This window comes from Rhinolophus sinicus, linkage group LG06, assembly GCF_036562045.2.
Source record: "Rhinolophus sinicus isolate RSC01 linkage group LG06, ASM3656204v1, whole genome shotgun sequence".
In the NCBI taxonomy this organism is placed as follows: Eukaryota; Metazoa; Chordata; class Mammalia; order Chiroptera; family Rhinolophidae; genus Rhinolophus; species Rhinolophus sinicus.
Window position 1 is genome coordinate 8,276,235 of NC_133756.1, and position 114,427 is coordinate 8,390,661.

Consider the following 114,427-nt stretch of genomic DNA (forward strand, 5'->3'; position numbering starts at 1 on the left):
TCTGGCTAAAGGGTCTTGGCCAGCCAAGGGCAGCTTGCAGGGAGCAGAAGTCCTGGCTAGGGGCAGGGGCTGGCCTGCGATGACCCATGCCGTGTGGGACTCATCAGAGCTGGTCTAGGAGAAGACACATACCCTCCTTACCTTTTAGGGAAATGCCGCAAGGACTGCCAGGGTGCCAGCAGAAGACACTGGGGGCCAAGGGTCAGTGCCTGGGTCCACACCCACGTCTGGGCCCCTGGGGAGGGGAGGAGGTCACATAGAGCCTGTCTTTCAGAGGGCAGAGGAGGCCTCCAGCTGCCTTACCAGGACGCAGAGACTGTGTCCAGTGGCAGTGCGGCCAGCAGCCCCCGGACTTTCCTGGCTTGTCCCCTTCACCTGCCTCACCAGGCCCTGCGGGCCCCAGAGGAGTAGGAAGTCCAGCTGGGTCAGTACAGGGCATCCTCAGCTCCTAGCAAAATGTGAGCCCATGTGGTCACTCGATGGCTGTGGACAGAACATGATAAGGCCTGAGAGAAGGTCAGGCAGGCACAGCTGGCCGCACCCTGCTGAGCACAGCCCCACTGAGCCTTTGAGTGGTGGCCTCCATGGAGGCTGGGCTATCAAAACTTCCGCTTCCAGGCTGGGGTAACCTGGAGACCACAGATGCCTGGCATTTTATGGGATCCACCTAGGCTCAGCTTCCTCTCCTGTGGGCGTCCCCACCCTCGGGGCCAGCAAAGAGTTGGCCTGGGGGGTTTCTGGTGCAACAGGTGTGATGTCTGGGTCTGTGGGCTTCCTAGTGGGCATGGGCCCACCTAGTGGGTCACCCTCCCTGGGCCTCGGGGTCGGCCCATCTGGTGTCCCTGCCCGAGGTGAGTGTGGGCTCTTTGGTGCCATTGTACAGCCTCCCACCTCCCCCAACAACTGACGACTGTCAGGCAGGGGCTCTGGCCACCACAGCGGGGGATCCCAGAGATGCCTCCAGCGGACTGGGGCCGGTAGAGTGAGATTGCAGCTGTGCGGCAGGCTTCTGTAGGATTCAGCGTCCAGCCAGGTATCTCCGGCTGGAAGGGGTGGGTGTGTGCACACTTCCTCCTCGTCGTCTCCAATCTGGCTCTTTTGTGCCTTGGCCAGAGGGTCCTCACTGGTCAGATGTGACTTTGGCCTTTCGGTCCTGCCCTGGGGAGGGGGCAGCAGGTATCGGTTGGGGAAGCACCCTGGTTCTAACCCTTTTTGGTTTCCTGGCAGCTCCTATGACACAGAGGGTGGGCCCCTCATCCAAGGTGCTCAGAAGTGGATGGCATTGTCCCCTTCCTGCAGCATGGCCATCCACCGTGCTTGGTGGCAGAAGTCCCTTCTGAGGGCAGCTTTGGGGTTTGAGAAGGTTCCGGTCACCACCTGTGTGGGGACAGAGCCCCAGAAAGTAGTTTACAGGCTCTCGGACTTACGTGGAGGAGTGCTGGCTCGGGTAGTAGATGGCCGTCAGCTGTGGCTGATTGGCCGTCAGCTGTAGCCAGTTAGCCAATTAGCCGCTAATATAACTGCTGCGGCTACGGAGGAGAGAGGAGGAAGAGAGAAAAAATGGGGGCTAGCAAGGAGATGGCGGCTGGGCTGGCAAGCGTGGATGGCGGTTTGCGGACAGTGTGGATCCGGCCTCCAGTGAGAGTGTAGTGCCGCCAGAGAGAATATAGTGGTATGGCTCCCCCATCTATGGCTCCGTGGGTGTTCCTTTTTGGCCTCGCCATATCCTGCGTTCTTGGGTGGGGAGCGGGAGCAGAGACCCCGCAGGCCTCCCCGCATGACAGATGGCGCAGCGAGCAGGGTCCCCCGCGTGACAACCTGCCACCAGCCTAGCTGCCCACTCCCGTCCTAACTGCTGAGACAAGCAGCTCTGTGGCCACATAGCTAGGCAGCTTGGGTCTTGCTGACCGGAAGGCAGCACACGAGTATGTGAGGCTGGTGGTTTGAGGGCCATGGGGTCTCGGCAGGACTGCCTGGCCATACATAGCTGTGTCAGGTATCTTCTCCCTCAGGGTGTGACAGGGGTGTTTGGTGAGCAGGAGGCTGGGGGTGGCGGCAGTGAGACTTAGAGTTCTGAGCTGAGCTTCCCTCGGCAGCCTTCCCATTGAGATGTCCCCACGGAAGCTGGCACCCCCACTTTACACAGACACAAATTGAGTCAGAAGAGGGCTTCTGTCAGCCGAGACCCCAGCCCCGACTATCACCGCTCTGCAGGTGTGAGTGGGTGTGTGTTGGACACAGCTGTGCTTGACCCCCCAGGTGCCCGCCCTTCCGACTTTCCACAACTAAAAACAGCTGGGCCCGCCGTGCAGCTCTGGGAGGAGGGGTTGGAGGAGGGAAGGCAAGAGGCTGAGATGTCACCTGAGTGTGGTGGCAGGAGGCAGAGTGCAGGGGAACACCAGCCTTCTCAGAAGGAAGGACAGCAGGGATGATGAGCAGGGAGCGGAAGCAGCCTGGGTTCCTGTGGGCTGACCGGCCTGGCAGGGGCCTGAGTGGGGTGCACTCCTGGGTTCCGTCCAGGGCCCCAGGCCAGCCCTGCAGCAGCCAGTCAGATCCTGTCTGAGGCGCCCCGGGTGAGCCTGGCTGTCCATCTGCCCTCTGCCAGTGGCCATAGCTAGACCTATCCGTGCTTGGTGTCCACCGTCAATTGTCATGTGGCCAGCTAGCCTATTCTGAGAGGCAGGCAGGCTTGTGGTGGAAGCTGAGCGGTCGGGCTTTGGACCCCAGCTAGCTCTGCTGCACAGTGATGGCTCCTCTGGCTCTGTGCAGGCCGATGGCCACTGCCCCCCTCATATCCATAGGCAGCATCACCCCCTACACAACCTGTGGGGGACACCCCAGCCCCCGACTGGGCTGCCTCTTTAGGGAGGGTGGTGGACAGTGTGCTGGCCCTCCAGGCGTGCATGGCTGTCCCACCCCCCCTGCCATCTTCACGTCCCTCCGACATTCCCCACAGCAGATGTAAGGTGAAGAGCATCAGCTCCAGGCCTCTGCTATCGGGGAACAATACCCTCCCCTCTGGGACCCCAGCCGCCCCACTTGCCTTCTTCAGTCCCCCTTGCTTGGCGGGGTGGCCAAGCTCTGCCTCCCCCTCCCCCAGGGCCAGGGAGGGGACCGTGGGAGCCGAAAGGGAGCCTCAATGCAGTGTCCACTGGTGCATAATGACCCCATTCATGGGCTGGGTGGAAAATTTGGTAGGGAAACAATGGAACTATTTTTATGAGAATGGCTCTCCCCATGGGCAGGGGCTGGGCACGCTTGCCCACAAGTGATCCCACCTGACACAGGTTCAGGCAGGGCTCACAGTCCCCACGCCTCACTGGTGGCCAGACAAAGCCAGCGGCCCAGTACTTGACTCTCAGGGGCCTTGGACAGGTTCGCTCAGTGATGGGAGGGGACCTCGAGTGCCTGCCGCTCCTGTGAAGTGGGCACAAGAACTGGGCCCCCAGCCGGACTGGGACGATACTTTGGAAGGTGGCTGGTGGGAAAGTCGGGGTTTCCAGTGAACGCAGAGAGGGGCTCATACACGCTCCCCCGGGGTCACCCTTTAACTGGTCTGTCTTCCCCGGAATGGTGCGTCGCTCTCTTGGCCAGACGCCCCTTAGCCCAGAGTCGTGGGGAGGGGAGTGTAGCGGGTAAGGGGGGTCCGGGATCCCCGGGGCTGCCCGCCGGACAGGGATATGGCTGATGGATGCCCGGGAAAAGAGTAGAGGCCTGACCACGGACGCCGAGGGGGTCCAGGGAAGTGGCCCGCTGGTCTGCCCGCCAGTGCGCACGCGCCGACAGTCCCCATCTCGCGGGGCGGGGCAAAGCAGCGAGATGCTGGCGAGGTCCGCCTGGCCGCCTAGAGCGCCCGTCCCAGCGAGCCGCGCACCGGAATCGGAATCGGAAGCGAGGATGGTCCCGCCTCTCGAGCGGCCATCTTGGAAGCTGAGGCGGCAGCGGCGGCGGCGCTGCGGCGGTGCGGTGCGCTCTGTCCCGGGGCGGTGCTGCTCTTCGGCACGGGCCCCTCTCTCCGCTCCCTGCTCCGGCCTCGACCACGGCGAGCCTGAGCGCGGCGGCGGCCCACGCGCGGCGACGGGGAGAGGTAAGTTCGCGTCGCGGCCTTATGCCAGGGCCTCGGCCGCGCGTCCGCCCAGCCGGAGCCGGCCCCAGCGGAGGGCAGGGGGAGCGGGGCCGGCCCGGAGCTTCCGAGCGCGGAACCCGAGGTCGGTTACGGCGGAGCGTCCCGGGCTCCGGGCCGGGGTGGTCCTGCGGCCGTTTGGGCGTTTGGTTGGCCACACGGTGTGCCTCTTGCGGGAGGGCCTCCTGTTAGTGGCACACTTGGGGGCACCTCCAGGACGTGCCGGCAAAGGTCTTGGTTTGTAAATGTACCCTGGGAGTCCGTGTTGGAGGGGGGTGGTACCGTGCAGCCTGCGCCGCCTCACCTCTGAACAGGTAGAGCCCCAAACTGCTGTCTCCGTCCCGACAGGAAATGGTGTGCTTGGGATTATGCTCCTTGGGGGGATAGTAGAAAAATCAGGCGGCAAGAGTGGGAAGCCGTAGTCTGGTGATTCCGCCGCCCGCCGGCCGGAGAGGGACCTGGGCCCCAGCAAGCCCCTCATCTGCGGGCTTCACTCCCCACATCTGCTGACGACCTGCATGGTCTCAGCCTATGGCCAAGTGTAAACTTCCAGTTTCTTGTTCAGTTAATGCCACGTAGCCGGTCTTAGTGCAGATACAGTGCCCAACCACTTGCCGGGCCCTGGCCCAAAACGGCTAGAGAGAGGTAAGGCCTCTTCCGCTCCTGGGAATAGAGCTGACAGGGGTGTAAAGGCACACACCACTTCTGTTCGTTCCGAAGGGGTGAGACTTGGTGTAATCTAGCTTCAGCAGAAAGGAACTTGAGGGTCTCACTTGATTGAAAAGTCCAGTGTGTAGATTTCGGGGACGGTGGATCTCGGCTGGGCAGTGCACACCTTGGTGGCCGCTCTGTTCTCAGGCAGGTGCGTGAGTGGTGGTGGGGCTGCCTCCATCAGCCCTGGGCTTCCATCCAGCCCATGAAGCAATCCTGGTGGAGAAGGGGGAGACTTCTGTGAAAGTCCTGGGCATGGGTGTGTCACGTGCCCAGCTGGGCGGTCAGGCGAAGGTCTCATGCCACACCATCACCTGAACTGCACGTACACGGAGCGGAGAGCTGTCCGGAGAGAAAGGGAACCGGTGAACGGATGCCAGGCGGACAGGTCTGTCTCAACATGAGACCGAAGGGGCTTGTGTCCTGCGATGCTGGTTCAGGCTACTTTCCTTCAGCTTTTGGGTATTTAAATGTTTTTTACCCATACTGTGTCTTTATTAATGTCTACACTCTCTTTCCTTTGTTGTGACACGCCTTCCGTGCTCCGCTGTGGGTACTTGGTTTGGAGGGAACCTGAGGCACACGTGTGTAGGCGCTATACACTAGAGGCGGTCGCACCTGAAATCCCTTGGGGGAGTCATGAGCGCACTGTTCTGAGTGAGGCAAAGGAGGGTTGTTAGGGAGCCCTGTCCTTCTTATGAGCTGAGTGGTTGAAGCGTAAGTATGATTTTAATAATTTGGCTTTGGAAGTGACGATAAGAGAAGTTTGTGACTGCCCAGCCGCAGTCTAGTTTGTTTTGTGTGGCTGTCCATTAATCTGCCTTAAGCATCCAACCCAGCCACTTAGCTGAGTTCAGACAGTTGCGTTTGAATTACCCAGAGAATTGTTGTGCATGTGGCAGTGTTAACTTTAGGTGAACATTTAAAAGAAACAGAACAAGTCCTGTAGTGGCTCAGCTTTTGGATTGTTGCTGTTTGTTACCAGGTGTTGGTTCAAGGTGAGCCACCTGGCCCATTTGGCGTCCCAGGGAAGGCGCTCAGAGGCACTCCCTTCCCCGGCTGGTGTGTAGCCTGCTCCTGCTGTGGCTCTCGGGTGGTGTCTGCTGGGTCTCTGGGAGGCCAGTGAAGGACTGTGTGGAGGCCTCTGGCTAGGAAATCAGGGAGGCTTTTGTGGGGCTTGGCCTTCGACCTAGGTCGAGAAGGGCCAGTGGGCACAGGGCTGGGAGGCCGCCATGCAGTTAGCACGAGAAGGGGCCTTGGCAGTCGGGCACTAGGAAAGCTGGCTGGCGCTGCTTTGTAGGGGTAGGTGGGAGGTGTTGACGGTTATTTGCCTGGCTGTGGGGGAGTCTTGAAGGGCTGTGATTAGACCTGCGTTGAGAAAATTAATGTGACTTAAGCGTACAGGAGCCACTAAGATGGGGAGGGACGCTGTTGTGGTTGATGGGAAAAGTGACGCGGCCTTGCGTTGGGAATGGGAAGGAGGCGGGAACCGGAACCCCGAGGTTTAGGGACCCCAGAGTGAGAAGCAGAGGTGGGCGATGGGTGCGCAGGATGACCCCTGTGGGTCCCTGGCTGAGTCCCACTCTGCAGGCCTGAGGGGTGGGGCGCAGTATATACACACAGCAGCCCCTGGTTAGGTCTGGTGGGGATGGTGCTCTGAGGAGAATGCAGCTAGGCAAAGGGGGCAGGGGTCCCCAGAGCCCTCTGTTGAGCTGAGGTGGGAGCAGGGGCTGAGGGAAGGAAAGAGCGGGTCCATGGCTGTCCCTAGGCCCGCGGCAGAGGTGACTTCCTGTTTGTACAGACAGGGGTGCGGTGGAGAGCCTGGCCACTGCCGTCCTGTGCTGGGGCACACTGAGTGGCCGAGTGCTGGAGGCGTGGGGGTGAGGGGCCTGGGCATGGCTCCCTCTTCACTGCCCATCTCCAGTCTGCCACCGTGTGGTCTGGATGCTGCTGCCTCCCCTTCACCCTGCACTCCCTGCGGGTCCTGTCTCTGCATCTTTTACACCCGTGGCTTTCACACTTTCTTTTTAGCTGCACAACCTTCTTACCGTTGCACCTTATAATGATTATGAGAAACTCAGCATATAAAACAGATGCACTTGGAGCTGTTCTGGAGCCTGTGAGAGTGGGGAGCCCTGTCTCCCCCACCACCAACCCCCCTCCGCCTCTGGAGTGCAGCTGAGGTGTCCTAGGGCCCCCGATCCAGGCCATGTCTCTCGTCTTGAATGAGCCATGGCTTCACTCCTGGTCCCCAGCCTTCGGTGCTGTCCTGCACCATCCCGTCTGTCCCATGCTGCTGCATCCATCCTGTGCTGAACCGCCAGAGTGACCTTTCAGACCCAAGGTCTGCTGTGCCTTCAGTTGGGCCTGAGGCCCTTCTGGAGCGCTGCGGCGGCCTGGCCCTGCCTGCCCGGCCAGCATGGTAGTCACCATTCACTGCATCGGTGCCTGACAGTGACCCAGTGCTGTTCCCCAGGCATAGCGTGCTTTCTTACGCCTCCTCTCGGAAGAGGGGAAGGTCTCCTTTCCCCTCTGCCAGCACATGGTCTGAGTCTCACGGGCCCCGTCTTTCTCGTCTCAGAGAGATGTTCTTTCTCGGCTGCCCTGCCCCTTCCACCCACCGTGCCCAGTGGGAAATGTGCCAGGAATTGGGTAACTGGCCTTGACAGGAGCTGGTTGGGGGTGCACCCTGAATTCCATGCTGTGAGCAGCCCCTCGCTGCGATGTTACTAAGTAGAGTTAGGCAGTCAGGTCCAGGCTTCATGTACCTCCACCTGGGACTGTTTGGAATTAGAATCAGCCTTTTAAGAAAATCTTTGCCCCTGATGTTGCATAAGTGAAGGTCACAGCAGGACAAATGGCAGAGGAGAGCCTGCAAGGCCTGCGGGGTCGTAGTGAGAGGGTGAGTCAGGACGGCCCCAGCTCTGTGTGCTGGGGTGAAATGTGCATGGGTGACGGCCACAGGCGCTCTCGGGAGGAGTGGCGATGGCATGTCTTTGGCCCCTTGTGAACGTCAGTGTTTGTTTCCAACAGATGAGCAGCAGCAGCAGTAAGAGGGCCCCCACAACAGCGACCCAGCGGCTGAAGCAGGACTACCTGCGCATCAAAAAAGACCCCGTGCCTTACATCTGTGCTGAGCCCCTCCCGTCCAACATTCTGGAGTGGTAAGGCCCTGTCCAAGTCCACGCCTGCACTGCCTGGTGCCAGCCCGCTGCTGTCCTGGCGGGGTGGCCACTGGGAAAGGTGCCTGCAGCCGACTCAGGAGTCAGTAGCCGTGAGGCCTGCAGACGCTCTGTTGTCTTCATAATGGGCGGCGGCCAGGGACATGACGGGTCCTTGATCCCCGCCCGCTGGGGCTGGAACGAGTCCTTCCTGGGGAAGGACTGCGTCTGGGGGGGCCTCCCAGCAGTTGAGAGGAAGCTGCAATTCTGGACTCTCCTTCTCTGCGTCTTGGCACTGAAGTAGCTGCCCTGCCTTGGACAGTCCATGGCAGTGCGGACAGGTCCCGGTGCTCCAGCTCTGGGCACTGGCCCGGCCACTGCCAGGCAACCGTCTGGCTGACACGAGAGCACCTGTGCCACAAACGTTGGCGTCATAGACACTCCCACGAGTTAAAGGGTGGTGAGGGCTCCAGGCCGCTACAGAGGGGCTGCCCTCACCAGGCTTGCTGGGGTTCTGTGAGGAATCCCGGGCAGGGCTGACGTTAGGAAGAAAATTTTCTTTGTTTAAAGGGTAGTTTATGTTTTTTTGTTTTTTAAGATTTTAGTGGGAAATAGTGTATACTTCCAGGATTTTTTCCAAGTCAAGTTGTTGTCCTTTTAATCGTAGTTGTGGAGGGCGCAGCTCAGCTCCAGGTCCACTTGCCGTTGCTAGTTGCAGGGGGCGCTGCCCACCATCCCTTGCGGAAGTCAAACCAGCAACCTTGTGGTTGAGAGGACGCGCTCCAACCAACCAAGCCATCTGGGAGCTCAGCGGCAGCTCAGCTCAAGGTGCCGTGTTCAATCTTAGTTGCAGGGGACGCAGCCCACCATTCCTTGCGGGAGTCGAGGAGTTGAACTGGCATCCTTTTGGTTGAGAGCCCACTGGCCCATGTGGAAATCGAACTGGCAGCCTTTGGAGTTAGGAGCGTGGAGCTCTAACCGCCTGAGCCACCGGGCCGGCCCATAGTTTATGTTTTTATCATAAAAAGTACTTGCAGTTTTTTGAAAGATTTAGCTGAGAGATTTAGGAGAGAGATTTAGCCGAGTTAAACAGAAGCATTTTGCAGGTTGGACAGCTGTTCAGGGAGCACTGTCCTTGGCTTGCAGACGACGGCTGATGCCTATAGGTGGGCGAGGGCTCCAGAGTGAGGTGGGCCTTGGCGTGTGAGCGAGCCGGCAAAAACCAAGTGTGGCCCCAGGATGTAGTTGGCAGATGGCGGGACGGGTTCCACAGCAGTCATAGGGGCATCCTTATTGTGTGGGGGACCCCTTCCCTCATGTGAGTTGGGATCTCCAGACTCAGTGATTTGCTGGGAGGACCCACTGCCAAGGTTTATTACGGTGAAAAGACAGCAAAACCAGCGAAGGGAAAAGGCGCAGGGGGCAGAGGCCCAGGGAGACCAGCAAGGCCCCCATCCCTGCAGACTCCCAGGACTTGCCTGGGACCATGTGAGAGATGCTCTCCCTCCCGCCCCCAGCCCGCTAGAGACCCAGCACCCGCAGCGGGGGCGGGTCATGGGGGCACCTCTGCCTGGCACCTGCAGAAGTCTACACTCTGAGCATGTGCGGCCCCCAGACAGTGTCAGGTCCCATGTGTGAGCTCTGCCCCCATAGAGCAGAGAAGGCCTGTGTGCTGCCTGGCCTCATTCTGCGCCCCCAGCGCTGCTGGGCGCTCGGAACACGCGCCCACTGTCCCTTCCCAGCGACCTCAGATTGGCACCGGAATTGGAGCAGTGACATTAAGGCCACGTTCCGGGTGTGTCCGTGCTTGGCTGCGGGGCTGTTCCTGCTCAGCTGACAGAGGGTCACAGCATGTTTTGGGAGTAAATCATATCAGCCGGCAGACCGCAGGTGTCGGCAGTCGGCCGACGTGTTAAAATGGTGTCATTGTGCCCTGGAGAGAGTTGTTGGGAGGGGCATCACAGGGCACGGTTGCGTCTGGCCTGGCGTTTCTGCTTCCTCCTCTGCCTTTCTGTGTGGAACCCGTAAGCCTGGATCCATTGACGTGAGCCGAAGCCTTTGACGGTGTGGCGAGAGAGTTTCATGGGCACTGCTGCTCCTGTCCCAGCTTGCGGACTCCTGGGCCCTGGATTTCGACGCTGGGGACAGCCATTTCGTGTCACCTGCTGCCCGCCATCTAGTCTACTGCATCGTATTTGGGCACACTGAAAAATACAAAATGTCAAGGACAGCTTGTGAAATGAAAGTTTTTTCAATTTTCAGTTGACGTTAATGGTTAGAGAGTGTTAATTTGCGTATTGTTTCGTGGTGACAAAGGGGCTTGTGGAAAACTTAGAGGGTAGGCTTCTGAGACCCTGCGACAGGGGACTCAAGCCTCTGCGGCAGGAGGAACTGACCCTGACCTTAAGTCTGCGCATCGAGTGTGTGAATGTCTGGCTTTGGCTGGGCCCTGCAGTGACTCAGGTGGGAGAGCGCGCCACCCACCCCCAGAGCCAGCTAACTCTCCTCTCTCCCTCAGGCACTATGTGGTCCGAGGCCCTGAGATGACCCCTTATGAAGGTAAGTCTGCCCTGAGATCCTGTACCCTCAGCAGGCCTGGCCTGTGCACACCTCTCACGTGGGTGTACATTCGTCAGATTGTTCTTCCCTGGCCCGCATGCTGCTTTCCTCTATGTCCTGGAGGTGCTCGCTCAGAGTGCTTTTGCTCGTGTGCCCCAGGGACCATCTGTGAGTCCCGCCAAGTGTAATGTCAGCGCATTCAGAGCCCATAGGCAGTAAAACACGCTGGGTTCTCCTGCTGCTTCCTCAGGCCGGCATGGGTGTTGTCTCAGGAAGAAAGGTGTGTGGGTCGAGTACACTCTCTATGCCCAGTCCTCGGTGGGGCAGGGTACTGAGGCTTTGGGAAGCCACAGGACCTGCCCTGGGTCAGCGGGGACCTCCCCACTCCTAACTGCTGCTGACGCCAGATTGGTGATGCCACCTACGGTCGTCTGGTGTCGTTTACAGAGTGACCTTGGAGCAGTCAGCAAGCTCCTGGGCCTGTGGGGAGCCAGGCGTCAGCCTTGGTGGAGAAGTAGCCGTGGCCGGGCAAGCCATGGCCAGGTGGGCAGTGCCTTTAGTCTAGCCACAGTCCTGACTCCAGGTGTCTGGAGCAGTGCGTGGGGGTTTTGCATAAGATTTTACTGGAAAAGTCCTGCTGTAGAGGAGAAAGTTTGAGAGCCACTGCCGGACTTCAGAGGAGAGTTGTGGGTAGTTGGGAATGAGGAAGGTTCAGCTCTCTCGAAGGTGGTTTGGCAGATGTGTCACTAGCCTCACCAGACTCCTGTGGCCTGGGGTCCCTGTTCTGGGAGGATCTGTCCCGGGAAACATGGGTGCAGAGCAGATCTATAGGGTGGGCGTGTCACTAGAACGTCACACGGGGGCCGTCACACGGGGGCCGCCGAATGCCCAGCAGCAGGGTACCAACTTGAGATGGCTTTGTGTGGGCTGGTTTCCTAGAAATGTGCAAGGACAGGCTTCAGAAGGGAGCGCAGATCGTATTAAGATGCGGATGTTAGATGCGGATGTTTTCAACAAACTAAAGAATGGGGACCAGGAATGGGCAGTGTTCTCCCTCGTGGTGTTGATTGTGCCTGGCTTTTATGTTTGTTCTTTGTGGTTTTAGTATTTTCCAAATACAGAGTGAACATTGATTAATTTTGTACAGACCCCCACCTCCAAGACGAGCCAGGACTGTTGCTGGCAGAAATGAGCCCGGCGCCTGGACGGGGTGGAGGCGGCAGGGAGAGAGGAGGGCAGCCCCGAGTGCAGGTGCGCGGGGGCTGGGCCTGCAGGACACCCCATGTCCCCCGGCCCCTGCTGGCCTGCCCTGTCTCCCGCCTGGGGAATAAGGCCTCCCTTTCCAGACCCAACGCTGTCACTCAATGTTTTTTTCTGTCCCATCCTGTGTATTTCTCTGCTGGGTCAGGCCCTCGGATCCTCCCAGTGAAGAGTCCCTTCAGAGACCAGAAGCTTTCCTGCTGCTCCCCACACTGCCTGTGCCCCTGCTCCTCAGCTCAGGGCTGACTCCTGCTGGCTGCTCTCAACAGGGTCTCCAAGGGACCCCTCTGAGTGGCCGCACCTGCCAGGCGGGGGAGGTGCTTGGCCTGACGGGGCCTGTGTGGGCTGTTCCCTCCCTCGCCCTCTGGCTCCTGCGTCTGACCCTTCCCGCTGTCCATGGCCATCTGGCTGTGTCCTTGCTCTGGGCCCCGCTGGTCCCAACAGTTCCCAGGTGGCTTCCTGGGACGCAGGTGTTGCCAAAGAATGCTCCCTAAATTGACCTGTGGGTTTTTTTTGTTTTGTGTTGTTTTTATTGGGGAAGGGGAACAGGACTTTATTGGGGAACAGTGTGTACTTCCAGGCCTTTTTTCAAGTCAAGTTGTTGTCCTTTCAATCTTAGTTGTGGAGGGCGCAGCTCAGCTCCAGGTCCAGTTGCCGTTGCTAGTTGCAGGGGGCACAGCCCACCATCCCTTGTGGGAGTCTAACTGGCAGCCTTGTGGTTGAGAGGATGCGCTCCAACCAACTGAGCCATCCGGGGGCTCAGCGGCAGCTCAGCTCAAGATGCCATGTTCAATTTTAGTTGCAGGGGGTGCTGCCCACCATCCCTTGCAGGGACTCGAGGAGTCTAACCAGCAACCTTGTGGTTGAGAGCCCACTGGCCCATGTGGGAATCGAACCAGCAGCCTTCGGAGTTAGGTGCATGGAGCTCTAATCGCCTGAGCCACCGGGCTGGTCCCTGAGCTGTGGTTTTTATCAATCAAAACCCTCACAAAGTTTTTCATAGACACACACAATCTTATTCTAAACTTTCTTATTCTAAACTTTTTATCCTGAAATTTACATGGAAAGGCAAAGGACCTAGAATAGTTAATAGTTTTTATAGAGAACAGAGTGGGAGGAGCCACTGGGCCTGAGGTCAAGACTTGTGTTTCTGCAGGACAGCAGGATAGGGCTGTGGCTGCCGGGCATTGGACCACAGCTCCGTGGGGGAAGGGCCCTGTGGCCCGCACAGGCCTCCCTTCCGTCCCCAGGGTGGGCCATGCCTGGGGCTCGGACACTTAACTTGAAGGGGAGGGGCTGCCTGCACAGGGACTCCCACACCCACTAGCTCAGGAGCACTCAGCTGCCCTTTGACCTCTGGGTGAGGACCCGCCCTCCCAGCACCCCCGCCTGCTCGGGGTGACACCTCCCAGGTCTGCCCTCAAACATGGCTTCCCCCAGAATGTCCTCTCTGCAGAGTGAAGTGCACATCTTCATATGTCTGAGGTTTGACGTAAATAGCTACCTGTGTGTGTCGCAGCGTGCTGTCTCCCCTTGAATTTGCTTCCTGGAGGGTCCCCTCCACCCATTCCTGCACGGACCCCAGGGTGCGCTGGGGCCTCGCCCGGGCCCTGCCTCTGAGGACCTTCCGTCTGGCGGGGTTCTGGTGTGCTGGTGTGCGTTTCTGGGTGTGCAGGAGAGGCTGGACCGTGGGTCAGTGTATTGAGTCCCCTGCGGGCCCACACTCAGCCAGTCGGCACCCCCACACCCTCCGCGGAGTTCCCAGGCACTGCCCTGGCTTCAGGCCCCTCCCTGATGGGCACTGAGTCACAGGGTGGCGCCACTTGAGTCTCCTGCATTTTCCATTGGGCCTTTTCTTAATGACTGGGCACTGCTCTGTCTGCCATTGGTAGTGTTCGCCTCCCACTGGGGCACTGCAGCCATGGGAGGTAGTGGCAGGCCTCACCTAAGAGTGGCGTTGGTGCGGAGCCCCATGGCGACTGGGGACTGGTATGTCCCAGTCCTGGAGGCAGTACCACTCCTGGGTGCTGGGGGGAGGACAGGTCAGCACTCCTCAAGCCTCGCTGTATATGTGCACACACACCCTGCTCAGCTCAGCCAGTCTGGGGTGGGCCTGGGGCTCTGCATTTCCAGCTAGCCCGCAGGGCCTGCCCTCAGAGCCAGGCTGTGAGGCCTCGAGTGGGGCAGGTTGGTGGGACCTTGAACTAAGCGGGCGGGGATGGAAGCAGTGAGGCCAGCGAGGTCATCCGAAGCGTTGGATCGTGGGGCCAACAGGGTCTGCCGAAGGAGCAGGTGTGATGAGGGGCAGGGGCGCCCAGAGTTTAGTCTGAACAGCTAAGGATGGAGTCGCTGTTTGTGTGAAATAGCAGGAATTCTTGGGCCTTTTTTGGGGCAGTGTCACCCAGACGGTCAGTATCTGGGCCTGGAGTTTGGAGAGTGGTCCAGGTGGAGGGGCCAGCTGGACAGTAATCAGGTACTCCCCAGGCCAGGTGAGACCCCAGAAGTGCATGCAGGTGGTCAGGACAGGAAGGGGAGCCAAGCAGAGTGGGTCTTCAAGGAGACAGGGTCAGGAGTGGTCGTGAGGCCTGACATGTGGTCAGACTCCCCAGTGGGGGTGTCTGGTGACCTCGAGGTCAGGTTTGAGGGACCATGGTAGCAGCAAGAGGCTTGTCAGGTGATAGGCGAGCATAGCAGCTACGGACGGGGCTCCCGTGGTTGTGCATGATGAGGGAGCAGGCGGCAGGAACTGGATAGCTGTGGATTCAGTTTTGTTTCCTGTTGTTTTTTCAGGTGGGAGAAATGGTGGCAGGTTTGCTCACTGCTGGTGTAGTTTGGTGGAGAAGGCGAAGTGGGTGGTGCGGGAGAGGGAGGATCTGGAACAGGAGTGACCTCAGCTGACATGCTTCCCGGTGGTTGAGGGGTGGTGAGGAGCCCTTGCAGCTTCTCTGACGCTGTGCTCTGGGTGAGGGGCATGCATAGCCATGGGGGCAGGGGGCTGCTCCCAGGGTGTGGCCCTGAGCCCCCGTGAGACCGCAGCAAGATGTGTGCATTCCAGGGTCGGTCAGCCAGTAGGCACTGAGGTGGAGGCTGGGGACTGGGGTGGGGACCAGGGGCGCTGCGCTGGACCACAACACCGCTCTTTCTGTTTGGATACAGGTGGCTATTACCATGGAAAGCTGATTTTCCCCAGAGAGTTTCCTTTCAAACCTCCTAGTATTTATATGATCACTCCCAATGGAAGATTCAAGTGCAACACGAGGTAAGGCTTGGCACTGCTCCTGCAGAGTGAGTGTGGTCCCGACGAGCGTGTGCTCTGGTGAGTGGTCCCTTTTTTGTGTGCAGGCTGTGTCTTTCCATCACGGATTTCCACCCAGACACGTGGAACCCGGCCTGGTCCGTGTCTACCATCCTGACCGGACTCCTGAGCTTCATGGTGGAGAAGGGCCCCACTCTGGGCAGCATAGAGACGTCAGACTTCACGGTGAGGGGTGCAGAGCATCGTTTGCATGTTGGGGGGGGCTCCCGCCCATGTCCCTACTCCCCAGGGGCCCCTGGAGAGACCCTGGGCCCTGGGAGCCCAATTCTCCTTGGGAAGGGTGGGCAGCACCGCAGCCCCTCCATTCTGTGAGGGTGTCTGCCCTGTTAATCGGCTGTCATTTTCCTATTATTTAAGTAGGAATCAGGTTTATGATCATTAACTGATGATAGTGGAAAGATAAATAAGTCTTTATATGACTAAATGAGCTTGTTGTGAAGACCAGCTTATCGAGTGCATCCAACGCTGTGAAGACAGCAGCAGCCCTTGACTATAAAATAATCTGCTTTTAGAATTTTAAATAATTGGAATTAGCCTTTGATTGGGCTACTCTTTCCCTTCTCTTTCTTCCCAGAAGAGACAACTGGCTGCACAGAGTTTAGTGTTTAATTTAAAAGACAAAGTCTTTTGTGAATTGTTTCCTGACGTCGCAGAGGTAAGAAAGTTGGCGGGCAGTTTTGCTTCCCTGGGTCAGAAACTCTCAGAGCCATTTTTTTCCAAAGAGAAAATGTTTGTGCCCGGTGTCCCTGGGCACCGAGGGTCACCTGTCCCCGCACACATTCTAGGGTCCAGGAAAGCGGGGCCTGGGCCTGTCCCCAGCAGGGCATGGAGCTGGCGGGAGGCCCTGCTGCGAGGAACTGGAATGTTCCCTGGTCTTGGTGGCTGGGAGCGGGGGAGGCTGGGCCACAGGCAGGTCAGGGCCACAGCCATTCAGGGTCATTGGAACCTGGCTTTGTCCCCGGCCCGCGAGGTGCAGGTGTGGTGATTCTGGCCAGTCACTTGGCCCCCACATCTGTAAACCGGTCACAGCAGCGCCCACCTGCGAGGGCAGGCGGGTGTCAGAGATTGCGACCTCGCAGGGCTCCATGGTGGGATGGCAGGACCCCCCTGGGTTTGTTTAGACCAACCCTTGTTTCTCGCTATTGTTCTCGTAGGAAATCAAACAGAAACAGAAAGCACAGGATGAACTCAACAGCAGACCCCAGGCTCTTCCGCTCCCAGACGTGGTTCCCGACGGGGCTGCGCACCACGGCCAGAACGGGCTCCAGCGCCTCAACGCGCACGCGCCGGGGGCGGGGCCACACCTCGCGGGCCTGCAGCAGGCCAACCGGCACCACGGACTCCTGGGCGGCGCGCTGGCGAACTTGTTTGTCATAGTTGGCTTTGCGGCCTTCGCCTACACGGTCAAGTACGTGCTGAGGAGCATAGCTCAGGAGTGAGCCGCACGCCACCGCCGGCACACGTGGTCGCCAACGGGGACGCTGGCCCGAGCCTTGCCACTGGCTGGCCGTGCCGCCGAGCGCAGGGTGGACCCGCCTGACTCGGGGGGTTCGCTTTTTAAAAACCTTTAAGAGGAAAACAAAAGCCAGAGTGTGTGGTTTGGATTTGGAGCAGCCGCGAGATCGCGAGCCCCTGTTCTCGTCTGGGGTCTGTCGGGGCCATGGAGCTCGGGTGTCCAGGAGGAGGGCCTCGTGCTGTGGTTAGAGCTTCTCTCCTGTATCGTCTCTTGGACCTGTTTAGTAAACCCGTTTTTCATTTTATTAGATTTGGTCACTTACAAATACAGAACTCGATGCCCACAAGTACTCTGTGTGCGTTCTTAGTCCCACGGAGCTCCGACCCGCCAGGCAGGAGCCGGTCCCAGGGCTGTGCTCGGCCGTGTGGGCGAGGCCCTGGCGGTGGGGCCCGGGGCCGGGGCGGGCTGGCCAGGGAAGGCCATGGACGGGGTTCGGCTCTGGCATGTTAATGCCTGTTGGCCTGGAGTGGAGCAGCGGGCTCCCAGGAAATCACTCCTTGCCTTGCTGAGGTCGGAGGTAGGAGTCTGCCCTCTCTGACCACAAGGTGTCGTCCTTCTCCTCAGGGAGCCGCCCAGCCTCTCTCACCTACAGGGCCTCCCCTCCCCACCAGGCTCCTGGGGCCCCCTCCTGCGCTGGTGGAGGCTGGAGCCTCCCTAGCAGTCCCCGAGGGGGGGTCCCCATCCGACAGGCAGTTTCTGTGCACTTTGAAGCTTCCGTTGTACCTGGTGCAAACCTTGGGTTGATCCTCAAGGTAGGCTTATGTGTTCCTTTTTCCAGCGGATCCGTGCCAGCTGCCAGCCCTTCCTAGAAGGTGACACGGAGCTGGGCATCACCAGGGAAAGGCTGTATTGGGAGGACACGGCCAAGTTCAGGGGTGGGCGGCAGGAGGCTCTCGGTTTTGGATTGCTGACACCGTCCCGCTCTACGTCTGTTTGCTGAATTCACCTGTGAGAACCACCGGATGACACTGACCTCACTCCAGAGGGCAGCAGGAAAACTGAAGTGCAGCCATGCATTTTCACATCTTTGATTTTTTCTGTTTTTTTGATCAATTTATTTAAAATTGCCCTATAATTTACCACTTGTATGTATTTAATCCACTCTTGTGAAAAAAATCTTTCATTATATCTTTGTTCCTAAATTTTGTGCTGTTTGAGTCTGTGTTGGCATAAATGCATGTCCACCTGGGCCCTATGCCCAGCGCCCAGGTTAGCCCGTGGGCAGGCTGCCGTGTCTGCAGCAGAGGCGGTGTCCTGATACCGACAGTGGACCCTGGTGGTGGTGCCACGCCGTGCTGGCCACCAGTGTCTGCTCCACACACTCAGTGTTTGCTGAGGCTCATGGGAGGCAGAATGTCTAGCAAACGCCGCTGACTTAACGTGTTACTTCTGTTCTGCATTTAAATGTTCAGCATTTAAAGCCCAGAGTCAGCAGTGGGGGCAGATGGGTGCTGTGTAGTCTTTACCTGGAGGCCAATGGGCCCGCTGCCCCACTGTGGCCTTGCTGCTCTCCCTCGGGGGTCACAGCCCCTGATGGAGGGCGACTGGGCATCCTTAGAACCCCCCTTGGACGGATGCATCCAGGTCGGTTGCAAAATCTGTCTTCAAGAGAGCAAAGCCCCAGATAAAGTTGATGTCCAGTGGACACGTGTGACGCAATCCTTGGTGTGGAGGGTGGTCTAGGATAAAGGACTTCTTGCATTCCTCCCCAAAAAGGTCCCCCAGGCCTGAAACTGAGGCTTTCATGCCAAGAGGCCTTGGTCTGAGGCTGTGCCCATGGCTCCATGGCCCGGCCCTGCCCCAGCGAGTCGGGTGTCCAGTGTCTGGGTTGTGGGCTGGGTGGGTGAAGAAACCACTGGCCTGAGCCCCCCCACAGTTGGTAGCTGTGGCAAGAAGGTGTGGACAACTTAGCAGGCTCCCTCCAGTCCTTTTCCAGGTGGCTCCAGTGCTCCCCAGGGGAGGTGGGCCCCAGAAGGACCCTCAGGAAATGGGGGGAGGGGCACCTGTCATGTGGACACTGGAACCTGTGGAACCCGCCCCACCAGCCCCAAGCTTGAGGGGGCAGTGTCACCACAGAGCATGGCCTGGCTGAGACACATGTACTTTCTTGCTTGGGAAGGGGTCTGGGGACGAGCAGGACCCAAGGTTTGGGTGGGGTTGGAACTATTTGAGGCCCAGCCTCCTGCCATTGCCATGTGGCTCCTCTGTCCAGGTGCAGAGGCCATCTGCCATAGGACTGCTGGAGGCTGGCACAGTTGGCACTGTCCCCACAGCAGTCAGTCACAGCTGGTGCAATGCCAGCATCTCTACTGGCACATTCTCAGGCTTCCTTGAAGGACGGGGCCACCAGAATGCAGGTGACAAAGGCAGGTGCCCAGCCTCTGAGGAGGGATCTGGCACCTTGGAGTGTCTGGGCCACCTTTCCTGACCTGGTGCTTGGCGCAGGTCACATCTAGGGTTCCAGCCAGGCGGGGCAAAAAGGGGGTCTCTGCAGTGTGGCCCTCCTCACGACCCAGGCTTCAACAGCAAGCTCAGCGGTCGGTCACCAGAACAGGCGCGTTGTCTCTGGAGGTGACCACTTGCGCCTGAGCCAGGATGGAGGACGAGTGCCCCTGGGTGGGTGCTCAAATCTGCCCCGCCAGCTTGCCTCTGGCTCAGCTCTGCCTGGAGCCGACCATGGACATAGCCTGGGCTGGCGTCTTGTGCTTGGCTGGGGTGTCTGGACATGAAAGAGGGTCAGCAGGGCTCTTCTGTGCTGTCCACCGGGACCACTGCGCCCCACCTTACTCGAGGCTGCACTGTAAGCAGCGGCTGCTTTAGGGGCCAGCCATGGCTCTGACCATTCTTAGCCTTGGTCCATACCAGCCAAGGGACAGCTGGCAGCCGGGGTCCAGGCTCAGGTTCCCCACCTGGGTGCCCACCGTGCAGGGACTGAGTCCGCAGGGCCTGTCAACGTGAACTGGCCCCAGCCGTCCTACTTCCTGCAGCCTGGAAGGAGTTAAGGAAGGACCTCAACTCTCCCTGGGGACCTGCCTGCCCACTGTTGCTCAGGTCCAGCTGGAGGGAGAAATTTTGGTCTCTCTCCTGGGGCCAGAGGGCTGTGAGGGAAAAGAGCTCTTTTGGCCCAGCACAGCCACCTGGGGCGCAGGCACTGACCTCCCAGGGGACGGGCCCAGGGACTCGTCTTCCATCCCCCTGCTGGCTCAGGACGGCAGGAATCCAAGAGGCCTGGCTGGGTGAGGGCAGCCCCTCAGGCAATAAGGGTTGGCCCTGTGCCCCCAGAAGAGGGGGCAGAAGGACTCTAGGGCAGCCCTCGCTCAGAGGTCAACCAGTCCCTCCCTTGCCGGCTGCAGGAGTGGTACCCAGGACCATCAAGGTCAGTACAAAGCTGGGAGCCTAGTGGGTCAGCTGCCAGGCTTTCAGGCACCACCAGGACCCTGGGGTAGGGGGTCCTGCCAAGGGGTCTGGGGAATGTGCAGGAGAGCCTGAGTGAGGTGGGTGATAGGAAGGGGCTGATGGGCTGTGGGCCCCTGGTGGAGTATCCCCACCCTGAGGGCTCCTGGGCCATCACCGTGAAGGGGCTGGGGCTCGGCTGGGGGGCGGGGCCAATCCGTGTTAGTGGTTCCCAGGGTGGGTCGTCCTCCTGGAAAGAGGTGCGGGCTGAAAGAGGTGTTGTTTCCAAAGCCTGTGGGAGGGCCTAAGGAGGTGCAGCACCGCCGCAGCCACTTGGCTCCTTAGCACGAGTACGGAGACGCTGGTCAGTGGGGGTGCCCGCCCCCGTCCACGCCCCCGGGCCAGCCTGAGAGCCAGCTGACGGATCGTCCATGTGAGCCCTCCCCCTTGGAGGCCGCCAGCTTCGGGGCGGAGGGGAGGGTTTATTTGGCGGCGGCGCCGTCGGCGAGGGCACTGCACGCGCCAGGGGAGGCCGGCACAGTCCTGACCCGCAGGGACAGGAGCGCGTCTCTCGCGCCGTCTGCGCCCTCCGCCCGTGGTGTTGCCCGTCGAGCCGCTGCTCGTCCCGCGCAGACATGCGTCAGCAGCAGCCAGTCGTCCCCCGGGGTCGTGCCTCTGCGCGGGGACTCTGAGCGCCGGCTGCGTGGCCCCCATGAGCGCGCGCGGGCGCACCTGCGTGCAGGGCTGAGCTGCAGCGGAGGTCGGAGCCGCCGGCCGCCATGCGCTGGGCCTGGGCTGTGACCGTGGCCTTCCTCTGGCCGTACCTCGTGCTCCTCGGGGGCGTCGGGGCCCGGCGGGAGCCCAAAAGGCCGCGGCAGCCGGGCCAGCGCACCGAGTCCCCCAACACCACAGTGGCCAACAGCGAGGGCCTGTCTGGCTCCCCCAAGGTACGTGGATGGGGCGCACGTGGGGGCTTGGACTCACAGGGCGCCATCCTCTCACCCCCAGGCTCTGCCCTTCTGGGCTCTCCAGGCACCATTCCCATCTTGGTGGGGTGGGGCTTTGGGCAGGATCCGCTGCAGACAGGATCCCCCCCACATACACACACACACACCGCCTGCCCCCCCCCCACCCCCGCTTGCCCCGAGAGGAGTTGGGGGAGGGGAGAGGCTTCGGAGCCCAGTTACACTGAACCCTCTGAAGCCTTAGGTGCCATTAGCCGTAATTGCTTATTTAGAAGGGGTGGCTGCGCAGTTGGGAACCTGAGTGGCAGTACCACTCCCGCGGTTGGAGAGGCAGGTGGCTTGGATCCTGTGCTTCCTGGAGGTCCTCACCATCACCCAGTGCTGTGTGGCCAGCAGCCCCTGTGGCCTCTGGCATGGGATGTGCTTCTGTCCTAGGAGTCCCTCTGGCTGCAGCCTGCCCTGGGTCCTCTGAGACCCTCCCACACTTGCCTCAGTTCCAAATCTCTGCCCTCTTTGGCTGAGAATCTCATGAGGGTTCTTAGAGCTGACCCCAGGGGTTGCAGGATTGGGAGGAGAATGGAGGTTGCCAGGGCAGGTTCCCCCCCTTTTCCCCGCCACCAGCCCTCATGCCTTTGATCCTGGCCTCCTGCAGCCCAAGGGCGTCTCCCAGGCGGCCAGCCTGGCTGCTCTCAGCCCACGCGGCCCACTGGAGCCCTAGGCCCCATTTTCCAGATGGGCAGGCTGAGGATACTGAGTCCTTGGGCCCCGCCAGCCAGTCAAGATTGGGCTGTGGCCCAGGGAGGGCTCTTTGGTGACTGTTTCCTGCCCTGCCTGCTGGCCCACCCTGCCCAGGCCTGCCCCTCTGGAGACAGACAGGGGAAGCTCTGTCCAGGTTGAGGCCTCAGTGGGGGTGCCCCAGGCCCTGTGACATGCCCCAGGATGGCCCTCCCCACAAGTGAGCACCCCTGTTCCTCCTCCAGATGCCACCCATGCACCTGGGCCTCCGGAGCCCCTGGGTCCCTCACATGCAGCCAGGGTCTGTGGTGGCCAGGGGAACAGTCAGAAATCAGGGGACTTTTGCATATTTTTTACTTCTCTCTCTTCCCTAGGTAGGGCCCAGGTCAGGGGTGGGAGGCACCCTGCTCACCTACCCATCCCAGCCCCCCAGGACAGAGGCCTGCCTGATCCACTGGGAAAGAGCCCTGGCCTTCCCTGGCAAGGGGGCTGTGCCAGCCATGGGGTTCCACTCACACTGCATTTGGGGCTGAGGGCTGGACCTTGAGCCAGGACTCCTCAGCTTATCCTGCAGCAACGGCTCTCTGGGAGCGGCCAGTGGCTCTGGCCCAGCCAGGCCAGTATTTGCTGTGCTCCTGCCCGTCGTATGGGCTCCTGTCTGAGTCCAGCACAGACTTCCTCTCCAGCCCACACCCCCTTAAAGAGCACGAATGTCCTTCTCAGACTCAGGCGGGTCCTCCCTGGTGTGTAGTAGCTGGGGTGCTTGGAGGGCTGGGGGAGGGGAGCACGCTCTCAGGCAGCCCTGCTCTGCAGCCCCAGCCCTTCCTCCAAGAGCAAGGGGGCGGGCCGGCTGTGGCCTGGGGAGCAGGGCTGGCCGGAGTGCAGAGGCTGCCAGCTTGCACACCTGATGCCAGCACAGCACAGGACCTGTGCCTGCCTGTCGCCAGCCTAGCCCAGTGCTCCGGGACTCCCTGAGATGCTCTCCACTGCCCGCCTCAGCCAGGACCAGCCCTGAGGGACACGGGCTGGTCCTGTGTGTACATGGGTGTGCCTGTCTTCTTGGGAACTGCACAGTGGGAGGGGACAGGTCACTCCAACAGACATCTAGAACAATGCATCTGGACATCAGGCCTGGCTTCCAAAAAGCCCCGAGCCGTTGCCCTGCCTGTGGTCCTGGTCTGTAGTCCCCAGGGTGGCCTGCTGTCACCTCCCTTGTGACTGCCCCAAGTACTGCCATGGTGCCCTGGGCCCTGAGTTTCTCCGCTCTCCCTTGGGGGCAGCAGGGAGGCCCCAGTGGGGCCTGGGTCAGCACACTAGCCCCTACCCCTTGGCCCTTCAGCCGCCCGAGGCCTCGGGACCCGAGTTCTCAGGCGCCCACATGACATGGCTGAACTTTGTCCGGAGACCGGATGATGGGGCCTTGAAGAAGAGGTGCCGAGGCCGGGACAAGAAGTTGGTGAGCCCGGGGTCTCAGCCCAGGGCAGGGGTGGCTGTGGCTCCCGCTGGGATCCTCACACCCTCCTGCCTCTCCAGCGAGGCCTCTCCGGCCCCCCAGGGCCCCCAGGCCCCCCTGGACCCCCAGGACCCCCTGGTGCGGAAGTCACCCAGGAGACCCTGCTTCGGCAGTTTCAGGAGGTGCTGAGAGGTGAGGCGCCTGCCCCCACTGCCCCTGGAGGTTCAGGAGGCTCCCCAAGCCCTACAGGTGACCCCAAGCTGCTGCCCCCACCCTTTTCCCCACAGAGGCCACCGAGCGTCGGTTCTCGGGGCCGCGGGGCCCGTTGCTGCCTGAGGGGACGGGTGGGCGGCTGGTGGCTGAAGCCTTCCACTGCCGGCTGAAGGGCCCGGTGCTCGTGGACAAGAAGACACTGGTGGAGCTACAGGGCTTCCAGGCAGTGAGTGGGTGTGGGAGGCGGGGTCTCTGGGGCACTGCTGGGGGCAGCCTGCTGGGTTGGCCCTCAGGTGAGCAGGCCCACAGCCACCACGGAGGGCACCCAGCCCATACACGCAGTGGTGGCCTGGGGGGGCAGCCACCAGGGGTCAGGGCTGGGTCCCGTGTGCCCAGACCCCCACCTTGCAGCAAGGTGGGGACTGCTGTGACCAGGCGGCAGGACTGCCTCTCCCCACTGTGGGGGCCTTCAGGGCCTCTTCTACCCCCTGGGCCCTGAGGCCTGTGCCCAGAGGCCCCGGTGGGCGCAGGCACACAGGTCATGCCTTCTGTCCTGCCTACCCCTGTCTGCTTGGGGTGGGAGCTGTTGGTCACAGGCGCCTCCCCCAGGCCCTACAGCCCATTGCTCACCTGCCATCCCTCCAGCCCACTGCCCAGGGTGCCTTCCTGCGGGGGTCTGGCCTGAGCCTGGCTTCGGGCCGATTCACAGCCCCAGTGACCGCCATCTTCCACTTCTCAGCCAGCCTGCACGTGGGTGAGTGGGGCCAGGTCAGGGTGCATGTGGGGGTGGGGGCTGGGCCTCCCAGGTGGGCCCCGACATCTCAGGTCCCAGGTGCTTCCTGCTGCAGCCCTGGTTTCCACTGAGGGCCTGAACGGGGCCTGTCATGCATCTCCCCAACCCGCAGCCCCCCGCCCCACCCCGCTTCTGCTCTATCCTTCCCGAGGCTGCTGCAGCTCATTGTCCCTACAGACCGCAGGGCACTGCAGGGCAGGTCACGGCCACGCGCCCGGGACACAGTGCGGGTGCTTGTCTGCATCGAGTCCCTGTGCCATCGCCACACGTGAGTGGGCCCTCCTGGGGCTACCCTTAGTGCTGGGGCTGGGTGTCTGAGTGTGGACCGTCCTGCTCACAGAGAGGGGAGAAGCACCCCCAAACACAGGACTGCCCTGAGCACTGGGGTGGGGTCCAAGCCCAAGGATCTTCTGTGCCCTCAACCTCGGCACTGTGTCCAGATCCCTGGAGACCATCTCGGACCTGGACGGCAGTGGCAGGGTCTTCACGGTGTCCGTGCAGGGGCTGCTACAGCTGCAGGTGAGGCCGGAGGGGCTGGACGGGTTGGGAGGGAGCCTGGGCCTCCCAGCTTCGGCGTGGACACTGCCCAGCCCAGCAAGTGGATGGACACTGGTCATGTGGCCACTCAGGACCCGGGACCCCCATAGCCTGGGGCACGTGCCACCTGGTGGGGCATCATCACTCCACATACTGCCCATGGATGGCTGGGCCCTATGGGTGGTGACGTCCACTGTGGGGTGTCTGCAGGCTGGGCAGTATGCCTCCGTCTTCGTGGACAATGGCTCTGGGGCGGCCCTCACCATCCAGAGCGGCTCCAGCTTCTCTGGCCTGCTCCTGAGCATGTGAGGGCACCGACAGGGCCGAGAGGAGCTACGATGAAGACCCTCTGAGGGACACGGGGACCTGCCCTCTGTCAAACCTGTGGTCACAGCAATAAAGCCCCCAGCCCTCCCTGTCGCCTGGTCACTGTGTTGTCATGGGGGTGGGAGTTGGGGTGGGGGTGGACGTGCGGCTATGGGGGGACATGTGGCTTCAGGACACGCTCCTCGGGTGGAGTGGGGGTGGGGTGGGGAGTGGGCCGAGCCCTCTGCTGCTTCAGTGCAGCCCCCACAGCTCCTGTCCCTGCTGGGAGCCATGTTTACCCTAAGGACAGGGCAGATGTCCATCCAGGCCCCCGCTCAGCCTGGCCCATGGCCTGGGACCGCCCCTCTGCGTGCACAGGGCCAGTCCAGCCTTGGAGGGCAGCAGCCTGTGCACACTGCAGGGCCCGGGGCCCAGATGCGTTCAGCCTGCATTGCTCAAAGCCCCAGAGGTCGGTGAGCAGGATGGTGGCTGGAGACCATGTGCTGTGTGAGTCGGGTTCATAGGGTCCTGTGGGGGCTGGTGCAGGACCCCGCGCAGGACTCGTACATGCACAGGGCTGGGGGAAGGGTGTCCAGGCCCAGGCTGGCAGGGCACCTAGTTTCTGACTGCCTTCCCCTTGGCAGCTGCCACACCAGGTACATGCAACCTGCCACCCCCAAGATGGGATCCAAACTGTCCCAGGTGGGGAAGCCAAGGCCCTGCCCACAGTTCCTGTGGACTTGGAGACACTGCCCCCACCCCATCTTGGCTCTGGCAAACCCAGACCAAAGAATGTAAATTGGTCCTGGGGCATCTGGGCCTCTGCAGAGCTGCCGAGATACCATCTCTGGTTGGCACCTGGGTCCTGGGTAGGCAGCCCCGCCTGGACCTGGAGCATGAGGCCGGCCCCTGACCCCTCCACAGATGCCCCAGAGTGGGGGTGGGGCTCGCTCCACAGCAGGTGCCTGGAGACCTGGGTTCCAAGGCTGAGCAGAAAAGGGTGTCCTTATCCTATAAATGGGGGGCAGGGTGGGGGGAAGACAGGGGCTAGGGGCTGCAGGCTCAGGGGGCCAGAGTGGGAGATGGGGCAGGTGGAGGCTGGAACCTAAGGGCCATTACTCAGCCCCACTCCCTGCGGACCCTGACTGGCCTGGGGTGCCACAGGAGAGACCCTCCCTGCAGCCTGCTGGGTAATGAGCCAGGAAAGCCCTGGTGCCGGGCAGGCGCTGGTCTGCGCAGTGGCAGGCTTGGCCGCTGACCCGTCCCCACCTCTCTCCCTGGTCCCCCCAGAGTGGCGTCAGGGGCTGGGGGAGTCTAGGTGGGTCTTGGCTTCACAGGAACTGCAGGCGCCAGCCGGGCCTGAGTGGGGATGTTCGGCGTCCTGTGAGGGGGGGCCGTGGGCACTGCGCTACAGTCCCTGTTGAGGAGGTGGGGAGAGGAGGGGCACACGAATGGGTCCCTGCCCCCCACTTCCCATTACAGGGTCCTGTATGGGCCACTGTCCAGAGCGCAGGCTTGGCTTGGCTGTAGGCACCAGTATGTGCTGACCACCTGTTTACGGGACCCCTCTGGGCACTCAGCAGGGGTGCTGAGGGGGTGGCCAGCACCCAGCCACACCCTTTCAGCCTGGGAACGCACTGCATCCAGGGGCTCTCCTGACGGTCCTTCAACACCAGCCAGTCCCCCAGCCCGCCTGGCCCGCGAGGGGGGCAGGTCTCACCTCCTTATCCAGACCTGCTGTAGGGACTGTGATGACAGAGATGGAGACCCAGACCCAGAGACCGAGGCCCAGGACCCTGCAGAGAGCGACAGACAGATGAGAGATGAGGAGACGAGAGACGACGAGAGGAGGGAGGGGCCAGGCCAGCCCCTCGGAGCCCACGGTGGGCAGGTGGCCAGGGCCCCCAAAGCCCATCCTGGCGCCCGACTCTCCTGCCTGCTGTCTCATCTTCCTCCCCGTGTCTGGCCCTAATCAGAGGTCATTAGCACTGAGCTGTGAGGCCCCTGGAATGTGCTGCCCCAGCCCCTATGCCCAGACCAGCCATGAAGGACACAAGCGGCCCCCAGGGGGGACAAAAGACCAGCACAGGGCAAGGCATCCGAAGGCCTGCCCTGTACCCAGCTGTAGGCGTACCATCTCCCAGGCCCGACCCAATGCTGGTGTAGGACAAGCTCCTTGGGCCCTGCAGTCATGTCCACCCGGCCTGAGCAGGGGTCCTGTGTGTGTGTGTGTGTGTGTGTGTGTGTGTGTGTGTGGCGGGGTGCAGGCTGGGCCAGAGCTGCTGCTGCTCAGGGAAAGGGGTTCGCTGGGGGCCCTGGGGTGGAGGGGCCTGAAGGATGGGGCTGTTTTCCTGGCCTGGCCTATCTGGTTTTGGATCTGGGCTTTGGGGTGGCCCGAGCGTCTGGCTGGGGCAGAGCCAAAGTGGCCAGCACAGTGCTAGCCGGCCTCTGGTTGACCCTGACCTGAGCCTCACCCCAGAGCAGCAGGATTGCTGGGCTGACCCTCATTGCCCAGAACCTCAGTCTGACCTGCCGACTGCCAGGTGGGGCTGGGGGGGCTCTTGGCCTTGTGTGTCCCAAGCTCTGGTCTTGCAGCTACAGCCAGGCTGCACCGGCCCAGCCCTTCTGGCCCCGAAGTGACCCAGGGAGGCTGGGGGTGGGCGGGTCTCAGTGTTGGGTCAGAGCCTGCCCCCCGAGAGCCCTCGGCTGCTGTCCGGTTTGAGTGCAGACAGGAATGTGGGCGTCTGGCTCCGACAGCTGGAAAGTCCACTCGGGGGCCAGGAGCAGCCGCCAGCTGGGCAGCCGGGCCTCACCCCACGCCCTGGCAAGGGAAGGAGGGCCAGAATGGGGGCTCCCGACTGTGAGCAAGAAGGCGGCCTGGTCCCTTCCAAGGTCCCCTCTGGGGTTGTGGGGTGGGACAAGCAGGGGTGAGGCTTGCAGGAGAGGTTGTGGTCGGGGTCCTTGGGCTAGCCAATGAGCCCACCATGCTAGATGGTCGGGCTGGCAGCCACAAAACTGCTGGACCCCGAGGTGGGGAAGTGCTGCTCCCCTGGGCCTCAAGCTGGACTCAAGGTGTTAGGCGGGGAACCCCGGGTGACAGGGCAAGGAAGAGGGGTCCTCCCCCAAAGAGGGGCTTCCAGCATCCTGTCTTGGGCCAGAGGCTTCTGGGGTCAGCAGGAGCCATCATCTTGTCCAAGGCTTCCGTCCTGCACAGAGCTCTGAGCCAGGCCTGGGCTGTGGCCGGGGAGCAGGGGAACTGTGTCCTGGGGCCTTCGCTCACTAATTGAGCTTGGCCAGTGCACCTCATGGGCTCCGAGCTGTGCGTGGCCTCAGGGCCCTGCCTGGGGTCAACAAGGTGCTGGATCTACAGCCCCAGCTACCTAAGTGGACCCAGGAGCTGAGGCCTGCGCAGCCTGGGGTCTCACACAGCCAGGCCCTGGAGGTGGGTGGGTCGAGGTGGTGAGAAGCACGTCCTGCCCATGCCTGTGCCTGCTGCCGCCATCAGCACGTCTGCCTGCCTGCATGTCTGACGGTGGCCTGGTGGGGGCGGGGGCTCGGGGACAAAAGGCCTTTGTTCAGAAGGGTTTGGGGTGCAGCCCCACTCTCGGGCAGTGACTCACGGGTTCCTTGTGTGATAACATCAGTTTTGCAACAGCCAGTGTGTCACACACAGTCATAGGTGGGGGCAAGGGCAGGAGGGACCCCCACCTGCGCCCGCGGCCCCTCCAAGCTGTCCTGTCAGAACCTGGGTGTGTGAGGGGGTGGCAGTGAGAACAGGAGTGAACAGGAAGGGGTGTCAGAGGGCCAAGCAAACCTCCATTTCTGAACTGAAGTGTCTGCAGAAGCAGATTTCCAGTTCCCCTCCCATATCCCTGAGGCCCTCGCAGCAGGACACAGTGAGGCCAGACCCCAGGAGACACTTCCAGGCTCTTACTGTGGATGATGCCCAATCTTTCTGGGGCTGGCGAGCCAGGACATGTGTGAGGCTTGAGCATGGCTCAGGCTATCCACACTTCACTCCCTGTCAGAATCAGGTGGGCAGCTGTGGCAGGGGTGCCAGGGCCCCTTGGGTAGGGTCTGGACTGCTGAGACCCTCAGACGTCACTGGAGGGAGGGGCCAGGGCTTGGGTTTCCTTCTCCTCGGGTCACCGGGCTGGGTCAGGCCCCGGGTCAGTGGGAGGCCATGGAGGTTCAGCCGCCTGCAGTGTTTAGAGGACAGAGCTGACAATGTCTGGGACCCCAGGGCCACTTTCTGAAGGCCCTGGCTTCTCACCAGCCTCGCATGTACCCAGCTCCATGCCAGCTGAGCCTTGCCTGGTGGACCCTGCTGGCCAGGGGCAGGAGCCCTGGGCCACGTGTAGGAAAAGTACAGCAACCTGAGCACCACCTGTGTACGTGGGTACAGGGGACTGTTTACCGAGTGGCCAGACCAGCAGCTGCCCCTTGCTGACACCCATACCCCCACCGTCCAGGCTGCCCAACAGCTACAGAACCCCCTTCCCAGGGCGGGGTAGCTTTTACCTCCAGGTTCAATTGGACACCCCTCTGTAGAGAACCTTGACCCTCACCACTGTCCGGGAACCCCGTGGCCAATCCGAGATGGCCCAGGTACAGCCTCTAGTCTGCGGCCGGGGTAGGAGCCTCTTCACCCCCATCTTTAGTTTCTGCCCAGGCTGCGTCTTCAGGGTCAGCTTGGCCAAACCCTGCCCCTCCCTGAGGCTCTACTCTCCTCAGGACCCCACCCGTCGGTCACCTACTGATGCCGCACCTGTGCCCAGTCTTCTGGTGACTGGCTGGCTTCCAGAGCGGGTTCCCAAATCTCTGGGACCTCCCAGAACAGGTCCCCCTGGCCCGGGTCTAAGGGTCCCAGGCGCCCTGCCCTTACCTCACAGGAGCTGCTGATCTTTCCTGAGTCACTTGTTTGCCATGTGGATCAAGGGGACGGTCAGTGAGTGGGGTGTGCAGCATCTGTGAGCAGCACAGCTCCCGCTCCTCCACTGCGGCCGTGGGCCTCCTCTGTGACTCCCGCCAGAACAGGCCATGGGCAGAGCTCCAGCTACAGGCCGTGGGACGCCTTCCGAGGCCACGCTGCAGGTCTCGCTGGTCACTGTGGCTGGCCAGGAGGCAGAGGGGAGAGGCCGGCTCCCCATGGGCGTCTGGTGTGAGGATCTGAAGCGAGGGTAATGGGCAGCGGTGGGGGGCCCACAGCACCAGCCACAGCCAGTGTCGGGGTTAGGAGAGGCTGGGAACTAACTGGGGGCCAGTGGGGAGTGTGGGGGCCTGGGTTGGTAAGCACTTCCCCAGGGAAGAGAACTGAGGGTGTGAGCACACCCTGGCCTCAAAGAAAGGGGGGTGGGTGGCCACAGGGGCCAGGTGATGGGTGAAGGGACCTGTTCCAGCTCCCAAGGCTGTGGGGAGGGTCCTTCCTGGGGATTGGGAGGTGACCCCCCACCAGGGGAGACCCAGGAGTGGAGGGTCTCAGGGTCTCAGGACAAGGAGACCCACAGGAGTTTGGACTGACACCCTTAAAGAGCCCATGTTTGCTCCAAGGCCCGGCCTGGGCGATGGTCACACACAAGGGCCTTTCACCTGCTCCCTGGACTCACGTGGATGTCAGTCAACCCAGATTAAGGGGAAACACAATTCAAGAGCCCAGACCCAGAGTGCAGGCACCAAGGAGCAAAGGAGACATCACTCCATTTTCACTGCTCTCCCCCAACCCTGCATGGCTCTCCGCGGTTCTTCTGGGGGCCCCGAGAGCGGGGGCACCTGGCCCGCTTTAGGCCTGTGGACAGCTGCCATGGGCGGCTCCCTGGGGTCCCGGACGGCGAATCAGCAGTCTTACAACGTGGATAGGGTGCCCAGGCTGCCCCAACAGACCCGTTGGGTTCTGGGCGGTGAGCCAGTCAAAAGGGGCATGGGCCAGGCCTGCGGATGGAGCCAGGCAGCCCAGGGACCAGCTTCTGAAGGCTGTAGGATGCCTGGGCATGTGGCCATGACAGGGCCGTGTCCCCCCAGCCCAGGCTGCACAGGTCTGTGCTGAGCCCCAGGAAGTGGAGACGTGGGCCCCAGCCAGCTGGGAGGCACAAGACAAGGGACATGGGGGCTGCACTGGCGCCCTGGGGCTGCTGGAGGAAACCAGGTGCAGACAGGGCTCCTGAGAGCAGAAGAAATTTGTTCTCGCCATCTCTGGAGGCCGGAGGCTGACAGCTGCGCTCCCTCCAGGACTCTGGGTAGAACCCGCCCCCTCTCCCAGCTGCATGGCCTGCTATCACATGGCTGTCACCCCTGCAGTCCTGTCTCCTCTTCTTGTAAGGACACTAGGCATGTTGGAGTGGGGACCACTCTAAGGCCCTCATCTTACTTTAAATGACGTCTGCAAAGGCCCTACTTCCAAATAAGGCCACATTCACGGGTACTGGGGGTCAAGTCTTGAACATACTTTTGGGGGATGCAATTCAACCCAGGGCCCTTGGAACCATGACAACAGCCAAGTGCAGGCACGACCAGGTGGGGGGACAGATGAAGACCTCAGTGAAGGTCTGAGGGGACCCAGACACAACTAGCACTTTGCATCCTCAGGCTGCAACCAGGGCAGCCGCTAGACCCGTCCAGAGCGACCCAGGGCTGGTCCAGAGCTGAGCCTTGATGACTTCAGAACAGACTCAGCAGGTGGACAGGTGAGGGGCTCCTGGGGCCTTGTGATTAGTAGGTGGTCTGAATGGACCTCCCCGAGGAGGTGACGTTCAAATGAACCAGGGACGGTGGATGCCTGAGCAGGGGACATGCAGGAGATGGCTGGCAGGAGCCTGGTGTGGAGAGCGGTGGATGCTGCAGACAGGAGCAGGGGAGAGGGGCCACAGGCTGGAGAGGTGACGGGGGGACAGGCGGAGGGCCGAGGGCAGTGGCTGCAGGCCCCTGGGCGCTCTGCTCACCCCCCTGCTCCAAGCACCAGGCCAAGTGCGCGGAGCAACAGCTTGGGGGCTGCTTGATGGTCCTTCCCTGGACCCAGAGGGTGCTGTGGGCACAGCTCGGTACTCAGAGAGCCAGACCCCAGACTGCAGCTCAGACTGGACGGGTTTTTGCCTCTGATCCTTTCTGCTTTTATCCTGTGCACAAGGAGGCTGGGGACCGTCCTGCACCCGGAGCTTACTGACTAAACCTAATACATACAGCAACACTGTGGGACAGAGCCCTGCCACAGTGCTCTGTCAGGGTGACCAGGAGCCAGCCGTGTGCACAGGAACAAGGGGTGGGCATGTGCAGGCCCTGGGAAGGCCTGGAAGCCACCAGTGCCGTGGGCAGGGCATGCCTTCTGGGGGCTCAGCCTCAAGCCTTCAGTCCTTCCCAAAACATGCTTCCTCTGGCAGGTGTGTCCTGGGCAAACCCCCACAGCGCACCCCCAAGCCCCCACCACCCTTCTCGGGTATTGCCAAGTCTGCCACACTTGGTGAACCCAGGCTTTGCGGGTCTGGAGGGGCTAGGAAAAGTCTCAGGTGACAGGCAGCCAGCGGGGAGCAGCACCCACCCTGTGGGCCCAGCTATGGGTGCTGTGTTCACTGCACCCCACATCCCAACTGCAGGACCACGCGCTCCTAGTGCCTGGCCATCCTGGGGACACGGCCTTCCCAGTCTCCCAGCTTTATTAGAATTGGCAATGTGCTACATACTCTGTTTCAATTTCAAGGTAATCGTGGACGCCCAGGCCACTGTGAGAAACGATGCAGGGCAGTCCCGGGTGCCCCTCACCCATTCTGATGGTGGAGTTGGCAAAACCAAAGGGTAATGTCAACCAGGTCAACATTCAGAAACACTCGCCTCCCACCACAGCCCTGGCAGCACGAATCTGTCCCCATCTCCACCTTCATCACCCAAGAATATCGCAGAAACGGGAGCAGGCAGCACGTGACCTGTTCTGCTTGGTCAATTCATAGCAGATCCATGTTGGCTCCTGCAGGTGTTGGAAGTTTCCCGGCTTTCTGGCTCTGGGAACTGGGCCGAGGCTCTCGGTCTCTTCAGCTTCCTCTTCCCTTCGCGGGACAATGCACATCACTGGGGTGACAGTGCACATCGCTGGGCCATTACCAGGAGTGACTGCCGGCTGGCACCCCAACCTTGGGCCCCCCTCCGGCTGCCAAGCTCCCTAGCCACCTCCCCTGGATGCCGGCAAGGGTGAGCTCTGCCACCTGTTTGGGAGCGATGGAGTTTGGCTGGAAGACTTAGTTGCCCTGTACCCTAAATTCCCCCAAAAAGTCTGGTTCGATAGTCTGATTTCTCCATCTCCAGAAGGCCTGCTCTGTCCTGGGACCCTGGTCCACAGCACACACAGGTCCAGATGACATGGACTCCATTAGGACCACAGATATGGGGTGTCCATGGGTCACTTTAGGAAGAGGTCGCCAGCCATGAGCTCCAGCTGAATCCTGACATCACATCAACAGCGGTGTGGATGGGCATGGTCAGCCCGTGGGCTGTGCTGGTTTGAAACAACCTGTTAATTTCCAGTTTTGCAAGTCAAATCTTGTTGAATACGTGGGTCAGCTGAATGCTATAGCTCAGGTCCCCCTGAAAACACGTGCCTGAACGTACAGATGTGCTAGCAGGCATCTTGGACACTGGCACTGTGCTTTCCGTGAGGTCCACGCTATGCAGGCCTGGGTGGTGCTGGCCAGGAACCTGTGACTTGAGTCTCGGCTGTGCCACTGGCGGCGTGGACCTCAGCAAGTCCTTCCGGTTCATCCTCGCCTGAAAGATGGGAAGCATGTACACACCACTGAACCGGTGACCCAAGGTTCCAACAGGACAGCCCAGTTGACAATGGCTGTCAGAAATCGGGTTCTGCTGCTGCCAGCGTCCCACTGGGGGGCAGGGCCCCATTCTGCTCACCCTGGCGTCCCCAAAGCTGGATCCTCACCCTGTGACTAAGGTGTATGCAGGGGCCGTCAGTCCTGGCTCAAGGCGGTTCATCAGTTCACACTCACCTTGTAATCAGAAGTGGGTGGAGCCTTGGGGCCTCTCTGGTCCAGACTCCACTTTCTGAAGGAGGCAGACTCACATTCAGGACACTAACCACACGACCCCCACCCCCACCCCCCAGCCTGAGACCCCAAGATCTGCACATCCTTCTCCCTTTAAACAAAAATAACCACAACCTGCTGCTACGGACTAATTGTGTCTCCCCAAATTCAGGTTGAAGCCCCAACCCCCAGTGTGATGGTGTTAGTTGGTGGGGCTTTTGGGGGTGACTGGGGGAGATGAGGTCACGGGGGTGCCCCCATGGGATTAGTGCCCCTAGAAGAGACACCAGAGAGCTTGTTCTGGCTCCCTCCTGGCCGTAAGGGCCATGAGAACACGGCATCAGCACACCAGGGAGACACCTCACCAACACCTGCCCTGTGGGCTCCCTGGTTTCAGACTCCAGCCTCCAGACCGAGAGAAACAACCGTCTGTGACGTCACTCCATCTGCGGGACAGGCCATGGCGGGTGGGCTGACAGACACCTGCTCTTAAACCCGGGGCCTGAGAACGTAAAACGGCAATGAAGAGGTGAGGCAGAGATCTGTGTCCCCTTCACAGGGCCCACGGTGGCCCAGACGCGGCGGCAGCCCAGCCGGGGCCCTGGACAGAAATGCATGGCGGCCACGCGCTGCCGGGCTGGGCAGGGCTCACGGACAGCGCCTTCATTGAGCACAGCGCCCCGTTCACACTTAACGGGAAAAAGGAAACCCTGGTCTCCTGAGGCTGTGCTGGAGTGTGAGAGCCGATCATCTGCCGGGCACGTCACATTCGTCCCCGGCACAAGGACATGCCGGCCAGCAAAGCCTGTTTTCTTAAGACAGGATTTGGGAAACCTCATCAGCGCTTCCAAGGGTTCAGATTCCTGGAACTTGGGCCCAGAGTCTAAGATAACAGATGCGTGCGTGAGAAGCACTTGCCCGTGAGGCAGCGAGGAAGCCTTAAAAGGAAAGTCTTTACAGAAGGGAGACAATGGGACTGACTTATGTGTAAACTGAAAAGAAAAATGGACAGTTTTAAAATTCTTCCGTGTTTAAACACACATGCAGCAACGGATCCACAACTCAAGCTGTAAAAACAGATTAATCCAGGAATTCCAAGTTCTGATAGAAAGTCTCAAATAATTTAAAAAATACCAAGACCCCACACACTCCCAGCTGAAACTCTTATCTATACAAATTTACAATGTTTATAAATAAATGACAGGCAGGCCCTGAATTACATTTACCACGAATTCACTCTAGGGAGACACACACACCAAAACACCATGGAAGCTAATTCACATAAAATGAAGTTCGCCCTTAGGCTTACAGATGATAAATGACACCAACAAGGGAGACACAGAGGAAGGAAAGCTAAGCGTACAGAGCAGCAGCCGTTTTGATAGAAGCCGCTGGGTTGGGCTGCAACTGGCAACGGCCTGCGGTCCATTCACAGCAGTGCAGCTCTGGGGGCAATGACTTCCTAGATGGACGGTTAACACAGCGGATGCAGGACGCGACAGAGTCCCCACCCAGAACAAGCTGGACTCTCTTTGGAGTCAGGTTCTGCAAGTGCCCATCAGCTCTGGCCTCTGGCTCCTGGTTCCTGCCTTGGGACAGGACAGCAAGAGGACAGGCATGGGGTGGGGCTGCAAGCCCCTGCACATCTGGAAGGTTCTGTCCGTTGTCACACCCCCAGCTGGGTACCTCTGCAGTCCAGGAAAATGCAGCTGAAATCCAGGGGCAGGACACATTAACCTGGATGTGATGCGTCACCTTAGCAAGCCCCATGGTCTGCCAGTCCGAGAACACAATGTTCTTGGGCAACATGGTGTGTATGGCCCAGACCGGAGCTGGGACCTACTTGTCCACTGCCACCTGGCATTGGACCAAAAGCCCCACCAGTCACTGTATAAACTAGATTCCTCCCGAGGGCTGGACAACTGGCCAGAGCTGTCAGCTTCCCCAGTGTAAGGCCAGTGGGGGTTCCAGAAAGACTCGCTGCAACTGCCACCTCCTGAGGCGTCTAGCTTGGGGTCTCCTTTAGCACCAACACTCTGTAGGGCAGCTGCAGCTGGGCTGGGAACCCCACATCCCTGGCACGCCCGCTACCCCAGGTGTGGCAGTGGCAGCAGGGCTCAGGGGACGCCCTCCTTCCTCTGACAGCACTGTGAAGGCGGCGCGGACCAGTCGTAGACGTAGGAGAGGCGCAGCTGCACCTCCTGCTTGCACAGGCGGCCTTCACGCGTCAGCGTCTGGTGCTTCTCCAGCATGTCCTCCAGGCTTTGCTTGTGTGTCACGAGGTACTGGTTGCTGCATCCGCGGGACTTGTACTCGGTGTCGAAGCGCGGGTCATGCTCGCGCTGCACGTCCACGGGCGCCAGCCAGGCGCCCAGCGACACGTCCTCACTGTGCCACGCGCGCAGGTACTCGCGGCTGAGGCGCAAGTAGTGCACTAGGTCCGCTGAGAGCACGTAGCCGCCGCCCAGCGCGTAGGGCAAGTAGTAGTCGCAGAGCTGCCAGGCGGCCTCGCGCCAGCGGCCCCCGGGCTTGACGCGGCCGCGGCCCGAGAAGAAGCCCCAGTAGAGGCGGCGGCGGTGCGTGGGGTCGCGGGCGCGCAGATCCGCCAGCAGAGCGTCCAGCCGTGCGAAAGAGTCGTCGTCCGCCTTGAGCACGAACTCGAAGTCCACGTGCTCGTCGAGCCAGGCCAGCATGGCCAGCACCTTGGCAGTGAGGTTCTCGTAAGCGTCGCGCAGCGCGGGCAGCAGGAGCAGATCCCCGTGCCGCGCCTGCTCGCGCTCAAGGGCGCGCCGCTCCTCAGCGCCCAGGCCTCCCGTCCCCACCGCGAAGCGCGCCCACACGTCCCCCGGGCCGCCGCGTCGCGCCGCCGACAGCCACGTGCCGCGGACCACGCTGCGCCGCTCGGCTGCCCGCGGCGCGCTGGCCACCAGCACGGCCAGGAAGGCGGCAGCGCGCGGGGGCCCAGCGGGCGGGGGCCCGGGGCCGGGGCCGGGCAGGGGGCGGGGGCCGTCGGCCGTGCAGCGCGCCAGGTAGAGCAGCGCGGCGACGCACAGCGCCAGACCGCCCAGTCCCAGCGCCGTCCGGTGCCGCCACGCACGCCGCGGCAGCTTCATGGCGCGCAGGCCGCCCTGCGAGCGCACGGACGACCAGACGTCCACCGGCCGCGAAGCTGCGGGCCGGCCGGGGCAGCCCGTCACGTGGCCCCGCGCGCCCTTCTCATTGGTCGCCCCGGGAGGGCGCGCGGCCGCTTCCGCCCGCAGGGAAGATGGCAGCACCGGCGTCTTCGCGCGGAGGTCGCGCCCGCCCGCCCCACCCCCGAGGCCCGCCTCTTCCCGGAAGAAAGATGGCCGCGGCCTAGCCGAGGTCGGTCGGAAGCGTCACAGCGCACGACCGCGCGCGGCGGGTACCGTGCGGTGAGTGAGGGCCCGTGCGGGGCGTGCGGAGGGGTCGCGGAAGCGGACGCGGCTCCAGGGCAGCCCGGAGCGCTCCCTCGGGCCATGGACCCCGCTGGTCGGGCCCGCGGACGTCGGGTAAACGGCCCGAGCGGCGCGCGGTCACGGGAGACGGTGGACCCCGCGTTCACCGCGGGGAGACCTCACCGTCCTCGTCTGCGAAAGGTGGGCCGTGACCCCTAACTGGTAGGATTCGGTGAAGCTTTGCCGCGGCTCCGGGTTCGGTCGGCGGCGGTCGAGACCCACACCGGTAGCGAGACTCGAGCCGGTAACAGCTTTTAGAATAAGCGGTTGCGTTTCGGGCGACAGGAAATTAGTTTCCCGAGGACGGACGCCCAGGGATGGTCCAGGGCTATGGTTCCCCCTTGAGCCGGATCCCGGGGTGGCATCCCGGCTGCGTGGGCCGCGTCCCGGGACCCGACGCGGGCAGGCGGAGAACGAGGAAGTGCGCAGGTGACCGGCCTTTGCAGCCGTTTTGTGCTTTGCCAAGACGACGCCTGTGAACGGAGGGGAGGAGCTTTCACTGACCCCCGATGGCTGTGCAGTTATTTGGGGGTTACTTTTTGTGCAGAGCACCATGTGAATTACATTCCGTGTAGTCTCCATCAAGATAAGTCGACTCAAGAATGGACTTTGTTGTTTCAAGGAGAAAGTACAGTCCGTTTGAACACGACGTGTGTTTTCATGGCTACTACAGTCAGTGGGGTGATGGGAACGCCAGGGGCAAGCGGTCTTGATTTGCACAGCCCTTCCTGGCCAAGAGAGCTGGGATGTCAGGAATAGAATTACACCCCAGTGGGAAAGGAACACACCCTCTGCCTTGAGAAAGAAAACAGGCGTGAGCCCTCTGTCCATCTGTCAGTCCGGGTCCCCTTCCTCTGTGACTGCTGGCTGTGCTTCCCCTCGACCCTCCTGAACCCCCCTGAACCCTAGCCCCACTGGCATCGCACTCACTTCTCCTGCCCCACCCTCCGCAGAGCTGCTCGCGGGGGACACCCCTGTCTGGTTTCTTCCCACTCCGGCTATAGGTTTTGAGTCATCTGTCCTTCAGTGTTTAGTGTTTGCTTTTGCAGGATGCTGACATTGCTGGGAACACACGTATTGTGGTGTAGCAGAGCCCCCTGTATTTATTCACTCAGGCGCCCTGAGTGCCTACTGTGTGCGGGTCGTGTGTGTGTTAGGTGCTGGGACACTGAAGCTGAGAAAGATACAGTCCATGCCCTTGGTGAGTGACAACGAGGAGTTGCAGTAAATGTGGCTCAGGGGACAGTCCCCATAGCACAGCGGGGCAGGTGGTGGGCTCTAGTGTGTGTGAGGAGGACACAGGCCCCCACAGACCTGAAAGGAGGGATGTACGGTCATCCTGTAAGAGTTGCTCCCGCACAGGGACGTAACCATCGAGGGAACAAGACCTTGTTGAAGGGCCCAATGGCGCTTAGACCCAGAAGACTAACATGAAGGAGTCAGCCTGTCGGGCTCAGTCAAGAGCAGGTGGGGTGGGAAGGAGGCATCCAGAAGGCAAGTGGTGGCATCCGCCAGCACGCCAGACCTGCTGGGGGAGCAGCTGGCCCGTCCCCTGCGCCCTTAGGCTGTGGTGTGGTGACAGTGCTTTGCCTGGTGGACTGCACCATGGTTGCTGAAGCCCTCATGCTCCAGCTTGGCTGCAGAGGGCACTCAGGCCTGGGGTGGGTGTGCCCAGGGCCACCATCCCCGGGAGCCAGGTGCCGGTGGGCTCCTGTCTGCTGCTGCTCCCTGTAAAGACCGCCAGAGGACGTGGGGGCCTCAGCTGCACCTGGAAGGACCAGCTGGTGTTTGCCGGGTGGACAGACTGAGGAACAGGCCAAGGGGCAGGAAGGAGCTGGAGTTCCCACTGGGTTATGTGAAATGTGAAGGTGTGTGTGAGGAGTTGGGAGGCAGCTGGGCGCCATTCCCGGCTCAGAGGGAAGGGTGACGAGCCCTGGAGGAGCACAGGTGGAAGGGCCGGTGTGGATGGAAGACTGGGATGGCTGAGTGCCTGGTGTGAGCACCTCTGGGCCGTGGGCTCCCTCACCTGGTGATGTTGATGGAAGGGTGGCTGTGGGGACAGAGCCAGGAGTGCAGTTTCCAGGCTCTCGGGCTCACGTGGAAAGCTGCTGGCTCAGGTAGTAAATGGCCATCAACTGTGATTGCATGGCCATCAGCTGTGGCTAGTTGGCCGTCAGCTGTAACCAGTGAGCCATTGGCCACTAATATAACTGCTGTGGCTACGCTAGCAGCGAATGGGGCCTAGCAAGGAGGTGGTGGCGGGGCTGGCAAGCGCGGATTGCAGTTAGCAAGTGGGGTTGACTGGTTGGCAGAGAAGCGGACGGCAGGTTGCAGATCGTGTGGCTCCTGCTTCTTGTGTCTCCAACCCAGCCGCCAGCGAGACTATAGTGGTGTGACTCCCCATCTGTGGGTCCGTGGGTGTTCCTCTTTGGCCTCACCGTGTCCTGCGTTCTTATGTGGGGAGCGGGAGCTGAGACCCCGCAGGCCGCCCCGCACGACAGTGATCTTGTTCCTTTGCTGCCAGTCCCTGATGACAGACCTCTGGGTGCTCTGGCCTTCTTGGTGTCCTGTGTGAACGTGAGCAAGGATGTGTGTGTGCACATGTACCTTATGTGTGGTGCACATGTGCGTGCATGTATGTACCGGTGTGTACTACTTGTGCTTATGTGTGTCCATGCATTTGTGTGTGTATAGATTTGTGTGCATGTGCTTGTATTTATGTGTGTGCACCCATGTGCATACATGTATGTGTGCGCCTGCATGTGTGCCTGTGTGTGCATGTGCTGTGTCTCTGCGTGTGTGTATGAACATGCACAGGGTCATCCAGATAGGAAGGGGGGAAGGGGCTGGTGTCCTGCCAGGTGGGTCTGGGTATTTGCTGGCACCAGGCTCAGTCCTCACAGAGCCTTGGGGTGGGGAAGGGGGGCTTCCTGTTTCATAGGGGGAAACTGAGGCCCGGGAGGTCAGGTGGCTTAGCCAAGGTTACTGAACCCACAAGAGCTGAGTTGGGATCTGGAGAGTGGGCTGCCAGGACTGGGCTCAACCTCAGTGCCGGGAGGAATGGAGACAGACGGTGCTGGGAAGGCTGCTGTGGACACTGAGAAGGGGCGAGTTTGTCCGAGTAGGAGGATGGGAGCTGGAGACGCAGTAACATTGAAAAGGGCACTAATGCCGTGGCTCACGTGGGTCCTGGAAACCGAGGACTCTGTTCTATATCACAGAGTAAACGTGTCTGTAGGGAAGTGTTGGCTAGGCTCCGTCTAGCAGTGGCTCAGTGTCCTCTCGTGACTATTGACTGCTTGTCTGGCAGCCTTGGGCTGTTGGCCTGCAGCTATGCTGGGAACACGACCTCCTGCAGTGTCCTGGCGGCAGGCAGGCTCTGAAGGCATCCCTGCCCCACCGCCTCACCAGCCTCTCCCCTTTCCCCAGCTCCCGGCCACACTTGAAGGCCATCCCGCGATCTGGACCCAGGTGGCCATGGCGTCCAGGCAGGCTCCGTGCTGCCTCTGGCTCCTGGGGGTCATTCTTCTGATGGATGCGTCTGCCCGGCCTGCCAACCACTCGTCTGCCCGGGAGAGAGCAGGCTTCAGGGAGGAGAACGAGATCCTGCCCCCAGACCACCTGAACGGGGTGAAGCTAGAGATGGATGGGCACCTCAACAAGGGCTTCCACCAGGAGGTCTTCCTGGGGAAGGACACGGACGGCTTCGAGGAGGATGCAGAGCCTCGGAAGAGCAGGAGGAAGCTCATGGTCATCTTCTCCAAGTAGGCGCCCGGCGGGCTGCGGGTGTGTGCGGGCGCCCGGCATCTGCTGCCTGGTTGGGCCAGGCCTGGCATCGCACGGTGTGGGAGGTGGGTGACAAGGGGCCCACTCAGTGACTTGCGTGGAGGAAGGTGCTGTGACACGCGCTCTTGGCTGAAAGTTTGTGCAGGTCAGGCTGAGGGATATGCAGCGTGAGCAGCACCCTGGGTCAGGAGGGGTCAGAGGGCCAGGTTGTGGGGCTGCCGGGCTGTCCCCAGAACCTTACGGCTGAATGGCTATAGGATGGACTGAGGCAGCACCGCCTGCACTGCGTGGGGCTGTGGTGGCGTGGTGGCCTCATGCCAGTGTCACAATACCAGTTAGATGAGACCTGGCAGGAAGCAGTGACCATAGGTGTTGGGAAGGCTTCATGTCACGCCAGACGCACGGAGCCGACTGGTGCGCCAGGAGCAGGGGTGATACTCGAGCTCCGAAGGAGGAAGGAACAAGGGGCCGAGTCAGGAGCAGAGGCCATCGGCAGCCCCCACGCCCTTCTCTGCATCGGGCATGCAGACAGGCTTGGAGTAAACCCTCCCCGACAGGGTCCCGGTTGCTTTTCTGCTTTCCTGACAGGCCCACGATCTGACATTCAGGGTCAGTCCTGCGCGGTTGGAATAGGGTGGGGTCATGATGCCAAACATGGAGCCAGAAATGAGACAGACGGAATGGGTTCAGCAGCAAGGCCCGGACCTGTGGGGGCCTCACCTGGATTCACACCGAGGGGGCCCGGAGGACCCAGCCTGCAGATGTCTGTATACCTGGGGGCCGGGCTCCACGCCCCACCCACCCCACCTCTGCACGTGCTCACAGGCCTTGCTGACCCGGGAATCTGCGGGCTGTGTGCACGCTGCACAGAGCCATTGCCATCCAGGCCGAGAGTGCTCAGAGCGGGGCAGTGATGGGGCCGCCACTGCAGCCGCTTTGGGGGCAGGGATTGGGGTTCAGAGGCCCAGGTCAGCTCACCTGGAAATGTAGGAAACCAGACCATGAAGGCTGTGACGCCCCCGAGGGGAGGTGCCCACGGCCAGCCTGCGGCTTCTCAGCTGTCTCTGCGCTCGGCTGTCTGTTGTCACACCCTTGCTGTGCATCCATGTCCAACAGGCTTGCGATTAGGGAGCCCCTAATTTGTCCTCTCCTCTTCGCTCAGCGGTGCCTTCTTCCTGCACAGCCTTCACAAGCGCTGCTGTCGGCCTGGCGCACGTGGGGTCATGTCTGCACAGCCTCACTTGTCCCCCGCCCGGCAGAGAGGCACTGGCGGCCTCAGGACCTGGTTTTGAACAAATGAAAGTGGTGTTGTCATGGTATTTCTTAAGGAAGCTTCCTATTTTCGAATGGTGCTGTGTTCATAGAAAAGCTGCAAAGACAGCCTCTCTCCCTAACAGCGACAGCCGCGTCCCGTGGCACACGTGCAGTAGCAGTGTGACGTTACTGCCACCATGCCGACTTCAGGTTTCCCACTTTTCCTGTGCCCTCTTTCTGCCCTGGGACCCCATCCAGGGTCGCATGCTGTGTTACTGTCACGTCTCCCTCGTCCCCCGGGATGTGATGGTGTCTCAGGTGCCCATCTTTCGTGGCCTTGACTCTTTGCAGGGGACTGCTCAGGCATTGAGTGCGGTGCCGTCATCAGGGACTTGTCTGATGTGTGCGCTCGGGGTTACACTGAGGTGGTGGCTTTTGGGAGCGAGCACCCAGAAGTGAGGCCGCCCTCTTGTCACATCCTGTGGGGGCTCCTGAGTTCGCTTGACGTCACAGGATGGGCACCTGGGCCACCTGGTTCAGGTGGTGTCCCTGGGGTCTCCTCTGTACAGCTGCTCCTGGCCTGTCCCTCCTGTCTTCTTGGGCAGTCAGTCACTGAGGTAGCTCTCCCGGAGGCCCACTGTCCTAGGGGGATTGTGTCAGGGGGTGTCTCTCCCCACATGGTGACTGCTCAATTGCCGCCGTTTGTCCATGTGGATCTGGGTGTGTCGGAGACTCTGGTCGTGAGCAGCACGGCGTCACTTTGCCCCAGCCTTGGCCATCAGGAAACCTGTGCATTGGCTGCTGTGTCCTTGAGATGTGTCCCCCCCCCCCCCACACTTGTCAAGCGCTCCAGCTTCCTCTGGTGCTGCTCCCATTTCTCCCAGAAGCCGTGGTTTCTTCTGCTGGAGAAGGGCATTTAGAGCCTAGGACCCGGGACTGGGTGTGTGCACTGCTTCCAGTGTCACCGCTGTAGTCCTCTCAGTGGACAGAGCTGTGGGCCTTGTGCATGGCACGTGTGTGCCAGCCTGTATACATTTGTGTACAACAGCCGGTGCACACACATGAGCCTTGCTAACCTGTGTACCCGTGCGACACACACAGGCACCTCAGCCGTTCTCTGTCTGCCATCTGTATGTACACAAGCAGACATGGCTTCGCTCTGGTGTCTTACCTCTAGGCCTGTTACGGGGATGCCCTGGGTCCGTGTCCCCGGACTTGGGTGGATGCTGCCGTCTGTTGTGCACCAGGTGGGGAGAGCCCATTCACCTTCCCATGGTGACGCTGCGCAGCGGGCAAACCTCTCACGTGCCCTGACCACCCCGCCAGCCCCACCGGGGAGCATGTCCCCATCAGGCACGATGGTTTGTTGGCAGCTGCACCACTGCCTGGGCGTCTGTCCGGGGCCCGCCTCACTCGCCCGCCCGCCCGCCCGCAGGGTGGACGTGAACGCCGACAGGAGGATCAGCCCCAAGGAGATGCAGCGCTGGATCATGCAGAAGACGGCCGAGCACTTCCAGGAGGCTGTGGAGGAGAGCAGGGCGCACTTCCGTGCTGTGGACCCTGATGGCGACGGTACGGCCTCGCCTGACTGAGGGCCCTGGGCCAGGATGGAGGGGCCCCTTGCTGGTGCTGCCCCCCTGCTTTGCAGGGCCTCGTGGGCCCATGGCCCTGGCGGCCCGTTTGGAGCTGCCCTGTGGCCTGCTCTGCAGCTCCCCGGAGCACAGGGTTTTCACAGACACGTCATGGAAAGAGGTGAAATACCTTTTCACAGACGTTCACTAATAAGCACCCTCACACAGTGATCTGCTTTTTCAGGCCGCGTGTCCTGGGACGAGTACAAGGTGAAGTTTTTGGCAAGCAAAGGCCACAGCGAGAAGGGACTTGCTGAGAAGATGAGGAGTAACGAGGAGCTGAAGGTCGACGAGGAGAGTGAGTGTGCAGGCCGCTGGGGCCGGCAGGGCCGTGCCAGGTGACTGGTGTGCTGTGCGCAGAAGTGGGAGTCGCGGGCGTGGCCTCACAGACAGAGCCCCTGGGGTCCTCCAGTCCGATGCCGCCTCACTCGGGTAGGTGGGTGGGTAGGAGCAGCCGGTGCCCTCGAGTGGGCTCGAGTCTGGGAGGAGGCGACCGGAGGTGCCAGGATCTATGGGCCTGGAGGACGGCCAAACCCAGCGGGTCGGTGGGGTTGGTGGGGCACCGGGCTGGGGGCGAGGTTGGAGGACAGACACCCTCCCCGCAGCCTCTGAAGACTCACCTGGCACCGGTAGGGGCGTGGTGCCACGAGTGTCAGCCAGGTTCTCTGCTGTCACTGCACACGCGTGCCCTTCACGGGTCACTGTGCCACCCACCGCTCGCTGGGAACTCGTTTGTGGAAAACACCGTGTAGGGCCCGTTGTCTCCTTTCTTCATTGGCGGGTCATCATCCCCGCCGCTGTCCTGTAGCGCCCAGCGTGTCATCTCTCTTGTAGGAGTTTCTATGCGGCCTCTGTCCCGGTGACGCAGTCTCCGTTTGTGCTGTGCCATGTGGCCGTTGGCGGAGGGCGTTTCGCCTCTGGCGGCATCCTCTGTCGCCCTCCGTCTCTGCTCTGTGAAGCTGCTGTGTTCTCTGGCCCACAGGGCTCAGTGCTGTTTCCTAGTGGCCTGCGGGCGCTGCCTTATCCGACTTCACGATGGCAGCTGTGCCTTCTTTCAGTTTGCATCTGCCCTTTAGGTTTGGAATCCAAGTCCCACTTGTCCTTGCTCGTGTGTCGGAAAGTAACTTACATTTGGATGTTAACCTCCTGCCCTGCAGCGTTGCTCTGAGTGTTCAGCAGTTCCTGCAGTTTTTTGTCAATTCTTTTGGATTTTTTACGCAGGCAACCATGACGCCTGCGTCAAAGACAGCTCATTTAGTCCCTCCCCACCCCTACCTCTGTTTCCGCTTCCTGTCTTAGCGCCTTAGCTAGCACTTCCAGTATGGCGCAGAGCAGGGGGAGGGGGCACCCTGCCTTGTGCATACCTGAGGGTGAAGCTTCACGTCTCTCCCCGTCAGGCATGATGGTTTGTTCTTTATCAAGCTGAGGATGTTCCCCTCTTTCCCCACTTTGCTGAGAGTTTTGGTCATGAGTGGGTGTTGGGTGGTGTCAGGTGGTTGTTCTGCATCTAGTGATCAGACTGGATTCTTGTGCAGCCTGTTGACATGATTGTTGGGGGATCACACTGACTGTTTCCAGAGCCAGCCCCGCCGTGCGCCTGGGACCAGCCCCACTCGGTCGTGCTGTGTAATTGTTACATACTGTTGGCTTCAACGTGCTAATATTGTGCCAATTCTGCATCTCGTCCTCACAAGAGAGATCGGTGTACAGTTTTCTTGTGATGACTTCGTCTGGTTTTGGTGTCAGGGTGAAGCTGGCTTCACAGAATCAGTTAGAAAGCGTCCCCTCTGCCCTGCTCCTCTGGGAGGCTTCTGAGAGTTGGTGGAGTCACCAGGGAACCCACCTTTATTCTTGGTTTCCCTAAAGCGTTTGTTTTTAATGGACCATAGAGTATAGTTCTGTTTGGTGAGCCCATCTGAATGTTTTCGGTAATAGGTGAGTTAAGCCCATTTACATTTGTTTCTTTTTTTTCCTCCCGTTTTTCCCCTCCTTTGTTGATGTGGGATTTAGGGCCTAAGCTTCCCTTTTCTTAGTGGTCACCTTTAAATGTGGCCCCGCATGGTGACCTGACAGCTTCCCAATGTCCCGTGAGGTGGCCCACTCAGACGTCACGTTGAACTTAGCAGTGTCAGCCCTTCCTGGGTGGTGTGAAGGCTGCTGCACGTGCTGTGACTCTGGCTGACCCTCTCCAGTTCCTACGACGCCAGGCAGAGCTCCAGTCGGGTCCTCTTCAAACCTCATACATCAGACGTTACTGTTTTCTTTCTACAGTGGTGTTTGCCTTGTCGTGCTTGTTTCCGTTTATGTTTCCATCATCTGTCCTGCTGTAGAGGGTGTCCCCTGAAGGCGTCTGGGGGGTCCTGGGGCTTCTGTCCTTTTGCCAACATTGGCACTTAGGCGCTGGCCTCTGGGTCTTGGGCAGCGGGCCCCGGCCTGCTTTTGAGAGCTGGTCTGTCTCTGGCGCCCTTGCCCTCGGGTGTGTCTGGGGGGAGGTCGAGATGTGTGCTTCCTGGACCTAGGGCTTCCTCACTTTGGGACTCGGTGTGAGTGCAGGTTCCACACTCCAGCTGGAGGCTCCCCAGGCGCCTTCTTGGCCGGGCCCTCGGCTCTTATCCCCGCAGCCCTGCAGGTTTGACCAGCCCTTTGTTCCCTTTTCAGTCTGGAGTTGGAGTGAGGAGCAGCTTTCAAGGGTCTGGGGCACCCTGAGAGGTGGGCTCGGGGTCACTTGGCTTCCTGGGGTTGCCATCACAATGCACCACAGACAGGGTGAGGGGCTCTCCTCAGTCAGGGACCATTTCCCTCTGGGGTCTCGGAGTGGGGTCCATCCCAGGTGTGCCTCCAGCTTCCGGTGCTGCCGGTGTCCTTATGTGTCCTCTTCTACAAGGGCACCTGCCATTGGCTGAAAGCCCACCTGCCCCAGGTCATTTCATCTTAGGTCCTTAACTAATTACAGCTGCAAAGACCTTTCTTCCAAATCAGGTCCGTTCACAGGCTCCAGGTAGACATAGCAAGTCTGTGCCCAGCCCATCACTTGTCTCTGCAAGTGCGGGTGGCGCAGGCGGGGAACAATCAGCTGCTCCCAGTTTGCCAGCACGGACTACTGTCCATCAGAAGGCAGTAATGCAAGGCAACAGGCGTATGGGATGCAACCGTGTCGCTGGGTGTGACCCTGCTGTAACCCAGTGAGGCCTGCGCGTCCCTGTCCCCTGCTGGCGTTGGGACCTGGGATGCGGCCGGCAGCTTCCTGCAGGTGACTGCTTTGTTGCCCGGGATGGTCACTGACCCCATGTGGGGAGGGGCGTCTGCATCATCCATCCTCCTGGGAGCTGAGCTCTCCTCGGAGGGGCAGGGCCCATGGCCTCGCACTCTGCGGTGCCCGAGTACCCCTGCATTCAGGTAGCATGTCTTGGAACTTTCTGGATGCCCACAGGTGTGCCTCTCTCAGCACAGGAAGTCCTGGAGAACCTTAAAGACCGCTGGTACCAGGCGGACAACCCCCCCTCAGACCTGCTGCTGACTGAGGACGAGTTCCTGTCGTTCCTGCACCCTGAGCACAGCCGTGGCATGCTCAAGTTCATGGTGAAGGAGATCGTCCGGGACCTGGGTGAGTCTAGTCCTGGATGGGGTGGTGGGGTTTGCTGTCCGCATCCAACTGACCCTCTTGGCGGGAGGTCAGCATGGGCTGGTCCTGGGCTAGGGGGCCTCAGGAGGCTGTGTGGACACTTGACAAGGGATGGTCAGTCCTTGCCTGGCGCGGTCTGGCCTCAGCCAGGTTCCCGGCAGGTCCCGTGAGGTGTAGCTGTTCAGCTTCAGACTAAAATTTCACCAAATGAAACCCTGGCTACAAACCCTGCTTGGTTGACTCTTCTCCCCAGTGTCCCTGGGGGTCCCATGCCCACTCAAGGTGTGAGCGCCCACCCCCCTTGTCCCCCAGACCAGGATGGCGACAAGCAGCTCTCACTGCCCGAGTTCATCTCTTTGCCCGTGGGCACCGTGGAGAACCAGCAGGGCCAGGACGTCGACGACAACTGGGTGAGAGACCGCAAGAAGGAGTTTGAGGAGCTGATTGATGCCAACCATGACGGCATCGTGACCATGGCGGAGCTGGAGGTGAGCATGGGGGTGGGGTGCCCTGGGGGGGGTGGAGAGTGTGGGGGTGCTTTGGGGTATATGGGGAGCCCTGAGGGGGTGTGGGGGGATGTGGAGGGATGTGTGGGAGTATGGGATGGCTGGCAGACATGGGAGGACTGGGTGTGTGTGTGGAGGGCACCCTGGGAGGTGCGGGGGTGCCCCTGTGGATGGCCCAGGGCCCTGAAGCCTCCATTTGGGCCTATGACAAGGGGCTGCCATGGAAAGGGGAGTCGCCTGAAAGATGATCCCAAGCCAGGAAGGCAGAGTTGGTGTCGCTGTGGCTGGTCACGTGGTCAACAGGACCGGGAGCTGGCCTAAGCCCGCGTAAACGCCAGCATCGTGGTCACAGGCTCCCTGGGAGGGCCCAGCCAGCCAGCCAGCCTGCGCTTGGACAGATTTGAGGCAGGAAAGCCAGGAACCCAGCGAGGTTGGGGTGCCTGGCTCTGAGAAGCCACTGCCCGTTGGGCAGTCTGGGCTAGACACTCACCGAGGGATGAGGGTGTGGGTTGGAATCCACATCTTCCTCTGTGGTGTTTTCACTGTTGTGTGTAGGTGACTGGAGCATGTTTTTTCCTGTTTTGGATGAGTCATTTCATTTTACATGAGAATTGCCTGATCCCTGCTGATAGCTGGTGGGAATGTCTGGGTCAGGGATCCCTGTCTGTGCCATGGTCCTGGAGGGCGAGTCAGGCTGTGTTCATGTCCGAGTTTGTGACTTGCTGGATGCCGGCTGCGGGCCATGCGGGCCCTCCTTCTCCCCGCCCTACCCCTGTGCCCACTGAGGTGATGCCCACATGGCCCTGAGTCACGCACTTCCAGCCTGGCACCCGCCTTCCAGTACATTCCAGAACATGCCCACATCCCTGCAGCTTTTGTGGTGCCAGCCACGGGTGGGGGGGGAGGGGGAAGGGGTTGGCACGGCAGCGCTATCCTTCGCGGGCTATGGCGGTAAAGCCCAGTTGCGTCCCTGAGGCCGCGTCACCACGTGGGGACAATCCAGGTAGTGAGGACACATGTGGCTGAGGGCCCAGCGATGCCGCGGGGGCAGGGCGGGCGGCGGCCGGTGCTGAGCGGGGCGGCGCCCTTGCAGGACTACATGGACCCCATGAACGAGTACAACGCCCTCAACGAGGCCAAACAGATGATCGCCATCGCCGACGAGAACCAGAACCAGCACCTGGAGCCCGAGGAGGTGCTCAAGTACAGCGAGTTCTTCACGGGCAGCAAACTCATGGACTACGCCCGCAACGTGCACGAGGAGTTCTGAGCCCGCCGCCCTGCCCCTCCGTGCGGATGCAAGCGGTGCCTGCGAGGGTGCGCGCCTCGACCCCAGCGCACGTGCGCCCCTCTGCCCCTCTGCGCAGGTGCCCCTCTGCGGGCGCGTGCCGCTCTGCGGTGGGCGTGTGTTTCCTCGCGGGGCCCAGCGTGTGCAGGAGTCCCGCGTCATCACTGCGTCTGGCTTCTGAGAACTCAAGAGCCGCCCTGCGGAAGGCACTGACCACATCGGTCCCGCAGGCTTGCCTACACCGTGGGAAATAGCACAGCTCCCGCCCTTCCCTTGAAGCTGAGGGTTGAGAGTGGTGGACGTGCTTTGCTGGAAGCCAGTGGGCAGTGGAGCGCCTGCTCCAGGTGGGGGTCTTTCAGAACCACCCGTCAGTGTTCAGTCTCAGAAAACGCACATACTTGTGACAAGAATTATGTTAACTCACTTTAAAATACAGTTGCCTCTTTCTCCCAGCAGTTTTGTATGTTTTTTTTGGTAAAAAAAAAAAAAAAAAAAAAAAGGCAATTTGGAACGTTTGTGGCCGTGTGGCTTCCCCTTGAAGCTTTTTGAGGTGGGTGATTCGGTTACCCCACGGGGTTCGGAGCTCAGCATCTGCCAGGATAGTGACAGGGTGGGGGTCAGGCAGGGTCCTGGGGGGAGGGGCCTCCTGCAGGGCAGAGCAGGAGGGAGGGCTAGGCCCCAGATTTAAAGTCAGGAGCCTGGAACCCAGGCCAGGAGGAAATGGGAGTTTCAGGTGGAGGAGGAACACCTGAGGACACACCCTGGGCCACTTGTCAGGGCCGGGGCAGGAGGGACAGTGTTGTCTGCTGTAGGGCGAGGTTGTCCTGCACCAGCTGCGGCCCCATCACCCTGCTGTCCTGGGCCCTTTCTGGGGGTCAGCTGTACCCATTGCTTTGGCCGGTGTGTGGGGGCAGAGGGGATCAAGCTGAGAGGGTTTAAATGACTGAAGGCCCCTGACGCTGTGGGCTCGCCCAGCTGCCTGCCTCCCAGACCCCCTCCACCGGTTGGTCGCTCTGAACCCTGAGCTGTGGCGTGGGGTACCTCAGTGGACAGCTCATGCGGCCAGTGGGTCTACTTAGGCCTTTGAAGTTCCTGGTGGGGTGGGGGGCTCTGGCTGGGTGGCGGAGGGGCCACCCTGAGCTGCCCACAGGACCAGCCCTTCCCACAGGGACCTACTTCTGAGCAGCGTGGGGTGGGGTCGCCACACAGGAATGGGTGCGGTGACACCTGGGATGCTTGCACATAAACTTGCAGAATGTTTCCAGAACTGAGACGGCAATGTGTGGGGAGAGGTCAGGCCATGGTGGGCCGGGCCCTTGTAGTTGGGTTGGCGGTAAGCAGGTGTGAGCTTGGACAGCTGTGGGCTGAGCCCCTGGCCTGGTGGGACCCAGCAGATGGGACTGGGCGTGTGGTGACGTGCAGTTGTCTGTGCCCTCTGGGTCACCCATGAGCAAGTAGATGCCTGAGACCTGGGCAGCCATGTGGGGCCTCAGGCAGCAGAGACCAGCACCTCCAGATGGTAGGTGGTCCCCATGTGGGGGGCACGCCCAGAGTAGAGTGCTGCCCACTGGACCCCGAGTTACCACAACCTCAGACGCTACAGTTTATTTGGCAAAAAAAAAAAAAAAATGTTTCACTGTCAGTGGGAGATGCCACTTGTGCACACATTGGGCTGCCGGGCCGCCCTGATGCCTCCCCGTGTGGACCCTCTCATGGTGGAGGCTCGGAGGGCTGACTCTGCTATGGCCCCTGCCAGTGGGGTGCCCAGGTGGAATTTCCCGAAGGTGGGCTGGGGACTGGTGTTCTTACCTGCCCTTCTCAGGAGGAGGGGACTTTCCAACCTGTGGGAGGCTCCTGGGCCTGAAACTTAAGTTAGCTGTTGAATAGGTAACTAAACGCTGCAGGCGAGACTGAGAAGGCACAGAACAACGCAGTGATGCCTCCCCTGCCTCTGGCAGCCAGTGATGCCACATGTGTGTGCCTGTGCTCTTTGCCCTTTACATACTGCGGTGGTCCTGGCACACAGGCCCCCTGACCTGTCCTGGGACTGCCCAGGTCCACATCTGAGGACACCAAGTGCTCCCAGGCCCCAGGGGTTGGGGATGGGGAGAGCCTGATGCCATTCAGAGTCATGGGAGGCGGGGTTGGCACGACCACCACAGGGGCGCAGCCCTCCTGTTGGCCCTGCCTGGCCAGGGGCTCTGAGCAGATGCTGATGGTTTGTCCTCTCAGGACCCCCCCCCACCACCACCACCACCAAACATGCTCTCAGGAGCAGCTCACATGCCAGCACATGGGGCCAGTGGAAGACACATGGACACAGGCCCACATGCTCCCCAGCCATGCCACACCCAGGAACGGTGCCCCATGGGACAACATGGGCAGGCAGCTTAGGTGACGGATGTTGACTGTCCCCAGTCCTGGGGCTGGATGTCAGAGATCCAGGAAGGGCAGGGCTGGTTTCTCAAGGCCTCTGCCCTTGGCGTGCCAACTGTGCCCTCTGCCCTTGTCCTCACGTGTCCTTCCCTCTGTGTGCTGGTGGGGGCGGGGGTTGGTCCCTCTGACAAGGACGCCAGCCCTGTGGGATCAGGCCCCACCCTCATGACCTCAACTAACCTCCATCGGCTGCAAATACAGCCCCCAGTGCTTCAACATGAGAATGTGGGGACACACTTCAGCCCCTGAGGCCTGCACGTGCTCTCACACAGCTGCTGGCCGCTGCCCTGGTCCGAGCTGCTCCTGGACATGGGCTGGGGATCGTGCTGTGCAGCCTGGGGCACTGCCACCTCTCCCCCTGCAGCTGATGCCGGGACAAGGTCCAGACTGGGAGGGGCCTTTCTCCTGGCCCAGTGTGCTGCCTCAGTTTACCCTGTGCTCTGTGCGCCTTTTGCTGAGGGGTGAGAATGGCATGAATGTGGCCCCTCCACTTCACCTGAGGGGTCTGCCCTGTGCAGGGAGAGTGGTTCCCAGAAGGAGCAAGCTATGTGGGGGGGGTCCCCAGACCACTCTGTCCAGGGAGCTCAGCTGCCAGGGGGACACCACCTCCCGATGAGACAGGTGTGCAGGGTGGGTGCAGACCAGATGGCTGGGAGACGGCCTGATCCTGCCGGGGGTGAGTGCGTTCGGTCTGTTTGTGAGAGGGCTGAGCCAGACATCTGTGGGTCCTCCTCCCGCCCTCCTCCCTTCTTCCGCAGCCCTTATAGCCACATCCTGCAAGGAAAAACCCAGACTCCTGCATCGCCTGCCCGTGAGCCGAGGATGTGCGTGGGGGCTCAGCCGCCCAGGGCGTCCTATGCAGCTCTCCTGTTCCTGGGGCTCGTGCTGGGCTCCACGGCCCAGCAGAACTGTGCCGGGGACACCTACCCCAACGGCAACAAGTGCTGTCACGAGTGCCAGCCAGGTGAGTGGCCTGGCCATGGAATAGGGAAGGGGTACCTGCGGGGACATGGGACCAGGAGATATGGGGACATGGGGATGGGGACAGGCAGCTGGGGAAGGGGTGTGGGTATCGAGGGACAAGTAGACTCGCTGACAGGTGGTGACCTGGAGCCAGGGCTTTCCTCCTGAGGAGCTGCGAACCTCCTCCCCGCAGGTTACTGGATGGAGAGCCGCTGCACACAGGACCACGATACCATCTGCATCCCATGCAAGGACGGCTTCTACAATGAGGGCGTGAACTACGACGAAGCCTGCAAGCCGTGCACCCAGTGCAACCAGAGTGAGCACCCACCGGCCCCACCCGCCTGCGCCTGCCACAGCCCACGGGCCCCAGCCGCAGGGCAGACCCCAAACCACAGTGGGGCTCACTCTGCCTGGGGGGGCCCCAACCATGTGGAGTTGGGGTGCAGCACATGTCAGCCACGTGGCCTGTGGGGCCATGGGGGTCCTGCTGCAGGCTGGCAGAGTGTGGGAAGGGAACCCAGAGGCCCACAGGGCTGTCCCCAGGACCATGGGGCCAGGAGGGACACAGTGTACAGGAGTCAGAGGGAACCGGAAGCTGCCAGGCTTCGAGGGCGCTGCTGGCCTGGGGAGGTGGTGGTGGCTTCTCAGCCTGGCCCTCCAGCCCATTGACTGTGCCCCCAGGAAGTGGGAGCGAAATCAAGTGGAAATGCAGTGCCACGCGGGACACAGTCTGCCACTGCAGGCCGGGCACCCAGCCCCAGGGCGGCGGCTACAAGCATGGAGTCGGTGAGCTGGGGACCTCCCGAGCCACGTAAAGAAGCATGTCCCGCACATCACATCCGGTCACCTCCCAGCACCCCTACCCCAGGCCAGGCCCGGAGCCCCTCCCCTCATAAGCCATGCCAAGATGTGGATGCCGCCGGTCAGGGCCTGGGGGGCATGTGGGCAGGGAGGGGCTTCCGAGGTCATGGGGGTGGTGTGAGCGCCCAGCCCCACTGCCCGGCTGCGGCAGTGGGCAGTGGCCACAGGTGGCCTGAGTCTGTGCTGCTCTGTTGTAGACTGCGCTCCGTGCCCACAAGGACACTTCTCCCTCGGTAACAACCGGGCCTGCAAACCCTGGACCAAGTGAGTGTCCTGGGGCTGGAGGGCTGGGGGGTAGGGGGTAGCTGGGGGTCTGGGAGCTAGGGACCTGGGCAGGAAGCAGGAAGCCACTGGCTAGGGGAGCTCCTGGCCTTCCCCCTTCAATGGTCAGCTCCCTGCTCAGCCCTGGCCCAGCATCCTCCTACCTGCCTTCCTTTTGGGATGAAGGGAGGAGTCTGTGGGACCCCAGCCCAGGACCCTGGAGTGTGTGAGGCCCTGTCCTTGTAGGGCTCCCCTGGAGGGGGCAGGGGTATGGGGTTGAAGGTGCAGAGTGAACGAGGTGAGATGGGGTGAGCCGTGGCCTTGGAGCCCCGGCAGGGTGGGGCTGAGGGTTGGGGCCCTGGCAGGGTCCTGGCCCCCCTCCTCAGCTGCCTTTGTCCTGGAGTCTGAGCTGACCCAGTGGGCACCCCCTCGCTCCCCACCTCTCCCCAGTCCTGTCTCAGTTCTGGACCCACCTGATGGATCTGGGGAGGAGTCAGGGGAGGGCCTGGCCTGATCAACACCCCTGCTCCCCTCAGCTGCACTTTGGCAGGAAAACGCACACTGAGAGCGGCCACCAACAGCTCAGACGCTGTCTGTGAGAACAGGCGCCCGCCTTCCACCCTGCCCTTGGAGACCCGGGGTCCCCCAGCCCGGCCCCCTACAGCCCGGCCCCCCACAGCCCAGCCCACCACCGCCTGGCCCAGGACCTCACAGGCGCCCTCGACTCCCTCCACAGAGCCCCCGAAGGGTAAGGGGGCCTGTCATCGCCCCAGCAGAAAGGGGGTGGAGGTGGGATGGAGCTGCCCTCAGGTCTCGTGGGGCCCTCCTTCCTGCAGTGGACCCCTTCCTCGGTTGGACTCCACTTCAGCAGGCCCCTTGTTGCAGGCCCAGAGCTGGCCGCCGTCCTGGGCCTGGGCCTGGGCCTGGGGCTGCTTGGCCCCGTGGCAGCCGCACTGATCCTGCTCCTGCACTGCAAGGTCTGCAGGCTGCTGCCCGCTGCCACCAAGTCCCCCGGTGAGTGCCTGCTGTCCCCAGCCACCCCCTGCCCAAGAGCCAAGGCCCCACTTCCCTCCCACCACTCACTCTTTCCTCCTCCCCAGGGGGAGACAGCTTCCGGACCCCCATCCAAGAGGAGCACGCTGACGCCCACTGCACCCTGGCCAAGATCTGAGCGGTGTCGCTGGGATGGGAGGGTAGTGGGGTGCCCCCAGGTGCAGACGCTGCACCCTGTCACCTCATTGCCCTGTCACCCGCCCTGCACCGTTGTAGGTGCTCCTGGGCTGGCACCTTGGGCTCAGCTATGTATGCTGTGCATACTCCCCACCCAGGGTGGTACCCCCAATAAACTGTGTTGGCTAATGGGAGTCTCTGACTGGTGCCAGTGGGCTGGGGGCCACACATTCACGGAGGGTCTAAGGCAGGGTGTGGGGCAGGGGTTCAGGGGACCACTCAGACTCCGGGCGCTGTCCTCCCATTCTCTAGACACATCCCAGTCCCTGTGAGGGGCACTTAGAAGCAAAACAAACATCCTGGAGGGTCAGACAACGCGGCTCCAATGAGGTCCTAAACACCGCCCAGCAGACCGACCAGCGAGGCCCACGGCCCGAGGGTGTCAGGCTGGGATCCTGGGGGAGGTGCTAATGGAGCAGGTGGGGAACCAAGGCCCTGGCCCCAAAGGAGACATCGAGGACATCCCCTCATCTGTGCCCCTCTGAGAAGAGAGCATGGGGTCACCCCCTCTTCTTCCTGGCCCCTCAAAATTTCCGCCTGTTGGACCTGACTATGTGGTGACTCAGGACCACCGGCTGCCTGCAGGGCCCCCAAATCCCCAAGGCCATTTTGTGCCCTCCGGGTGCCCAGGGCCAAGCACCACCAGCGGTCCTGGTCATGGGCGGCCACACTCCCAAGTCCTGCAGGTGGGGCATCAAATGCCACTCTGGGAACCTGGAGGTGCCTGGTGGGGTCCAACACAAAGGTCCCAAGGTGGGAACCCGAGAGTCCAGCAGCAGCAGCGTGTTCAGACAGCTGGCTGGCATCACCGAGGGGCGGTCCCCTCTGTGTGCAATGGACTAGCTTGCGGTCCCAGGTCCAGGGGGCCGTGCCAGCGTCCTCCTGGGAACACAGGTTACTGCCCCTCACCTGCCCCCTGTGCACACACCTCCATTAAAATGCTCAACTGAACTGAAGGCTGACGGTGCACAGGAAGCCCGGATCCAGCCGTGGAAACACTGACGACTCTGTGTGTAATCAGCCAACGTGAGTGAAACCACAACCTGGCAGACGCGTGGGGCCGCCCTCGGTGTTTGTCACACATTTAAGAGCTACCAGGAATCAAAAACAAAGACCATGAGATGCATGGGGTCTCACTGCACGCTCTAGCTCGCGCACCTTCTCTCCCAGCCGCTCGCCCTCCCTGCCCACCCCCTCCAGCTCCCTCGGCCAAGCCACCAGGCCCACTGACCAGGACTTGCCTTCTGTGCGGGCACCCGAAGACCCCAGGCCGACAGTATGCAGTGGGAAGACCCCCCTCCCAGGCCAGCTCTCTCCACAAAGTCACCCCAGAGGCCGTCCAGCACCCCTCGCCTCAAACCTCTGACCCTGTCCCTGGAACCGCTTGCTGCAAAGGAAGGAACCATGGTCCCTCCATCGGCAGGTGCTCACTGTGTTCCCACGGAGGAGGAAACAACATGATTACCTCTGAGGTGGGAATGGTGGCCCCCAGGTGGTCCCCAGAGCAGCACAGAGGCTGTGGGACCTGAAGAAGGGGCCTGGGCCTTGGCGTTTGGAAGATTGAAGGTTGTAGGGACGCTCTCGCCCCAGTCAGGACCCTCTTGCCCCCAGCCTGCTGCTCCATCTCTACACTGGACAGATGAAGGGGCTAAAGGTCATCACCTCCTCTGAGCTTCTGCACTGCCTCCTGCCCCTTGCCCGATTCTGCTGAAAATCCCGACTTTCTCCACTCCAGGCTCTGCCTGAGTCTCAGGCCTGGGTGTCCAGCTGCGCACCACCACGGGCCCCATAAGCCCCCACTCAGCATGCCCCCGCTGCCCCTCCCCACACCGGCCTCCTCCCGGGCCCCCAGGGCTCCCACCTGGCCCCATGGGGTGTCAGCTAATGCTGGCCTCCCTGGTGGGGGACGCTTGCTGCTGTGAGCACCTGTGTAAGTTGAAGTAAATGAAGGGAAATAAACAAGCTGCTCACAAAATACAGATAGTACAGGAAAGTACAGACAAGCAGATAACAATCGTCCTGCACCCCACCACCCATAATAGAAACCACCACCTCAGGAGGTGCCTTCCGCAGGGCCCACAGCAGGAAGGGGCCACAGCAGGAAGGGGCCCACGGCACTGACATTTTCTGTGTTAGTCTCGCCTTTTTAAGGCGTCGCTCACCATCTGCATGGCCATGTGACCTGCCCTGTAATTTCTATGGGGCTGCAGGTGCAGTCACTGGCGGGGGGGACAGCCCAGCTCGACCCCCACTTCTCCAGTACACATTTTCTGCCCATAGCTCCTCCTGTGCAGCCCAGTTTCCTCCCCTGCCACCTTCACCCCTCCCCCATAAACTATTTCCAGGAGGTTCTAACTGTCTCTGCTTCCAGGACCAAATGACACACAACATAGTCTGACAAGCATACCTGTAGGGGTTATCATATGTTCCTGGGCCACAGGACAGTGGGTGCTTTCCAGAACTGAGTAACCCTGTGCTGGCACAGAAGTGGCCTGTCACGCCTTTCAAACGAGCAGTGGCAGAAGGTCCACACCTGCCCGATTCTCCACTCAGAGCACCTTGACCTGGTGTCCAGGTACGGCCAGATGGCCTCCCTTTCTGTCTCAGTCCTCAGTCCTATATCCCCACTAGGAACAGAAGCCTCTCGGGCCCCGCCGGTCCCACCTTGCTCTGAGCATCTGGCAGCCGGGAGCCACAGCTCCTTGAGGGACCCCTCTCTGAGGATGACCTTGTACATCTTGGGACTTGAGAACAGGAGTTGAATCACAAATTGCTAATTCCTGTCATTTCCCTCAGAAAAGGGACAGCTGCCCCACGCAGGCCTCAGAGGGGTGTGAACCAGGTCTCCTGGGTCTGCCCCCATCACAACTGGCACACCTCCAGCCTGTGGGCGCTCCCCAGTCACATCCCCAACACCCCACTGCCCATCCTCCAGCATTCCCAGGAGGCTTCATCAGCCAAGCCTTAACTGGAGGGCTGGGAAGAGGGCCAAGCAAGCCAGGCAGGCTGCCTGAAAGAGGTGGAGCTGCAGAACCCTGCAGTGCCACCAGGGACAGTCTCAAGGGGAGGCGGAAGCTACTCTCCGTGGTTGGAGAGCTCTGTTGGGGCTGGCCTTCCACACAGTTCAGGATGACTAGGTCGGTCCAGAGGGTCTGGGCTGCAATCTGTGCAGGCCTCCTCTGTGCGAGCTGCAGCTACTGGAGGTACTCTTAATGTCCTGGCCTCTCTTCACCAGCCCTCCACGCCCCTCCAAATCCCTGTGTTGGCACTAAGCTATGGGCCAGTGTCTGCATGGCTGGTCCCCATAGGTGTGTGTGTGTTTGGGGGGATCCTATGCTGCTGGTGCCCCGCCAGGACTGGCTGGCCAAGTCAGGGGAGAAGGCTCTTCCTGATCCTTGGAAAGTGGAGGGGGGCTCATTCTAATCCCCAGAAAGTGGGGCTCCCAAGGAGGCTCCCATGCTGCTGGGTGCTGAGCTCTGAGTGGATGTCTGGTGGGCACAGCCATGCCCGGGCAGCTCTGAGGATGGAGGCCTCACCCCACTCCCTCTGGGAATCCGAGGAAAGCTTTCAAAGACCCTGGAAGTGGGAGGGGGTTCAGCCAGCAGTCAAGGGGGCACAGCGTGGGAACAGTCCTAGGTGACTTCTGCTCAGATCTGGCTGCAGGTTTTGCATTTCATACCCCTCCGCCTACCTCAAGGCCCGGCCCCCAGATTACTCCCACATGTGGGTCTCCTGGACTCCGGAGGGGGTGTGTGTGTCACTGTCCAGAAGCTGGTATGGGACCCCACCTCTTGAGGTCTGCTGAGCTGCACTGAATTTTTTTTTTAATAGACTTTATTTTTCAGAGTAGTTTTAGGTTCACAGCAAAATTGAGGGGAAGGCACAGGGATTTCCCATGTCCCCCCACCCCTCCTCCGTCCCACGCACAGCCTGCCTGTCAGCGCCCCACAGAGGATGCACGTGTTACATATAACTGACCGGACCTGCACTGACACGTCATCACACCCAGAGGCCCCTTGCATTAGGGTCATCAGCGCTGTGCATTCTGTGGCTTGCACAGCCGCAGTGACACATAGCCACCTGATCGTCACGGGGGAGTTTCACTGCCCCCAGCCCCTCTGCGCTTGTCTGCCCCCTGAATTTGGAGTGGCTGCGTGTTGGGGGCCAATGGTAGTAATCCTCTGAACTAGCGGAGCAGCGAGCAGGAGTCTGGGCGTGTCAGGAGGGAGCAGGGCGGGGCCTCAAAGTCTCGGAGCTCTCCTGGGCTACGGGTGCCATGGAGGCAACCGGTGCACGGGCGGCCCTGTACGGCGTCGCGTTGATCTGTGCTGTCGGCCTGGGCCAGCGACCCACCGGGGGCCCGAGCTGCGGCCCCGGCCGCCTTCTGCGTGGGATCGGAAACGACGCGCGCTGCTGCGTCTCGTGCGCCTCGGGTAAGGCACGCGCGTGGAGTGCGTCTCTGAGCGCAGAGGACGGCGCCCCCTCTGCGTGTGCAGAGCTGACCGCGGCTGAGCGGCGAGCAAACTTTCCGAGTCCAGAGCTCTCGGCCCCAGCGCAAAACCCTGGGAATTGGAAGCGCTCCCAGCTCAAGCCAGGCTGGGACCAAGGGCGAGGGGTGCGGAAGCCTCCCCGAGACAGGTCTGGGGTCCCCACGAGGAGAAAGGCTGTCCGGATTCCTACTGAGTGGGTAGTGAGCCCTTGGCCATCACGCAGACCACTTCCTGCCCAGTTTGGGATCGCAGCTGCTCTTTCTGCCCCGCCCTCTGCCTCTAACCTGCAGCTGTGGGTGAGGGGCAGGTGGAAGGTGCCTGTTTGGGGACAACTATCCAAGGGAAAACACCCTAGAGTGTCACCTTGCTGGGTCCTGGGAGGTGGGACCAGGAGCGGATAGGCAGGCTGCCTCAAGGGCCTGGCAGCTGGGGGGCGATGCAGGGAGTGGGAGGTCCCCCAGTCTACTCCCTTGTCCAGCACAGACAGCTCCTGGTCACAGGCTGAGTTACAGCCACCCTGGGTGGGAGCAGTTTCAGGGCACTGGGTATTTAGGAGGGAGGGACACAGATGGGCCAAGCAAGGGTCCTGGGCCCCCTGGGGCTGAGGAGGTGCTGTGGGCTGCCAGGCCCTGACCTCCCGTTTTCCATGGAGAACTGGAGGGTGGGGGAACCCTGGGGAGGGAGAGCTTGACCCACCTGCTGAGAGGGATGGCTTGTCTCCTGCCCAGGCGAAGTCTGTCCTGGGAACTGCACATGTGTCCAGCCTGAGTACCACTGTGGAGACCCCCAGTGCCAGACTTGCAAGCATCACGATTGCAAGCCCGGCCAGGAGGTGCGGGCTTATGGTAAGTCAGGTCGCTGGCAGCTTCAGCCAGAGCAGGCCAAGGTGGTTAACTGGGCTGAGTCAGAGCTCATGGGGACAGACGAGCGGTCAGTGGCCTGTGGGAGGAAGGAAGCTCACTAGTGTGAGGGTACAGACCTGTCTTCTGGGCAGGTGGCACCAGTGTCCTGGGTCCTGCAAAGCCCAGGTCGGGGGGCCACTGTGCTGCTCAGTGCCACAGCCCCCTGTGGGCACACTCTGGCAAGCCCTCCCCTCTGTCAGCTGGAGGGTACTTGTGCCCCTCAGAGCTGACTGTGAGGAACGGTGGGGTGTCCAGGGAGTGCCCAAGGCTGTCGGCCCTCAGGCCCTGCACCAGCCGACCATCTGCATGAGGTGCTCCTGCCCCTGAGCCCCATCAGGCCAACCCCCTTTTTGGAAGGAGCAGCTCAAATCCTCCGGGGGCCTGTGTACCTGAGGAGATGGGCTGCAGGAGCGCTGACAGTTTGGACGAGGGCAGAGCCTAGGGTCACCTGGGTGCCAGCCTCAGCCCCTCTCTCCAGGACCCTGACTGGCCGCCTGTCCTCCAGCCTCCTGGAAGGCCTGCCCAGCCTGGCTCTCGCAGCCTCTGCTTCCCCCCCTGAGACCCCAGCCCCAAGCAGACAGGCTCCTCCTGTCCCCTCTGGCCCCACCCCACACTGCTCTCCTCCACAGGTGCCCAACCCCCCCAACCTCCACTCAGCCCAACGCACAGCCTCTGAGCCCCTCCAAGGCGGCCTCCCCCAAGATGCCTGCCCTGGAATGGGCACACAGGGCACTGTCCTATGGGTATCAGAGGCCTCTGTTCAATGGATGCCTGTCCATCTGTCTGTCCCTCTGTCTCCAGGAAAATTCAAATTCGGCTTCGAGTGTGTGGATTGTGCCGTGGGGACCTTCTCTGGGGGCCGCGAGGGCCGCTGTAAACCCTGGGCAAAGTGAGTCCTGTTGGGGCCTTCAGGCAGCTCTGAGGGAGGGGCCTGTCCTGTGCCTCCTGGCTCAGTGACCCCTAAAAGCTCCGACAGCAGCCGCTCGGAGGGGTTGACGGGCGCTCTGTCCGTGTGCCCCAGATGCTCCCAGGCTGGCTTCCGCACCATGTTCCCTGGGAACAAGACGCATGACGCTGTGTGTGACCGGGGGCTGCCGCCCGCTGAGCCACACCACTGCTGGCTGACCATCATCCTGCTCGCCGTGGCTGCCTGCGTCCTGGTCCTGAGCGTGGCCCAGCTCAGCCTGCACATCTGGCAGCTGAGGAGGCAGCGAGTGGGACCCCCAGGTCAGTTGTGCCCTGGGGTGGGGGAGGCCCCCCACAGGCCCCTTGCCCTTGGCTGACCACAGCCCCTCTGCAGAGACCCAGCTACTGCTGGAGGCCCCGCCGCCAGCTGAGGACGCCTGCAGCTGCCCATTCCCTGAGGAGGAGCGAGGGGAGCGGATGTCAGAAGACAAGGGTCGGCTGGGGGACCTGTGGGTGTGACGCCTCTCCACTTTCTGGCACAGTGGACCCCAAGCCAGAAACTTGCCCAGGGCTGACCCTTGGGGGCAGGGGCTCTGCAACCTACTGAGGGCCCCCCAATCTGGCCCGGCCCTGCTCCCCTCAACGGCGGAAGTAGGTGGGGATGCTGATAGTGACGATTTCCCCAGACCATGCAGAAGAGGCAGCAGCTGTGGCCGGTCCATGGGAGATAGAGACTCAGCAGGGGCTGCCTCCCTCCCTTGCCGGCCCTGCTGGGGTGGGGTCTGTGGGCCCCTGGTTCCCAGGACAGGAGGCCATGCCCAGCACAGGACCTGGCTGCAGGCAGTGCTCAATAAACACTTGTCCAGTGACCGAGTGGATGTGTGCTGGGGGAGGCAGGGACATGAGGCACCAGGGCCTCCCCCACCAGCGCCCACAGCCCCTCGCAGAGCAGAAGTCCTGGGCACAAGCGCTCAGCAGGGACCCCGGGGCTCGGCAGGCTTCCTGGAGGAGAGTGCTGTGCCTCTGCTGCCCTGTCCACCCTCTGCCCCTGGCGGCCTGACTGGCACTCGCTAGGACAGCTGGGTCCTCGGGCTGTGTCTGGTTTCTGGGCCACCAACGCTCTGGACTCGGGGTTCTGGGCCAGTCACACAGCCTGGCCCCCGTGTGGTGCCTGCCTTTTTGTCACTTGGGCCCAAAGTCCGGGGTGAGGTCAGTGTCTACGCCCAGCAATTCCTGGTGGCCTGGGACAGTCTCAGAGCAGCTTATCTTTGGCCTCGGTCTCTCCAAACCCTGCCACTGGCTTCCACTTCCCAGGAACCGTCTCCTGGGGCATGGTTCTGGGGTCCTGCTCAGCAGAGGTGAGCAGTACCCTGCCAGTCTCTGGGAAAGGCTGACACCTGGGGAGGTCTGATAAGGACTCTTTGGCACAGTAGTCCAGGGTGTGGCAGGCGGGCCAGTGGGGACCCGTCTCAGCAGCAGCGCCCTCCAGGTGCTAGCACACCTGGCCACTTGCCTGCAGCCCCAATGCTCCAGCCTCCCCCATGCCCTCCCTTCCCACCTGCATGCTGCCCAGTAGAGCCCCATGACTCATGGGTCCTCAACGACACCCAGTCCCCTGGGCATGCTCACAGTAGGTAGGTGGAGGAGAGAGGGGCTCTAGGTGCGTCTCACCCAGGGACATCATCAGACCCAAGCTCCACCCCAGCACAGCACAGCCCAGTTCTGCCCCTGGAAGAAGGGCGGGGACAATTCCTCGTGACTTTGCTCCCGTGAGAAATAAAGATATTTGGGCAATTTCTCTGTGCCCGTTGGGTCCCAGGCTCTGGGCACCCCTGCGGAGCCCAAGTTGGGTGAGGGTGCAGCTGAATGAGCTGATAAGAAAATGCGGGGGTGGGGGCGGGTAGCTGGACGTCCGTGGAGATGGGGCTGGACAGCACTGGCCAAGATGTCGGCAGTTCTGGGACAGCCTTCAGGGGACAGATCTGGGACCTGCCTGCCACACCATGGGTGCTCCTCTGTCTCCAGGCCAGGTCTCCTGCCCTACCACCCCCTCACCCATTTTCCTCTGGGGAGCCAGCTCTCCTTGTGCTTGTGCTTGCTTTGGTCACCTGGGTCACTTCACAGCTCCACCCATGGCGGAGGGCACCCAGCTGCTCACAGCTGTCCTGGCTGAAGGAGCAGCCCCCACCCCAGCGGTTCCCTTAGGCTGCCCTGTGGAGAAGGGGTCCCCAGCCTGGCTCAACAGCCCTGGGAGGGGCCGGGGAGTCAGGTTGTCTCTGGACCTTCCGGAGAAATCACCTGTGGCCAGCCCACGCCCAAGTCCCAAGGGGCCCTGCTGATGACACGGCATGACTGACTCAGCGTGGAAACTCCTCGTGGGCGGCCAGCATGGGGCCCCGAGGCACCCTGACGTCAGCATGGGGGCGGCAGGCTGACGCAGAACGAGGTGGGGGATTCTGGGGGTGGATTCGCAGAGTGGGAAGGGGAGTCCAGACCAGGCTTGGGGGTCTGTCTGGGAGGGAGAGGCCTGACCTAGGGAGCTCAGGGCTTTGGGAGGGCGCAGGGGAGTCATTGTGGAAGCAGTACCCCCCTCCCCTTCACACCCCCACCCCCGGAGGACAGAGCCCCCACATGGTGGTCACCGTAGGTCCATTGGCCCACTCCCGCCCTCACCCAGGGCTCATGTCCCTGCCCAGGCAGCTTCCTCCAGGCCTCAGGAACCCTGGATTCGCAAGCTCAGCCTGGCTCTGCAGTGCCCCAGTTCACTCTGCCATGGAAAGGGCCTGGGGCGCCGGCGAAGCGCGAGGGTCAGGTGGGGACCCCAGGGCAGGAGTTTGTGGAAGTTGCACTGGGGTTTAAGCCGGGAAACATGGGTGGTAATGGGTGGCAGTGCCCGGGGCAGGGCGCTGAGGAGACCAGGTGCTGGCCTGTGGGGAAAGGGGGATGGGGAGCTTGGTGTTGAGATAAGGTGCTGCTGAGGGGCTCCCTTCCCCCTCCCACTCAGCCCAGCTTCCTGGGATGGGGGCAGGTATGTACCCACCTGCAGAGACTGGTATGACCTCCCGGGCCACCAAGCCCCAGTGGAGACCTTAAGGTGAGACTGTCCACCCTGGGAACCCCCATCTGCAGGAGCAGCTCTCCAGCTGTTCCGGAAAACCACAGCCCCTCCCCCGGGGTTGGAGGTCAGCCTCAGATAAAGATCCAGATGCCACCCTTTGTTCCCAGAAGTGCTTCTGACCACAGCAGCTCCCCACCCCTCAGCTGCTGGAAAAAGTCCCTGCCCTTCCTTTTACTGAAGGCTGGACTCAGCCAGGGAGGGCTCCTCCACCCCCCCACCCCCCACCCCCCGCCAGCTGCACAGAGACCCACGATGGGCAGGGAGGAGAGCCATCCTAGACAGAGCTGGACACCAGCCCTGGCCAGCCCCAGTCCTAGGGTGCTGCAGGGGACTGCGAGGGGTGTCCATTGATCAGATGGGCCCCAACGCCAGGCATGGCCACTCGTGGGCCCTGATAAGGACCTGGGCCATCTTTCCTGCCCCCCTCCCCCATGGTGCATCCCGAACACAGCCCTCACCCTCAAGCTGGGCTGAGGTCAGGAAAGGGTTCTCCCCTGGAGGGGGCTGCTCCTTCAGCCCCCGTGGCAGCTTTCAGGGCCATAGACCACCCCCTCCAGAAGTGGTTGTGCCTGGGGTGCAGTGGAGAGGCAGACCTCCCCCACCCCGCCCCAGGCATCTCATCTCTCTAGGAACTTTCTGGAGTTGCGTTCCTTTCCAGAGGCTGTGACTCAGGCCTGGGCCGCTGCAGACCCTTTTCTCAGAGACACATTCCAGGGAGCAGGGGCTGGGGGTGCTTCTGAGTGCTGGGGGCTCCATGGCTCTCTTTGGCTGCGGGAAGGCACTCAGCAGGCCCGGGGCTGTCTGTCGGGGGCTGAGGGAGCCCCAGTGGGTGTAGGGTGGTGGCATGTGCTGTGCAGTCCTCAAGGGGAAGGCTGCAGGTAGGGCGGGCCCCGGGGCAGTGCCTGGGTCAGAAGCAAGGGCAGCTTGACTCCCCAGACCTGCAGGTGGAAGGCCCTGCTTGAGTCCGCACCTACCAGCTTGACCACTGGAGGGAAGAGGAGGAAAGAAAGGAGTGTGGGGGGGTGGGGGAGACACTCAGCTTCCACCTTGGATTACAGAGTCTGGCCGCAGTGCTGGGCAGCCCTGTCCTAGGCACTGAGGCCCCTCCTTCCCTGCTGCAGGGGTCCCGGCCGCCTCTGCTGTGCCTGCTGCCCACCATATCGTTTGAATATTGGGGCACACCTCCTACGTCCAGATGTCCAGGAGCCCCCTAGTACACAGCACCCCAGACTCTATTTCTTGCCCTCCTCTCCCTGGGTCCTTAAGGCTTGGAGCCTGAATGTGGGCTAGGGGGGACCGGGGAGGCCTTAGATGGGGGGCATGGGTGTGGCCATCACCTCTGGGAGCAAACAAATCCCATTTATTGACATTCAGGCCGTTGGGGCACCAGGGACCCAAGAGCAGCAGATAGTCCAGGCTTTTGGGGGAGTCCTAGAACAGGGGTTCAGTCAGGATGGAGCAGGCCACTCTGCCAACATGCACTTCTTGTCACATTGCAGGTCCCCGTGGGTCATTGCACTCACTCGGGATCCAAGGATAATTGAGTCAGCAGGCCACTTCTGTGAGCCCCACATCCACAGGCTGGCTCAACCCGGGGAGGCTGGAGTATTCTGGGATAGCACTGATGCCACCGCAGGTCACATTGTGAATCATGAGACAGCATGTGGCAGAGGACCTGACGGCAGACACTCACAGGGTGGGTGGGACGTGAGGAAGGGGTGGGAGAGGCCTGTGACTGAGGCGTGGGGTACAGAGGCCCCATGGGTGGGTTCAGCAGGTGGCGCTGAGATGGTGTGGTCTGGAGGCCAGCAGTGAATGTGGCCCTGATGCTGGAGGCTCAGGTGTGGGTTTTACAAAGACCTGGTGCACTCAGCCCATCCAGGAGGCCACCTCCTCCTGACGCAGGCTGGTCTTCACTCTGCCCTGGCCTCAGGGGGACAGAGCTGGCCGGCTGGGCTGCAGAGCAGGCAGTCGTGAGCCTGGCCCCTCACAGAGACCACCAGACATGCTGACATGCTGGGAGGGGACTCAGTGTTCTTGGACCCTGGTCACACAGTGGGCACTGCACACTCTAGTCCTCAGCAGCAGGATGAGGGGGAGCAGTGGGTACAGTGGGGCGGACAGGCTGTGACTGGACAGGTCAGACCCCAGGCTCTGCGTCCCTCACTGGCTTTGTGACCTGGGGGACTCACTGTACCTCTGAGCACCAGTTCCCCTCTTCCTCTCCTTGGACGCACCCCTTTAGTGGGCAGGCGGAGACACAGCTGTGCATGGCGCCCTCTGGCGGTGCATCCCTAGGAATGGAGCTGCCTTTCGGCTGGAGCCGTGGCGTGGCCAGCGGGGAGGGCTACTGGAGACTCTCGGTCCCGCCAGCTCCAACGCGGAGCACAGAAGGGGACCCAGCAGCCTCTCCCACCTGTGGCAGAGCCCACTGATGTCTGGGGTGGATTCGGGTCAGAGCATCTGTGACTTGGCAGTGTCCATTGGGAGAGGTGAGGCCAGGCACGTGAGGGGGAGGATGTGGAAGCTGATGGACCCTGGCTTTGGACTGGGGTGGGTGACGGGTGGCTGGGGGGCAGGGGTAGAGTGTGAGACATGGCTGGCCCTGGACACCTGGGCACATCTGATGCTCCGAGTCACCCCGAAACCTTGGGCATGGCCCTGTGGGGAGCTGGTGCTGAGGCCAGATAGGGAATGGGCAGGGTGAGGCTGGTGCTGGTTTGTGTGCTTGTCACTCTTGGCCTAGGTCCTCCGGGCCTCTGTAGGACCTGGCCTGCTGGGAAGCTCAGGCCATCAGGACGGTGCGGGGTGCAGGGCACAGGGCCCTGGTGCCCGGAAGGCCCTGACAGGAGCTGTGCCTGAGATGGAAGTGGAGGGAAGGCCTGGGGAGTCTGAGGAACAATCTGGAGTTGAGGCAGCCCTCCTTTGGGGATCCATGGGGATACCAGACGCCTTTTCTGGGGATCTCAGAGCCAAATGGTAGGGGCATGTGGGTGGTGACACTGCAGGAGGGTCCAGTCGATGAGGGACACAGGGAACCCAGGAGTGGGTGGCTTCCCACGATGGAGGCAGCCTCCAGAGTAAGGGGCTCATCTCCCCGTCCTACAGACAGACCCACCCCATCCGTCAATCCTATATTCCTCCCAAGGACAGGTCCTAGCAGAGGAGGAGACAGGTGGGGCCAAGGGAAGGGCGTCAGGGTCCACGGAAACCCCAGCGAAGCGTTCCAGGCGGCAGGCCCACCTGACCAGCTGTGGAGGCTGCATCTGTAACAAAGTAGCCTTTATGGGTCCCAGAGAGGGCTCTGGTGGCTGGCCACTAGTAGCCATGGTGGCCCATGCTCTTGCGCTCCTTGCGGTGGTCCCCCTCCGCTTGTCCCGAGGAAGGCACCCGCGCCGGGTCACTGCTGCCCTCTCGCGGCTGCTCAGTGTCCCCGGTCTCAGGCTCGCTGCCCTGGGCACCGTCTGGGCCAGGTGGCCTGGGGCGTCCCTGCATAGAGCGGGCCCACCCGGGTGCACCACTGGGGCCCCGGGGTGATGTGGGCCTGCGCGCGCCTGGTCTGTGGGCTGCGTGGAGCAAAGGTGACTCGGGAGACCTGGATTCGCGGACTGGCCGGGTTGGCGGCAGGCGGGGGACATTACGGGAGCCCGCCAGGCACGGCCACACATCTGCCTCGCCATTGTGTAACAGCACGAAGCGTCGCTGCGACAGCAGTGGCAGCATCTTCTGGCTACGCAAGCTCTTCTGGAAAGTCTCAAGCGCCAGGTCTGGGGATAGGAGTGGAAGTGGGTGAGTTGGGGGCACTGGCAGGGGCTGGCAGGGGCAGAGGAAGAAGTGAGGAAATGATGAGGGGTGGGCACCTGCCTCAGGGGGGAGGCCAGGACTGAGGGTGGGGTTGCCATGAAGACCCTTCAGGTGCTGGAGAGCTAGATTTGTGGGCGTCTGAAGGGGGTAGTGGTGGGACAAGGTGGGATGGCAGATCTAAGGCTGGGCAGGCAGGGGGGCAGTGCAGGGGCCTCACCCAGTGTCTCCACCACCACCGCCGGAATCACCTCCTTCAGGACCTCACAGTTGGTGTGCAGGGCAGGGTTGGAGTTCATCTCCAGCAGCCACACCTGGGCCGGACACTGGTTAGCATCCTTCCCCACCCACCACTTGGCCAGTAGGAGGCTGAGGTCCCTGTTAGGCCAGGTGACCCTGGGCAGGGGGCTTCTTTTCTATGGCCTCACATCCCACATTTGCACAAGAGGCCGAGACGCCAAGGGTCTGAGGGTCTGGCCCTAGCTGCAGGAGAAGCGAAGCCTTATGGACACCCCCACCCCCCAGGGCTTGGAGATGTCTGACTGCAGAGTCCACCCCAAGGGGTCTGCCTGGGTGGTCAGGGTGTATACGGAGTCCCCTGCCGACCAGGCCCCACCGCCCTGCGATGCCTCAACAGCACCTTGAAGTCCTCATCAATCAAGAAGTCACAGCCAATGAGGTCAAAGTAGCCCAGCTTGCACTCCAGCTTGGACTTGACGGCCAGGAAGCAGTGGACCATGATCTGTTGCATCCGCTTCTGTAGGTGGGGAAGGGGGAGGTGACTGGATGTCACCTGTAGACCCTGATTATACCTCTCTGGCCTAAACAGCCACATCCCTCACCTGTGCTGTACCTAAAATTGCACCTGTGCCCCCACCTGCGCTCCCATCTGTGTCCCCACCTGCATTCCTACCTGTGTCCCCCGCCCCATAGCTCCTGCTGCGATACACCCTTGAGCAGATCGCTCGTAGCAGGAGAGATAGACAGCAAATGTGACACATAGATCATCATACACTTCGCACAGCATATTAAGCACTAAATAAGTGGGATGGGGGTTTCTGGGGTGGCTGTTGTGATGTCTTACCAAATAGAGAATATCAGCGAAGAGATATAAATTATAAAAGGGGATAAAATAGAAATTCAGGAGTTGAAAAGTATAATAACTGAATTTAAAATTCACTGGAGGGGCTGACTCAACAGTAGATTTGAATTGTTTGAAGATAGGTCAGTTGAGATTATATCCAGCCTGAGGAACAGAAAGAAGGAAGGAAGAAGAATAAGCAAACCTACAGAGACCTGTGAGGTACACCAAGCAGACCTGGAGTCCTGGAAGGAGCGGAGAGGAAGAGACAGGAAGAATATCTGAAGAAATAATGACAGAAAACTTCCCAAATTTGATGAAAAACAATCTATACATCCAAGGTCAATGAGCTCCAAACAGAATAAACTCAAAGAGATCCACCACATCATAAGCAAACTTTCAAAAGACAAAAGACAAAGAGAGAATGTTAAAACCAGCAGAGAGAAGTGACATCACTAGGGATCCTCAATAAGATTAACAGAAACCATGAAGTCCAGAAGGCAGTGGGAGGATACATTCAAAATGCTGTAAGAAAAAAATCTGTCGGCCAAGAATTCTATATCCAGTAAATCCACTCTTCAAAAATGAAGGAGAAATTAAGATTCCCAGATTAAAAAAAAAAAAAGTTATTACTAGTAGAACTGGCCTACAGTCCTTCAGGTTGAAATAGAAGAATGCTAGACAATAACTCAAATTAACGAAAAGTAAAGAGCACCTATGAAGGTAACTACATAGTTAAATAGAAAAGACAGTATTAATGTATTTTGTGGTATCAATTGCTTTTGTCTTCTATCTGGTTTCAAAGGTAACTGCATAAAACAATCATTATAAATCTATGTTGATGGGCACACATGTATAAAGCTGTAGTTTATGACAGGAACAGCAAAAGGGAGGGACAGAGCTATATAGGAAACATTTTTGTACTATTGAAATTAATTTGTTATTAATCCAAACTAAATAGTTATAAATTAAGATGTTAATAGTGATCCCCAGGGCAATAAGAAAATAACTCAAAAGTATATAGTAAAAGAAATGACATTAGCGATGATACACTACAAAACGTCTATGTAACACAAAGGGAGGTGTTAATGGAGAAACTGAGAAACAAAAACGATATGATATATAGAAAACAAATAGCAAAATAGCAGATGTAAATTCTACCTTATCAGTAAATATATTAAATGTAAATCAAACTTTCCAGTTAAAAGATAGAGATAGGCAGAATGCACAAAAACCCCTTGATATGCTATCTGTGAGACTTCAGATTCAAAGACATAGGTTGAAAGTAAAATGATGGAAAAAGATACATCATGAAAACAGTAACCAAAGGAAAGCTGGAATGACTATAGTAGTATCAGAGAAAATAGATTTTAAAACAAAAATTTAGGACATTAAGAAAAAGAAGGACATTTTATAATGATAAATCAAGAAGATGTAATAATGATAAACATATATGCCCCTAATGAAGAGCTTCAAAATAAAGCACACACTGACAGAATTGAAGGGAGAAATCAATAATTCAACAATAACAGTTGAAGACATCAGTACTCCACTTTCAATGATGGATAGAACATCTAAACAGAAGATCAACAAGTCAATAGAAGACTCGAACAACACTATAAACCACAAGACCTAACAGACATCTACAGAATACTCCACCCAAGAGCAGAACACACTTTCTTCTCAAGTGCACATGGAACATCCTCCAGGATAGAAATTTGTTAGGGCATAAAACAAGTTTCAATAATTTTCAAAGGATTGAAATCATACAAAGTATGTTGTCTGATCACGATGGAATGAAATAGACATTAATAAGAGAAGGAAAATTGGAAAATGCACAAATATGTGGAAATTATACAACACATTCTTAAGCAACACACAAAAATGAAAACAGAATACAAACTCTTCTGGCATGCAGTGAAAGCCGAGCTCAGAGGGAAACTTATGGCTGTAAATGCCTACATTGAGCTCCTGCTTTTTATTGACTCAAGATCTCCAGTCAATAACCTAATCTTTAACCTTATAAAAACCAGAGAAAGAAGAGAAAACTAAACCCAAAGCAAGCAGATAGAAGGAAAGAATAAAGACTATAGAGTGGCTATATACGGAATAGAAAATAGAAAACAATAGAAAAAAATCAATGAAACCAAAAGGTGGTTATTGAAAAGGTCAACAAAACTGACAAACTTTTAGCTAGATTGACCAAGAAAAAAGAAAGGCTCAAATTACTAAAATCAATAAAGAAAGACCTTACATAGAAATGAAAATGATTATAACAAGGATGATAATTATTCATAGAACAATAGTATTTTAAACAAATTAGGTAACTTAGAAGAACTGGACACATTCCTAGAAAGACAAACTAATAACCCTGAGTCAAGAAGAAGTAGAAAATCTGAATAACCTAGAACAACAAGTACAAGATAATAATCATCATCATCATCATCATCATCCTTCTCAGTAGAAAAACCCAGGACAAGTGGTCCCACAGGTGACTTCTTCCAAATATTTAAAGAATTAACACTAAATTTTCACAAACTCTTTAAAAATAGAAGAGGAGGGAACATGTCCAAAACCAGACAAACACAAGAAAAGAATTCTATAGACCAATATTAAGAGTGTAGACAAAAAAAACCCAAAAACTCAATGAAGTACCAAACCAAATCCAGAAGCATATTTAAAGGCTAATACACCATGTCTGATGGGATTTATCCCAGAAATGCAAGAGTGGTTCAATACGTGAAAATCAATGTCAACGTCATACAACACATGAGTAAAATGAAGCTACAGCGTCAAAACAGTGTGATGCTGGTTCAAGGGTAGACAAACACACCAGTGGAACAGAATTGAGATTGCAGAAATAAATGCACACATACCTGGTCAGTTGATTTTCAACAATGTGCCAAGAACGGTCTCTTTGGCAAATGGTGCCAGGACATGGGATGTCCACATGCAAAAGAATGAAGTTGGACCCTTACCTCACACCCTATACAAAAATTAACTCAAAGTGGGTCTATGACCTAAATGTAAGAGCTAAACTATAAAACTTTTAGAAGAAAACATTGGTATAAGTCTTTCCAAAAGCAAGAATAACCAAAGAGAAGATAAGTTGAACTTCATCAAAACTTAAAAGTTTTGTTCGAAAAAGGACAGTATCAAGAAAGTGAAAAAAGAACTCACAGGAGAAAGTATTTGCAGATCACATATCTGATAAGGGTTTAGCACCCAGAAATATGAGAGCTTTTTTATGCTAATAAGGAAGAATTGACAAGGTATTTGAATAGAAATTTTTCTAAAGAACATATACAGATAGCCGAAAAACAAACGCAAGAAAAGATACTCAATATCATTATCATTAGGGAAATGTAAATCAAGCCCACAATGAAATACCACTTCACACCCACTTGATGACTATTGAAAAAAAGAAAGAGAAAAATTGTTGGCAAAGATATGGAAAAACTGGCATCCTCACGCATTGCTGGTGGGAATATGAAATACTGTGGAAAACAGTCTGGCATATGACCCTGCAATTCTAGTGCTAGGTATATACCCAAGAGAATTTAAAATATACGTTTATGCAAAAACTTGGACACTCACAGCAGAATTATTCATAATAGACAAAAAGTGGAAACAACCCAAATGTCCATCAACTGTTGGCATATCCATACAATGGAATAGCATTCAGCTGTAAAAAGAAATGAAGTACCAACACATGCTACAACCTAGATGAATCATGAAAACATTACACTAAGTGAAAGAAGCCAGGAAAGGCCACATGTTGTGTGATTCCAGTGGGGGAAGGGAACAGGGAGTGATGACTAATGAGCACTGGGTTTCTTTCAGGGAAGATGAAACTGTTCTGGAATTAGATAGTGGTGATAGTTGCACAACTTTATGAATATACTAAAACCCACTGAACTATACACTTTAAAATGGTGAATTTTATGTCATGTGAATGATCTAAGAAAGAGAGATGGAGACAGCTCCCAGTGGCCAGTTTCCCCCACCCAGTTTCACGCCCAGAGACACACTCTTTAGTACAGATGGTCCTTCCCACCCCTAGTACTTGGATGTGGCCGGGGATGTACCTTGTGCCCAGCCCAGTACAGCCAGAAACACTGCCCGCCTCCTATATACCCTAAGGGGTCTTGACCCTTGGCCCCTCCCCCCAGGCGGGGATGGGTGAGGAGCACACAGACCGTGAAGGTAGTGAAGACCCAGTCTCGGGGGAGGCCCTTGGCTTTGCTGAACTTGTCGTTGACGTAGTGATTGAGGTGGTCCATGCTCCACACTGTGTCATCCTTCAGCAGCGCGTAGAGGGGGTTCTTCTTCTGCATGAACTGGGGGGCAGAGTGGCACCTAGAGACCATCGCCCCAGAGGCCCCAGAAGCTCCGCCCCTAGGACACCCTGCAGTGACCCTGCTGTTGAGACCCCCCCCCGCCCCCCGGCCACAATACCTTCTCCCACCAAGTCCTTCTCAGCCAATCCTCACAGAGGGCTCTGCCTACACTCTTCCCATGAAGAACCTCCCATGGAGACCTCTGGCCCAGGCTCCTACCCCTCCCTCCACCTCATCCACACCTAGAGGGAACGGGGTGCAGGGCTCCCCATCATTTCACCAGGATGCCCTGCATGGCTGAAGGTCAGAGGTAATGCTGTCTGCAGGCCCAGGCCATCGTGGGGCCTAGACCACCTCTGAGCCTGAGTCATGTCTACAGCTGGACTCTCTGTGTTCCTGAGCAGTGATCTTGTCCCAAGGTGGTAAGAAGGGGCCTCACCTGGTTGGTCAGGTGGCCGCTGAGGTCTGTGGAATGGGGATCATAAAGGCTGAGGGTGAGACGAACATAGCCATGGCCAAAGAAGACCATGTAGGGCATGGCACAGGCAATGAGCAGGTAGGAGCGCACGTCAAACTTCTTCCCGTCCAGCAGCAGAGGGTTCTGGATGTACCTGGGGGCCACGGGAGGGCTGAGCACGTGGCCAGCCTGGCCTGTGTCCCTTTGCCCTCATCAGGGCCAGTTCCTCAGCACTCCCGCCACCTGCCTCAGGTGTGACCTGTGGGTTCCCTCCCCTGGCTGAGTGCAGTGTCCATTGGTAGGGAGACATTTCTGAGCCTGAACAGGTGAGAGAAGCACTAGATCTCAGCCCACTGTGGTGTCTGGGAGCCTCAGGCTGCAGCTCTTTCTAGGGGGTGGGAGGGTGGAAGCCACCTGGGCCCTGGGCAGGGAGGACTGCCTGGAGGAGGAGGGCTGACATTGGGCCTTAAAGGGTGAGTAGCACTGGAGAGGCAGGGAGGGGTCATCCTAGGTGAAGGGAGCTATAGGACTACAGACTCAGAGGCTGCAGGCAGCAGCTTGGAACAGCTAAGGGCCAGCGGTGGAGGGGGAGAGGGGCAGCAGACAGCAGCTGTGACATGGTGGGGTCCACACAGGCAGGTGGGGAGTTTCAAAGGGACGTTTCTGAGGCCTGACTGTGCCCCTCAGGTGAGACTTAGGTATGGACCCCATCCAGAGGCAGAGGGATCAACAGAGGGACAGTCAGCTCTGGCTGCAGACCTGAAGGCTGTGGCTGCCTGGGCAGGAGACAGGGGAGAGACTGGCGGTAGGGAGACCTGCCAAGGGTGAGCTTCCTGTAGGACAGAGGGCCAGGGCCCAGGCTGGGGGACAAACTGACCAAGCCTTCCCTGCCCACCCCGATGTCCAGGAGCCTCTGTCTGGGGGAACCATGTCATCTGTGACCCTGACTGGATGTGACGCCTTCCCCTCTGCTAGCCAAACAGGGACCCAGCTGGGGCACAGCAGCCTTCCTAGGCCAAGGGGTCCTCTGTGGGCCCCAGATCCCCACGAGCCTTCACAGGCACCACCAGCGGGGCCCAAGATCAGCCCCACCCCCACCGACGCCCTTCGTGGTGTCCACGCCCAACACCTCTGCACAACCCGCGCCTGAGGCGCCCGGAAAGGCATCTTGCGGTAGATGGGGTCGTCCTCGACGCTCTGGGTCTTGATCTGGAGGGCGGCGACTTCCTCCTGGTTCCTGAGCAGAAAAATGCCTTTGCCCTGGTTGGAGGCGGAGGGCTTGCAGATCCACATCTGGGTCTCTGCAGAGAACGCCACCTGAGGCCACTGAGCCCCACCGCTCCCGGCCCCGCCCCCACGTCATGATCACGCCCACCAACCATGACCACGCCCCCAGCCCCAAACACACCCCTCAGCTCGAACCGCTCTCGGCCAGGACCACGCCAAGCTACGGCCCCAACGGCCCACCCAGCCATGGCTCCGCGCCTACCAGTCTCCAGCCTGTATTAAGGCCCAGTCATAACCCCCGCCCTGACTTCGCCCACCTGGCTCCACCTTTCCCCTTCCTGACCACACCCTCACCTCGTCCTGGCCCTGCCCTAATCACGCCCCAACCCAGAAGCCGTCTACCCAGACCAGGTCTGGCCTCCAGCGGCCTCTCACCATCAAAGAGGTTGAAGAAAGCCTCTCTCTCATCCCTGATGTCCAGACGGTAGGTCTCTGGGAAAAATTCTTCCATTTTGAGGATCCTGGGGGAGCAGGGGGGTGGGGAGGACACAGGGAGGGCTGTCTCCCTCCCTGCCAAGCTTGGCCGCTGCTCTAGGGGCCTGACCTGGGGGGTGGGGGGTTGGAGGGAGAGTGGCCGCTGGGACGCCGAGTTGGGCTCGAAGGGCCCCGGTTTCCTCTACACCCCCGCCCTTCAGCTCTCCCCTTGCCAGAGCAGCCTTTTCTGGCTCCTTGTACACCTGGCTTCTCTGCACACTGCAGGCTGCCTCCCCACAGCCTGGCCCCTCCCCCACTGTCCCCCTTCTTCCCCACCTGCAGGTCGTAGACATTTGTGAGCGGTCATTTCAGAGCTGTGTCCCCAGGTGAGGGCAGTGCTCGCTCGCTCTGAGTAGTCAGCACTGATCCCTGAACACCCAGCCCAGGGCTAGTCCAAACCTCTTCCCCTGGCCTGGGATTCCCTTTAACCCCTTCTCATCTCCCATCAGGCCATCCTTCAATTTAGGGCAGAATGGCCCCTCCCAGCGGGGCTAAGGGCATCTACCTCTGTGGCCCCAGGCGTTCTGGGCTGGTCCATGTGAGCTCCTGGAGGACAGGTGTCACATCCTTTCCAGATCTGTACCCCAGAGGGACACGGCCTGGCCTGAGTGTCCACTCAGTAGTGTGTGGAGAGTGGATGGGTGGGGGTCTGGAGAGGTGGGGAGTGGGTGGCGGCTTTGAGGTGATAGGTGGGTGGTTGGATACATGGATTTTGGATGGATGGGCAGGTGGATACACAGTCGCCTGGAGGGGAGGAGGGGAGAGCTGCTGATAGAAACATGTGGGGAGGAGGTGGGTGCCTGGATGCACAGATGTAAAGATGGTGTCCTGGGTGACCAGGCGGGGGTGAGCTGCCAGCCTGGTGGGGGTGGACAGTTGGTTGGGTGGGTGGGCAGATGTGTAAATGGTTGGACAAATGAGTGGACACATGGACAGATGGACATGCCAAGTGGCCTAGGCATTGCTGGGTGAGTGGAGGGTCACAGATGGACACTGTATGTGGAAGGATCTGTGGGAACAGGAAGGGGGGTGGAAGGTATCGGGTGTGCTGGGCCATGAATGACTAGATGAGGGGCACCAGTGGATGGCTCTGGGGTGGGTGTGTGTAAGGATGCTGCGTGGGCTGTGGGGGTAGGTGATTGGAATGGGTGACAGGTGTTTGGGGTGGAGACAGATTGTGAGTGCTTGAATGGGTCCATGGGAAGATGGGTGGGTGGACAGTTTCCATGGAGGGCGGTCAGGGCCAGTGAATGACTGACCTGTCTGATGTGTGGGTGTACCGCCGAGGGGAGGGGGACGGTGGGTTAGTGGGGTGGGCTGGCTGGCCGGTGTAGTGGTGCTGTTGCTTTAATGGGTGGATGGGTGTGTGGTGGGTGGGCAGGCCGGGCTTACTTGGCCTGGGCGCACAGCGCCACCTTGTGGATCTTGTTGGTGACGCGCGAGTACTCCCGCAGGGCGCTGAGCAGCCCGATCTTGGTGGTGAGGAGTTTGTTGTTGGGAAGCTGGTACAGCAGCTGGTTGCCTGGCACGACAAGGCCCTGGGCAGCATTGGGCGACCCCTGCAGGGCGCCTGCCACCCGGCCACCATGGCTTCCCCGAGAGGCCGGAGCCCCTGGCCCTCCTGCTACCTTCACGGAAGCTGCAGTAGCTGTCCCGGCACTTGACCTCACACCACTTGAGCGTGTAGTCCTCCCGCTGGCCGTCCTGGATACGCTGCCAGCCCTTGCTCTTGCAGTAGGAGCTGACTCTGTGGGGCAGGGGCGTCTGTGACTCTGGGAAGGGGTGTGCATGCCCGGGAGGGGACAGACAGCCCCAGATAGCAGAGCCAAGGCTGGGTTAGGCCCTGGGGGTGGAGGGGCTGGGCCTGGCCTCGGGCCCCACTCACATTGAGGCGCCATTGGTGCCTCCGATGTAGAAGAAGGGGCCGCCCCCCGTGCTGGGCGCCTGCTTCTCCCCACCCAGCAGGTGCCTCTCCAGGAGGGTGGCCTGGGGCCTGGCAGCCACAGCCTCATCATCCAGGAGGTCTGCGGACAGGTGGGTGGTCAGAGGCTGTGGCCTGGCCAGAGGCTTTCCCGCCCCTCCCAGCGCCTGCTGGAGCCCACCTGCATCTTGGTCCAGCTGGCTTAGCTGATGCAGGAACCCCTCTGCTTGGCTGCTCCCCATCGATCTCTCATGGGCCAAGCCTGTGAATGGGGTGGGGTCTGAGGGGGTGGCTGGGGCAGCACCCACTCAGAATCTGGCCAGAGCCCAGTCCCAGGGGGCCCCAGACTAGTTGACCGTGTCCCACCCATTTCTAGCAGCCCCCAAGCAGTTCCCTCAGCCCTCTCGGTACATCTCATCCCAGGCTCAGGCCTGACCAGGGGGCCTGGGCCTGTCACGCCTCCTAGGAGACCGGGGACAGTTGCCAGCATCCAGCACCAGCCTTGGAGTGGGCAGGGTCAGGGCTCTGTGCAGGGGAGGGGGCAGAATGTAAGGCTGGCGCTGGGGGCAGATATGGTGCAGGCATGTGCCCAGGAGGGTGGGGGTCACAATGTCCATAATGACATCATGGGTGACCCATGTCAGGCCAGGCTGGGTGCTGGGGCAGGCAGGGTGCCAGCCAGACTGAGGACAGTGGCAGTGTCCCCTCCCAGTGCCTTTTCACACCCCAGTTCTTTGCCCATGTGGCCCCCTCCCAGGGTTGGCTGTGTGTGCCCACCCCACCCCCCGTGAACACCTTTCCTGGGATGGGGTGCTTGTCCTCGGGGAAGCCCTAGCCTAGAGGGTAGAATACATCCCCCTGCTGTATTCACCTGGCACCCGCGGGCGGGTCCGCTGGAACCCTGCCATCCTTGACCGCTTGCCTCTCTTGGTGCTGACCTGGGTTCGAGTAGGCAGTCCCCGATGGTGGGTGAAGTGGGTGTGGCTTTGGCCCCCAGGCTTGGGGGCGTCAGACACCGCCCCTACCCCTCTGCGGGACCTTCGGACAGTCCGTGGTCCTAGCCCTGGGACCCGGCGCACAGTCAGGCCCACTCTGCCAGGGAAGGGGCGCCTCCTGCGGTCTTGGATAAGGGTTTCCACTGGCGGCAGGCTCCTGTCTCCCTGGTGACTGTAGGGCCTAGTGCCCCTCCTGGGTGGAGGCAGGGCCGTCTCTGCATCCTGCCTGTCCCAGGCGAGGCCGCCCCTGTAGGGACTGTCTGTCTGGCGTCGCTGTGCTCTGTGGCCGAAGTGCCAGCTGTAAGGAGGGCCACCGTGAGGCCCTCAGGTCAGGAGGGGCCCAGTGTCTGAGGGACCGCAGGTCCTCGTGGCTGCCCTGCTCTGCCCCAGGTGGCTGCCTTGTTTGAGTCCCTGTTCCCCTGTGGCCAACTCAGGAGCATTTTGGGGGAGTTTTAGCCTTCCCCTCAAGGGTCCTTCCACATTTGGGGCTGCTTAGGAGGCGAGGATCAAAGGATTGAAAACACAAGCAGTGGAGAGGGAAGCACATGGGGAGCTGGCAGGACGGAGGAGGTGTCATTCTCCAAAGGGGACAGTCACTGCGAACCAACCAGCTGATCGACAGAGAATGTTGACCAGAGAGCAAGGCCTTAGTCTCATTCAGCTGACGTCAGGACAGAAGAGGAAGATCCAGGAGCCAGCTCGCAGGCTGAGCCCCGTTTCCTCCAGCCCCGCCCCCTCCAGCCCCATCCCAGCCAGAAAGGGAGGGCTCCTTGGAAGAGGCTGAGTATTTGGGCTGGACCCCCCGAAGGCCTGTGTGTGCACACGCCACTGTCCACATGTCTGGGAGACCCCAGCCCCTTTGTACATGGTTCCCAGCACCCGACAGCAGGTCCAAGGAGTCCTGCTGAGGATAGGGGTCCCCCCAAGACGCTGACATTCAATACCTTCCCACAGCACTGTCAGCAGGCATCGGAGGGAGGCCCCCCAGGTGTGAGCGAGAGGTCGACACAGATACTCAGAGACACAGATACACAGATGTACACACAGACAGTCACACATGCAGAGGAGGGGGGACATCGGGGTGGCACAGAAGCCAAAGGAAACACGCCCAGAGCACACTGGGGTGGGGGTAGGACACGCCTCACCCCTGGGAGGCTAGGCGCCCTGCTCAGAGCTCTTGGAAATTAGAAATGCAACACACAGGTCAGCAGTTCAAGGCCAGGAAACGGCCCAGAAAAGAGAACACAAAGCTGGGAACAGGAGGGAGGTGGAGTTAACGTGGCATCCAGAGGACCCGCTTCTGGAACAGTGGAGGGGACCCTCGGGGACTCCTAATGTCTGTTGTCCCGTACCTCACCTGTGAGGTGGGCGTAGCAGTTTAGGCACACAGCGGGAGAGGACACACAGCCACCGGCAGAAAAACAAGCAAATGCAGAACCAGGCCTGGGTCCCTGAGGCCGGCTGGGCGTGGGCGTTCTCTGCGGTGCTGTGCTAGCCCACTGTGGTCCGTGGGCAACCTCTGTCACGGAGTGTGGGCCGTAGGGAGGTGGCCACATGCACGGGGACGCTGCTTTTCATTATAAGCCTCGTGCCTCTCTGCAGCTTTTTGAACTGTGTACTTATTACTTTCACAAAGAATAAGGCCATGAGTTATCTTGTCATTCAAATTAACAAAGATTAAGAAAAAAACACAAAGGCCCTGTGGGGAGGGCAGTGTCCCATGGCGGCAGGAGCTTAAGGGTGGGATGGGGCACTGGGTGGCAGCCAGGGTCCCTGCTCCCTTTTCCCGGTGAGCACTTTTTAGAGCCTCTGAAGATCATTCCAAGGGCAGGTGGGGGCAGGAGGAGGACCCAAGGCACGAGTGTGCTGGCCAGCCATGGTGGACGTCCCCGGACAGCGTGTCCAGACAGCGCAGGGAGGGCTTTAAGTGAAAAACTGAACTCCATAATAAACTTTGAAATAATAAACTTTTTACCTGGTCAGGTAAAGCGACCGGCAGGAATCAGGACCCAGGTGTGATGCATGAAAGGCCCTCGTGAACCTGAAGGAAATGTCCAAGACAACGAGAAGTCATCAGTGTTCTGCCACACACCGTCCCCCAAAATACACGTTTAGCATCCTGGGATACCATGGAGGTGCTGACATTGTCTGACGGACTGGAGCCTCCTGGCCAGGATAGAGCTGTCTGTAGGGACGTAGGTCCCCACACGTGTCAAGAGGCCGCCCTTCCAGGGATCGGATCTGGGAGACAGACTTGGTCCTGGGCAAAGGAGCTCGCCCTGGGGGGGCTGCCACCCCCAGGGGGCACACCCTTCTCTGCCACCAGGCATGAGGGTTTGTGCCCCTCCTGCCGTGGTCCTGGGGACATGGGTCCTCCCCCTGCCCTCCTCTCCCTCGGCTCCTTTCTGCTCCTGGGCAGTGTCCTGAGCTGACCCGCAGGGTCCCTGGTGGCCGGGCAGGGGCACAGGACAATAGGAGCACCCTCATGCCCAGCTAGGACCCCCACTGTTGGCCCACCTGCCCCTCTCCTGCCCTACAAGCTGGCATGGGGAAACAACAGTGGTGACCTGGCAACCGTCTCCCAGCAACCGCTTCCCAGCAACCTGGGACCTAGTGGCCCAGAGGCGAGCAGGTGGGTGGGGAGGGACTAGGACCAGGTGGGGCCAGCTGGGCCCTCCATTCTCTCCAGGATTATCTCTGAACCTCTCAAGAGTCCCAAATCCATGCCCAGACCCAGACCCAAGCCCATGACGTTCTCTGTGTTCACTGTGCTTCAGTGCTACCTTTCAGCTCCCTCACCATAGCCCCAGCATGTGGGGTCCCCACAAAACAGTCAGTGGGGCTCCCCCAAGGGTGGGGGTATTCACACCCAGGGTTGTACCTCTGCTTCCTGAGGCCCCTCCAGAGCCTCTGTGGATCACAAGGGTGTCCATTTTGAGTGCCTTTACTTGCTTCTTGTAGGGCTGAATGGGGACCCCAAAACGTGTGCCCACACCCTAAGCCCTGGAACCTGCACGTGTGACCTCACTTGGGAAGAGGGTCTTTGCAGATGTGATTAAGGATCTCAAGACGGGCTCCTCCTGGATTATCTGGGGGCTCTAAGTCCAGTGACCAGTGTCCTCATAAAAGGGAGGCAGAGGGACAAGAGCAGATACATGGGAGAAGTCACGTGAAGAGGGGGCAGAGGTGGGAGGGATGCGGCCACCAGCCCAGGGACACCTATAGCTCCTGAGGCTGAGACAAGCAGGAAGGACCCTCCCCCAGAGCCTCTGGAGGGAGTGCCCTCATCCCAGCTCCGTTTCTGACTGCCTCCTGAGCTGTGAGCATGCATTTCTGCTGTTCCAGGCCACCCAGTCTGGGGCGTTTGCTTGGTGGCACTGGAGGATGCATACCCCTCTTAAAGCCCTCCTCACTTTTGAGGGTCCCAAGTGGCACCCCCACTACATGGAGGCCTCCCTGATCCCACACAGAGGCAGCTGCACCCCCAAGCTCCATGCCTGCCTGTACCTACTGCTAGGGGCCGTCAGGGGTCAGTCCTGCTGGGCTGTGGTCTGAAACCTGCTCTGCCCTGTGGTAGCCATAGGTCAGCCTGGAGGGGGAAGAGGGGTGGAGAGCAATGGCCAAGCCCTTGACTGAGTGGTTGGGGCATCCTGACCTTGGGAGCTGGTGGCCCTCCAGCCTGGGGCTTCTGGGGGGCAACAGCGGGGGTCATTGTGGCTCCTGGTCACCTGCAGGCCACTCCTTGTCCCCTTGGCCTGAGCACCAACCCTCGGAATGCAGTGGCTGGCCTCCCTTGGGAGCCCGTGCCCCCTCCTACATTACTTCTTGGGGCCCAGACCCCTTGGAGGCTCCCAGGCTCCAGTGCCAGCCTAGCACCAAATGTCTGCATGGTCCCCCCTGAGTCACCTGCTCAGAGAGACCTTCCTGGGGCACCCTCCCCCACCCCTGCTGGCTCCTCTCAGGTTTTGGGGAGGCGGCCCCCTGCGTGCAGTGACATCGAGCTCAAACTTGAAAACTGCCTCATAACCCGAAAAACTGGACGGCACAGTGCCGCCCAGCCACAGCCTTTCACTGCGCATGTGGGCTGGGCGTCCACGTCCACAGGGCAGCTGGGGGCCTCCTGGCCGTGTGTGGGAGCAGGAGCCCCCCTCTGAGCTGGGAAAGGCCCAGCACCCCTCCTGCAGCAGTGATCTCCCAGGCAGGTCAGGCTCTGGCCCCATGGGGAGCTGGCACCTTTGCTAGGGCCAGGCCAAGCCTCCTGGACGCTGGACCAGGAAACACCCCTTGCTGGTCCCAGGTGACCTCTGGCCTCTGGGCCTCTCAGCTTGGCTCCTACAGGTATCTGCATGGTCCCCCCTTGGTCACCTGCTCAGACAGGCCTTCCTAGGGTGCCCTGCCCCTCCCCCTGCCTTCCTCCTGCTCTACAACTGCTGTGCAGTGTGTTTAGGAAAGACTCAGGGAGGGAGGGAGAGACGAGTGAGGGAAGGTGGGGGACACCCCTGCAGCCCAATTCCAGCCGCAGAGAACTCGTGCTTGTGCAGAATCTGAGGCTCTGACCTTAGTGGGTCCTTTGCAAAGCTGTGGATCAGGACCCTGGGACCTGCTCAGAACTCTCAGGGGAAGGGAGGGGCTTTAGGGGGCAGCCGTGAGGCTGGGGGTGGGGTCAGCGCCAGAAGTTTGGTTCTGGGGACAGCTTTAGACAGAGGACCTGGCAGTGAGCCTGTCCTGAAGAGAGCAGAATAGAGCTGGTGGGTGGCAGGCCAAAGTATGGGGTGGGGTGAAGGGTGAGGGGGCTTCATGGCACCTGCACAATGCCCCTTTCCTGACTACCCAAGACCCAATGGGGCCCCTGAGCTGAGACCCGTAGAGGGAAGGAGAGGTGGCTGCACCCCTGCCCATCTCACCCCTCCCTCCCCTGAGCTCTTTCCTCTAGGCTGAGGGTGGGGAGGGGACAGCCTGGGGCTCTCTGGGGGCACTCCTGGCCATGGGTACTCTTCCCCATCCTGGGGTGGGGGCTTGAGGGTCTGGGCCTGCTTCTATCTGTCTTCCTGAGGACCCCCTCCCTGGTACAGGTGGGGGGTGAAGGACGAGGTCACCTCACTGGAGAGGGCTCGGGGTGGGACTGACTGCACCCCCATCTCTTCTGGCCCAGTGGCAGTGCCAGCAGCATTGTGGCTGCACCATCTGTTGGCAGACCCTCAGTGTGGGGCTCTTGGGGCTGCTGTGGGGGTGGGCTGTGCCCTGACAGCCCCACCACCTGTGCACTTGAGGTAAACAGAAGCCAGCTGCTTTGAGCCTCGCACCTTTATTACGCCAACAATCCATTATGGCTGCGAGAGAGAACCCACCACGAGGTCAAAGGGCTCCCCCAGTCAGGGTCTTGGGGGCTGGGAAAGTCCCAGTGTGGCCTGAGCCCTGGGAGGACTCAAGGCATGCAGCACCTGGCTCAGGGCCACTGCTGGTCCCTATGTGCTGTCCCCCACCTGCTGTCCGGCGAGGGGCCCCTCCGGCGGCGACCAGGCCGTGGATGAACGGCATTACCAGACAGTATTAGACAGAAGGACCCAGGTCTAACCGTGTCTGGTAAGACGCCCATCGCAGGCTGCAGTACAGGCGGCCTCGAGTCTGGTGGCCCTTCCAGGAGGGCCCAGGGGCAGCTTCTCCCACCACCTGTCCTGCCGCGCTCCGAGGGATGGGGGGGGTTCAGCTGGGCGGCAAGACCTCTGGGCCCTCCTGAGTCTGCAGAGGCCAGGGGCACCGTGGCCTGGTGTCTGACTGGAACCTCTCAGGACCCACCTTGCCCCAGACCCGATCCCAGCATGCAGGTCCAAGGCACATGTGTTTGTGGGTGCAGCTGGGCATCTGGTTACCTTGCACTTGACCCTGACTCAGTGCTCAGTTAATAAGTAACAGTGGGGCCAGAAGCAGACCCTCCTCCCCCAGAGACCCTGGGGCCCTGTGCATGCAGGGTGGGGCTCCCAGGGCCCAGAAGGCCACCCCTGTGCATGTTGGCCCGGCAGGTCTGGGAGCTGGAGTCCTGGCTTCAGGTCAAAAACATAAAACCAAGGGCCATCCTGGCCTTGGAATTTCAGACAATGTTCCCGTTCTCGCCTGTGACATGGTGCGGGCTTGGAGGGGGGAGACTGTCCTTGTCAGGGAAACAGCACGGAACGTCCACTGCAGGTCCGGGCAGGGGCACCTGGACACACCTGTGTCCTTCCTGTGTCCCCCATGGACAGAGGGAGCGCACCCCCCTTTCAGAGTAAGAGCCCTGGTGTGGGAGAGGCCCATGCCCACTGCGGACCCCACTTGATTGGGGCTGCTCAGGGCAAGGCCAGCTCCCAACGGTGAGTGTGGCTGGGGTGCCTTAGGCCGATCACAGTGGACACCTGCCCCTGCGTGCTGGACGGGAAGGGCTGAGAAGGGAAGGTGGAGCAGCCTGCTGTCAGCTGTGTACGAGGCATAAAGTGCATTTCCCCGTGTGGCCTGCTGTCCAATTCTGGGGAAAGTCCTCGGGGGTGGGCAGGCTGGCGGTGTGCTGGGGGCACGCTCTAGGCCCCCAGGACGAGGCTGACGTTCAGGATGGCCCTGCTCCAGTCCCAGTGTCCTGGCCCTAATGGTCTCTCCTGGGGGTCAGGTCACTGGGAGAGCCCAGCCGGGATGGAGCTGGCGGAAATAGAGCATGGAGACCCTGTCCTGTGTCCCCAGTGTAGCAGGAAGATGGGGGGGGGTGCCACAGGCAGGCCAAGACCACCCTTGGTGGGCTGGGCTGAGACAGGCCGTCTGCCCACCCCACAGCCAGCCCCGCTCTGGAGTCTGGGACTCTGGATGGTGAGACCTCGGGCCGCTTCCTGGCAGCGAGCGGTGGGTCACCTTTGAACATCGTTACCAGACAGTGTTAGAGTCGAGCCGAGAAATCCAGCACTGTCCGGTAAGATGCCCACAGAGGCCCAGGTGCACCTCGGCCCGAGGATGCGGGAGGGACATGTGGTGCCTGCCCTTGGGCAGGAGGACCCGAGGTGGGAGGCCTGCACACTCCTCCTGCTTTGTCTAGAGTGAAGACATGGGGCCTGGACCTCGCCTACCACCCCCAGGCCCACTGCCAGGTCCAGGCCAAACTGAACACCCACTCAGAGCCTTTGCTGTGGCTCTGCCCCGCCCACACGACCAGGTGTGATGCAGTACCTGTTCAGGCCCCGTGGGTGGGGATGGATACCTGAGTGTCCCAATCCTGGATCACTGTCTTGAGGGGGGGGGCGCTCAGTGCAGCTGCAGAAAGCCTTTCATTCTGGGGGGCTGGAGGAGGGGCCTGCCCAAAGGTTAACTTTCTGCCCCATAGCCCCACCCAGAAGCCACCAGGTAGGACAGGGTGGGGACATGCGTGGGGCCTGCATGGGGAGAGAGGGGTCTGGGGCTCAGGCTGGGTGGGGGCGGCCCCATTGCTGCGTGCAGGGCCCCGCCGTCATCATTACCAGGCAGTATTAGAGACCAGACACCATCCAATGCTGCCCAGTAAGATGGCGATGGCCGCCCCGAAGTGGGTCTGGGGGCCGCCCGGGCTGGGGTCAAGAAGGGACTCGATGTGGGGGCACTCAGCAGCCTGAGGCAGACACACGCTCTCTTAGGACACTGCGGTGAGGAGGAGGCTGGGAGGGGCAGGGGCGCAAGAGAGGGCCCCAAGTGCCTGAGGCCACAGCACCAGGAAGGTCCCATCTGTGGAGGCTCAGCCTAGAGAAGGCTAGGCTACAGTACCCAGAAGTCCCTGGTGGCCCAGACCACAGGGTGACGTCCCTGCCCAGTGGGGCCACCAGCACTGTGCATGGGGTGGGTACCTGATGGGGGGGCCAGGGTGTCCTGCCCACAGGAAGATGGCAGCCCCATGGGTCAGTGTCAGGACAGGACCCTCCCTCTGGGTAGTGCCAGGGAAAGGCATGGACCTCAGGGGTCCCCGTGACCGTGTATCTGAGGCCCGTGGAGCTGCTGTGGCTGGACGTGGGGCTCTACCCCTTGAAACGGCCCCAACAGCTATGCAGCCTAGCCCCTCCTGCCCTCATCAAGGATGAGGAAGGGTATTGGGATGAGGACGGAGCAGGCCGTGGCTCCGGAGGCAGGATGGCACCTGGGGGCTCCCTGCCCCTCCCCACCGAGCAGGGCAGGTGTCCCGAGGGCCCAGGGCCCCCCACCACTCGCTGTGCTGCCTCACCAGCTGTGTCACAGATGGGGCTGTCTGCCTGCCCCTCTGCTCCGGGGCCCTGGGGTTCTGGCCACCGCTGGCCACGAGGTCCAAGGGTGAGGTGGTGCTGGGCCTGCAGGAGGGGTGAGAGGGGTAGCCCTGCCCAGCCTGTGCCTGGTGGTCACTGTGGCTTGTGTGCCCACTGGTCTGGTGTCCAAGCCCAGAGCAGATGGGTCAGCAGCCCCTACACTTAGAAAGGAGGATGACAGTCCCCAAGTGCCTGCAAGGGACAAGCCAGTCTTTGGAAGCACCCCCAGGACAAGGGTATTCAGAGTGCGGGGGTCGAGGAAGTGGGGCCCCACACCTGGGGTCCCTGCATGGAGATGAGAGACTCTGGCACCCTGCCCTGGGGAGACTGAGGGGTCCTGTTCTCCCTCCTGTCCCTTGTCTGTCCCCTGCACAGGTGGCATCTGAGCCTAGAGAGCCAGCCAGAGCAGCTCAAGTTTTCCGGCACCTTCCACCCACAGAGGCTGCGGGGGGGAGGGGGGATCTGTACTGATTCCCCCCAGGCTGCCAGGCTGACCACAACAGAGGCTGTGTCCACTCCACCCCCAGACTCAGCCAGGTCTACCTGGTTCTCCAGCTCCGTCCTCAGGAACGGCAGACATTTCCCAGAAGACCTGACCCTAACGTAGGCCCAGTGTTGGGAGACAGGTGGGAAGTGCAGCCTCCTGCCCTGGGCCCCCATTCCCACCCCGGCCCCGTAAAATCAGTGTGCTGCAGGAACGCAATGCCCTTTTTCTTGAGCTAAGTGAAACCTCTAGGCTTCACTTTCAGAGCTGAGTTAAATTTCAGCTCCACTTCCAGCTGCCAGGCCACAGGGGAAAGGCAATGGGGCTGAAAGAAGGGATGTGAGTGGGTGCCCAGCGTCCCTCCCTTGTAGCAGCCCACGGAGCACAGGCCAGCCTCCAGAGCTGGAGCCTGCTGTCCCCTGTGCCCTTGGCTGCTCAGGGCCAGCCTTAATCCAGGCGCGTCAAGGGCCCAAGAGACCCCACAGGCCCACAGCCGACCTGGCTACAAGCCAAATGGATGGGCACCCCCACTTTTGGCTGCCCACAAGCTCATCAGCTAGTGGGCACCTAGGAGTCCTCACCTAGAAGGCAGAGAGGTGCCCGACAGAGAGACAGACAGACAGACAGACAGAGAGGCCTGGGCGGGCAGGCAACAGAATGTTCCCTCCTAAGTTCCAGGACAGAACCCCACTCTCTTCCAGAACTCAGAACCTGTGAGCCCAAAAGGAAAGGCCGATGCCTGGCCTGGGCCTCAGTACAGCTCAGCGGATGGGTCAAGGGCCCAGCCCGTTGTGCCAGGCGAGACTCTGAGCAGCTGAAATGAAAAGTGAAAATGAACGTGGCCTGTGTCCGCGGCCTGTCGTGGTACCGGCTGTCGGCATGGTTAATCATCGCCACAGCGACCAGGCGTAGCAAACACCCCACCAGGAGGGCACCACCGGCAGGTCGGGAACCCGATCCCAGCGTGAAACACTCACTCACTGGTTAACCTGCCCAACGGGCCTTAATCAATGGTGAGGCCCACAGAGAACAAAGCGCTGAAACCCAACCCCTGTGCGGGAGAGGTCTTCACGCCCGGTGGTGTTCAGCTCCGCCAGCACGCCGCCATTTCCCCCACACAGCACATCGCTTCTCGGGCCTCCTGGGGGCGCACCCCATGCTCCCCACACCAGAGAACAGATCGGGCCCTCAGGAGCGGGTGGCTCCTTGCCTTCTCTTAAATTCACCAAAAGCATTCCTATAAACTGACTTTGCAAATAAGATATTTGCAAATGACCAAAATGTCTGAAATGGACCACAGCCTGTGTCCATATTTACAGTTGCTTTGCATTTTCATAAATGCAAAACATATTTTGCCTAATTCAATGTCCTGCCAATTGCTCTAACTTGTAAGCACTTCATCTGGGTCACTAGAAAAAAGCAAAACAAAACAAAACAAAACCAACCTATTTTCCCCAATACTCAGCCTAAAAAGGGCTAAAATGCTCCCACTGGATTAATTAAAACATCGCATACTTAAAAGTTTTGTTCAAGAACAATGAATTCTATATCATGCCTCAAAGAAGATCAGCCTTATGCCCCTGTGATGTCATCCTCCCCTAAACTATAACCGTCCTAAGAAAGCCAGTGATTTGGGCTGTGAAAGCGGCTCTAGGGGCTGCACGGCAGACTTTACCAGAACGAGCTGTTTAGGTGGCAGCAGTGCCATTTTGCATTTAAGTCAAGAATCTTTAGAACAGACTTTGGTCCTGGCCTGAGTAATCGTGTCGGCCAGGGGCCAGCCCGCTCCTTCTCCAAGTTGGTTCCGGCTTTGCAAGAAGCAGCCACAGTCAGGGCCAGACCGGCTCTGCCCGCGCTCCGACCCACCCAGTGTGGCCACCCCAAAACCAAGCCCTCCCCATGGGCAAGCCCCAGAAGCCCAGCACCAGAACAGAGTGCCCCGAGTCCCCCCACCCAGCTCTGAGAGAACAAGGGACATTCGGAGCCCACACACAGTGGCTGATTTGGAAAGGAGCTTTCCAGAAGTTCCTCTGTCCAGGCGGAAGGTGGGAACCTTATGGTCATGGACCCCAGCTGCCCTCTGGGTGGGGTGAGACCCCCATCACCCGGTGCCCACGCCTGCCTGGCCCGGCACACGCGGCCTATGGACCCTGAACAGCCCGGCCCAAGATGGCTCCACACCCGACAACCAACGGCCAGGCCTGAGGGCCCACCTTCTCCTCAGAGAAGAAGGACCACACTTCCCTGAGTACTGACCCTGAGCCGGGTACATTGCCTGGTCATCCGTCCTCTCCGGGTCCACCCGGAGGCTCTCCTGCAGAGCGGCCTCCGCAGGCTCCCCGCCGCCTCTTACCTGCCCCAACAGGTTCGGCACCTGGAGGAGGGGGCGGGAGGCCTCTCCCTGCCCCCAGCCCAGCGTGACCAGCAGCGTCCCTGCGCCCAGGACCCACCAGGCCTCAGCACAGCAGGCACTGGGGAAGCTTTGACACCAGTTGCCCCAAATACCTGTCAGCCCATGGTCCACAGCCCAGGACCCAGGTCTGGCTTCGGCCCAACCTGCCCCAACCGCGGTCCGGCCTCGTAGAAACAGGACCAGGGGGCTGCCACCCTCTGGGGACGACCAGCTCCCTGCCTCCCACTGCTGAGGCTCCGCGCACAGGACAAGCTGAATTCCACACTTGCAGGTGGCAGCTCGCCTGGTCTCTGGCAAGTTTGGAGAGTGGCTGGGAACAATGGAGGCGGCGGCCTGCCCTTCTGCGGCAGCCAGCGAAGGGCAGGGCAGGGCAGGGGAGAGACGGCGGCCCCGGGCTCGCCTTACATGTAGAGCCTCACCCCGCCCCATGCAGGTGCTTGCTCACGCCCGACCAATCTCCGCTCCTGGCCACCGACAGGTGTGTCCCCCGGGCTCCCATAGGCCGGAGGGAGGCAGTTACATGACGCAGCAGGGCGGGCAGGCAGCAGGCCCCGCACACATTCCTGCCCCGCCTCGCCTGCCGGCAGCCCAGGTTGAACAAAAACCAGGCCAGAGAGCTTCTGCCATGGGGCTTGCAAGCCAGCCTGGGGGCAGGGCGCCCACTCCTGTTCAATCCCCTGGATGGGAAGGGGGCAGCGTTGGGTCACAGCCTGTACGCTCTGCTTGCCCAGGGGCAGCTCGACAAAGGCCCCTGCCCCTTGGGCCTGTAGCCTCCTAGACAAGGGGCAGAAGCTGTGCCTGCCCCTCACGCAGGCCGCAGGCCCCAGCCCCCAGCTGTAGCAGCAGTGGGGGTTCTGCTCTGCCTGGACCCTTGGAACACTACTCCCATGGGACCCCAGTTGGCCTATCTCGCATGGACCCATACGTGGGAGGTGGGGGGCCGTGGCAGAGTAGGGGGGGAACACCGCTACTGGGAAGGAACCAGCTACTGGGTGGGGACTGGCCTGGTGGGGACTGGCCTGGTGGCTACGGCTGCGGCAGCCCCTAAAATGCCCCATTTTGAGACCCCTGGACTAGGGGTTCAAAGTTTCCTGTTGGGGTTTGGAAGGACCTGGAGCCTGTGGCTGCAGGGCGGGAAGGGACAGTTTGGGGAAGTGACCCTTCTGACTTCAGGTCCGTCCCTGCGGAAGGGCCCATAATGAAACAACAGGCAGCCCAGTAATTAACCCAACCAGCAGAGAGGTCCCAGAGGCCCAACTATTTCTATAACGAGCTCCCAGCTCCGAACTCTGAGCTCCTGCAGCAGAGCTGGAAACTCTTAATGACAAGGGGCCCATCCCCGCTGCCAGCTCTCCGCTCACTGGCCCTTGGAGCAGGGCTTTGTACGGCCTCATCTTTCTCTCCAGGGCCCAGTCTTCAGACCCAAAGCCTGCCCTCCAGGAACAGACCTGGCCAGAGGGGGAAGAGAATCATGAAGGCTCCTAGGGCTGCACAACTCCAGGAGGCTGCCTCCCGGTGTCCTCAGTACCCACGGCACAGGGGGCCCCAGAGCAGGGCAGGCACCCCATGGGCCCAGACCCCTGGAGTCACGGTGGGGGAACCTGAAACCTCCCTTTGCCCCTTCAGAGTGGGCTTCTGAGTCACTGCCCCCTGGACATCCCCGAGCTAGTGCCCTCCTCAGCCAAGCTCATCCTAGCCTCATGCCCCACAGGGTTGTGCTGGGGCCATAGCCGGTCAGGCTCTAACCCCCACCCCAGAGCAGAGAGCAGCAGGGAGCTGGTCCCCAGTCCCAGCTGGGCATCTGGAAGCCAGCCCTGGGCACATCAGTGACCTCTAACCCTCTGACATCCAGGCCCTAGGGTTGTGGAAGGCATACCCCTCCTCAGAATTGGCAAGACACTTGCCCGCCCCAATGCCCACTCAGGGTGACTGTGTTTGTGTGGGGTGGGGTCAGGACACTCCAGCTGGTGGGCACCTGTGTTTTGGGGAAACTGAGGCATCGCTCACTAACCCTAAACCTGCAGGCACTTGCAGTTGTCTGGGAGTGGGAGGGGCTGCTCACAGCTGACCTCCGAACACTCAGCCATGGGGCAGCCTGGCACTGCCACTTGTCAGGACCCCCTGGCTCAGCACAGAAATATTGGGGAGGGGCTGACAGGTATGGCACTGCCATACTTCAGAGGCTCCCGGGTGGCTGGAGGGAGCCATGGTCAGTGTCCACCAAGTCCCGAGTGCTGGGACATGGTGGGGATGGAAGGGAGCAGTCACAGGAAGAGCAGTGTGGCCCTCCACCCTTGCCCGTGGAAGAGGATGTACCTGAAGTAGGTCCCCGCTGAGTGTTGGGACCAAGCAGGGCTTCCTTTGTCTTTCTTGTCACCACAGCAGCACCTGGCCTGTCCTGACTGCCAGATACGACCCAGGAGCAGTCTGTCTGTGTGACTCGGAGGTACAAGGCCAGGCAGTTTTCTGCGGGAGGTTTACCAAGGGGCTCTACCAGGCAGCTGATGCGAAAGGCCCCTCACCAAGTGCTCCCCACCTGCTCGGGGCACTTATTCCACAGACTTGCTGTCCTTGTCAGCGGCCACCCATGCTGGCCACAGCTGGCCACAGAGGCGTGCTCTTAGCCCAGGAGTGGAGAGGCCAAGAAGCAGCTGAGCTTTGGTGGCAGGGTCGGTCGGGTCTGCCTGACCACTGCTCCCTGACGTGCAGTTCTCCTTGCCCTGTTCACACTTCTCCTTGCCCTGTTTTGTCCAAGTCCCCAAATAACCCAAAGTCAGCTGTGGAACCTGAGACACGTCTGCCACTTTGTGGGCTGAGATGGCCAGGACGGGCCTGGCAGGATGGGCAGCACACGGTTTCCAGCACACAGTCAGTTGGGACATCCTTTCCCCTTAGAGACATCACAGGTGGCTGCAGCCAGCCCCAGCTGGGCCCCACGGACCCCCAGGTGCCTCAGCTCTGCTGATGGCCAGCCTCGAGGCCCTGAGCGGGGCACCATCACTCCTAACTAAGCAGCTGTGGGATCCCAGCACAGAGGCACTGGAGGGGCGGCCTGGGACACTTGCCAGCACAGATCTCCCTGGAGGCAGCACTCTCCTGCCCTTCAAGGATGTGTGTGGACAAGGGGCATTGGGGCAGCCTGGAGCCTCTGGCCTCTTCCAACAGGAGCCATGGTGAGTGCCCAAGCCCTGAATGGTCAGCATGGGCCACCCCACATGGCACACCAGGTCCACGTCATCGCTATCTGCAGGGTGGCAGCTGTACTCACTGCCAGGAGCGCTGGAGAGGCCAGTGGCCACCAGACAAAGATTCAGGGCCGGCCCACCTGGTGGGTGTGGACATTTCCATGGCAGCAGGAGGGGGGACGCAGCAAGCAAAATGGGTTCTCCAGAGACCAGAGATCGGGAGTCCTGACCTGGGAGGGGTGACAAAAGCCACCCCCACATTTGGGGACACAGTCGGGCTGGTGGCAGAGCTGGCCTGGCTGGGGCTGAGGCCTCCCTGGGCGGGGCAGGCAGGACAAAGGGCCATTGTGCTGTGGCTTGAGGCTGCTTCCTGCATGGCGCCCAGCCACAGACTGCCACAGGGTCTCTGTGCCCTCAGAGCCCAGCCTTGGCCTAGAGGCCAGGCTAATGGAGGGGGGTCACCTTCCTGCCAGGACAGTTCTGGAGCAGGGGGAGAGCTCTGGAGCCACTAAGCCATCGTGCAGCACTTGGCACGCCCCGGGCTCTGAGGGGACAGGCTCAGAGTCACCTGCACTGGTTGAAACGTAGTTTTCCTGCAGCCCCAGGCTCCTGTGACTCACCTGCTGGCCTCAGCAGGGCAAACGCCTGGGGCGGGTGTGGGTGGATGTGGGGGGCCTCCCTCAGCCCCACCACGGGGCTGCTGTCCCTGGGCTCAGGATCCCCCATGGGGGTGGCGAAAGCTGTCACTCACCCTCCTTGCCCTCCCCCAAGTCAGGAGTGTTGACCTGGGTTGGGGAGGAGACTGTGACTCTCCCTCCTGCTACTTTTGCCTTTGGCCGCCCAATCAGCAATTTCCGAGAACACAGACATGCTTCAGGTCAAGAAAACTGGGAGGAAGAGCCAGTCACAGACCCAGCAGAATCAGACCCCAGTGTTTGGGGCTCAGACTTGGTGGTTCTGCCCAGGACAAGGGCACCCCCACCCCCACCCCCAGGGCACTAGCTGTGCCTCTCGCCCTCTTGCCACCTGCTTCCCACTCTGAGCTGCCCATACAGCAGACACCCCTTCCCACCCAGGAAGGCCATGCAGGGGCCACTGTGCTCCAGTGTGGGGGTGGGGGTGCAGTGCCTGTGCCCTGGGACCCTCCCACCAGCCCCGCCAGCCCTGCTTCCTGCCCTTGATCCGCAGGGCCAGGTGCTTCCCGGCCCAGGCTGCTCCTGCCTGCTGTGCTGACAGGTGAGCGTGCCCTGGCTCAGGAGGGTGGGTCCTGCTGTAATTAAAGCCTGCACAGAGAGGGGACTCTCCTGCACCCACCTTGCTACCTTTCTGGCCCTGGCTCCTCCCATCGGACCCAAGGGGCCAGGGACTGTTGGCCGCCCCAAGCTCAGGGCGAGAGAGTTCAAGCCAGAAAACTTGACCTGTTTCCACACAAGAGCCTCCCCAAGGCCGCCAAGTGGTCCTGGAGGCCTGGTCATCACAGGGGGCCTTGGACATGCCCACAGACAGGGTTAAGATTAGCCCAGTGCTGGGGCCCCTCTGCAGCCCTCCCGGACAGGTCCCGGCCCCGCCTCCCCACCTTCCTGCCCTGGACCATGCTGGGAGGCCCTGGTGTCCAGGCAGCAACACCCACAGGTCCTTCCACCCCCTCGGCCAGCTCCTGCAGCCAACTTGGCCTTGACCTTGACCCCTTCCACCTGAGACCAAAAGCACCTGTGTCACCACTGGGCCATCTCCCTGAGGGCCACACCTGGTCACTGCATCCAGAAAACACAGGTCCAGAAGCCTGAAAACCTGAGAATGCCATTCTTAGACCAGGTCTCTTGCAAGGCATCTGTTTTCCTGATCCTCAGACTGTCCATTTATTTCTTCTTGAGTGACCCAGACCCACCCAATCCTCCACAGCCATCAGCTTTGAGGTCCCCAGCTTCCTCCAGGGTGCCTTGGCCCGGCCTGTGGGCAGCTAGTCACTGTGTGCTGTCAGGACCTCTGCTCATGCACCAGAGCCCACGGCACCCTGGGTTCACCCGTCCCTGGGAGCCAGAGGGTCAGGTTCTGATGCCACAGCATGGATGGGGTGGGTGTAGATGGCAGCCCTGGGTACCCTGGCATCTAGAGGTTGGGAGGACCCAGAACACTCCTCCCCAATGGCCAGTGGTCTCAGCCCACACTTCCTGCTGGTTCCAGTTGGGCAGGTGGAGCACGGGTGTCTGGGGCTTTTCCCAGAGTAGACTCTGAGCTGCTGTCATAGGTCAGCAGGGACCCTGGACAGGAAACACATGTGCTGTCTCCTGCTGACGGGGGACGAAGGCCACTGTCAGGGTCTCCTAAGCTGGGAGGACCCCCAGGAGTCCTGGTTGGGAAGTGGGCGATGACAGCAGAGCAGGCAGGAGAGCGGGGAGCCCTAAGGGCGAGAGTGCCCCAAGGAGGAGGTGGCCCATACTGGCCTGCCTCTCCACAGTCGTGGTGGGCGGAGGTCCTCAGGCCGACCTGCTCACCGAAACAACCATAACGCTAAGCCATCTTATTACAGCATCAATGGGCCACGGAGCTGGCAAGGACGGATCAGGCTAAAACCAAAGGAAAACATGGTCTTGAGAACAAATGAACACAAAAGCTGCTGTCCCCGGGGTCAGATGTGAACTTTTGTTCCGAGGAGCTGGAAGACAGACATGAAAGCTCGGGGCCTCCACTAAGTGAGGATGAGTGTCTACCAGGACACCCTCCCCACAGAAAGCAGGGATCCCCAAGGGTTCCGCCCCCACAGTGAGAATTAAATGTGGCTTTCCAGCCTGAGTTCAAGCCACCTTGCTCTTCGAGGGAGCCTCAAATCAAGGTTGGGCGCAGGTGCCTGGCAGAAGAGAACCAACTGGGAGGGCACCTTCACCCGAGGCATCAAATTTTTCCTACAGATAATTCAAGTACAATGATTAGCACACAGCCAAAGATCACCAGGCATGCAAGGGGGTAAGACACCATGGGCAAGAACCAGCAGAAACGAGACACCAGAAAGAATTGCAAGGACCTCAGGTACTGGAGTTATTAGACACAGACTGAAAAACATTGAAACTTACTATGTTGAAAAATGAAAAAAAGAAGACAAGTTTAATGTCTGCAGGGAGCTGGAGCTTACAAAAATGATACAGTAGATGTGAAAACAGAGATAAGTGAACGTTTACAAATGAAAACATATGATAACCACCATTTAAAACTCAATGGACTGGCTTAATATCAGAGCAAAAGTAACTGAAAAGAAAATTGGGGAACTGGAATACAGGTAAGAAGAATTTACCCAGAATGAAGGCTAGAGTTTAAAAGAAAAAAGAAAAAAAGAAAAAGGACATTATAAAAAATTCAGAAGGGAGGGTAAGATATATACCATGTTTCCCCGAAAATAACACCTACCAGAAAATAAGCCCTAGCATGATTTTTCAGGATGACGTCCCCTGAACATAAGCCCTAATGCGTCTTTTGGAGCAAACCTTAATATAAGACCCGGTCTCACTTTTGGGGAAACACGGTATTAGAGGATTAGAAGAAGAGCGAATGGGAGAAATGAATATTTGAAAGGATACTAAGAATCTCCCCACCTTTGCCCAACATCCTTGGTGGTTCCCAGGGCCTGTAGGAGAGGGCAAAGGCCACAGTGGCCATTTGGCCCCACTGACCCTCACCCCTGGCCTTGGCCCCACCATAGCCACACCTTCCAGGGGCTTCCCTGGCTGGTGGACACATTGACCCTCTTCTGGAAGGTTCCCTTCCTCTCTCCTGGTTAACCCCTGGGACTCCTGGTGACCCTACCCCACAGGACCCATATCTCCCCGAGTTGGGGGGGTCAGTGAGAAGGTCAGATGAAGTCAACAGAAGGTCAGGTAAAGTCAGTGAGGTCAGATGAGGTCAGCGAGGTCAGGTGGGGTCAGTGAGGAGGTCAGGTGGGTTCAGCCAGGTGATGTGAGGTCAGTGAGGTCAGATGGGGTCAGCGAGGAAGTCATTCTGGGTTGTGTGGCCCCTCTTTCATCCCTCCCCCGGGTCTCACCTGGGGATACCCCCTCCTGCTCCTGGTGACCTTGGCTGTTTCCACCCTGTTCTCCCTGCAGGGAACTGTCCTATGTGATCTCCTGTCAGGTCCAGATGAGGGAGAGACTGAGCGGACAGGGCTTCACCTTGTGCCCAGAGTTAGATTTGAGTGTGACTAGGAGGCGGGGACGGCTCTAGGGCCAGCCTAGAAGGGATGCAGGATCAGGGTGGGGGTGACCTCCAGGGAGGAGGGAGGAACAGAGCTTAGCTTAGAGGTAGTGTGGGCTAAGTCAGGCCTTTCCCAACTTTCTGGGTGCCTTTTGGGGAGCATCTGCCGTGACCCAGGGGAAGGTCCTGGAGCTATGATGACCCCTGCCCACCTATGGCCCTCTGCAGCTGAGTGGGAACAGGATATCGTGGCCCCAAGTTTTCTTCCTTAAGCGGGACACAGAGACAGATCCTCTGGCCTTCAGAGCCCCAGCCAACTTGGGGCTTACGGGGAGTGAAGGGAAAGGCTCTGGGCGTCCCTGCTTCCGTGGAGGAGGACGGAGGCAGAAATTTCCAGAACCCCACATTCACAGGAAGGCTGCGGCAGGGAGGAGTGGCAGCTGTGGCGGTCCTGAGGGAGGCAAAGCCCAGCCCACAAGACAACTGAGGCAGCCCTGGGCTGGTGCTTGGAGCCAGCACAGGGGTGTGGCGGCCTCCGCGGCTGCAGGTGCTGCTGGAGCCCCGTGGGGCCATTTGTCTGATGCAACCCAGGCCCCGGGAACTGCAGGCATCAGCTGGGCTGTCACCAACGCAAAGAGAGAGCCCTGCAGCCCTGCACGCACTGGTAGAGAGAGGTGGGAATCCACCTGGGGCTGGGGGGCCTGGCCAGGCTTCCTCTGCACCTCTGGGCCCTGGACCCGCCTCCCTAGAGGAGCCTCCTCCCACCCAGGCCTCAAGCTAACGAGGCCGCTGGGCCCCTGCTTGTCCACACCACCTGGGTAATTGGTCTCCAAAGACAGGAAAGAGTCACTGAGATGCCTGGGGCCGCCTCCGGGGACGGGGCTCGAGAAAATTACCACCCCTTTTTCCACTGGCTGGAGCATAATTGTGCTGTGGGGCCGCCCACCCGGCACCCCAGTTTGTTTTTCAGCTGCACACCAGGGAAGTCGGGGGAGGGGAACACGCCTGGCCCAGGCCACAGCACCTGAGCCAGGTCTGATGGGAGCGGGAGGAGCCTATTTTGCAGGAGTTTTTTTAAAATTGAGGTGAAATTTACAGAACACAAAGTGAACCATTTTAAAGGGAACAATTCAGTGGTATTTAATGCATTCCCAGGGTCGTACAACCATCGGGTGTATATGGTCCCAGAACAGTGCCCCGAAAGAACACCCAGCAGGCCAGTCACTGGCCCCCCAACCACCCACCATGCTTGTCTCCATGGACACTTTCTGTCAGTGGACGCCCCCGTGCTGCTGACCTCCCACCCTTTGAGTCAGAGGACAGGCCAATGGAGCCCCTTCACCCACTGTGATCTCCCAGCTGTCTAGGCCCCGCCCCAGCCCACCGTTGGCACTAGAGGCCCCAGCGAGAAGGGAGGGAGAAGCCAGTGGGGGCTGCCGTGGGGGTGAGGGGCTTGCAGCAGGTGGGCCACCTCCTCACGTGGGCTGTCACGGGCTGGGCACCCAAGAGGGGATGACCATGACGTGTGCAGCCAGTGTGCGGGCCGGGGCAGGGCTAGAGGAACGCTGAGGTGGGAGGGTTTGGGAGGAAAAACTCACAGCTTCAGTCACATAAGTGTGACGTGCTGGTCAGACATCTCAGCCCGAACTCGAAGCAGGAGTCTGGAGACCAGGGGAAGGTGTTCCAGCACGGACACCCAGCTGGACCCCATGGGTGTCAGTGACCAGAGGGACGCCACCCATGAGAGTCATGGGCATGGGAGCTGAGTGCAGAGAGCCTGTGCCCCTCGGCACGTGCACCTGGTCACCCTTACTGGGCATGTGTGAGGGCACCAAGAGCTGGGTCCCAAAACCGTGAGGACAACGGTTGGGAACAATATGTCAGTTAATGTTTCTAAAAGATGCTGATAGGTCCGATGGAAGGATCAAGACTTTGCTGACCCCCCTCCCTGGCGGATAAGACTTTGCTTAAGGCTGTGGCAGGGTGGTGGTGAGGGGGTCAAGGGATGGGGGATGGGGCCCAGGATGGCCAGGGTCCGGGGGCTGGGGCCAGGGTTTGGGGGTCAGGGGGCCAGGGGGAATGGGGTCCGGGGGTCCAGAGGGACAAGGAGAGAGGGGGCTGGGGGCCAGGGGGCCAGGGACACAGGGGCCTGTGCTGCCACAACACTGTGGCCGGGTAGGTATGATGCATCCTGACCAGGCAGGCACCCGGCCTACCCAGACTCACAGGATTCTAGCGTGGCTGGCTGGCCTGGGCGTTGGGGTGCAGTAGCTGCAGAAGGAAGAGCCCAGAGACCTGTCTGAAACTGCAAGGTCCGTGGGAGGCAGAGACGGCACAGGCAGAGAGGTGGGGGAGCAGGAGGGATCCTGGTAGTGTCTGAGGGCGGCACCCAGGGTGCGGTGACACTGGCCAGGCCAGTAGGAGGATTGGGCATGGAGGTCACTGTGACCTTGAGAGAGTGCTGGTGAGCAGCAGGAAGGAGGAGTGGCTGTGGGTTCTAGGGGGGGAGCAGGGAGGGAGTGAGCAGCAGTGTCTGGAGGGGTCACTGGGGTCAAGGAGGGCTTTATGAAAGATGGGAAGGGCATGATCAGGTCCCAAGAAACTGGCACAGCAGAGATGAAGGTGGACACTGTGGGAGCGTGGGGCCTCCAGGAGGCCCCTGAACAGGCCCAATGGGGCTCCACTCGGCCAGGAGCACAGTGTCCACCCCAGGATGGCTGCTGCCTGACCACAGTTTGAGAGGAGGCCTCTGGGCTGGGCAATTCCTGCAGCCACGGCGGGAGACGAGGGATTGCAGGGAGAGCAGGCACTGCTGGGCTCTGGGGACAACCACCACACAAAGGGAGAGGGGGAGTCCACAAACCACATAGGGTGTCACTGCTCACAAGGGGCAGCCAGGGGCCTGCAGAGACTGACCCTGGGGGACCCAGAGGCTGCAGCCTAGGAGGCCGGGCCTGGGGGATGGTCATGAGGCCTGGGGGATGGTCATGGGCCTGGGGTCTAAGGGCCCCTGTGAATGCAGCGAGGGTGCAAGGCTATGAGAAGGCCCCTGAGGACAGAGGGTGGACGCTCGGCCCAGGGCGGTGGGCAAGGGGAGAGCTGTTTAGGACACAGGCTTTCCAGGATGAGGGTTGGGGAGGGGGGACATCCACAGACAGGCCCCCTGGGCAGGTCCCTTGAAGGGGATGTGCCAGCACTTAGCTCTGGACCTAGAGTCTGGGATCCCTGAGACCTTAGAGGAGGAGGCATGGGGACAGCTGAGGGACAGGCCCAGGGCTGCTTTGATGACAGCAGTGGGCAGATGTCCAGCTCAGCCAGTTGGAGGAGGTAGTCTGGGTGGGTGGTCCCCAGTCCTCCCCAGAAGTGGAGCCTGCCTCCATCCTGGGTCTAGGTGCACTTGGGGCAGCACAGGGCCTCCGGGCATCCACACCTATGCCATGGGCAGGGCTGCCCCTCCTCCCCCTGCACGGTGTATGGGGCTCTGACTGAGACTCAGGATGTGACCCCAGGCCGCACCTCAGCACCTCTGCATCCCGTTGGAGTACACGAGCCTTTGCACCCGAAACTTGAGGCTCCTTGCATCCTCCGTGGCCCCACCCCAGTTCTGCCAGCACCCATGGTATCCCCAGAGTTCGGTAGGGCCTGAGCCAGGGTCCCAGGGATGTGGGAGCCTCTGGAAGACCTCCCTCCCCTTCGATCATGTACTAGCGTCCATCGAGATGTGTGGCCACCAGGGCCACCCCTAGAGCCAGGAGCCACTGTGACCAGGCAGGCTGTCCACCTGGGCTGCTGTCCGAGTGGGGTGGGGGCTGGATGCTAAACTAACAGTCATTGGGATCACCGTGCTGCCTAGAACAAGGCTGGGCGGGGCCTGTGCTGGCAGAATGTGGCCACGCCAGCTTCCGGAACTATGTGAGCAAAGCACAGATGTGTCTTACTATTGCCAAGATAAAATGTTGCAGCAAGAGTGACAGCCACGAACGCTGTGACCATGTTTGCAAACGTCAGTTACAAACGAGCAGCTCTTGCATGGTCAGCTGGGAAGAGTCTGACAGGGAATGTGAATGCTGGGGGCAAACGTAGTTATTCATATGCTTCTGGGGCAATAAATACCTATAAAATCTAAATACTAACACAAGGCAGAATGACAGACGCTATTACAGTCCTAACTGTCCACTGGTGGTTTGGCAACATAACATGACATGGGAGGACCATCAGAACCATCCTCGGCTTACAATGGGCTGACATCCTGATAAACCCATCACAGCTGAAAATACCATAAGGTGAAAACACATTCAATACACTTAACCTGCGAAGCTCACAGCTCAGCCTGGCCTTCTTTACACGTGCTCAGAACACACAACCCACAGCTGGGCCATTCTCTTGAGTTTCATCTCAAGAGTAACTGCCTCCCTCTTCTCACCAGAAGCATGAAACACTGGTGGGCATTTTTTATACATGATGGGATGTAAAAACCAAACACAGATGAAACATGCCCACAAAGCACTGGGAACACAGCCCTGCAGACATCGGTGCTGATCCTGAGAGCGCGGGGCTGAGGGCAGCTGCAGCTGCATAAGCGATCTGTGAGCCTGGGAACAGGTGGGATTCAGAGCGTGGTCTGCATTGAATGCCCAGAGCTTTCACACCATCGTGAAGTTGAAAACTCATAAGCCCAACCATGGTTAAGCCCATTGGAAGTCGGGACCATCCGTATTCGACTCTCAGCTAACACTCCATCTGGGGTTTGGGTCTTTCAAGGAAAAAGTCTGTCCGGGGATTTTCTGCACCTGGTCTGTGCTGCAGCTGCCAGAGGAGGCCGAAGGCGCCATGGCAACCAGGTGGAGCAGCCTGGTGGCAGAGGATGGAGAAGGCTCTGGGGAGGGCAGGTCGATGCAATGAAGTCCCTCTTTCCCCTGCTCTTTCTGGCTTGAGTCCTGAGGCCGTTGTGTCATAGGTGGGGTCGTGAGTCAGAGGGTACACCAAGGTCATTGGGTCATTGCTCTGGCTGCCTTTGCTGCCCTGGAGTGGGGGGGGGGGAGGCTGGGGCAGCTGCCTGATCCTCTGGGGCCGAGAACCACACCTGACCCATGAAGCAGGTTCTGGACCAGACACACAGGGACCCCTGCCCCATTTTCACAGCTTTAACACCTGCATACACTTTCCTGGTTCACTTCACTGGAAATTCCCCCCAGCCCAGCCCAGCCCAGCCCAGCCACACCCGCTGCCCACAGAGGCGCTGCCCACAGAGGCACAGCTCACTTTGGGGTGTGCCACTGGGCAGGGGTCCTGGGGGCAGTACACCTGTCTTGTTCAGTGGGGTCCATGACCCAGCAAACCTGCAGACCTGTCAAAGTTCACACTTCACTCCCTAGGACACGGCCCTGCCCCACGCCCCGCCCCGCAGGCCACGATCACGTCCCACCCTACAGACTCCCAGAGGCCTCAGGGCTCTGGCCAGATTCTGTGTTGGCTGAGGTCAGGGCTGGGACTCAGGCAGGGCCCCGTGGGGCAGAGCCGCAGGACCGAGGGCATACACACAGGGCGCACACGTGCAGTCTCTGTCCCTGAGACTCCCACCTTCTCGCATTGTTACCCAGTGACAGCAAAGGAGAAATGGGGGCTTGGTGTGTGGGGACATGGTGTGTGAGAGGTGCAGGGCAGAGGTGGGTCCCCCTGGATGAGCCTCTGTGTTTCTGTCCTCTTTGCAAAGTGACACTTCCCGTGTTTTTTCCTCAACCCCCTCTTCCCCCAGGAGACCAGCTCAGGTCCCAGGCCTGGGAGAGTGATGGCTTTAGGAACGCTGTCCCCTGGGAGCTGACAGCCGGCACTGGGGATGAGCTTCAGGGGTGGGGGACGGGGTGGTCTGGGCTGGGCGGTCATGATCATAGAGGCGGGTCATGGGGCCAGAGGGGCCAGCAGATGCAGCGAGATCGCTGAGCGTCTGTGCCCCTGGTGGCAGGCCCCATGGCAGCAACACGCCTGTGCTCCCCACGTTTTTTCACTCTCAGTGCAATCCCACCCTAGTCTACCCGTGGTTTAAGGAATGAGGCCAACTTGTTCCTACCGGGAAAGGAAAATGGGCAAAACCAGCTGGGACAAAGCTGCAAGGGAAAAGCGGTGAGGGAACATTGGCCCTCAAAGCGTCCACCAGGGTAAGGACCTGACAGACAGAGGAGTGGGCCCAGCAGAGACTGGAAACGGACCCACAAGATGTGGGACTTCGTGTAAGAAAAGGGGGAGCTGGCAGTGAGACTCCAGGAGCAGAAGAGACCAACAGTGAAGCTGCTAGCCCTCCCGCCATTCACAAAATGGGGCACAAAGCTCTGTGTCTGTACAACCCCGAGGCAGGGACGACCTTCTGGAAGCACAGAAACTCACACGCAGGCAGATGATCCCAGAAAAGAGGACGCCCTGCTGGTGGAAAGGTTGTAACATATCTTAGAGGCTCAGGGTTCACATCGGACGCATGTCACCTCCTCCCACCCTGTCCTGTCCTTCCAGGGCCCCAGGAGCATCCTGTAGGAACCCAGCTGTGTCCCCTCCCTGGACACGAGGGCAAAGGGCACCACAGTTTATACGCAGGACCCAGAAGTGTTGCGGCCACAGGAACTCGGCCTCTGTGGGCACTAGCCCACACCTCCCTGGCCAGACACGCCTTGCTGAGCCTCAGTTTCCCCATCTGCACTGACCCCTCCCCTACTTCTCCCCTTCCTCTGCCTTTTGTCAAATCCCAGGTAAGGGCTGGCAGGAAGCCAGCAGGAAGCAAGGAGCAGCCAGAAGGTGGCAGGTGGCCTGGGACAGTGAAGATCCCTGAGCGCGGCTGCAACACATCCTGCTTTCGCTTCTGGTGACAGGACGTGAAGCACGTCTCGGTCTCCACGAAGCATCTGATTCTAATCTGCAGTTCCTGCCCTCCCAGATCCCATGCTCTCCTCTGAGCACAGCCCGTGACTGCCCGTGGTCTCACGCCAGTGGCCGCCACACAGGGTGCCCTTCGGAGCTCCAGTACCCGGAGACCGGAAGCCAGTGACTGGGCGCCTGGGGCCATCCCCATGAGCACCCTGATGGCCACCCACACTCAGGACATGCTGACCAAGGCCAGGAACACCTGTGAGGTCAGCTGGGCAGTGAGAGGGCTTCAGGGGGACCTGTGAGCCCCCAGGCAGGGCCGCTCCTCAACCCTGCAGGTGTCCAGAGGCCACCGTAGCACAGGAGCCCAGCTTCTGGCCACTGTTCTCCTTCTCCCCTAGAAAACATAGATCTGGCCCTGCTGTCCAGACTTTGGGGACTAGCATGTGTTTATTTGACAAAAAAGGGCATTCAAAAATGCCACCATCTACCAGCCATCATTTTTCAAAGCAAACAACGGTTTAACACCAAGAAGTGGGGAGGACACAGTCTCTGGATAAAGGACACTTTCTCCAAATTGCTTTCTGGAGAATTCACTTAATTCCAGAGACCACTAAGCCCTGCAGGCCACAGGTGGGGAGGGAGTTGTCTTGCCCTGACTGGGGCCCTCCAGCCTCGGGCAGGTGCACCTGTAGCTGGGCACAGCTTACTCTCCTCTTCCCCTTCCCTTTCTTTCCCTGACCCCGCCTCTCCCTCACTTCTCTATGCCTGCAGGAGCCACAAGGTTGCTGAGTACCCTGAGTGTGATGGCAGCTCAGGGAAGCAGTCAGAGAGGGCTTCCTGAAGGAATCAACCGGGTTGGGGAGAGGAAGGACCACATCTGTTCCTGAAGGTCTAAGGCAGGATGAACTGGTGGCCTCCAGCCATGGGCCATGGGGCCCGTGGGGGTGAGAGAAGACTCAGGCTGGTGGCAGGTCAAGACAGCCCCAGTCCCAATGAGACCCAAGGGCGTAAAGTCATGTTGTCTGCTCAGTGAGACTGCTGAGGGGCCGCCTTGCCCTGCCCCCCAGGGCCCACAGAGGCAGGAAGTTCAGAGGTAGCATCTGGAAATGGGTCTGGAGAGTGGAAGGGGGGGCAGAGTGGATTCCCCAGGACAGGGCAGAGTGCTCTGCAGTGCTGTCGCCTGGCTGCCAACTCCAGGAGCACACTTCTGCGTGGGGGGCATGTGGGGCTTTGGGTGTGTGACTGAGCATGTGCGGGCCTGCAGAGAGCCAGGCGCCCTGAGGAGGCAGGCAGAGCCACAAAGGCGAGACTGGCTGAGGGCCCAGAAGAGCAGGGAGGCGGGTGGTCCAGGCCCCTGACCCGGAGAGGGCAGGGGGGACCTCAGGAGACCCCCGTCCACCTTCCCACTAATGCCGTGGCTACCAGTCACAAAGGCCTCTGTTGGCTCCTGTCACAGGAGGAGACCTGAACCTTTCCTTCCCTAGGGTCACAGGGATTTGAACCCCGGCCCACAGGCTGTGCCACAACCCTGGCGTGGGCCAGGTGGGGGCTGGAAGTGCCCTCTGTGCATCCCCAGACTCCCAGGGGTGCTCCTGCACCTGGGACACTGTAGGTGGCAGAGGCCCCAGAAGGACCTCCAGCACTGGACACTGCAGAGGTCCGGGGAGCCCAGGACTGCCGCCCAGGACTGGGGCGGGGGGAGGTCAGGGAGAGCCAGCAAAGCCGCTTTAACTTAAAGCCTCTGTCCTTTTCAAGGAAACCCTCTCGGAGGACTGATTTGGCCACAGGACACAAAGATGGTCCCTAGGGGCGAGCCTGCCCTGCTCACCTGGGTGGGGGCAGGGGGCAGACGGAACCATGGCCCCCGGACGCCGCCTCACCTCCTCTGCCCTCCAGCCGGGCCCGCGCCTCCCCTCCTACGCGCTCGGGGGGAGCGACACCGCCCCGAAGCCCCACCCGGAGGCCCCGCCCAACGCCTTTGTCTCCTCCGCACCTGGCGGGGGCTCGGGTTTCCTTCTGCAAAGCTGGGCTCCCCGCCCACGATGACGAGCGAGCGCGGTCCCTAGAGTGAGGCCACCACAAAGCCCCGGTCCGCCCGCATTGTTAACTGGAAAACCAAGGAAGGGGCGGGGCTGGGGTCGGGGACAGGTGCGCAGGCTCCCGGGCCCAGGTGCGAGCGCGCGTGGAAGAAACGAGCAGGGGCTGCCTCCGTCCCTTCCCAGTCCCGACCCCACCCAGCCGACGGGCAGGGGTGCGGTCCGCCATCCCCACAAAGGCGCGTCTGGCCAAGTGCCCAGGGCAAATTGACCGCCTGGCCCGGCTTCCAGCCTCTTGCCCCTGCTGGTCTGTTTCCCCCAGTCTCCTGCGGCGCTGAAAGGGTTAAGGGGTTGGGCCCCACCTTTGTTTGCAGATCTGCACCTGCACTCGAATTAACCCGGACAAACGAAGGGAGATTGCGTGAGTCCCACCAAGAAAGGATCCGCCCTCCGGTCTGCGCCCCACAGCTTTGCACGGCAGGGGCCCCCCAGGGGACCAGACCCCTTCCCCATCTGCAGCAAAAGGTAGTATCTGCTCACAGCAGAGGAACTTCACGTTCTGTACGTGGATTCTACCTCTGGGCTGATGGGCAGGCATTAGGGTGCCTGCCCCAAGCATTTGGCGTGGCCTCTGTAACCCAACCCCCCAGAGCTGCTGCCCAGGCAGCCCCTCTCCCGGGCCACCTCCCAGTGAGGACACCTCTGACGTCACCGTTCTGCTAGCAGTGGCCACGGCTGCCCACCACATGCCAACTCAGTGTCCCCACCATGGACTCCATGGCCACGTCCCCAGGCCAGGGGGGTTCCCATAGCCCTCCACTATAGCCCCCAAATACTCGTGTCCTGCTGTGCCTCTGCTCAGCTCACAGCTCTCCAGGGCGACCTCCTCCACGCCCACCGTCCCCAGCCTCCACCCCATGTTTCTCCAAGCTCTGCCGGCTCCTCACCAGCTGCCTGCCCCCCACGGGAAAAATGCTCCCTTTAGCCTCAGAGGGCGGTGTGGACATGGTGCTGCAGGTGTAAACGCCCTTCCTTTGTTCCCCCTGCATGGCATGTGCTCACACCCCAATTCTGCGGGAGCTGGGGGGGGCATGGCAGGCCCCTCACCTGTGCTTGGGCAGGCACCATCACCCCTGCCCAAGGCCCTCACTTTCTGACCAGGGATCTTCCTGCTCCCCCCGACAATTCGCGCTCCACAGTGGGGAGCTCTGGCCCCTTCATGTGGGGACAGTCATGCTGGCCAGGCATGGGGAGACCTTTTGTACCTAGAGGCCACCTTGCCTGCTGGGGAGCACATGGTGACGTCCTGGGAGGCAGAGGCAGCTGCCCTGGGATGTTGGTGTTGACAGGATGTGGGGAACAGTTTTATGGAGAGAAGCTGCTGACCTGGTCTCGGTTTTGTGGTGGGATGGGGGGGGGATGGAGGCCTGGGGGTCCTATTGGGAAGGGAGGGCAGGCGCACTGGGACCCTGGGGTGGGGGGGGAGCAGGCATGCAGGATTTCACAGTGAGGTGCCCTCCCCTGTGCTGTTTACATCAGGCCTATTTCTGAGGAGGCAGAGCTTCCGGGTCTTTCCTACCCCTCGCTCCTTACACGCCAGGAAGGGGACTTGGGCAAAGACACACATTAATCAAATCGTTCTTTTTCAGGAAAACAAAACGGGACCCACATTGTAGGACACGTCCCCTCCCCAGACCACCCACCTACTGGGTCAAGCTCCAGAAAACTCTGCACTTGTCCAAACAGACCTGGGAACCCAAGTCTGGATTGAGCCAAACCCTCTCGTAGACCGACAGGCAGATATCATGGGTGTCCCCAAACTCTCAGCTGCTGACCCTGACACACCCCTGACAGGTTAGAGGGAAGTTCATTGCTGTCTCCTGGGGGCACAGGAGGCAGACTTGGGCAAAGAATTAAGGGCCAGGACAGGGTTAATGTCACAGTGAGGGTGAAATATCACAGCCACTGTGTGGTGGGCTGCCCCCCCCACACACACTGCCTGGGAGTGGACACCCAGGAGCAGTGCCCCACTGGGGTCTTCCGGGCTGGTGGGGAGGGCGCCATGTGCCCCCAGCTCCCAGCCTCTCACCTGGGGCCTCAGACCTCAGCCCACAGTGACCCCATGTGGCAAGGACACACTAGAGGCTGAAGACAGGAGACCCAGGCCGCCACCCGGGGCTCCGAGCCACACCAGGCCCCACTCCAGTCACCCTGTCGGACCCTGGGCATCTTCCCTTTGCTTTTTCTGAGAGGGTGAGCATGGCAGTGTGGCCCATGCACCAAGCCCACGCTTCCGGTTCCGTGTCCTCCCCGAGTCCACAGGCGACAGCTCATTTCTCTCTGTGTTTTCTCCTTGTTGATAAACTCTACACTCCTGTGTACAACAAGGGTCCATGTGAGCTGCAACACAGCTGAGCCTGAGCAACGCGGGGTTGGGGCGCCGACTTGACTCCCCAAAAGTTTACAGTCGCCCCTTCGCATCGCAGTTCAACCAAGTACGATGAAAACCAGTATTTCGTATTCTCAGCTACCAAAAGTACTGTGTTTGATGCATGTTGCTTGGCTCACAGGGCCGGCTGTGTTTATTGAAGCAAACGCGGGTGGAGTGGACCATCCGCACACAGCTCAAGGGTCAGTTGTTGACTGTCTGTAACGGACTTTTACTGGCAGTTTTGCAGGACGATGTGCCAGGTGAACGCTCTGCTTCACGCCTACGTCTGGTCCCCGCGAGTCACCTGGACCCCTTCCGTCCATGGAGAGGCTGCACCTAACAACCTCATGACTGAACCATGTCCCCCAAATTCATATGTGAAGCCCTGACCCCAGGACCCTGGAACTTGATTATATTTTGAGACAGGGCCTTAAAGAGGTGCTTAACTTAAAATGAGGCTGGTAGGTCGGGGCCTCATCCAGTCTGACTGGTGTCCTTGTAGGAAGAGGAGAGCAGGGCACAGACACAGAGGGACGACCACTGAGGCCACCTGGAACAACCAGCCCTGCGACACCTAGTCTGGGATTTCCAGCCTCTGGGGCCCTAAAGTAGTAAGTCCCTATTGTTGGGGCCCCAGTCTGGCACTTTGGGACACCCTCCCGTCTACCCCAAGCTGCTGCGAGGCCCTTACCTCAGTGCACCCCGCACAGGGAACCCTATTACAGCTCTGCTCTCAGGGACAACCCCTGTCCTGTCCCTGAGGCTTCCTTCCCTGCCTTGAGTCTGATGTGGGCTTGCTCACTGGGCCACCTGGCCGCAGCCCTCACCCATCTTTCCATAGAGTTTCTTGTCTTTTTCTTGACAATTTACAAGAGCTCTTAGCACAATGTTGACTAACCACTTATCATCTGCATTAAAATGTTTTCTCAAACCAATTATTTTTCTGTTGACCTTGCTTGTGGAATGTTTTTCTACATTCAAGTTTTAGCTTTGACGTTCAATAGGACTGTAAGGAAATATGGAAATATATAAAAGATTCTGTGCAAGAAAACTTAAAAAAAACACTTATGAATATCCTCAAGAAAATAAGAGAAGATATTGTGACCACGGAAAGAGATTAGAATGCTATAGAAATAAATATTCAGAGAACAAAAATGACTTGGAAATTAACATGGCAGCAGAAATGTAAAGTTCAATGGAAGAGCTGGAAATCAGAGTTAAGGCATCTCCGTGACAGTAAAGCCAAACACCAGAGAAGGAAATAGGAAAGGTCGTTGGAGGCCGGTCTATGAGGTCAAAGACACTGATAATATGTAGCACAGAAAGAAAGCCCAGAAGACAGATGGGAGGAAATAAAGATTAATAAGCAAGAAAATCTCCTGGACCTGACAGACAGGAATTTCCAGAAGGAAAGAGCCACAGGGCACCTAGAAAAGGGGATGCAAACGAACCCAAATAGAGGTCATTTTCACGGACCGAGAAGACTGGGGACAGCAGGAAGGCCCCTACAAGGTCCAGTGAGAAAAGCAAGCAGGTTTCATGCCACAGATCAGGAGTTAAAGTGATACCACGCTGACCCACAGCGTGGGGAGCTGGGAGGTGCTGGGGTGAGGTTTTCACGGTTTGGAGGGAGAACAGTGACCACCCTGGGGTTCGAGCCTGGCCCCACGGCCACCAGAGTGAGAGTGGAGTAAGGGCCCTTAACGCCAGATGTGTGTCACATGTCTTTCTCAGGAAGCTATGAGGACACGCTCCACCAACACAGAGTAACGCTCCACAAGTAACCGAGAAAGAAGAAGGCGTGGGATCCAGGGAAATCCAACCCTGGGGACAAGCAAAGGGGATCTCAGGATGGAGACCAGGGGAGGCCTTGAGCCGAGCTGTGCCGCGCACGAGGAGTGACCGGGAGGACTGCCTGGGAGGACTGCCCGGGAGGACTGCCCAGAAGGCTCCGCAGGGGCCTCCAGAGACACTCTGTGTGTTTAAGCCCCTGGTGAGAGCCTGAGGATGAATTAGTCGTGAGCTCAGAGAAAACCCAACGAGCAGGAAAACAGAAAGGTGATTATTAACTCCAGGGGGACGCTCACGTGTGGACAGGTACGCCGATGGGCAGGCAGGTGGGCCGCTGTGAGCCCGGGTCCGAGCCAACCCAGATAATATGTGTCTCTGCCAGAGATACAGGGGGACCCCAGCATGTGTGGGACAGGGCGGGGGGGGGGAGGCAAAGAAGTAAATGCCTTCTTCCTTAGGGCGAATTCAACAGGTGACACCAACATGGGAACCCCGGGAGCTGCGGTTCAGTCGTGGTGTCCCCAAGAAGCAGTGAGCACCACAGGGGCTATCTGGGCACGGGGTGGCAGGCTATCTGTCCCAGCCTCACAGAAATGTGCCACTCTACATACAGGTAGAGTGGTGATTGAAAACAGAACTGCAAACTCAGCTGGCGTCGTCATCGTCTGAGGCCCGGGCATCATTTCAGTCATGCTGGAGGGACCTGTGATTAAAGGTTACCTGAGACCCGGCTGGGAATGTCTGTCCTCATTGCTCTCAAGGATGTCTTCCATCACCATTCCCAGCTCCTCTACAGTACCTGACCTTGTCAACATTCTCCACCTCCCCTTTCATAGGTGACATTCTGCCGGGGCAGCACCCAATTTCCTGGCTTTTCCCATCACGGGGCCACCCGTAGCCCAGCCCCCCCACCCCTTTTCCACCTTGCTGGTGGATGGTCCCCACTGCGACCTGCCCATTTGCTATATGACCATGCCAGGCCAAGTGCTGCTGTGGAGCCATCCGAGTCTTAGCCCATGTCTTACTTCTTTTGTGCCCCCACATCACCATGACACCATGGGCTCTGAATCTCGGCAAGATTGGATTTCAGCTTTCATAGAGGAAGCTGGTCCGACCCTGGCCAATCAGGAGTCCCACAACTACAGGGTAGCCCTGCATGCATGTGTTTTGTTAAGTGTAGTCAATCTGGCTTCCTGGCAGGCACTTCCGGCTCTGCCCTGTCCGGGAAACGTGCGCCCCGGCTGCCGCCTTCCTCAGGGCCCAGGAAGGTTTGGGGGTGGCTCAGACACTGCCGGGTCAGAGTTGGGTCCCCCGTGATTAGGCTAACAGTGACCTTCCCACAGGAAGCGCAGAAGCACCCACAAATGCCACCGAGGTCCCAGACTCCCAACTTCTCCTGGGGGAGCCTGTGCATCACCGTGCGGCCTTTCCATAGAAACACATGGGGCTGAGTTTCCAGGAGGTCATGGCACTCAGGTGGATGCAGCTGGCCAGCCCGGCCTGCACAGGCCCGGGGACGAACCCCAGCTTTCCCCGCTATCTCAGATGCCCCCAAATGTGTGCTGTGGGACCATCGCCACCCACCCCCAACAAAGAGAGCCTCCGAAGGCCCCCAGCGCCTCAGTGCCACAGGCAGCAGCAAAACACCTCAGATACTGGCCGCAGGCTGGACCCGACTCAGAAAGAAAAGCTTTAGAGTGAGGGGGCTTTGAGCCAACTCGGTCCAGAAGCGATAAGGCAACTGCGGACCCCACCACATAGACTTTTCCTACCTGGTCCCCTTGAAGATGCAGGGCAGCGGCCAGGCGGCTCCCAGGGTGGCCTCCACGGCCTGGCCGGGAATGCGGTGCAAACCTTTGCCTGGTACAACCGGCCTCTGCAACGCAGCCCAGGAATTCCTGCTGAATAATTTTTAACTTGTGCTCTGAGAGAAAAGCAGGTTTGCGTATCCGTCTGTCTACACAGGAATGCCAGGGCTTTCAGTGAAAAGTGAACACGTCAGTAATAATGAGGAAACCTGCATGGGGGGTGGGGAGAGAGAAAGAAAGCGGTTGTGGGGCTCGGCCAGGGCCTGCCTGCCCACGACTCCCCCACACTCTAGGTGAGAACCCAGGGGACGACCCTGCCCCCACGCCCGCCCCTCCTGCATTTTCTTTTCAGCAGCCTCACGTTCAGGCACCACCCCATGACCTGCTCACCCGCCCTCCCCACACTCCCACAGGTAGTTCTGTCCTCGTCCCAGGCAGAGGCCACATGGAGCTCCTGTGGGCCCTGTGCCCATGATGGGGAGGGGACAGCCTGGCCAGCCCTGCCCTGAGTGACTGTCCCACAGTGAGCTGGGAAGGGCAAAGTCCAAACCCAGTTTTCCTTTAAAAAGACCCTGAGTTCCTCCAGCTCTGAGACAGGCGTGATGGGCCCTATGCTCTCGGTGCCCCAGCGAGGCCTGCAGCCCCTGCATGGGAGGGTCTCTTGCCCAGGCCCACGCTGGGAACACGTGTGACAGTGGGTACCCACTTGCATGGTGTCACAGAGGTGAGTGACAAACAGGACACAGGCCAAACCAGGGCAAGGTTGCAGACCAGGACCCCTGTGGCCCAGCGCACGGCTCTGCGGGACGTCCCCAGCCTGGCAGTCCATGTCCCCAGCCCGGTGGCACCATCCGCGCCCGGCCCACATGCTCCGTGCTCTGGTGGGAACGGGGCCTGTCCTGTGATCCATGCGCTTCTGTTGCTGCTGACGGCTTTGGCCATGACCCACCCGAGGCCCTCGGACTCAGGGTCTTCTCTTCTGGAACGTTCTTGTTCATGGCCTTTGCTCGTTTCCTCACTTTGTTTTGGAGTTTCTGTCCTCTTCCTGCTAAGTGGCAGAACTCCTTGTATATCTTGGGTTGTTGCCACGCAGCAGCCTACCTGACTGTCCCCTTGTACCTGCCCCTAAAGCAAGGAGAGTCTGTGAGACGGATCCTTTCAGGGACTTTGCTTCACCTTTGTGCTTGCACCTTATGTCTCCCTGTTTGGCCCCAGATAGATGGCTGATCAGCCAATGACAGGTACAACTACCACGTGGAAGGCAACCTAAGACAGGCGGAGGCCCGTGGGGACCAACAGGAGAATCCACGGGGTGGATAGAGGTGGGCACAGCCCCCACCTTCCCAGGGCTAAGGAGAGCCTCTGCCTCTGTGGCTGCATTCCTTCCCACAACCTGCAAGGGAAGAGATTCAATGGTGTGCTCTCCATCTATTCATATGCATAAAGTTTTGTCCCTTGGGGAAGTACATACATCCTGAGACTTACCGTTCAGCTGCCTGCAGGCAAGGGTGATTGGCTTGAATCAGTTTCCTATTATGATGTATAGGATTCACAGATCTTGAGATTGACAAGCTTTACCTCCTTTGCTTCCTCACCTAACCAATAAAAGTTAATGTGTAGGCCCCATTAGGGGCTCAGTCCTTGAGGCTGGAGTCCCTTGGCCCCACTTACACTCTATTCATGGCTACTGTCTTTTCTTAACCCTGCGCCGCCCTCCTCGCTCCTCGCTCCCACACTCTGGGTAATGGTCCTTTTGTCCCTGTCACTCAAAACGTGTCACTGTGCTGCACTCAACCTTCTGGTGATGATGTGAGGTGATGCGGGGCCTGTGTGA

The 114,427-nt window shown here is 60.0% G+C and overlaps 7 protein-coding genes and 1 long non-coding RNA gene across 16 annotated transcripts; 6 read left to right on the plus strand and 2 right to left on the minus strand.

The window, feature by feature from the left end:
• Positions 1–1,555: 1,555 nt before the first annotated feature.
• UBE2J2 (ubiquitin conjugating enzyme E2 J2) lies at positions 1,556–17,788 on the plus strand. 5 transcript variants are annotated; one of them, XM_019712141.2, is made up of 8 exons: positions 3,897–4,087; positions 7,868–7,998; positions 10,514–10,554; positions 14,971–15,073; positions 15,157–15,295; positions 15,705–15,785; positions 16,285–16,538; positions 17,425–17,788. In XM_019712141.2, exons 2-8 carry the CDS (start codon positions 7,868–7,870, stop codon positions 17,453–17,455), a joined length of 780 nt encoding a protein of 259 aa, XP_019567700.1. In that variant the 5' UTR covers positions 3,897–4,087; the 3' UTR covers positions 17,456–17,788. The 5 variants fall into 5 exon arrangements, with proteins under 5 accessions (XP_074190430.1, XP_019567700.1, XP_019567699.1 ...); XM_074334329.1 differs by lacking the exon at positions 3,897–4,087 and adding an exon at positions 1,556–1,672 and having other exon boundaries at positions 16,285–17,788; XM_019712140.2 differs by having other exon boundaries at positions 3,898–4,087; positions 16,285–17,788.
• Positions 17,789–20,374: 2,586 nt separating this feature from the next.
• Positions 20,375–25,149, plus strand: C1QTNF12 (C1q and TNF related 12). Its single transcript, XM_074334332.1, has 8 exons — positions 20,375–20,986; positions 23,079–23,195; positions 23,273–23,384; positions 23,480–23,631; positions 24,051–24,159; positions 24,376–24,466; positions 24,639–24,717; positions 24,946–25,149. The coding sequence occupies exons 1-8, from the start codon at positions 20,819–20,821 to the stop codon at positions 25,042–25,044; spliced, it is 927 nt and encodes a 308-aa protein (XP_074190433.1). The 5' UTR covers positions 20,375–20,818; the 3' UTR covers positions 25,045–25,149.
• A 9,918-nt stretch (positions 25,150–35,067) lies between these two features.
• B3GALT6 (beta-1,3-galactosyltransferase 6) lies at positions 35,068–37,280 on the minus strand. Its single transcript, XM_019712031.2, has one exon. The coding sequence runs from the start codon at positions 37,169–37,171 to the stop codon at positions 36,176–36,178; it is 996 nt and encodes a 331-aa protein (XP_019567590.2). The 5' UTR covers positions 37,172–37,280; the 3' UTR covers positions 35,068–36,175.
• Positions 37,281–37,343: 63 nt separating this feature from the next.
• Positions 37,344–50,073, plus strand: SDF4 (stromal cell derived factor 4). 4 transcript variants are annotated; one of them, XM_074334336.1, is made up of 7 exons: positions 37,344–37,471; positions 40,964–41,298; positions 44,010–44,146; positions 44,390–44,503; positions 47,651–47,809; positions 48,140–48,315; positions 49,427–50,073. In XM_074334336.1, exons 2-7 carry the CDS (start codon positions 41,012–41,014, stop codon positions 49,601–49,603), a joined length of 1,050 nt encoding a protein of 349 aa, XP_074190437.1. In that variant the 5' UTR covers positions 37,344–37,471; positions 40,964–41,011; the 3' UTR covers positions 49,604–50,073. The 4 variants fall into 4 exon arrangements, with proteins under 4 accessions (XP_074190437.1, XP_074190435.1, XP_074190436.1 ...); XM_074334334.1 differs by lacking the exon at positions 37,344–37,471 and adding an exon at positions 37,479–37,588; XM_074334335.1 differs by lacking the exon at positions 37,344–37,471 and adding an exon at positions 37,490–37,778.
• Positions 50,074–52,639: 2,566 nt separating this feature from the next.
• On the plus strand, positions 52,640–55,662 carry TNFRSF4 (TNF receptor superfamily member 4). 2 transcript variants are annotated; one of them, XM_074334337.1, is made up of 7 exons: positions 52,640–53,021; positions 53,214–53,339; positions 53,705–53,809; positions 54,082–54,148; positions 54,682–54,893; positions 55,031–55,159; positions 55,256–55,662. In XM_074334337.1, the coding sequence occupies exons 1-7, from the start codon at positions 52,670–52,672 to the stop codon at positions 55,645–55,647; spliced, it is 1,383 nt and encodes a 460-aa protein (XP_074190438.1). In that variant the 5' UTR covers positions 52,640–52,669; the 3' UTR covers positions 55,648–55,662. The 2 variants fall into 2 exon arrangements, with proteins under 2 accessions (XP_074190438.1, XP_019567594.2); XM_019712035.2 differs by having other exon boundaries at positions 52,815–53,021; positions 55,246–55,504.
• Positions 55,663–59,506: 3,844 nt separating this feature from the next.
• Positions 59,507–62,324, plus strand: TNFRSF18 (TNF receptor superfamily member 18). The gene is made up of 5 exons (XM_019712023.2): positions 59,507–59,808; positions 60,594–60,710; positions 61,569–61,656; positions 61,789–61,994; positions 62,068–62,324. Exons 1-5 carry the CDS (start codon positions 59,652–59,654, stop codon positions 62,190–62,192), a joined length of 693 nt encoding a protein of 230 aa, XP_019567582.2. The 5' UTR covers positions 59,507–59,651; the 3' UTR covers positions 62,193–62,324.
• A 3,805-nt stretch (positions 62,325–66,129) lies between these two features.
• TTLL10 (tubulin tyrosine ligase like 10) lies at positions 66,130–112,697 on the minus strand (the record flags this gene model as incomplete). The annotated part of the gene is made up of 15 exons (XM_074334339.1): positions 66,130–68,558; positions 68,813–68,906; positions 69,233–69,349; positions 73,873–74,013; positions 74,453–74,624; positions 75,600–75,771; positions 76,133–76,218; positions 76,737–76,808; positions 77,624–77,753; positions 77,860–77,978; positions 78,117–78,255; positions 78,334–78,414; positions 79,024–79,445; positions 81,123–81,188; positions 112,558–112,697. Coding segments are annotated over 15 exons (2,400 nt in total), but the record flags the coding sequence as incomplete, so codon positions are not given.
• On the plus strand, positions 106,254–109,929 carry LOC109434832 (uncharacterized). The gene is made up of 2 exons (XR_002135880.2): positions 106,254–107,088; positions 109,234–109,929. It is a non-coding gene; the product is annotated as an uncharacterized LOC109434832 (long non-coding RNA).
• Positions 112,698–114,427: the final 1,730 nt, after the last annotated feature.

Coding starts and splice junctions, on each gene's coding strand:
- UBE2J2 (XM_074334329.1), top strand. CDS start 7,868: ATGAGCAGCAGCAGCAGTAAGAGGGCCCCCACAACAGCGACCCAGCGG. Junction 15,296..15,704: donor TAGAGACGTCAGACTTCACG/GTGAGGGGTGCA, acceptor CTTTCTTCCCAG/AAGAGACAACTGGCTGCACA. Junction 15,786..16,284: donor TGTTTCCTGACGTCGCAGAG/GTAAGAAAGTTG, acceptor TTGTTCTCGTAG/GAAATCAAACAGAAACAGAA.
- C1QTNF12 (XM_074334332.1), top strand. CDS start 20,819: ATGCGCTGGGCCTGGGCTGTGACCGTGGCCTTCCTCTGGCCGTACCTC. Junction 20,987..23,078: donor GCCTGTCTGGCTCCCCCAAG/GTACGTGGATGG, acceptor TTGGCCCTTCAG/CCGCCCGAGGCCTCGGGACC. Junction 24,160..24,375: donor CTCAGCCAGCCTGCACGTGG/GTGAGTGGGGCC, acceptor TTGTCCCTACAG/ACCGCAGGGCACTGCAGGGC.
- B3GALT6 (XM_019712031.2), bottom strand. CDS start 37,171: ATGAAGCTGCCGCGGCGTGCGTGGCGGCACCGGACGGCGCTGGGACTG.
- SDF4 (XM_074334333.1), top strand. CDS start 37,556: ATGGACCCCGCTGGTCGGGCCCGCGGACGTCGGGTAAACGGCCCGAGC. Junction 41,299..44,009: donor CTCATGGTCATCTTCTCCAA/GTAGGCGCCCGG, acceptor GCCCGCCCGCAG/GGTGGACGTGAACGCCGACA. Junction 44,504..47,650: donor GCTGAAGGTCGACGAGGAGA/GTGAGTGTGCAG, acceptor TGCCTCTCTCAG/CACAGGAAGTCCTGGAGAAC.
- TNFRSF4 (XM_074334337.1), top strand. CDS start 52,670: ATGAGACAGGTGTGCAGGGTGGGTGCAGACCAGATGGCTGGGAGACGG. Junction 54,149..54,681: donor GCCTGCAAACCCTGGACCAA/GTGAGTGTCCTG, acceptor TGCTCCCCTCAG/CTGCACTTTGGCAGGAAAAC. Junction 55,160..55,255: donor CGCTGCCACCAAGTCCCCCG/GTGAGTGCCTGC, acceptor AGGGGGAGACAG/CTTCCGGACCCCCATCCAAG.
- TNFRSF18 (XM_019712023.2), top strand. CDS start 59,652: ATGGAGGCAACCGGTGCACGGGCGGCCCTGTACGGCGTCGCGTTGATC. Junction 60,711..61,568: donor CCAGGAGGTGCGGGCTTATG/GTAAGTCAGGTC, acceptor CTCTGTCTCCAG/GAAAATTCAAATTCGGCTTC. Junction 61,657..61,788: donor CGCTGTAAACCCTGGGCAAA/GTGAGTCCTGTT, acceptor CGTGTGCCCCAG/ATGCTCCCAGGCTGGCTTCC.